This window comes from Muscardinus avellanarius (genome assembly GCF_963383645.1).
Source record: "Muscardinus avellanarius genome assembly, chromosome: 15".
In the NCBI taxonomy this organism is placed as follows: domain Eukaryota; kingdom Metazoa; phylum Chordata; class Mammalia; order Rodentia; family Gliridae; genus Muscardinus; species Muscardinus avellanarius.
In genome coordinates, this window is record NC_137801.1 from 5579635 (window position 1) to 5723813 (window position 144179).

Below are 144179 nucleotides of genomic sequence, written 5' to 3' on the forward strand. Positions count from 1 at the left end.
TGATGTCTAGCACAAAAGGAAAGCAGGGAATGGAGGGTTGGATGGAAATCAACCAGCCTTGAATATATGCAGGGAGCAGCCTATTAATGAGAAACAGAAAACAGGAGAGAATCGGAATTAGGAATGGAGCTTCAGCTGAACATTTCAGGTGACTTTCAAAGTAAGGGCTGGCAAGAACACTTCCAACAGGCCTTGTCATGTAAAGGATTCCTGCTGGCACACCACAGTCCTACCCTTCAGGGTGATGCTCTGCAATGGACTGGACCAGAAAGAATTTGCCTCATTTAAATACCATTACTGGCCAAAGAGGAGCCAGCACACAGTTCAATTAATAAAATACTGCAAGAAAGCAAAGCTCAAGAACAAATGAAAGCAAACGAACAGGCAGAAAATGTTACTACCAGACAGCAGAAAAGTGGTATAGTTCATACATTACCGGGCACTTAAAAGAATTAAAAAGCAATCACCTTGACGTGACAGGACCTCAAAGTAGATGCAAAAACTCAGGGAAATTATGGTTCACCAAGGACAGGAGCTACGGGTTCCTCACAGAATTAAATACAGATCTGTGCGTGGATAGAATTAAAGATAGATAGATGATAGATGACAGTGCCCAGAAGTAAGAGATTTTAATTTGCAAAATTTAAATACATGGCCCAAGAATATTTGCAGTCAATAAATATCATGCAGAAATAGAGGACTAAGTGTATTCTATCAAGTAATAGAAAAGATCACAGGAACAAAGTATTTAAATAAATATACATATTCCAAAACCTTAGGCAACAAAAAAAAATGTCAATTCATTCCCAGAAGCAAAAATAAGAAGCTAAATATGCCTTGGTCACAATGAAGAAAACTAGAAATTAAAAATAAAACTAAAAGCAAAAATAAACAAAACAGCATCTCTAGGAAACATAGAGTCTCTCAATTCATAGTCAAATAGGACATCAAAACTGAATTTTGCTATAACTAGAAAATAGCAACAATCAAATTAGAAGAACCAAATGGATCAAAGAAAAAAATATAGCCACAAGCACATGTATTAATAAAGAGGAAATTTAAATACATGAATAGTTCATCCAATTAAAGATTACAGAAAGTAAACTTGAAAATCCAGGGATATCAGAAGGAATAAATTAGTAAGCATAAAATTAAATAAATCAATTAGAAAGCTGAAAAATGATAGTAATGATAAATCCAAGAGCTATAATAAAGACATAAACCAACTACTATCTAACCTAATTTTTTTTTTTTTTTGCAGTACTAGGGGTGGAACTCAGGAGCATTCTACCTCTGAGCTATACCCCCTACACCCCCAGCCCTATTTTTTATTCTTTACTTTGAAACAGGATCTCACTGAGTTGCAAAGGGCCTCACTAAGTAGCTGGGGCTGGCCACGAACCACGATCCCCCGTCTCAGCCTCCCAAATGCCAGGATTACAAGCATGTGCCACCACGCCCAGCTTTCTAACCTAATTTTAACAAGTATAAAAGCTCAAATCAACACTAAGAAATGGTAAGGGTCGAAAAACGAATCACATTAGAGGACTTTTCTGAGCTCCATGCAACTCTAAGTATCTGAGCAGACGTAGTGGTGGCTAGTCTATACTGGCAACTTGACTGGGTTATGAAACACCTAAAACTATGACTTTGGCTGTGAAGACTGGCTTGCACTGGTGAGACGATTAGCTTATGCAACCACAGATTAAAGGGGAAATCCTGCCCCGAATGTGGGCAGCACTGTGCTGATAGGCTCAGGACCTGGATCAAAGGAGCAAGCTGGGTGAAGGCGTGCACGTTTCTGCCTGAGAAATAATGTGTCTGCTCTCACCTGGGATATTGGCTTTCAGCCCTTCTGCTCTTCAAACTAGACTTTCGTCATGGTTTCTCTGGAGAGTTTCCTAACCTTGACTGGGACTGCATTTTCCCTCACACCTATTCTGAGACTCCAGCTCTCGGACTGTTCCGCTAACCGCTGGTTCCTTCAACCCTCTGAGTGCCGGCGGCCGCTTGGGACTACACTGCTTTGGCGTGTAAGCTGATTTGATAAATCCTGTGAGTTCTGTTATTCTAGTGAACTCTGACTCAGATAGTGGATAAAATCATTTTCTGGAGAATAGCAAAATACTAAACGACTTATACATAGTCAGTTACCACTTGTGCCACACCCTTACCCAAATAAAAAATAAACTATGTAAACACATAAGTGTGCCTGTGCAGAGACTATCTCGAGGAGGTTACACAACAGACTAACTTCATAGCTGCCGTCACAGGAACAGAAACAGGTGGCCAGGAACCAGGTATGAAAGGCAAGGTCGTTCCCCACTGTATTCTTTTTGTACTTCTGATTGTTACACCGTATGCCTATAAGAACTATCCAAAATATCAGTCAACTAGATTTTAATCTATATGAAAGAAATCGATGCTTCCTGGCAGGGTTTCTCACTCCATGGTTAGTGTTTAAGAATTTTTTATCTGTGTTGTCTTAAAAAGCTCATAAAAATTCTGGCCTCAACATTCTTGGTAAATATTGAGAAAAGTCATAACTATTCTCATCATAATTCTCTGGTGGTAACACTTGAGGTTTCTTAAACTCAAAACCTAGTGCCATGCATTTCTTTGCTGCTTTTAACCAGAAGCCGTATTAGCATCATTGCATTCTGCTGTCTCGTTCGTGGGGTAGCTTTCTGTGCTCTTAAGCATGAAGGTCCAGTGGCACAGAGGTCCGGAGCACAGCCTTCCTCTGTACATGATGGACAGTCAGATTCCCAGGACTTCAAGCTCAGCTCAGCTACTTCCAGCTGAAGGATTAAAAACCCATAGCATCCCCAGGTCTCAGATTCCCCATGAATATGAGAAAGATGGCCGTAGCCTCAACTCACAAGCTATAGTGAGGATGAAGCAATGGATTCCTAGAGAGCGTGGAGAGAGAGGAGCCCAAGGTAAATGGCGGGGAAGTGTGGCTCTGGGGATTCCTGCCTCATGAAGTCTCAAGTTGATTCCTTTAATTACATACCTATATCAGAAGAAAACATTGAATTATCATCTCCATCTATGAAGAGACATTTTAAATATTGATGTGCCTTTTAATAAAAATTCTTAAATATAGGAACAGGTGGATGATTCTGCAATATGATATAAAAATATAACATCTATTTTAAAGTGACGGTTAAGGACATGTGTGTATGTTTAGTCTGCGTGCTGTGTCTAAGTGGTGAGCCCTCTTGGATCGTGGTGCTAAGGAAGGGCTAGCCCCCGGTTGGCTTGACTCTTTCGGTCCTAATTCCCCATTTGTGGTGTGTTTGTGGGGGAAGGTAAGAAGACTGAAAAGCGAGAAACCAGTGCCGTTCATCTAAATTTGGCACAAAAAGTACTCATAGTTTCAGACTTCTTGAATTTAAAATGTTAATTCTTATATTTTATTAAGAATTTTGGGGTTACCCACTCTGGGAACCCCTCCCTGTTGGGGAGCTTCTCTCTCTCTTGCAGGTCATGTTAGCTTTGAGAGAAGGTGGAGTACAATTAAAGGCACTTGGCCCGGGCTACACTCGGGTAGTGACCTGAAGGCCTCCGCTGGACATCAAGGCTGACCAGGGCCCCTAGGGGTGACCTGCACTTCTTTTCTGGCAGATCGCGTGGACTTTGGGAGAAAGAAGCTTGCAACTGAAGGCACTTGGCCTGGGCTACACTTGGGTAGTGACCTGAAGGCAGTTACTGGATACCAGAGCCCCGATAGCCCTTAGAGGTGTTTGGCCACTTTTTCCTATTCCCTGTTACTTCCAATAAACCTTTTACTCCCCTTCAAAAAAAAAAAAAAAAAAGAATTTTGCATCCATGTTAATGGAAGATATTGGTCTATCGCTTTCTTTTCTTGATGTATCCTTATCTGGTTTTGGTGTCACAGTGATCCTGGCTTTATAAAATGAACCTGAGAGTGTTTCCCCCTTTCTATTTCTTGAAATAATGTGAAGAGAATTGACCTTAGTTCTTCTTAAAAGGTCTGGTAGAATTCAACTGGGAATCCATCTGGTCCTGGGCTTTTTTTTGATGGAAGGCTTTTCGTTACTGCTTCAATCTCATTGATTGGTATTGACCTGTTTAGGTTTTCTATGTTATTTTGGTAGGCTGTATGTGCCTAGATTTTGTATGTTTCTTCTAGATTTTCTAGCTTATTGGCATATAATTTTTCAAAGTGGTCCCTATGATCCTTTGGATTTCAGAGCTATCTGTGGTGATATCTCCTTTTTTTCATCTCTAATTGTATTAAGCTAGCAATTCATGTTAAAAAACACATTAAGAAGATTGTACACCATAACCGAGGTGGTTTTATTCCAGGGATGCGAGGATATTTCAACATATGCAAATCAAGAAACATGATCAGTCACATAAGTTGAAGGACAAAAACCACATGGCATTTCACTAGAAGCAAAAATTTAAAAGAGCCTTCGACAAAATCCAGCATCCAATCGCATTAAAAACTGAAAAATTAGGGCTAGAAGGAGCTTGTCTCAACCTCATAAAGTCCATCTATAAAAAGCCTCAAATCCAACATCATACTTAAAGGAGGAAGTCTGAAGGCATTTCCTCTAAAATCAGGATCAAGACAGGGATGTCCCTACTCCTCTTCAATATACTACTTAAAATTTTAGCCAGAGCAGTTAGCTAAGAAAGTATATAAAAGGAATGAATATAAATATGAAAGGAAGGAGTCAGATTGTTACAATCTGCAGATGATATGATAGTATACTTGAAAGACCCAAAAGTCTTTTCCAGAAGATTTCTAGAACTGATAAATAAATTCAGCATAGGAACAGGATATGAAAGTTAATATACAAAAATCAGTAGCTTTTATATACACTAATAATAAATTGACTGAAAACGAAAACAAAAAAGAATTTCATATACAATAGCCTAACAATAAGTACCTAGACATGAAACTAACCAAGGAGATAAAAGGCCTCTACAATAAGAATTATAGAACACCAAAGAAAGAAATTAGTGAAGACATTAGAAGATGGAAAGACTCCCATGTTTCATTAATATTGTTAAAATACACTGGGCATGGTGGCGCACACTTGTAATCCCCACGCTTGGGGCAGAGACAGGAGGATCGCTCAGGTTCAAAGCCAGCCGCGCTGGCTTAAGAGACCCTGTTTCCAAATAAAAATATATATATAAAAATAGGTCTGGGAGTGTAGTCCAGAGGTAGAAGGGCTTCCAGGAACCCCAGTACCACCAAAAAAAATTGTTAAAATACTCATATTGCCAAAAGGAATGTAGAGATTCAGTGCAATCCCTATCAAGATACTAATGGCATTCTTTACAGATTATATATATTTCTAAAACTCATAGGGAAGAATAAAAGATCTAGAATAGCCAACACAATTCTGAGTAATTGAGCAATGCTAGAAGCATCACAATTTCTAACTTCAAATTATACTACAGACCTACAGTAATAAAAGCTGCATGGCGCTGGCATAAAACAGATACATAGACCAATGGAATCTACCGGAAGACAACAGAGACTGACCCATGCAGAAACAGCCGTCTGATCCCTGACAAAGGCTCTGAAAACTTACCTTGGGAAAATGGGGAGAAGGCAATCTTTTTAATAACTGCTGCTGCTGGAAAAACTGGATATCCATAGGTCAAAGAATGCAATGAGGCACCTCTCTTTTACACAAAAGTGAAATCGAAGTGGATCCGAGACCTAGGAATTGGACCACAACTTTAATAAAACACAAGGTCATGTCTCCAACATAGAGGAGCAAGCAGAGACTTCCTCCCTCAGACCTCGAAAGCTCAGGAAATAAAGCCAGGAATTAATAAATGGGGTGACATCCAGTTTAAAAACTTCAGCATAGCAAAGGAAATGACCAAGAGTGTGAAAAGAAAGCCCACAGGACGGGAGAAAATCTCTGCCAACTACCCCTCTGACAGAGGATTGATATCCAGGATTTATAAAGAACTAAACATACTTAACCTCCAAAAAGGTGACCCAATCAATAAGTGGGCGATTGAACTAAATATACATTTCTCAAAAGAAGAAATACAAAGGGCCAACAAATATATTTTTAAAATGTGTTCATCCTTAGCAATGAGGAAAATGCAAATAAAAACTACACTGAGATTTGATCTCACTCCAATCAGAGTGGCAATCTTAAGAATATAAATAAGAATAGAATATCAATTATAATACACCAACAAAAATATTTAAAATAAGAAATTTGAGCCAGGCATGGTGGCATAGACTTATAAACCCAGTACCTGGGAGGCTGACATGGGAGGATCACAGGTTCACCTCCAGCCTTAGAAGCTTAGGGAGGCCCTCTGCAACTTAATGAGACCCTATTTGAGAATTAAAAAAAAAAAAATGAAATAGGGCTGGGGGTATAGCTCAGTGGTGGAATGCCCCTGGGTTCAATCCCCAGTACCACAGAACATAAAATAAAATTATTGTTCTCAAAACTAGAAACTGCTGCTTTTATCCACAGAGTCAGAGAGGCAGTAGTCACTTAGTAAAAGTATCTGTTTTTTTTTAGGAGACCCGCACTAATTTGTACATAGAGTGATTGACGCATTTTCGATGCAGATTAGAGATTCTAAAAACCCCATCCATATCTCCAAGGCAGCTATTCAATTGCAAACTACATTTACATTTTCTTCTACTGCTACTAATTGCTCAGTGTTAAAAGGAGAGCAAGAAAATAAAAACATAAGAGGTTAGCCGGGTCTCCCACGAACACAAAGTGAGCTTCTTTTCTGAGCCAGGTGGCAGGGCTAATTGTCGGGTTACACAAGGAGCAGGACCGGGGGTCATTCTTCGGAACAATTCATAATTTGGGGCCTCCTCTAATGTGCCAAGAACAGATGTTTGAAGATAGTAAATCAAAGAGGGTTAATTTGTGTCCTACTCATGTTTGGGAAAGTGCGCCTTACACAGATACTCTTTCTAGATCCTGGTATACACCTGCACCTTCCACGCCTTCTTACCAAAGGAACAATTGTCTCTCTAAAGGGAGTCCTATTCTCTCCTTCAGAAATGTCCCAACACCCCTCCTTGCCACCAAATGCCATTGGTGGGCCCCTACCTGGACTAGCCTCCCTCCACGGGAACCCTTCCCACAGCCCTCCCCCTGGCTCTCCCTAAGGGCGCCCAGCTCCGGGAGGGCACAGCTGCATGGCCCCACCCCTGCAAACAGGCTTTGCAGAGGTGGTCGGTGAAATATCTGAGGAACGGTTCCAGAAACTTCTGGTTTTTACCGTACCCAGCTCAGCCTCGATCTCCTCTGGGACTTGAATAGCCTGGTCTCTATCTTAGCTGAAATACACAGATCACTGCTCCCATGTTCTCCCTGCCAGCCCAAACATGCAAACCTAGGAAGTGCTGGCCATGAGTAGACATCTTCAGGCCCTGACCCCCTCTAGTACACACATATCATGATTCCTAATATTACTAAAAACAGAATATCCATATTCAATAAAAAAGACTTGAGGGAAAGAAGAATGAAAACCTCTAGGAACACCCAAATCTTCAACCCCAGCATGCAGATGAAGCCCTTTGTCGTGACTGTACTGTCCACACACTATTAGGAAATCCCTTCTGTCCTTGAAAGGAGGGACTTCAACCTGAAACCCTAATGTACACATCTGAGAAACCACACATATGCCAATGGTAAAAATGAGCTTCCCTTCCACCCCTGGGAGAGCCAGCTGACAGCGGCCTGTGTGATACGCAGACTTTGACTCTCGTTTCACAAGAAATAAGGTTTGGCTCAGAGAAGGCGGCAGTCTGAGTCACTCCTGGCATCTTCTGGGCCTGGCTTTATGGCCTTGGCACCTCTTCTCTGCCACCAGGTTTCAGACACTTTTCAGGAAGGTAGGAAAAGCACAAAAACATTATTTCATGATTCTCTTTTTTTTAATTTTTCCTAGTGTTATTTCTGAGCAAGGGTTTGAGGGAAAAGAGAACTAAATTTAATCGCTGAAATAAGGGCTTTGAATGGCCCCAGAGTTCTGATCCTTCCTACCAGGGCTCTCTCTGTTCCCACAGGCATCTGACCAAGTTGGCACCCTGAGAATCTGTCCTTCCTCAAGGTTCTGGGCATCGTGAGAAGTTTAAGAGGACCAAAGGAATACTCTCTGCTCTTAAGGAGTGTTCCATCTCTTGCACAGTTTATGTACATGAGATAATTAATGAGTCATTAAGACAGTAGTTGGGAGCCTGAGACAGGAGGATCAAGGGGTTGAGGCCAGCCTCAGCCACAGAACAAGACCTTATTTCAAAATCAAAAGGATGGGAGTTGGAGCAGTAGCTCGGAGGCAAAACACCCCTGGTTTCAATCCCCAGTATCAAAACAAACAAACAAACACAGTAGGTATCACTAGCCCCTCTCTCCCATCCCCAACTACAAGATGGCTAATGAGAAGAAACTAGAATCTCATCTTTCCGTCCTTCACACCGTGTTAGCACCAAGATCTGCAATATTCCAAATGGAAGTGACATTAATGACCAGCAAAGACTTTTAGCTAGCGCAGGTACCCAAGAGCCCTCAGAGGGAGTCAACCCCTTGGTTTCCAGTTTCAAAGCCCCTCACTAGGGACCCTCAGCCATCCTCCCTGAGGTCCTGAAGACCCGGTCACTCTCTTGTCACTGACCCCCCCAAAGAACACCACACAAGGATGCTTGTTTTACCTTGATGGGCAATCACCAGTGGAAACGCTTGATTCCAATTTGAAATCTAACTCTATGATGCACACAAATTATAATACACTGCAATTTTTCCTCATTCTGGTTACATGGAAATTGATCTACCACACTGCAACCAGTCCTTAAAATAAAAGGCTTTGATTTATAGCCAGTGTCTTCCTCATAAATCACACCCTCAGTGTGCTGCACAGAGCCCTTCTGTAAATGGCTTGGCGTGACCTCCCATCGCGAGGCAGCCTCAGACGATCCATTCTCCGCTCTGACATCTGCCCCTCGTTGACTGGTTATTCCTGTAGGAACTTCATACCCACTCTTGCCAGCATACCAGTGTGTTCTGTTTGGTTTGGTTTTTTTAAATGAAGGAATGTCAAAATATATGGTATTGCCCCCTTGGCTTTACTGTCTGTAGAGATACAGTTGTACCTCTTGTCTGCTTCCCTATAAACAGTTTCATCTTATCTGGGTCCTTTATGGAGTCAAAAGTCTGATCTCTGCAAGGTCTTAGAGTTCAGGGAGGGAACAGCTGGTTCTTATGGAATAAAAGAAACTGACCAATAGCCACCACTTGTTTCTGATGAAATGCTTGGTGGGAGATCCACAAAGTCCACCACCTCCCATGCATCCTGCTCCTTATGGTATCTGCAGAGACCCTGAGAAGCCAGCAGAAATGTGACAAAGGACCCACCATGTTTCACATAGATCATACTACTTGACCCATGTAAGGACTCTCTCTCTGAAATGTATGGCTATCATCCCTGTTAGGCTGAGGGTTCATGTTTGCACAATCAAAAGTACAGAATCTTGGTTCTGTGACCTTCTCCTTGCAAACCAAGTAAATTTCCACTACCCCAAAGTGGCCTCCATGTTTCTTTTCTTCGAGCTCCGTGGTCTAGTCAGTAGATATTCTGGGGGTCAGTGTAAGCAAGCAGTGTACAGAGACAGTCAAAGGCACACGGCTTGCCTGAGGTCCAGTGTAAAGGTCAATGGCTTATGCTCCATCAGATCGTACCTCCCCTCCACCTACCAGTCTATTCTCAAAAGAAACGCCTTTGCTTGGTGGGATACTGAATATTCTCCAAACATAAACAGCAACATGAACATGTTATCACCCAAAACAAGGAGAAACTGTAACCACTCCAGTGTGACTCCCCAGGTCACAGACTGGATTTGGTACGGTACCAAAGTACAAAAATCTACCTGGGCTCCGCGCTGATCATGCGGGTGCGCTTGTTTGTTCAGTAAACATTTACCATGAGATCCGTGCATTCCTCCTCCTGAGCAGAGCCCCAGAGACACAAAGGTGAAAGAGAGCAGTGCCCTGTCCTCCAGGTACATGCAGGTGGGAGAAGACTGAATATGTGCTCAGACCAGGCCACAGAGGGAATTAATACCAACAGGAAAATGATGTGCAGGTTCAAACCAAGAAAAAGCAAATCAAATTGAACCAAAGGCAAACTTTCAAGGAGACCCAGAAAGAGATGAGATATAAGCTATTTTAATGCGCTCTCTAAGGTCTCTATTTCAAGGCAAACTTGCAAATGCCTGCTCCAACAGAGGCACTGCAAACCCTCAATTCCACATCATCCACCTGCGCATGTTCTGCCTGCACCATGGGTCAAGTGGTCAGCCTTTTCTAGAGTAACAGAACTCACATATATAAGGTAAAAGGAGATCTGTCCAATTGGCTTACAGTCCAAAGCAGTGCCGTCCCAAGCTGCCAACTGCCCGTGGAGAGCCACAGAAGTAGCAGCTGTCGAGCGGTCCAAGAGCTGGAGTTTCAGAATCAGAGACCATGAATTCAGTCCCAGACCAAAATGAAAAGGCCAGGAAACCCTCCGGAGTGAAATGATAGTGAAGAACTAGTTTGAAGAGCTGAAGGCTGATATCTCAGACAAGAGCAGACATGCTTTCTTCTGTAAGAACCATGCTTTCTCCTTTTTATTTTTTGGTGGTACTGGGGTTCCTGGAAACCCTTCTACCTCCGGGCTACACTCCCAGACCTATTTTATTATTATTATTATTATTATTATTATTATTATTATTATTATTATTATTTTGGAAATAGGGTCTCTTAAGCCAGCGAGGCTGGCTTCGAACCTGCGTGATCCTCTTGTCTCCGCCTCCCAAGCACGGGGATTACATGTGTGCGCCACCATGCCCAGAGGCTTTTTCCTTCTTTTATCCAAGTCCTGTAGCTATCAGAATTCTGGTGCCTACACTCACGATAGAATTTCCCTTCAATATGTCATTACATAAGCCAATCATCTCATCAACAGACCCAAAGGCACAGAATCCTGGGTGTTTCATAATCCAATCAGGTTAACCATCTAGACTGACCCCCACAGCGGGTGAGGGTTTCTAACATTTCTGCTCTCGACAGTGATGCCCAGGCTTTCTCTTGTACAGTACATGTGAAGAAACCCCCCACCGCCCTAGTTTAACTTGGCAGATGAAATGCTTGGCTCTGGTGTAGATCATGGGCCCCATCCCCATTCAGAGAGAACAACACAGTGTAGGGTACCACAGCCTGTGCGCTCAGTGTTAAGTCAGGCTAAACCTACAGCAAGCTCATCGCTGAGCTTCAGAGGATTAAACCACTTTCACACGGGATCACAAGGGGCAAGTCCCATGGGCTCAAGGTGCTCTGCACACTCCATCCTCTGTAGGTACCAGCTTTCGGGAACTGTAACAGGAGCCTCCTTGACCAACGTCAGGTAGTGGCTTTCCCCAGCCACATGTATTCATCTTTCTACACTGTCCATTTTCATTTTGTAATTGTTTGTTTGTTTGAATCCAGCCCCCTTTTTTTTTTTTTTTTTTTTTTTTTGGTGGTACTGGGGGTGGAACCCAGAGGCTTTCTACCTCCGGGCTATACTCCCAGACCTTTTTTATATTTTATTTGGAAACAGGGTCTCACTAAGTTCCTGAGAGCCTCACTAAGTAGCTGAGGCTGGCTTTGAACCTGCGCAATCCTCCTGTCTCAGCCTCCCAAGCGCGGGGATTACAAGCGTGTACCACAGCACCCGGTTAATCCAGCCCATTTTTTGTGGCTATTAAGAAAGTTCCCCTAAAGTCAAGCTACTCTATAAAATTTTTAATGATTTCTATATTTATCTCACCTAGTTTTCCTGATTAGTTAAGGATTCTAAAATTAATGTGTTTCCTAAGAAGATGTTTGGTCTTCCTAGGGGAAAAAGAAAAGGCAGTGTCAAAGACAGACTGCCAGCGTGGTGATGAGTAAAGAGAACTGGGCCACATTCAAAGACCCATGAGCAGCAATGGCAACCTGATTTTAGAGAAGATTTTTCATTCCATTTTCCACTAGTAGTAGCAATTTATTGTTCTAGAATACCTTACTTTTAGGATAAGAACAAAACCTGTGCCTAGAACAATGACTAAGTGGCTTTTTGGTGAGAATTCTTGTCTTTCCACCAGGAGCCCATTGACGTAGAGATAACACACCACAGTGGGAGCGATAAATGTGTTGGAATCAATTTAGTTTTGGTTCAGTGGATGTAGCTTTGTAAAGATAAAGAATTATGAATAATTTTGCACATTCCCTTTAAAATGAAGATCAGGGCTCACAAAATTATTTTCATAAAAGCCACAGACAATAGGCTAACACAGCGGTGTGCGAGGTTACAGCTGTATGGTATCTTACATGAGAGAAGGGAAGAAAAGTAGGAAAGATGGATGAAAAGGTAGAGCAGGGTGGCGGGAGAGGGGAAAGGTTAAGGTAAATAGAAAGAGGGGACAAGTAAAGAGATGCATTCAAGGCAGAGAGCAAGAGAAAATAATAATAAACCCCACCGTAGCCATCAAGAAGAGCCTCTGAGAAGCTGACGTGTGATCTGAGTTCTGAATCCCAAGAAGCCGGGGAGGCTGATAACAGGCCAATCACATGGCCCTTTTATGATCTGCAGAGGAAAGTCAGGTGTGTGTATGTATGTGTGTGTCGCTGGAGATTAGACCCAGGGGCATTCTACTTTAGCAACTAATTCTACTTTAGAGTGACATCCCCAGCCCTTTTTTATTTTTTCATTTTGAAACAGAGACTCACTAAGTTGCTCTGCATTGGCCTCAAACCCGCCATCATCCTGTCTCCACCCCCAACCAAATGCTAGGATTATAGACAGGTACCACCACGCCCAGCTGGGATCCTCACTATTAATGTGATACAAATCCACTGGAAGGCCGGGCGTGGTGGCGCACACTTGTAATCCCCGCGCTTGGGAGGCGGAGACAGGAGAATCGCACAGGTTCGAAGCCAGCCGCACGTGCTGGCTTAGGAGACCCTGTTTTCAAATAAAAATGTAAAAATAGGTCTGGGAGTGTAGCCCGAAGGTAGAAGGGCTTCCAGGAACCCCAGTACCACCAAAAAAAAAAAAAATCCACTGGAAGATTTTAGAAAATGGGATGTTATGCTCTGGTACAAATGTTTTCAAAAACTCTTCTGGAAATTTGGGAAGAAAGAAACTGAGAGGTAAAGACTGGATGCAGAAAGATCAATGTGAGATTAAAAGACACTAACAGTAATTCAGGAAAGAACTGTATCCAGGAGTGATGTGGGAACCCGGGAGACTGTGCTCTTTCTTTTTTTTTTTTAAGGTTCATAAAATAACCTTTATTTTGTAAAGTTTATATATGCACTACAGGAAACAAAAACACAAGAACAAAGTCATCCAGTCACAAGCAGCTGGGTTGCTGTGGCCTTCCACTCCTGTGTACACGTACACGACATGCCATGTGTGTGATCAAGATCGTAGGATGTATCGTGCTTTCCCACACATCAATATTCAACTCAAAAATCTCAAAGTTACAAGAGTATTTTCAATAACCAAGGATATAGTACACCAACTCAACCTGGTAGAAAAGTAACTGTAATCCTGCCTTTCTTGGGATGAGAACATTTCTGAAGATAGAGCAGCAGGCCACTGGAGACACATACTGGCAGAGTTGAGTGAAATATTGCATTCCCTTAATGCTCGATTTAAAAGTAGATATAAGCAAGAGTATACCAGCATGTTTCTAAGAGTCATCAGATTACTACTAAAATATTAACTTTAAAGTAATGTTCCCAGTGAGTTAAGGTGGTACTGTGTAACAGCACAGAGGACGCACACACACCAATGGCTCACAACAAAATCAAAATGTCCATCTGAGGAACACTTGCTCCACCTCTGTGCACTTCCTTCCACCCCTCTGCTGCCAGCGGGATGGACAAGCCCTGACACACTGCCCAGAGGTGTGACGGTTCCATGCCCATGGTGCACCTTCTTAACAATTAGAACAAAAAGTTATTTTCAAGTTGGCTAATTTATCAAGCTCTACTTATTACCATACACTGTCACTTTGGGACATCTATGAAGTTAAGGTGTTAAGACATAAATAGGAACTTTGTGCACAATGAACACAAGTACGTACCAAAAACACACACAGAAACTTATGGTAAGAATCTAAAACTGTCTTCCGGGTACAGAGATACTAACAATGAGCTCTTCCCCACCCCATCTTCGTCTCCCTCTTCCCCTTCCAGTAACATGTAAGTACAAGACCTCCCCCAGCTCCAAGACACAGATTAACAAAGGTCATCCCAGAAGAGAGCGCTTCCTAAAAACTAACAAATGGACAATTATATAGGGAGTATTTTCCTACTTATAACATATTTTGGGCATTAGAATTTACCCTTTAATACTCAGCAATTGTAACTAAAATGTACATATGTAACTGGCTAGACAATATGAACTATGGGGCACAGAAAGCTTCTGTGTGCTCCCCAAGACTGTGCAAATTCTTTTTGCAAAGAATTTGATTTAAAATCTGGGCACCAGCTTCGATGACCATCATCATCGAAATATCCTACTTGTGACCCATCATTCCTTTTGTGAGATTAGAATCCGACTGGAAAGAGATTTTGGACCTGCTGTGGGATCTGATGTGAGGGGTGAGAGAAAGGGCTAATCAAAGGTGAACCCTGGGTTAGCTGATGAAGGCACTACTGCACTGCCTTCAACATGCAGGTGGGTGCAGCAACTGAAATGAGGCACATTTTGAGGAACAGAAGAGGGAGCCAGAGCCGAGTTCTGGCCTTGTTAACACTGAGATGATGCTGGGTCACCCAAGAGGTGCTATAGAGCAGACTGCATGATTTTCAGCTTTCAGCAAGATCTAGCCTTAAAAAAAAATAAAAAATAAAAAAATAAAAAAAAACTATCCTTAAACATAAATAGGTCTTTTTTCTTTTTCTTTTTTTTTTTTTTTTTTTTGGTGGTACTGGGGTTCCTGGAAACCCTTCTACCTCCGGGCTACACTCTCAGACACCTATATTTTACATTTCTATTTGGAGACAAGGTCTTTTAAGATAGCGAGGCTGGCTTCGAACCTGCGGGATCCTCCTGTCTCCGCCTCCCAAGTGTGGGGATTACAAGTGTGGGCCACCACGCCCGGCCATAGGTCATTTTTTAATGCTGGAAATTTAAGACCCATTAAAGACATATTCCCCGAAACATTGAAGAATTTGTTCTTGTAAAAGGAATTACTTAAATCTTAGAAATCAATTTTGAAGATTTGGGAAATGTGGGTCAGTTTACCAGCAAACAGCTGAGAGTCTGTCAAAGTAAAGAGTGTACAGAGAGACTTACAGAAGCAGATGTGGAGTTCCTTGCGCACTCATCATCGCAGGTCCCTCATCTAGTCTGCAAAGCAGAGACACAGAGAGGTCAAAGTTTTATCCCCATTTTCCACGAACAGCACTGAGGCTTATCAAGGTTGAAAAGCTGCAGAAACAGGTAAATCACCCACCAGGAATAAACCCACAAAATGAGAATTCTTTCCACCACACTGCACAGAAAATAGAATAGAGAGGGTAACAAGAAGGTAGCAAAAAATAAGCTTAAAAAACTGCATCAGAAATGCACTCTTTCAGTCGCATAGAATTTGATTAAAGTCTGGGCATCAGCATCGATGACCATCAACATTAAAATATCCTACTCATGACCCATCATTCCTTTTGTGAAATTAGAACCCAAGCAAATGTCTATAAAAATTGTGTAATATTTTGAAATGTTCAAAACCAAAAGAGATTATCGTGGGTCTTGTCTAGTCCATCCACCCAGTTTTTGCTAACTTTGTCTTTGAGCCATTCTGTATCTTTAAGTCCCAGAAAACTGATAACAATGCAAAAACTCATCTCCATAGAAATGCAAATTGTGTTTGTTGATGAAGCAATTGATACTGCTCTGTGGATATTGACCAGTTTTACAATTATCTGTAAATTTTCTTCTGCAGTCCCAATTGAGTGTGTGTGTGTGTGTGTGTGTGTGTGTAATGAGTACTCTCTTGAATCGATTGTCACATCTTCTTAGTTATTATATTAATTAATAAGTTAAATTAAAGCCTCACTTGCTTTTGTAGACATCCATAGGCGTTATCTGTACTTAATAAATATGAGTCATAGACTTCCGGGAAGATGGCGACCGAGAAAAGCGGGGCTTAAGAGCCCCGCTAACAACAAATCTCCATTACCACAAAATCAGTGCCTTTCATAGCCAGAAAACACCATCACCAGTGAAACAAAAAATCTCCAGGCTCCAGAGAGAAAGTGGACTGAGAACAGAGCCACAGAGGAGATACACCGGCCTCGCGCCCGAGGACACGGCAGACACGGCAGCAGCGCCATACTGCCAGAGGCACCGGCGAATTCACGGGACGGCTACAGCAAGCCGAGGTGAGCCACTGCGGAACAGCCAGGTGGGATTTCTCCGTGCAGAGAGCATCTAAAGCTCCCAGTGGCCGAGCTCAGCACACGCTGCAGGGATTCAGAGTACAAATCAAAATCAAGAAGAAAAACGCCAGCCCCATAGCCGAGGGCGTAGCAGCGGCGCCATATTGCCACCGGCGGCAGCAGCAGCGAATTCAGCGAGGCCAGTACAGCTACATCTGTGTACTCAAGAACAGTGAGTCAAATTGCGGGCCACAGAGGAGAAATCCCAGTACTGTACTCCCTGGGACTTGACCCAGTGGGGGAGGGGCGGTGGCAGAGATATCACACCATAGGAGAACGTGCAACCTGGCACCCCCCACAGTCTAAAGCAGCCTCTATCGACTCTCTGGGTCGGAGACTCTGTGATAAAACCAAGTAAAGGAGTAGTGGGGTCCGAGATACTACTGACTCGAGATCCAGAACACCTTAAGGGAAGTCATAGTGACCCAAGGGAAGAACCCAGAGAAGGCACAAACATCCGAAATCATGGGAAAGAGGAATAATACTGGAGCAATCAATGCCCACAACCCCACAACATCAGAACCCGATAAAACAGAAAATCAGAGATTTCTAGAAGATCAAATCAGGAAAATAACTCTAGAAATAATAGAGGTGCTTTGAAAAGAACTCAGAGAGAGCCAAAAAGAGATAAAGGATGCAATTAATGAAGTAAAGGCCTCAATTCAAAGCACAAACAACCAATTAGAACACATGGAGAACAGAATCTCGCTCTTAGAAGATGAGCAATCCAAAAATGAACTCATAGTTTCTAATCTAGGAAAAAATATCCGACAGCAGGAATCTGATATTGAAGAAATATGGGCCCATTTTAAGAGAGCTAACCTAAGAATAATTGGAATAGAGGAGGGAAAAGAAAGTGAAACCAAAGGGATCAACAATCTCTTCAAAGAAGTAATAGCAGAAAATTTTCCAAACATAGAGCAAGAGGTTGATACAAAGGTCCAGGAAACTTATAGAACTCCCTTTAGACAGGATCGGAGAAGAGGATCCCCACGCCACATAATTGTCAAAATGACCAATGTGGAAGCCAAGCAGAGAATCTTAAAGGCAACAAAAACAAAGGGCCAAGTGACATTCAGAGGCAAACCAATTAGAATCACTCCAGACTTCCCAAACCAAGTCATGAGAGCCAGAAGGGCTTGGAGTAACATATTCCAAACTCTGAAAGAAAACAACTTCCAGCCAAAAATTTCCTACCCAGCAAAACTTTCTGTCAAATTAGATGGAAAAATAAGAAGCTTCCATGACAAACAGAAACTGAAGGAATTTATGTCTTCAAAACCAGCACTAGAGAAAATACTCAAAGAGATTAACTACAAAGAAGAAATAGGTAACACACACCAGAACCAGAGAAACAAGAGTTTCCATCCAACAGACAACTAAGATTGGTTATCTGTGGAGATTCATTATTTATGTTAGTCTTTTACCTATCTCTAAATGGTATTGTTTGCCTTTATTGTTAATTTTTAGGATTTCTAGTTGGAATATTAATATACCTTCAGATATAGCATTTGAAAATATTTTATCCCATTCTATTAGTAACTGTTAACTCTGTTTACATTGTCTTCGGATATACAATTTTTTTATTTTTTTATTTTTTAGGGAGTCTGTATACTCCTCTGTTGCCTGTGCCATTGAAATCATAACCAAGAAATCACTGCCAATTTCAATGTTGTGAGGTTTTATGACCCAGATTTTCTCCTAAAAGTTTATAGTCTTAAGATTTATATTTAGGTCTATTATCTATTTTGAGTTAATATTTGTATATGGGATTAGGTAAGGGTCCAATTTTATTCTTTTCCATGTAATTATTATTTTTTAACAATATTTAGTTAAAAGATTATCATTTCCACCACCAAATGTTCGTGGAAACCTTGTCAAAAATAACTTGACAATATAGGGAAGAATTTAGCTCTAGGCTTTTATTTAACTCCAATGGTTTATATATCTGCCTTTAGAATAGTACTACACTGTTTCAATTATTGTAGCTTTATATGGTTCGAAATCAGAGAATATATATCTTCTGGCTTTGTTCTTTTTCAAGATCGTTTTGGGTACCTAGACTCCATATTCCATATTAGGATAGATTTTTTTCTGAAAAATAAATACATAAATATATGACAGTTTCACCTAAAAAATAGAAAAAAATATTCTCTGGTAAGAAAGAAAGCAAAAAGAAATATTGAAATGTTATCTTTAAGTCATCAAAAGCTTGGTATCAGACAAATGAAACTGTTATGTGAGATTATCATTTTTAATTTTAGATAAATTGCCATAATACTAGATGTCAACTACTAAGCCAAGCATGGGAGGGAGGGATAGGGAGAGAATGGGGTGGGGATTGGGTGGGGGCTGACTGGGAAAAGTGTGCATGTATGTCTACAAAAGTATGTATCCTACTATGATGTATGAATACAGTGCACCAATTAAAAAATATATATATATAAAAAAATAAAATAAATATGAGTCATGATTCTAACCTTTAAAAAAACTATCCTTTAACATATGTAGGTCCCTTTTTAATAATGGAAATTCAAACTTATTAAAAACATATTCCCCCAAATGTTGAAGAATATGTTCTTATAAAAGGAATTATTTAAAGTTTAGAAATCAATTTGAAGATTTTGGAAATGTGGGTCAGTTGACCAGCAAACAGCTGAGAGTCTTTCTGGAAGTAAAGAGTTTACAGAGAGATCAAGTCTTCTGCAGCCCAAAGATCTTGAAGGATACATTCAAAACATTATCTGTGTGGTTCTGAATCTCATCTGAGTTCTGACACTGTTCACTATACATTGAGCCACCTTGGCCCCCTGTAAGGGTCACGTTCCATCACCTCAGATGTCTCTTCCTTATTCAAGTAAGAGTCCCTTCAGAGTCTCCTTCAGGTCCAGTGAGTATTTTACATTTGAACAAATTAAAACATTGCCCCTTGCCATGAAAAGTTGGCTCTGGTTGGTGTGTTGGCACACATCTATAATCCCAGTACTTGGGAGACTGAGACAGAAGAATCACAAGTTCAAGGCCAGTCTCAGCAACTTAGCAAGACTCTCTTCCAAAATAAAAAGGGCCAGCAGTATAGTCTGGAGGTAGAATGCCCTGGGGTTCAATTTTCAGTGCCAAAAAACCCCCACAAAACATAAAAAGATAAGGTCAAGCCAACACCTTTTTGAGTTCTATAAAGAAAGGTGCTAAACCAACGCACACCCGCCAGCCCTTCAAATAGGTGGGAAGAAGACCAAATCCGAGTCCCCAAAAATAGGCCTTGGGTGGCGGCCACGACCACTTTCAGTTCTGCAAAACCTGAAGTTGCACTTCCAGGTAGGCCCTGTGGTTATGGAAAGGGACCAAGGTAGTGGGCTGGGAGTCAAGATTCTCCATCAACCCTGGCACCACCTGTGATGTTAGCAGAGGAAGTCCATGTTCAACTCTCACCCACAGTGCAACCGACGCAAAGCAGAAAGCTCTCACTAGCAGTGACCCCACTTCATATAGACTCAGGGGCCAGGCTCAGTCAACGTTTCTTTTATTTCCTCACAAGTCTTCCTAATGGCCGTCTGTCCTCACTAGCAGAGTTAGATGGAACTCATCCATTCATACTTACATTTTCCCTAATGTCAAAGAGGTGTAGACTTTGGGAAGATCCTGTAATGAAAAGCTAGGTGCTTAATAATCACTGAAGTAAGTCACATGGTATGACGTTTAAAACTTCTTTGGGTTCTCATCTAGAGGGAAGAGAAAGGAGGCAGTTTTTAGCATTTTTCTCTGTCCTAAGTCTATCGGAATGAATCTGTTGGGGGAGTTGAAGATATAGATGCTTAATCATAAGAAATGTCCTGGACAAAAAAGATCAGATGAGGAACTGAGCAGGAAAAGGGTGCAGGGGAAAGAGGGCCAGAAATGAGAATGGATGTCAGGGCGTGAATTTCGTCCCCCTTGGTCAAGCATTGTGTCCCACCTGAGCCAGTGGTGAAGGAGCCACTGCTGTAGACGACAAGAGCAGACACACAAAACACACATAATTAAACGGCTTCCCAACCCCACCCTCGGCCGAGCGTGCATGTCCAAAACTTCCTCCCAATATTACAGGAAAAGAAGGCCACTTGAAGGATAGTCTCCACAAACCTTTGACAGCTTTGATTTTTAGATTGTAATACTATTGTAATAATATTCTATTCGTGCAATAGAAGGGTGTCAATGCTCACTGGCGAAGGTCAGGGCAGCTGAGTGTGTTAATCACTGCAAAAGCACCCAGTCAAGCCTCCTGACATGGCATTGTTCCTTTATCCCTCCTTCCTGTTTCATTCTGTCCCTAGTGGCTTGCAGTCTGGTGGGAGAGCGGCATTGGCACTCAAATGGCTGTACTGAAGTGGGGACCTTGATTCCAGCCTTGGATCGACTTGATAGGGCTCCCCCGCCACCCCACCATGTTCCAAAGAGGGAGACACAGAGGCAGAGACAGCTGAGAAGTCGTCATTACAACTCCACTCTGGCTTTAACGTGATTTAAATGCTTTCTTGTCTCTCCTGAAGCCCGGGTAGAACATGAGACTGAACTGACTGGAGGAATATGACCTAGCCAGGAAACACTGTCCTGCTGAGAATGGCAATTCTGTGCCCTTGGGTGGCAGCCAGGACACTTGAAGAACTCTGCCTATCAGAGCCATGGTTTGTAAACACTGACCCAGCCTGCCTCCCTCCTTCCTTCCTTCCTCCCTCCCTCCCTTCCTTCCTTCCTTCCTCCCTCCCTCCCTTCCTTCCCGTCTTTCTTAGCTTGCATCCTAACCCTGCAGCAGTCCCCATGAATGCCACACAGAATGCTCCATACCTGTAACATACTGAGTCTGAGGCTGCTGACCCCAAGCCATGAGCCACTAGATCAGGCACACCCCTCTTGCTGCAAAAGGAGCACTGGGTAAAGGAGTCCTAAATTATAGCGCCCCAGGCCTTCCCCAGCTGCCCCTCGACTGGTGTTATGGCATTGACGTTTTGCAGCTTGTAGCACCTATGAGCAGCTATGGAGGTTTTACTGTCTGCCTTCCTAAATCTGTCCTGCTGTAACTTAAATACCGAACTTACGGCATCTCTATTAAACGATCTGGTTCTAACTGGGTTGTGAAATTTGTTTGCTGAAGTCAGCTATAAAGCGTTAAGAACTCCAACAGCCCAGGGTGTCGGAGATAAACAGTACGGTCAGTGTATGGTATTGACGGAGATTTATTTTGCAAACTTTGCCAACCCCAAAAAGGAGACTATATGTTTGGGCAGATAGGGCTCCATCCTATGAATGATGTTCATTTAGATTTATTTTTTACACTCAAGGGCATTAAGTCTCTTCATAAATGTTAACAAAAGCTTATTGCAAAACTCAAACTCCAAGTAGGAGAGGTGGCTGGCGACTGTCCCCACCCCCAACGTGGACTGTGCCATCCCTGGAGAACGGGCGCCTCCCTCCTCCGAGGCACTGTATACTCTCCCTCTTTCTGAGGAATTAAAAACGCTCAGCGTCAGCCCTTCCATAATTGCAGGTTTTTTGCACACAGTAGCTGCATATGGTGGCAACGAGGGTGTTCACAGGCTAAACTAATTATGTCCCACCAGCCAGTGTCTTAGTTTGCAGTATAACAGAAACGCCAAAGGCGCCATGCCCTTAAGTTATTTGTTTATAAAAGTAAAAATGAGCCTATCATTTTTATTTATATAAATTATTCAATTTCATTAATTCTTCCAATGAGTCTCACCCAAGGATGATTTTTCCCACAGGAGACATTTGTCACTTCTTGTCGTCACTCCTTGGTGGGTAGAATTTAGTGGGCAGAGTCCAGGGATACTGTGAGACACCATCTAATGCTCAGTAAACCCCACAACCAGGATCCACCCAGACCAGAACATCCCCAGTGCCCAGGATGAGCCAAACTGACGGAAACCTCTTCTGAATTCTCCTTCTTCTATAAAACAAGAGACAACCTTCCCTACTTGAGTTTGGAATGCAGCAGCCCTTGGCTGAAATTATCTCATTTGACACCTGCTTCGATCAGAAGCCATCTCTTCTAATATGACTTGGAAATCATGGGCCACAAATCCCCGGTATGCTCCAAAACTGCCCAAGACCTCAGAGCATCCTCACACCCAGCAAGAATTGCTGCTCCCAGAGCTGTTGTCCAGGTCTCTCCTGCAGGACATCTCTAGGGCAACTCAATGCATGTGTGGACCCAGCTCCTGACCCCTGCTCAGCCTTGCCCGCTCTCTGGCTCCCTGGCAGGCTCAGGTGGCCCCGTGTGGACCCACCCGTAGTCATTCTTGACTTTTCTCTCTTCCCAACCTCTCAAGTACTGGAATTCCAGCTGTACACTGTCATGCCCAGCTGCCAATTACTCTTTTGTGAAGAGATGCCCCAAGGCTTATTTAAAAGCATTTCTCCAGGCTGAGTTGACACAGTAGAAATGTCCTCATGGTAATCAGGCTGATCCTAAGGAGAGGTGTGGCCCATTGCTACCCACAGACTCCTTCTGTCCAAGCTAACAGTGACCCCTGCAGAAGACAAAACTGAAAAGCAGCCCCCCTCTGCTCCTGACTAGAGGGAGGAACATTCACCGTCCTATGTCAAGAAGGCAACTCAGCCCTCAATTAGAAGAGAAATTGTGAAAGCAGGTGTATCTCCCCCTAGGTGGCCAATTCTTAACTTGTAAAAACTGTAGATAAAGTATCTGCAGAGGGCAAATGAAGGGCACAATTCATTGATTCTATTTAAGATGTCATATCTACTTGTTCTTCAGGTGGCATTCAGATTACACCAGAGGTCAGGTGGGTGTGTGCACATCTTCTACTGCTGTTCTGCTGAGTCACGTGGTCCATGGTTGAGAGACCGCAGCCATCTTTTCCCATTGTCAGGATGTGAAACATCGAACCCCAGGGAAGAAGCCAGCCAGGGGTGCAGTGCGGGGAGTGGATGTCACAAGAAGTAGAAAGGCATATCTTTCCTCCCCGGTGTGTGTAGCACGATTGTATTCCTGTGATAGATCAAAGTTCACTTACAACCTACAAGTGGTTTAAGCAAAACCCTGTCCTAAAAGCGTATTTGTGGATGGACTTTTGTTTTTAATTTCAGACTATAACATCTCCTGCAAAACATGAGGAGGCATTCTAGCTATCTGGGCTCACTTGCATGACCTTTCGCTTTGATTACAGTGACTTAACGCTACCACCTGGAAACATGCTGCTCGACGGGTTTTACCACTGTTTCTTGGGAAAGTTCTTTGCTGGCCTGGGCTATTCCTCCAGCCACAGGGGCAGAGCAGAAGATGGGCAGGGCAGAGCACTGGGGTTGGTTTCCTGGCAGAAAGAGGGGCTGCATCTAACCCAAAGAGTACACAGCTGGAAAGCTGGTAAAACCAAAAGCCCTGGCTACCAAGTGACCATTCTGGCCAGAAAAGATGCCAGCGGCCGGGCGTGGTGGCGCACGCTTCTAATCCCCGTGCTTGGGAGGTGGAGACAGGAGGATCGCACAGGTTTGAAGCCAGCCGCACTGGCTTAAGAGACCCTATTTCCAAATTTTAAAAATGTAAAATATAGGTGTCTGGGAGTGCAGCCTGGAAGTAGAAGGGCTTACAGGAACCCCAGAACCACAAAAAAAAAAAAAAAAAAGAAAAGATGCCAGCAAACCAGGGGTGGATACAGGTTATGAGCTGAATAGCTTTCCTACACCTGGTAGAATGTTCCACCATGATGTTTCTGCCCTGGAGCCAGCCAACCATGGACTGAACCTTTGAAACCCTGAGCCAAAATAAGCCTTACTTTCTCTACATTGTCATCACCAGGTATTTTGGTCATAGCAGAGAGAGACACTGAGCATTCACGCCGCTCACAGGTCTGCCCTGAAACCACGGCTGCTCCTCAGACCTCACTCGGCTTTTTGTTACTTGTTCTTTTTTCCTCCCCCTTCCTTCCCTTTTGAAGTCCCCATTTTTATTTCTAATCCTAACCTTTTTCTCCACAATGAGTAGAATCATCAGGTGAGGCAGTAAAAGTCAGCAAGTGCCTTATTTATGTAAAGATCCCAAAAACAGTGTCTTTGAGTAAGAGCTACATTTTTTAAACTTGAATTTGACCCAAAGTCTTTGCTATAAGTAACCCTGTTTCTAAAGCTGTCCCACATGGCTGTGAAGGGACAGAGAAAAAAAAATATGAGTCCTCTTGCTTGATAGCACATTCTGGACAGGGAAAGTAAGTCAGGAGTACAGAAAAGGGGGTCCAGAGTTTCCTAGAGGAGAGAACCCAGCTCATGAGCAGTGATGATCAGGTGCAGGGCCTGTGGAAGTACAGACTGACTGGCTGACGAGGGATCTGTTCCCACTTCCCACCTCATTCTCTCTCCTCAGTAGTTAAAATGTACATGGTATGCATAGTTCCTGCATTTTATGAATGGTATTCATAATCAAATTTTTTAGATTTTTTTCTATTTGTGTTTTTTTTTTTTTTTTTGGTGGTACTGGGGTTCCTGGAAGCCCTTCTTCCTCCGGGCTACACTCCCAGACCTATTTTATATTTTTGAAACAGGGTCTCTTACGCCAGCGCGGCTGGCTTCGAACCTGCGCGATCCTCCTGTCTCCGCCTCCCAAGCACGGGGATTACAAGCGTGCGCCACCACGCCCGGCGATTTTTTTCTATTTGTACTGCTGCCGTAGCCTAGTTTTTCTTGTTTGCAATATTAGTGAGCCTCCAATATATGTGTTAACATACTTTTTCACAAGTACTTACCATTAATGTAAAAACAGTCATTCCTATCATCTAGATGTTTAAATTCAAAATAAAATTCTTGTGCCTGAGGATATTTTCTTAAAAAGGGATTGATTTTCTTTCTCTTTTCTGCTGGCAGAAACTCTTTTCCATTTTGCTTGCTGGCAGGGAACTCAGAAATAAATTTTGACTCAGTCACGAAAATAATTTAGTCCTCCTGGTTGTCATACTTGGTTTTTCTCCTTTATCTTTTAATTCCAGTGCTATGCATGCTTTTTAATCTTATTGTCTCGATATTCTTTATTGATGGTCACCTGAAATCCAAGAGACAAAATAAATAAACACCAAGAACTAACAATTGGCATATTTGGTATGTGGAGGGAGGTACTGGGGATTGAACCGAGGAGCATTCTACCTTCAAGCACATACATATACCTTTTTTATTGGTTTTTTTTCGTGTGTGTCTCCATGATACCCAGGGGGATTGGATTTCCAAGAAACACTTCCTGCCCTATTTTTTTATCCTTTATTTTGAAACAGGCTCTCACTAAGTTGCAGAGGGCCTCACTAAGTAGCTGAGGCTGTCCGTGAACCACGATCCTCCTGTCTCAGCCTCCCGAATGCTGGGATTGCAAGCATGCTTGTTGTTTTTTTTTTTTTTTAATTTGGAAACAGAGTCTTGCTAAGTTACTGAGGCTAGCCTTGAACCCATGATTCTCCTGTCTCATCTTTCCAAGTATTGGGATTACAGGTGTGCACCACCATTCCTTCATTCACTCAACAAATATTTATGGGTCATCTGCATATGACAGAGAAGTACTGGTGCTTGGGATCTAGAAAGAAATGAGACAAGTTCCTGCCTTCAACTAGTTCACCAAATGTCAGAGGAGACGGATTTGTGATGAGTACTCCCCTACCCTTATACCTGCTCCCTGGCTCCACTGAGCTTTCTCCTCTATTATCTGGAATCTCTCTTGTATTCCAATTATTCCCTATCCTGGACATCTTAAAGAAAACATATGACCCTTCACTCTCTGTGATTGGCTAATCTCACTTAACATATGTTGTCCATATCCTTCAATTTCTTGCAAATGACATAATTTTGTTCTTCTTTAATGCTAAGTGCATTTCAAAGAAGACTATAGTACAAAACCAACTTCTAGAGTACAAAACTGCATCCACTTCCAGTTCCCCTGCAGCCAGCAAGGCACTGCAAGGACTGCCTTGTTCTCAGCATAGGGACTTCTTTATAAACACCAGGTCTCTCTGCGTCTCAACTTAACCAAAGTTCTATGAGATAGTTAATTTTATGCATTAAGTTGGGTGGGCTAAAAGATGCCCAGATAGCTGGTGAATAGTATTTCTGGCTTTCTCTATGAGGGTATTTTAAGAGGAGGTTAGCATTTGAGTCAGGAAACTAAGGACCACCCTTATCAATGTGGATGGTTTTGTCCAATTTTTAAGAGCCTAAATACAGCAAAAGGGTGGCAGATGGGCAAACTCACTCATTCGTCCAGGTCTTCCTGCCCTCCAGAGTGGGCTTTTTGTTTCTCTGGCCTCCAGACTTGGACTGAATTGCCTCTGGCTTCCAGGGACGGCTGCTTGCAAATGAAAGGCCTCCATCATATGTGAGCTGCTTGTTCTAGGCTGCATTCCCACTACTGTGACCTTAAATACCTGACAACCACAACCCTAGAGGGAGGAAGGTTTATTTGCTCACAGTTCTAGAGTTTTCAGTCCATGTTAGGCTGGGTCGTGACTGCGGAGCTCAGGGCATTGTGGCAGGAAGCAGAGAGCGCAAGCAGAGGGGCCGTGATCTCACACCATGAAGGCCAGAGGCAGCGCAAGAGGAGGAGAGAGGTACATATAGTCCCCAAGGCCACACCTCCATGAACCCCTCACCTCAGCACCCAAATCCTGCCTCCAACTTGGCTGCTTTGTCCGACATGAAGTCTAGAGGGACAGTCTAAATCCAAACATTAGTGCTCTCCTTATAAGGAATCCTCTCTTACATGTGTGTATGTGTATATGCATATGTGTGTATATGTGTGCCGGGGTGCATGCATGTATGTATATGTATGTATGTACTAGGAGATAGATAAGATAAATACTAGGAGATATAATAGGAGATATATAATAGGATATATAACATATATAATAGGATAGACATTTAATATACATAGTAGAATACATACTATCCTTAATATGAGTGTGTGTGCATGTGTGTGTGTGCATCTGTGTGTGTATCACATCCTATTGGTTCTGTTTTACTGGAGAACCCTGACTAATACTTAGTACTTACATCACCAAAAGAAAGTAAAAACTGATTTCATATCTTACTAAATAAGGATGATGTTGCTGCTTTGGGTGATGGGAAAGGGACAATTGTGTCCAAGTTCTCCAGCTGTAAGTCAAGAAAGGTCTAGGATGGAAAGTCCTTCTCACTGTGCTTTCCAGTTCTGCTGTCTTCCTGGCTGGAATAGCATACACACATAGTACAAAGCAATGAGATTCCTTGTCTGTCTCCTTACAGTGATGCCCCAGGTACCATTCTAATCAAGTTCATTAGAGTATTTTGGGATTTTTTTCATAGAGATCTCCGGTATGTGTAGACTGAATCATCAATTAATCCCAGAATAGAATCGGTATTAGTCAGCTTTCTGTCACTGTAACAAAGTGCCAGAGATAATCAACTTAAGAAGGAAAGGTTTGTCAGCCTCACAGTGGTGAAGCTTTCAGTCCACAGTCACTTGGCCCTGCTGCTTTCAGGCTGAGGCAGCACAGAGCACATGGCAGAAGCACATGGCAGAGGAAGCTGCTTTTAGCCACAAAGGAAAGAGAAAGAGAGAGAGAGGAAGAGGCCATGTCCCACAGTTCCCTCTAAGGGCATGCCCCCAGTGACCTGGGACCTCTCAATAGGCCTCACATTGCAGAAATTCCACCACCACCCAATGGCACCAAGCTGGAGACCAACCAAACCTCCAACATACAAGATTTCTGGAAACATTCTAGATTCAATGTCCTCTGACTGTAAGAAGTTGGCAGCAGCTTTTCCAGCTAGAGGACATCATATGAAAAGGGTAGGAAAAAGACTCCTGTAAAAAAAAAAAAAAAAAATCTTTAGCATGTAAGTAGATTTAAAATTGAACAGTTTAGTTTTACATTTAGGTACTTTGTTTGTTTGTTTGTTTGTTTGTTTGTTTGTTTGTTGTACTAAGGATTGAACCTAGGAGCATTCTATCTCCTAGCTATACCTCCAACCCTATTTTATTATTCATTTTGAAACAGGGTCTCACTATGTTACTAAGAGCCTAAGTTGCTGAGGCTGACCACGAACCTGCTTATCCTCCTGTCTCAGCCTCCCAAGTACTGGGATCACAAGTGTGGGCCACCATATCCAGCTTGGTTTTACATTTTGAAGATAAGATTAACCAGGAAGCACTGAGAGAGAAAAATATCAAGACCTGAATAAAATAAATACATAAATGAATAAGTACTCAAATAAATAGACTCATGAGAGAGCTGAACCATTTTTGTCAGAATCTCAGGCTGGGTGGAAGTCCCCAGCATAGCCATGGGGATTTTATAAGCCCATGTGGCCTCTTCTTAGATGAGCCAATCAACTGCATTCAGCCCACCGTAACAGGCATGGGGTGGCGGATGATGCCATCATTCAGAGCAGAAAACTTGGACTTTGTGGATTTGAGGATATGCTTTACTGAGTCTACATCAAACTGAATTGGAAGACACATCGGTTAAAGAGGAAGAGGCACGGGGTGGCTTTTGACATGAGTTGGAGAGGCAGGTGGTATGACATCGATGAACACAAAGACATTTGAGTTTCATATTCACTATTCCCCTTTGGTTCTGAAAACACAAATATCAGCATCGCAGGGCCAGAAAGTAAAACTCGCAGTGTCTAGGATGTGAAAGTCACCGCATGGGCTCCTCGTAGGCTGCTGTGATGTGAAATGAAAGTATAGAAAGTCCAGCGGCTAAGTGAATGCTTAAGGCTTCTCAGACAAGCTCTCTGAGGTCTCTCCAGTTATGATATTCAAATGTTGTTAGCAACAATAGAAAGCACAATTTAAATATGTGACTTGGTGATTTTTTTTTTTAATGCAACCAGGGTTCTTCTGAGAGTTCTGAACTCTCCATGGCAGCTGCATACTTCAGTCCGGGTGGTATTTGGGGAAACACTTGTCAAACCCACATTTGGAACCAAAACTGCCGGTGTGAAAACAAATTTTTTTCCCTATTGTTAAGTAAAAATTCCATGAGCAAAAAAAAAAAAAAAATCTTGCATTGTGTCCAGTAGAAAAAATATCTTTCTACCGACAATATTACCCTAATGAGCTTGTTTGTGATGTTTACATTGGAAATAAGTAGCAGAAACATGCAAGCCCTCCCTTCCTTTTTCTTTTTTAGGATCTCATCCTCCACTCTTTATTAAGAGAAGGAGAAGAAGCTGGCAGATGATTATTGGTGACAAATGGAACGGTTCCCTTCTGGGTAATCGGGAGCCCTTAGGATAGCATCCTACATCTGCAGCACCAGCCTTCTCTCCCATCATGTGGAGCTCTTTTTAAGGAACAGCTTAGAAGGCTGTGGCACAGGCTTCTGGCACTATCGATTTTCAGCCTCTGGCCCAACTGGCTGAAATAAGTCTTTGCTAATTTATCAGCCAATTCAGGTCTCAGCTGCAGTTTCTCAGCTTTGATCAAAGCCGAAGCCCATAATGTCGGAACATCATGTGTGAGCCTGGGTCTAGATCAGCGGGGGCTGGGAGGACCTAGGAGCTCAGAGGGGACTGAGCCTGGGAGCCTGGCTGGGCCACCTGCTCCCCTCATTTGCATGGGGTGGAATGGCGCAGCTGATTGGCCCAGGGAGAAGGTGGGGGTGGGGATGTAGAGGACGGAACAGGGAAGGTTGGAGGTGCTCTCAGAGGGACTGGAATTCCACCTGCTGCCTGAATAAACACTAAGTACCAAGCACTTAGCACTTAGAGATAACTAGGAACCCAGCCCTCAGGGACTTAGAGTCCAGTTAAACCCCAGACTCACAGAGACAGTTACGTCCAATGTCTGTTGGACTGATGAACCCATGAACAAGGAAGACAAGACTGATGGGAAAACTGAGAGACAGGCTGCAAGGAGAGTGTGGCTGAAAATTTAGACATGGAACTGAAAAACAGGAAGAAGAAGAAGCTTCCAGGACCTTGCCCTCCTTCACTCAAGTCCATTTATTATTAAGCACCAACCAGTACAATCATTTATGAGGCACCCACTACATGCAATGTACTCAAATAGATAAGCATAGTTCTTACCCTCCAGGACTTCAAGGCAGAAACATCTGTGTCCTCTTCCTCCAAAGGGTCGCTTTGAGATGTGGACTCCATGCCCGCACACATCAGACCCAAGATTCCAGGAGCAGAGGAGGCGCAAGGGAGGCTGACCCACACCAGGTGCTGGTATGGTCCCACGCACAGCTTTCACCTTCCCTTCTCCTCCCGCGGGGCTGCCTCTCCCCTCCCACACTCCTTTTGTAAGTGCCCTAAAACCCCCAACCCAGCAGCTTCTTAACTCGCCGTGCAACCTTGGGCAAGCTGCTAAAATGCTCTGACTCAAATTCCTCCTCTGTGAAATGGGACCACTAAAAAGAGTATCTCCGGGGATCTTGCTGAAGATAAGTTTAGTGCTCAGGACAGGACTTGGCCAAGAGTGAGTGCTCACAGTTTTCAATACATTTAACTATGATTTTACATAGTGGTCTTGGCCACACCAATGTTCGGCACATTTATAAGCTGTTGTTTTCTGTCCTGGTCAACATTCTCACTGCTATATCCCAAAATGACTGACCACACAATTCAGAGGAAGGAAGATTTATCTGCTCACAGTGTTTGAAGATTCCAGAGTTACATCTATGTCAGGCTGGGTCTGCGGAGCGCAGGGCTTGGTGGCAGGATAAAGAGAGAGAGAGCAAGGCTGTGTTGTCCTATCATGGAGTTCTGGAAGCAAGAGAGCCAGGAGCAAGGAGATTCACAGACAAAAGCACGGTCCCTAAAGCCACACCCCAGGGACCCACGTCTCCAGTTACACCCCACCTGCCTCGGTTGTCACCCAGTAAACCCATGACAATGCATTCATCATCGGTGAGATGGCAGCCCTCGTGACTTATGTCAGTTCTGAACATTATCACATGAGCTCTTCAGGGGAAATTCTATATCTAACCCTAACAATTCCTACAGCCATGCCTGGCAGCTCCCCCTCCTCTTGGCATGCCCTGTATACCCAGCCCCCTGTGGGTGCCCTGTGACTCTAAAGGGCACCCAGGCCATTCAGACCATCTAAAGAGCACGCGTCATGTTTGCTCACTCAGCCTCCTCCTCCTCCCTGATCCAAGGGAATGAGATCAGCACCCAGCACTGACCCAAAAGGGCACTCAGACCCCTCCTCTCATCCCACCCAATGAACAGACCTGATTTATGAAGCCTCTCAATGGGACCATCTCCTTTCTGCTCCATTTCCTCATCTTATCCTTCCCTACCTCCCAGCCGCTCTGCCTCCAGGCTGGGTCATTCTCCCAGCTCAGCCCTCCCCTGGTTTTACTTGACTTTCTGGATAACATCTGGATTCCTGTCAGCAGGCAAACCTTCATGATCTCTCCTGCTTTTGTGGTCCCATTTACATAAATGTGGGCTTCACTTAGTAAAGAGCAGGCCTTCGATAAACACTCAAATGAGTGAAGGAATGAATGAATTAATTAATGGTTATCTTTTTACTGGCCATTCTGAACTATGTCTAATTCCCTACAAGTGTCATTCTGGAGGCAGGACTGCAGATTGGCCCCATGTCCAGTCTGGCGGGTTGCTCACTCAGCCATTAGCTTACAGGATCCTCCGTGGGCTGAGACGGCACCTGCATAGTTCTCCGTGTCTACCCCCTCTTGGGAGACTCGTCTTTAGATAAGCATTTTTTGCTAGCCTTCCTGCTGATCTCAGAGTTCCCAAAAGTCAGGAGGGTCATACTTATCAAGGGGTCTGGCCACCTGGTCCAATGCTGACCTCCACTTGTGGCCTATTATCCCTCCTAGGAATGGATCAGAAGCCACTGGTGTGGTGTAGACAGTACCAGCCAGAGAGATTAGCACGGCATCACAGTCTTGCCCTTCAGCTTCATTTCTGCAGGGCCTCTCGGTACACGCCGCATGGGTCTCAAGACCCTAGAATGAACCTTCCCGTTGGCTCTCACCTCTTTCCGACAGTTATAACGTTGACTTTTATAAGCTCTAGCTGTCCTTCCTACTTCTGATGGTGATTAAGAGGCCTAATTGCCACTGAACAGTTTAGCTCAGTGTGGAGAAAGCCAACCAACACTCACCACAGACCTTAACCGCTCATGGTTGCGACCGCCAAGAAAAATTCAAGTGTTTCTCAATGAAAGAGCAAGAGTGTAGCTTCCCAGGGCCCCGCAGGAGCTGGCCTTGGAGGTGAGGCGCTCCTAAAGGGATCCGGAAAATCACATCATCAAAGGCAGTCGATGGCCGGGCAGAGTGGAGAGCTAGGGCGACTTCATGGGACACAAACTGTTTCCCATGGAGGGAAGGACAGAACCGGCTATCAAGAGCTCCCGCGCACCCCAAGGCATAGCCCGCACCCCCAGGCCCTCTTAAAGACCACTCCCCTCACCTCGCCTCCCCACTGGGGGCATGAGAAGTAGGGAGGCACCCACACACACACCTGAAGTTTGCACTGCAGGCACATCAAGAGGAACCAAGTGGATTCTTTAATAACAAAAGACCCAGAGCCAAAAACTTTGGTTCCTATACCACAAACAACTAACTTTAAAATAAATGGGATTGCTCCTTACACAGGGCCAGAAGTGAAGGTTCATCTTTAAAAATAGAGAGTAAATGCAATGTGCAAAGACTGGGAGAAAGTTTGCGCTTCTGAACATCTGTGAGCCACAGAGGCACCAGGGTAGACTTTAAGCAGGGGACCGGTGGTGCGCTGTCAGATCCAAGGCGTTGCTGAGGACCTAAGGAAAGGTTATTACTAACCACACCCGGGCAACCAGATTCAAACCAGCATGCCAGGCACCCAAGCAGGGCGGCCACTTCACTGTGTGGGGAGTGAACTCCACAAATGAAATCCTGTCGTGGAGAGGAGAAAGAGTGTGGAGGAAAGAAAGAAGGAAAGAAGGAAAGAGAGAGAGAGAGAGAGAGAGAGAGAGAGAGAGAGAGAGAGAGAGAGAGAAAGGAGAGAGGGGGGGAGGAAGGAAGAAGGAAGGAAAGAAGGAAAGGGAGGGGGGAGGAAGGAAGGAAGGACTTCATTTTTTTTTTTTTACTTTTTTCTGATGCAATTTCAACCCAAATCATATAGGCATTTCTCACCAGCAAAGATAGGCAATAAAATAAAGGCTATGAAAGAACTGGACCCGAGCTCTTGTGAAACTCTTTTGACATATTAGCATGTTTCTACAAATAGGAAATATTTAGTAAGAAGCACACACTGGCTGTAGCTGCAGCTGGAGGGCATGAATGCAGTTCTAGTCCCCACCAGCGCACGCCAGCATGCTCGCCTTTAAAACCAAGCTCACAAGGCAGGCGTGGTGACGCCAGCTTGTGATCCCAATATCTGGGAGGCTGACACAAGAGTGTCACAGGCGTGCAGCCAGCCTTAGTAACTTAGCAAAAGCCCCTCCTTCACTGAGTGAGACACTGCTTCAGAATAAAAAATAAAATGAACCTGGGGTGTAGCTCAGAAGTAGAATGTCTCTGGGTTCAACCCAAGGAGGAGGAAGAGAAGAAGGAAGAGGAGGGAGAAGGAAGGAAGGAGGAAGAGTCAGAGGAAGGAGGAGGAGGAAGGAGGAGGAGGAGGAAGGAGGAGGAGGAGGAGGGAGGAGGAAAGAGGAGGAGAAGGGAGGAGGAAGGAGGAGGAGGAGGAAGGAGGAGGGAGGAGGAGGAAGGAGGAGGAGGAAGGAGGAGGAGGAGGAAGGAGGAGGGAGGAGGAGGAAGGAGGAGGAGGAAGGAGGAGGAGGAGGAAGGAGGAGGGAGGAGGAGGAAGGAGGAGGAGGAGGAAGGAGGAGGGAGGAGGAAGAAGGAGGAGGAGGAAGGAGGAGGAGGAGGAAGGAGGAGGAGGAGGAGGGGGAGGAGGAAGGAGGAGGGAGGAGGAAGAAGGAGGAGGAGGAAGGAGGAGGAGGAGGAGGGGGAGGAGGAAGGAGGAGGGAGGAGGAAGAAGGAGGAGGAGGAAGGAGGAGGAGGAGGAGGGGGAGGAGGAAGGAGGAGGGAGGAGGAGGAAGGAGGAGGAGGGAGGAGGAGGAAGGAGGAGGAGGAGGGAGGAGGAAGGAGGAGGAGAAGGGAGGAGGAAGGAGGAGGGAGGAGGAGGAAGGAGGAGGAGGAGGGAGGAGGAAGGAGGAGGAGAAGGGAGGAGGAAGGAGGAGGAGGAGGAAGGAGGAGGAGGAGGAAGGAGGAGGGAGGAGGAAGAAGGAGGAGGAGGAAGGAGGAGGAAGGAGGAAGAAGGAGGAGGAGGAAGAAGGAGGAGGAGGAGGGGGAGGAGGAAGGAGGAGGAGGGGGAGGAGGAAGGAGGAGGACTGAGGACGGAGGAAAAGGAAGAGGGGGAGGAGGAGGAGAAAGTTAAGCTCTACTTCAGTGGCCAAGTGTTTTACCTTGTAATCCAGTCGGGCAATTTTTAAATGGAGTGAAAAACAGGTATGTAAGCTGTGTGCTAGGAACATGGACACTTCCTTCAGATTTCAGAACTGGCTGTGCCATAGAGCTGTCCTTACTAGTGACCTGAAGGGCTCACTAGCAAGATCCTAGCAAGGCCTCTAGCAAGATCCAAGAGTGGCTTTCTTGAAGCCCAGGCCTCCTCTAAAAAATCACCCTAGAAAATCTAAAATCATGAGTCTGTAACTTATAAAGGAAACAGCAAATAATGCAAATAATAATAATAAGAGAGGTTTTGTTTGGTTTTCTTTTCTTTTGCAATGGTTCTCTTTAGTGGCCACATTTCATTTCTAGATCATGAAGAAGAAGGAGGAGGAGGAGGAGGAGGAGGAGGAGGAGGAGGAGGAGGAGGAGGAGGAGGAAAGGATGAAGAGGAGAAGGAGGGGAGGAGGAGGAGGAGAGGAAGAAGAAGAAAGAACCTGCAAACCTAACAGAGGAAGAGGCTCCCCATCCATCTCTGCACTGCTCTGCAGGGACACTCCTGGTGCTGGGACTGAACGTGGGGTACTGCAGGAAGCATGGTGGAGGTGGTTCTGGAAGGGGAAGAGGAGTTCGGCCTTGGCCAACCTGAGAGGCAGCAGGCTACCTCCCAGGCAACCATCGAGGGCACACAGCCCTGTTGGGGCGTTAGCCCTGCTTCAAGCAAGTCCTCCCTTCCCTTGAGTCCTCCCTTCCCTCTCACTGTCCCTGCCAGAGTCCTCGGGTGAAGATGTCACACCAAGGAGTGGGTTGCTGAGGCTCGGGACCGGAGAAACACAGCTGCGCTTCATACGACGTGTCATTTAGATGTGTGTCCCGTGGAGGAACACAACTTCCCTGAATTCCGCTTCCCACTGGCTGTACCCCAAAGCCTACTGGCCCCCAAATAGTGCCTCTGTCACTCAAGTTTCCCATCCACAAACATATTTCACACTTTGACAGAGTAAAAGTGGTACTGTGAACTAAGGTAACATTGGATTAGCTTGGAATTGCCTGGTTTAACATCTTTCACACACCAGGCGTGATGGTGTGCACCTGCAATCCCAGTACTTGGGTGGCTGTGACAGGAGGGAGGCAGGTTCAAGGCCAGCCTCAGCAACTTAATGAGGCCCTCAGCAATTTAGTGAGACCCTGTTTTAAATTATAAATTAATTAATTATTTATTTTAAGTAAATAGGCTGAGGATGTTTCAAAATAAAAATTAAAAAATGAGGCTGAGGGTGCAGCTCTGGGGTAGAATGCCCCTGGGTTCAATCCCCAAAACAAACAAAAAAAAATAGTCTAATGTTCAGATTGGGAGTTCCCTAAGTCACGTCAAATGAGTGTCATCTCATTCTACTTGGAGTTAAGAGGGTCCTACATCTAATAAAAACATTGGCAACTGAACTTGAAGGTGATTGGTATTGGCTCACATTAAGCTGATATGTGAGCCAGAAGGTCCAAAAGGCTTCAGCTCCACCGCGGGCACTTCCTCTGTGCCCCATCTCTGTTCGGTGCTCTACAGGAGATGTGAACCCATTGGGGAGGTGAGATTAGAGCTTAGGAGAATAATCTGACCCCAAAGTCTAGGGCACTGAGGTTGCTGTAATTTGTATATGTTCCACAAAGATCATGTGTTGGAAACTTAATCCCCAATGAAACAGCATTGAGAGGTGGAACCTTTAAGAGGTGATTAGACATGAAATCTCTGCCCTCATGAATGGGCCAATGCCTTTATTGCCAGGTGGGTTTGTTATCATGGGCTCTTGATAAAAGAATGAGCTTGCCCCTCTTTTACTTCTCTTCTTCTTCCTCCTCCTCCTCCTCCTCCTCCTCCTATTCTTCTTCTTCTCCTCTTCCTCCTCTTCTTCCTCCTCCTCCTATTCTTCTTCTCCTCTTCCTCCTCTTCTTCCTCCTCCTCCTCTTCTTCTTCCTCCTCCTCCTCCTCTTCCTCCTCCTCTTCCTTTTCCTCTTCCCTCTCTCCCACCACCAAGCACTTTGTTAGAGCAGGATAAAATAAGATAAAATCCAAGCAAAATAGAAAATCTCAAAGGTAGGAGCTTGAGCAGGACACCCTGAGTCAAGAGAACTGTTGCAGACATGCATACTCTGCATTTTCCTAGGCAGAGAACCCTGCCCCCCACCGCCTCCAGTGCCGCCTGCAAAGCGCAGCTCCACAGCAGGCCCCAGCGCTCGAGACCTCTTGTTTTAACATAGCATCAGCGTTCCAGCCATTGGTCTGCACACCACTCACCTTCACCAGAGTTACTTTTTGCATTGTTGTGTGACTGTGTACATCTAGTTGTCTTCTTCTACAACCGGACTAAGCCTGACTGCTTCTTGAGGCAGAGGCCAAGCCTATGCCTCTGGGAGCTGCCAGCATCTTTCAAGGAACCAGGCACAAATTCAGCTCTTAGTAAAACTTTGTGGGATGGGTGAATGGATGGGTATATTGGAGGGTGGATGGATAAATGGATGGATGGACTTTTTCTTCCTGTGTTCATGCCTACCTCTTTGTGGACATGAGGCCTTCAGAAATCAAGTAAAAAACTGGGTGCCACATTTTTGCCCCGCAGCCCTCCAGCCTCAGATTATGAAGCCCTGTGAGTGTGGACATTACGGTTCAATGTGTATGTCACCAGGTGGCTGCGCAGTTCTGCCATTCCCCCAGAATATCACGGCACTCTGCTGAGTGATAAACCAGCTTTTGGCTCCTAGGATCACATCTGCAACTCCTTAGCCACCGTCACATCATGCAGCGATATGCCCACACGTCCACTGGCTTCTTTCAACCTCCACCTTGTCTTTGAGCATCCACCAGGAGTCATCACCATGGTAACATTTCTTATGAGATGCTACCATTCCTAACAATGAGTTCATCATCTGGAAAGAGAAAATTCAGCCTCATCAATAACCCGAGCAGCCAAGCAAAGTACTAATGTCGTCAAGGTGGACTCATGTCAAGACCCTCTAAAACACAGCATGAATTACTTAGCCCATGAATGCAAACAATGCAAAAATACATCAGGAAGGAATTTTTAGCTGCCTTCCCTTTATATCTGTTTAAATGTTTTCACTTATCTGACCCAACTAGTCAGCTGGACTTAATTCTTTTCTGAATTCAATTTTTCTGTTGTTACCCTCCCTAATGCTTCTGTTGCCAAAGAGCCTGTACCCCAACTCTGAAATCATGTTGTAATAAAAAGACACATCAGTCTTTAACATCTCATCATTTCCTGTGCCTGGTTCTTTTTGTTTCTAAGGTTTTGCCAGCTCTTTCGCCTAAGCAAAGTTCTAACTTTTAATATTCTGATTAAATGTGATTGTCATTTATGCTTCAATTTGGAAAAAAAAAAGTCCTTTAAAACCCCTCACCCTGCAACATGTGGTCAGTTTTAATAACTGGATTGAGCAGGTGGAGAGCTCTGGTGGGCTCTTCTATGACAAGTCAAGACCTCCTCCCAGAAGGGACAGGATGTGTGCACTCTCTCATCCTCAGCCTTCTCCTAAGTCCCACATAAGAGAAAGACCAGGCAGTCAGCTGCCTTGCTCCCAAGGAGACAGAGGCTTCAATGCCCCCAACTTTCAATGATGCCTGCTCCTTCTCCAACATCTCCTTTAGTCAACTGGTCAACCCTGTCCTTGACTAAATCCACAGACAGGTGAGTTAGCAGAAATTGGGGGACCAGGTGACAGTGTAGACATCAGCTTCACCTCACCTGACTTGGCTTTGCATTCTTGCAGTATCCTGCTTCCTAGTCAAGTAAGCTTGGACAGGTGTGCCAACCTTCTGTGCCCCAGTTACCCAGACATTAAAGAGCAATCTTAACTTTAATAATAATATCTTTATCATGGGAAGGGGGAGGCTGAGATCACATAATGAATGTAGCAGAGAATGGCACATGATAATCAGTGCATGCACACTTGATTTTCCCGTCCATCATCTCTGTCTCCAGGTTCTTTAGGGGAGGAGGGACCATTCCAGATTCATCTTTTCTTCCATCAGAGAAGGGAACCACTGAGTACTTACAGTTTCATGTTAAATTCACCCTCTAATCCAACTTGCTGTTGTTTTAAAAGAATTTTTCAACTACTATAAGGCATTGCTAGACTATTTATATATATAAATATATGTATGTATATATAGGCTTTTTCTTTTCTTCTTTCATATCAGGCTCCCTGGGATTTTTTTTTTTTTTTCGGTAATAGGAATAGAACCTAGGGGCATTCTACCTCCAAAGCTACATCCCCAGCCCTACATTTTATTCTTTATTTTTAACAGGGTCTCACTGAGTTGCAAAGGACCTCACTAAGTAGCTGGGGATGGCTGCAAACCATGATCCATCCTCCTGTTTCAGCCTCCTGAAAGTTGGGATTACAAGCGTGCGCCACCACGCCCGGCCTCCTAGAAAATGTTTAGACCTCTGTATATCGTCTCACTTATTGTGAGAGAAACTGAAACCCAGAGCCGCAGGGGTTTAGAGACTGGTCTGGCAGGAAGCTCCTGAGTTATATATGTGGCATGATAGGCATGGGCACTGTCCATCTAGAGAGAGACAGAAGGCGTTGGGTGGCAGAGAAAGCAGTCACAGTGGATTGCTGAATTATAATCAGGTGTCTGCCTTATTCCAGTGAGAAGTTCACACAGCTCTCCACCAATGACCATACCACACCTGGCAAGACCAGTGACCTGCTACCTGGGTGATAAGGAGCCACAGGGTGGCTACCTTCATACGGCACGTGAAAAATAAATTTCCTTAAAATGCAGGCACAGCTGAAGTCCAGGTGAATTTCTTGGTTTGAAATATCCAGATTGTAGCTTCAAACATCTACTTCACACCATATGGGTAAGATCTACTCTAAAGGAACCTTCAGCATTGAAGACACTGTCGGCAATAAGCCAAATGTGTCCCATGGGCCAGGTGCCCCAAAAGGTAGAGTGGCAAGGGGTTGTCTCTGTCTCAGCAGAGGGGAGTCCGGTATAAAATGAGGACACTAGTGTAAGCTATAAGAGAAGCACGCACGGTCAGGGATATGGGAGAGGAAGTGGTCAGTTCAAGTTTGCAAATGAACTCTACCAATGGGGTCCATTTTTAAAAGTAGAATCCAGTGAAATTTCAACTTCATTCAAAACTACACCTCCCATGGTGGCCAGATCTTCCCAGCCAAGACTAATTCATGAAAGCCACTGAGAAATACACCCAAATGGTCTGCCTTCTGTTGCTACCATTGTCTTTGGGAGCAGAGCCCCAGGGATCCATGCCCAGCCCAGAAAATGCCTGCTCCTCCCCAGTTTGTCCCAGGAGGGTTGCATCTCCCAAGGGGCAGAAAAGAGTCTATACCTAGAGGTTTCCCAAACCAAAGCTAATTCCTCCAGCACCACACTGGGAAGAATAAAGGCTCCTCTCTTAGACCCTGAAGCTCTGTCTTATTCTGTTCCACCAGTGTGAGTTTTTCAAATTAATCAGCAAACACAACTAGGTGACTACAATATGTAAAGCATCGGGCTTTACCTGGAGACATCAGAGAGAACAGGACCACAGTCCAGATGCAAGCACCGTGGTCTCCACGTGGAGTTCAAGCAACACGCTCCTCAGAGGCAGTCAGACCACAGGGACGACCGTGACGCTGGGTAATCCACACACTGGGCACTGCTCATTGCCGGTCTCCTCCACCTGTAAGGATGTTTCTTGGAGTTCCACCCCAGGAACTGTGTGCTCTTCCCGCCTGCCGTGTCCTCCGCTAAGCTGGTGGCCTCTGGTTAGACTCCTCCCCACAGTTCTGTTCACAGTACATGATTCAATTACCCTCAGCCACCTGGGAAACCAAGACATCTCCTGCAAGTTGCCAGCTCCTGTCACGGTGTCTCTGAGCCAGTGATTTCCTACTTCTTTACCATTTTGCCTTTAAAAAAATAAAAAATCAGTGTCTTGCTACACTGATGAGGCTGGCCTTGAACCTGGGATCTTCCTGTCTCAGCTTCCCAAATACTGGGATCATAGGCATGAGCCACCATGCCTGGCCCGCTTTGCCTTCTATCTGTCAATCTCGGGTTCATTATAAAATTAGCATCCCCATCCCCACAGTTGTCACAACCTACAGATGACTGTTTTTGTCTGAAGCTTTTGAAACAGCAGATTCCTCAGAGCTATTCTCGATAAACATATGCCACCCTCCTATATAAACAGGCTTTGGAGAGAGGGTTATGCATTTTGCCTTCTGATAAGAAAGGCCCTTCTTAGGGCTGACAGTGTAGCTCAATGGTAGAGCACGTGCTTAGCATGTGCAAGGCCCCGAGTTCCATCCTTGGCACCAAGAATAAAATAAAAAGAAAAAAAAATGCCCCTTTCCCACCAGCTATCAGTGTCCATCAGCAGCCCCCCAACCCAAACTAAGTCTGTTCTGGTATGTTAAATTCTATTCACTCCTCTGCATTACAATTTATAGGATCTATGGGGAAATGAGTGTATACCAGCTAGACTTTTACCTGCTATAGACTTCAGCAGTCAGCTCAGTCATCAACAGCGGTTGGCAGGCGAGACCCTGACCCCACTGGAAGGTGTGGCAGGGGAGGCCAGAATGAGCCCAGAGCTGGCGCAGTGAGTGTCAGAGGGAAAAGACACTGAACTCCAACCTCACGCCAGGGGGGACAGCTCCTGGGTGTGGAGGGGAAGTGGGCAGAACGCAACACGACTCTTTCCACCCACCTGGAAGATGTGTCCTAGAACCACAGCTCGTGGCCTTCTCCTTGTCTCCGCAGGGCCCTCTGTCTTCAATTTGACAGGAGTAGATGCACACCGTGCTGCCGTTTCGTGAACACGCTGAAACGAACAGGGGTGATGTTTCTGGCATTTCTTAGTTCAACGGCCACATGTTAGTGATGATGTCAAAGACCACCCCCCTCTTGATTTTCTCTTCAGGTATTTTTACCCTACAAAACTATATCCTTTCCCTATGGAGAGCTTCATGGTGCAACCTTAGAGGCGGGAGACCTGGCCGGAGTCTCCCAGGTCTGCTGTGTGACAGAGATGCCTGGGTGGGTCTGGCTGCTGATTTATGGGACTTAGGTTGCTGAGGTCTTAGAGACTCTTGTGGTCTCTCCAGCTTGGCCCCCAGTTGGTGGGAGCTGTTCCCCATCACAACTGCCTTCGATCTACCAGAGAGGAGAAAGCGAATCCCATTGCTAAGGCTTTCAGGACCTTAGGGAAACTGCACTTGGCTCTGTCTTCTGGGCCAGCACTGTGCACACATGGTTACCCTACGCTGGAAGGTGAAAACGGCAAAGAGGAGAAGACGTGGGGTGGGACACGCAGCTGGGAGAATCTGTCATGTAGCCAGTTAGACATTAGCAGACAGGGAAAGGCTGGAAGTAGAGATATCAGGAGCCTGAGCCTCCTTGAGAGCCTCACTTAGACTCCCTCCCGGTGGGAAAGGGCAGAGGCAAGGCAGACTCACTGAGGTGCAGAAGAATATGAAGTGTGGCGAGAAAGATGACAAACTCCCCAGATGCCTTGGGGGAAACACTCCTGCAGAAGCTTCGCTCTGAAGCATAAACCTCCTTCCCCTGCTTCAATGTGGCCTCCCTCACCTGGTAGCGTCGCTCCCTTAAATGAACCTTTTATATCCCCCATCTCGGTCAGCATTCTCACGGTGGCTATCATCCAAAAGCACCGACCACACAACTTAGCGGAAGGAAGAATGACTGGCTCGGAGTATCTTGGCAATTCCAGGTTTAGTCCACATGAGGCCAGGTCTGTGGATCTCAGAGCATGGCTTTTGGAAGCAGAAAGTGGGAGAGCTCATGGGCTCTGCTCCTCACGTCACAGAGGCTGGGAGCAGAGAGAGACAGCAAGTAAGGAGATTCACAGGCACAAACGCAATGCCTAAGGCCACATCTGCAGGGACCCACCTCTCCAGCCACACGCCACCTGCCTAGGTTGCCACCCAGTAAATACATGACAGCGGCTTTACCTGCTGATGAGATTGCCGCCCTCGTGACTCATCACTTCCACTCCAAACACCAACTTAGGAGCTCTTCAGGGGCCATGCTGTGTCTCACCAGAACATTCCCCATTTGTGCTTTTTTTTTTGGGGGGGGGAGTGCTAGAGATGGAACCCAGGGGCATTCTACCTCTCAGCTATACTCCAGCCCTATTGTTTTATTCTTTTTTTTTTTTTTTTTTTTTTTTTTTTGGTGGTACTGGGGGTGGACCCCAGAGGCTTTCTACTTCCGGGCTATACTCCCAGACCTTTTTTTTAATATTTTATTTGGAAACAGGGTCTCACTAAGTTGCTGAGAGCCTCACTAAGTAGCTGAGGCTGGCTTCGAACCCGTGCGATCCTCCTGTCTCAGCCTCCCAAGCGCAGGGATTACAAGTGTGCGCCACCACGCCCAGCTTATTTTTTTATTCTTTATTTTGAAATATGGTCTCACTGAGTTGCAAAGGGCCTCAATAAGTAGCTGAGGCCGTCCTCAAACCACGATCCCCCTGTCTCGTGCTCCGGAATGCTGAGATTACAAGCATGTGCCGCCACACCCGGCTGGGAGGATGTGTGGATAAGCATGCATGGACTGCATTTCTCCTCTGTCTCGTGCTCCACTCTGGCCCCACGTGGTACTGAAACCACTCGTTGCTTAGTCAGAATTGAAAATCAAGGAGAAGGACTCAGGATGGCATTGGCGAGAGCCTGGCTTCCTGTGGGTTACCCCTGTCCACGAACACTCTCCATGTAGCTGTTAAGTGCAGCCCCCTGGCCAAGGTCCCTATCTTTGGGAGATACTGTAATTCTAAGATGACCCTAACAAAGTTGGAAAGACCTTGTTATGCCCAGGAAGACCCCCGTAGCAGCAACACCTACTCCTTATTAATGGGAGCACAGATAATTACTTTGACAACAGTAGAGACCCGAGAAGGTATCAACCTGGATACACAACATTGCAAAGAGGAGTCGATTAATTTGCATTTAAAAGGTTTGAGAGCAATTAGCACCTCATTAATATGACACAAATGTTAATTTCTACAGATCCCAAGTGATCCCCAAATTCCTTCCACCAGACCAGAGAAAGTTGTGCTGTAGAAAAACACTAACAGCGTGAATTGCCCAGTTCCATCAGCCCCGCTCCCATGAAGGGGATGCAGGAAGCAGACATCACCCGGTGTACAATCAGCCGAGACACAGCATTCCCAGACGACAGGAGCTGGTGTTCCGCTGCCGCCACGGAAGGCTCCACGTTCACAGGGAGCTCTGTGAGCCACTGCTGCACACGACAGGACACGGTGCCACACGGGGGCCCTCAGATGGGAGGCATCGGGGTGGGAATGAAGGGCTTGCAGAGAACTGTGAGCCGCTAAGGTGTGTCCATCAAAAACCCGCAGCTCTAATGGTCAAAGCAAGCCACTTAAATAATTGATTAATTTATACCAGTACAGAGAGAGGGGGGGGGGGAGAAGGAGGGAGGGAGAAAGGGAGGGAGGGGGAGAAAGAGAGAAGAGAGAAGAGAGAAGAGAGAAGAGAGAGGGGGCGCAAGCTGGTCTGTTTTGCTGTGATGGTCATCCTTGAAGAAAACCCTGCCCTTGGCTACTCAGGTCTCAGCCTCCCATTAGTTTCCTGATCACCCTGCTGTGCTCGCCTCTGTGTCTACAGGGCGCTGGCCTCACCTAGTTCTGTCTTAGTTGATACAGCCTAAGGAGAAAAGAATTGGGGCTGGTGTTACAATGCACAATTAGCGAAGCTGAACCAAGGGAAAGGTGGAGTGACCTCCCAGGGAACTGAGGGAATGCAAGCTCTGCAGAAGTCCAGAGGACTCAGGGAGGCCAGCTGAGTCACCCAGACATGGACAGCATGCAGGCCAGGCTCCTTAGGGCCTGGCAGGGTCACCAGTGTGGGACCCAGGCAGGCGTGTCAGCAAAACATCATCACAAACCGGAACTTGAGTGGATTTTAGTGTGGCACGCGCTTCATTAGAAAAGCTGCTTTGTCTGGGAGTTTTAGAACTACAGCCTATGAAGGCGGGTTCCTAGTCAAGTTTGTACAGAGAGAGAGAGAGAGAGAGAGAGAGAGAGAGAGAGAGAGAGAGAGAGAGAGAGAGAGAGAGGAGAGAGAGAGTGTGTGTTACTAGGGATGGAACCTAGGAGCATTCTACCTCCGAGCGACATTCCCAGCCCTATTATTTATTATTCTTTATTTTGAAACAGGGTCTCACTGAGTTGCAAAGGGCCTCACTAAGTAGCTGAGGCTGTCCGCAAACCGCGTTCCTCCAGTCTCAGCCTCCAAAATGCTGGAATTACAAGCATGCGCCACCACACCGGGCTAAGTTGGGGATTTTAGAGCATCTTGGATTTCGGAGCTTTAGACTAAGGATGTTCAATCTGTATAGTTTAACTATATACTCTTTGGCTTTTACTTCTCAGCTTTATTATTTTTACCCTTTTAAAGCGGGGGTGACTCAAAATAAAAATAGAAACAAATTTTTTAAAAAGAACTGATGCTGACACTTTGCAGGCCCTGAGATTGTGGTAGGCCAGCTACTTAGTGAGGCCCTTTGCAGCTCAGTGAGACCCTGTTTCAAAATAAAGAATAATAAATAACAGGGCTGGGAATGTCGCTCTGGGTCAGCTTGGGCCGTGGCGGGAGGAGAGAGTCAGCACAGCCGAGGAGAGAAGAGCTCTCTTTTGGTTTGTCTTCATGATGAACCCGCGGTAGCTGCACACTTAGCAGGATTCTCGTAGAGATGTGCACCTCGTGGCTCTGTGTGTGTGAGCGGATGGTCCACAGGCATCCCAGTGCCACGGAGGAGAGGAAGCAGACAGGGCCTAGTCAGAACTCAATCCTAACCAGGAGGAAGCGCTGGGGCGGTCAGGAGGGGATTCCTCTCTGCTGAGCGGCAGGGTTAATCGCACACCTATTTTTACTCATCCATTCTTCTGACCATTTGTTCTTCTAGTTCACAACAGAACCCCAATGGACGCTGAACCCCAACAACTCAAAGACAAGAATGATACTCTCCCTCCCTTCTGTGGGCCAAGCCCTTGGGACAGGAAACCCCATCCCTGGTGGGTTTCATTTCTTCCCCAAGACCATTAATCCATTAATGCACGATGGTCTGTTTCTTAGAGTGACCAAACTTGATTAAAGCAACACTGAAAAAAAAAAAATTACTAGAAATGCCAGGAAGCAAAAGGAAAGGTATTACAAGGTATCCCCTTGTAATCGCACGCTGGGTGGCTTGACAGCTACTCCCAGAGGAAGCTCTTGATAAATCAATTTTATTACTTATTTATGTGTTTATTTGTTTTTATTTTAATCTAGCTGGAAAGGATTGGTTACCAAAGGGAATCCCGGCCAGCAGGAATCTAGAATGGACTGTATCTATACTACCGCATGTGGGCAGAGAACAGAGATCGAAAAGGGAGAAGAGGTTGAGACGACCCCACCATAGTGAGGTCAAAATCAGTGGAAATTAGAATTCTGCTGGTCCTGAGCGCTTTTTAGAAGGGGAGGTAGCGAAAGAGCCATTTTCAAAAGTTGCATTTAGGCTGAGTAATTAGAAATACGGTCCTCTTCAGCGCACAGAAGATCAGGGAGTCTGGGTGTGAAAATTAAACATTTTGAATATGAGCATTTCAAGTAAACAAAAGATTAATTACTATATGCACTGACTTTTGCATAAAAAAGCCCCATGGTGCCCAAGCCCGCGTGCTTCTCTATTATTTTCTGTATAAAGGAGAAGGCTCAACGATGAGTTTCCCATAATAAGTTTTTTTAATATGAGAAAATATATGCAGTTAGTCCCATTTCATAACTATAAGGCTTTGCCAGGCAACACGCTAGAAACTGCTGAAACTCGGGAAAACGCGTTCGAATCTAAACTCCCATTTGGTTCGTTTGTACTTTGCTTGTTCAACACACTTTATAAATACTAGTGTTCCTGAACCACTGTAAAGTACTGCAGTCATGTATGTGTCGCATAATGACATTTTGGTGAACTTCAGACAGCACAGAACGTGCGACCCCATAAGGCTAGACCGCCCGGAGGCTGTGCAGCCATCTCGGTGAGGCTAAGACTCAGTGAGGTTGGCTCAGGGATAAACTACCCAAAGACGAAGGTCTCGGAGCACAGCCCCTTGGTTATGCAGTGCACACTTATTCTACCCACTCCATGGGCAGGGAAACTCATTCAGAGGCCCAGATGTGCCAGAGAAGACCCATTATAAAAGACAGGGACCATTAAACAATGGCAGTGGCCATTACAAGGACAGAGGACCTAAAGAATTACTGCTGGGTGGGTCATTTGGAGACTGTGATGTCCGTGAGGGCTGAGCAGGGCACCTGGAGTGTGGGTGTGAGGCCCCGCCAGCCTTGCTGTACCGCAGAGCACAAGACACCTGGGCATTCTCCAGTGTTGCTCTGAAGCATCACACCAAGGTGGGGCCCTCTCAAGACAGAGCAGCTGTGGTGAGAGCCTGGAGCCAGAATCCCAGAGAGGACCAGCGTGCACTGCTTTCAAGAAAAAGTGGGCAAGAGTCTGAAAGAAGCTGCCCATAAAAAGCCACATGTCAGGCAGGGTATGGTGGCGCACGCTTATAATCCCAGCATTTGGGAGGCTGAGATGGGAGGATCGCGGTTCACAAAGAGCCTCAGCTACTTAGCGAGGCCCCCTGCAACTCAATGAGACCCTGTTCAAAATAAAGAATAAAAAATAGGGCTGGGTGTGTAGCTCAGAGGTATATGCCGCGGATTCCATCCCCAATACCATAAAAAGAAAAAAGCCATGTTTCAGCCGTGGACCTCGCATGTGGACTTGAGGCGGTTTCTAGGCCTGGAACTCACTGATCGACTGAGGGAGAGTCCCCAGAGGAGGAGCCTCCAACACCATGCCAAGGGTCTGTGCTAAGAGTTTTCCAGGATCTACAAAAGCACCCTGGCTACTCCATCAGGTAAACACAGTGCAGAAGGGTGAGATCTACACACATCTAGCACTGCTGGGCTGAGGTGGCACTGGTCACTAGGGACTCGGGCATCATCCTGAATCCCCCAGTAAAATGGAGGAGGGGGAGCCAGATGTAAAAGAAGAGCTAGCCCGGTGTGGCTCAGAATGGCTCCCCAGGGCCACAGACCCAACCCTCAGACACAGTCTCAGCCCCCAAGCCCATAACTGAAATGGACTTTGGAGTTTGGCAGAATGGCTACATTGACTTTTTTGGTGTAGGAAATATAAGAACTAACCGACGGGGGTGAACCAAGGCACAGTCTCTGCCCCAGGCACACACACCAAGAGAGGACAATGAAAACAGTGTCCCATCCCAGACGAGATGCCATAGAGGACGCAGGCACCTGAGAGGCGCCCACATCATTCACAGTCAGTCCCCGGACGGTGCCCACCGACGCTAGAGGACGGCAGTGGACTTTCACAAGCTCCACCAAGTAGGCGCAGCGTCCTGCCGCTGGCGAGCCGTCCTCCGGCAGGCTAACAGGCTGGCCCTGGGCCAGGGGAACGCAGCCCATACCTGGGAAGCGCATTCTTTCCAGCCTTATCAGGAAGGAGGGCCGAGGCTGTGTGCATTTGTGCGAGACACTTGACAAGTTGGGGAGAGGGAAAGATCGGAAGACTGGACAAAATCTGGGGAGAAGCTTGTGGTGGTCGATGGGATGTGGGTTTCCAAGGGGGGGTCACACCCTCCAAGAGTGACCATCACTAAAAAGAAATAAGTACCCAAGTGTACAACCAGCCAGTTCCCATCAGCTTCCGTCATCGCCACCATGGTGCTGGTGCAATGGGTAAGACTCGGGGCGCAGAACCAATGCACATTCCACTTTTGACGGACTTCCCTGCCCTGGGCTAGAGCCAGCCCCACTGCCCACGGCCCATGGGTGTTGGCCTCATCAGCACGGGACTTCACCTGTCAGTGCCTCCACCAGACGGCGCATCCTACCTCCCAGCAGAGGCAGACAGCGCAGGATCACGGGATCGCTGCCACCTTTGGGGGTCCTGCCACCACCCCAAAAGTGCTATGCTGATAGAGCATGGAGCTGTAGCTGAGGTGCCAGCATAGGCGGTGTCCTGTGAGGATGGATGGGACACAGCACCCACTTAGAGCCATGAAAACCAACAGTGCTGTGTCCCCAGCAGGTAGGACACCCTCATTTCCCAGTGACAGGATTGAGTGTGAGTGGCCACACCATCAAGACCACTGGGGGAATCCTTGCCTCCCGTGTCCCACAAATCTGATTATGGGGAGCAAGACCTCTTCACTGGCAGAGGAATCCCTATCCTGGCAGTGGCCATCTTCCTGGAGTTAGAGCTGCGTCTCACGCTAAGGGCCGAGAGCGGTACATCTGGTACCCAGGGAACCATGGGGGGTCTCCTAGCACCTCCTTGTCCACTCGTGATGGCAATGGACAGGAGCACTGGCTGTGTCTGAGAAGGACGTGATGACCCAAGGCTCCAACCGGGCCAGAGGTCAAGGCCACCCCACCAGGTAGCCACCTAGAACAAGGAGCCCTGGATGGTGGCCGGGAGTGCCAGTCTCAGACCCGAGACCAGGCTCAGAGGACAGAGGGGCGCTTCATCCTACTTGCCTTCCTGTGGGGAATTTCTCCAAGACAAGCCAACAACAGAAGCCCAGAAGAGCTAGTGCTTGAGGGGTGAATGTATGCGTGTGAGGGGTGGATGTAGGTAGCCAGAGGGTGGGGTGCAGTGGACGGGGCGCTCACCCCGCTATCAGCAAGACTGGCTGTCAGTGATTCCGAGCTAATCTACCTTCCTGCCCGAATCTCTCTACCCTCGAGCCTGATTCCCAGGGACTCAGCCTGAGACATGGGTGATTTTGTATCCCAAAAATTTGTAAAAGGATGGGCGTGGTGGCACATGCTTATAATCCCTGCACTTGGGAGGCGAAGACAAGAGGATCGTGCAGGTTCGAAGCCAGCTGCGCTGGCTTAAGAAACCCTGTTTCCAAATTTAAAAATAGATAGATAGATGGATGGATGGATGAGCATAGCCCAAGGTAAAAGGGTTTCCAGGAACCCCAGTACCACCAAAAAAAAAAAAAATTGATAAAAGGCCACCAAGAAAAAAAAGACTCAGACTCAGAATGACACTCCAAGAAGCTTCAACATTAGAGGAGACAAAGCAGAGACCTAGGAGGCAACAGCGAATGCAGAAGGGAAATTTGGAGGGAGCGTTTCCCCAAAGCCAAGAACACAAATTATTTCCAAAACGATCGAGAAGATGCAGACAAGGACGTGCCTTTTTTCTTTCTTTCTTTCTTTTTTGCAGTACTGGGGATGGAACCCAGGCATTCTACCTCCGAGCTACACCCCCAGCCCTGTTTTTGATTCTTTATTTTGAAACAGGGTCTCACTGAGTTGCAGAGGGCCTCACTAAGTAGCTGAGGCTGTCCGCAGACCGCGATCCTCCTGTCTCAGCCTCCCAGATGCTGGGATGACAAGCGTGCGCCACCAAAATGTGCCCTTTCAATGTGGTAACGTGGAGAAAGCAGAGACCCAGATAAAATGTTCTCAGTGGAATGAGGGGACAAACCCGGAGCAGACGCCAGCTAGCATTCTATTGCTGCCCCAGCAGACTGTCAGAACCCTAGTGGTTTTACACATGACTTGTCCTCTCCCTGTTCTGCAGATCTGAAGTCCAGGCAGGCTCTGCGACTTCTCTGAGCAGGGTCACAGAAGACTGAAATCGAGGTGCCAGTCCCTGGGCTCCTCGCAGGAGATGCTGGGGATGAATCCAGGACAGGTACCGCAGGTTGCTGGCAGGTTTCAGCTCCCAGTGGTAGTAGAGCTGGGGCCCCAATTTCTCTGGCATCGGCTGGGAGCCTGCCCAGTGGCTTCGGGCCACCCCACTCCATCCCCTCCAAGCCACTAGCAGCAGACTGAGTCCTCCTGCTTCACATCCCTCTGATTCTTCTTCCCACACCTGTCCTGGCTCTAGCCAAAGAGAGTTGTCAGCTTTGAAGGGCTTGTGTGCCTGGATGGGGCACGCCAGGAGAATGCAAGATCTAAGCTTCATGACATCTGCAAAGTCCTCTCGCCAGGAACATGGCGCTCACAGGTCCCAGGGAACAGGATGTGAGTGTCTGCAGGGGAGCATTCTTCTCTAGTGTGATCAGAACGGGGCTGGAAGTCTGGCCAGGGTTGGAAACAGGCAGTGTGGAGGAAGTGGGGGGGGGGCAGAATCAAGGGCCAAGAGGACAGGAGGCAGGCCAAGCAGCAAAGCCATTCGGGAAAGACCCAGGGAAGAATCCAAATTGTCCAGCGAAGGCGATACGCCTTTAAGGAGGTGGGAGCACTTCCCCTATGTTAATTTTACTCATTCCTTCATGTGTTCATTTGATAAATATTTATTAAGCACCAGTCATATGTTGGGTACTATTCTAAAGCCTGGAATGCAGAAAGTGAATCAAACAGAAGGAAATAGCAAGGCACAGTAGCTCACACCTATAATCTAGTACTTGGGAGGCTGAGACAGGAGGACCGCAGGTTGGAGGCCAGCCTCAGCCACTTAGCCAGACACTGTTTCAAAATAAAATATTTTTTTAAAGAGCTGGGGGGATATTTCAGAAATAGAATGCCCCTGGGTTCAATCCCTAACACCAAATAGAAGAAAAGAAAATTAAAAGAGAGGAAAAGAATTGACAAGAGTCCTAGCCATGTGGAACCTAATTAACACTAGTTGTGACTGCCGTTGCTATGACTACAGAGTACCGGGAACGGGAGAGGGCGCGGAGGCCACGTTGGGAGCAGGATGGACAGATGCCAAGGAGCACACAGAGGGCCTCGTAGCAACAGGGCCACAGGCAGACTCGAGGTCGCCCTGGACTAGGAGACTCTTGAGGCTGCACAGACCAAAGATGTTCAGGACCTGGTCTCAGTGTCAGAAGATAACAAGACAGAACAAAGGGGCCAACATACAAAGGGCACGAGGCTGCGCTGCCATTACTGAGCTGTAGGAGATATGTTAACTCTGAATCTTCACGTCGACCCCGTGGCATGACTGTTAGCTTAATTTTATGGGTGAAGAGACTGGCGTCAAGAGGTTACACCGGAAAATGGAAAAGAAACTCCAGATTAAAAAAAAAAAATGACGCTCTAAGTTTTAATTCCAAGTGATCTAAGCAGGAGATCAATGAAACGGAAACTGAGGCTGACGGTCATACGATGTGCCCAGAAAGCGATGGAGCGATTCGGCGAGAAGGGCGGCTTGAGGCAGACGCTCTGCCAGACACAAACAAATCTGAACACTGACACTGTGTAATCAAGAACGTGCAGGAAAACCGGGCGTGGTGGCGCAGGCTTGGAATCCCCGCATTCGGGAGGCTGAGACAGGAGGATCACAGTTCGAGGACAGCCTCGGCTACTTAGGCCCTTTGCAACTCATTGAGACCCTGTTTCAAAATAAAAAATAAAAATTAGGGCTGGAGGTGGAGCTTGGAGGTAGAATGCCCCAGGTTCCATCCCCAGTAACACACACACACACACACACACACACACACACACACACACAAGAACTTGGAGGAGCTGAAAGGTGCCCATGTCTTCTCCATCCACGGTCACAAAACTAAAAGCCAAACTGGAAGCAAGAAGCCCGTAGGGTTAGGGAGGGAAGGGAAGGCAGCTGTGTACACAGGTGTGGTTTGACTATGAAGCAAATTAAGGGTGGCTCAATTCTGAGCAGCAGGTGGAGTTTAGGATGTAAGAAGATATTTAATATTGACTCTTGGAAGATTATCCAATAGCATCGATTCAGTGGCATAGGAATACTTTGGTCTTGCAGGGAAAAATATGGAATAATCACTATAACATGGATATCCTTTTTATTTTTAGAGTTGATTCTTAGAAGTACTGAAAACCTAATTATTTTAGTTGCGCTAAAATAAATACAGTTACACGTGAATGTTTTCAATCCTGATGATTTAGAAATAATGGCAGAGTTAAGCCGGGCGTGGGGGCGCAGGCTTGTCATCCCAGCATTCGGGAGGCTGAGACAGGAGGATCGCAGTTTGCGGACAGCCTCAGCTACTTAGTGAGGTCCTTTGCAACTCAGTGAGACCTTGATTCAAAATAAAGAATTAAAGCCGGACGTGGTGGCGCACGCTTGTAATCCCCGCGCTTGGGAGGCAGAGACTGGAGGATCGCGCAGGTTCGAAGCCAGCCGCGCGCGCTGGCTTAGGAGAACCTTTTTCAAATAAAAATATAAAATAGGTCTGGGAGTGTAGCCCGGAGGTAGAAGGGCTTCCAGGAACCCCAGGACCCAGTACCACAAAAAAAAGAAAAAGAGTTTTTAAAAAAATAGGGCTGGGTTGTAGCTTGGTTGAATGCCCCTGGGTTCCATCCCCAGTACCAAAAATTATATTTTTTAAAAAAGAATGGCAGAGCTAACCAAAAAGGAAAGAAGGCAGGATTTATGAGGGTGCTAATTATTTTTTACTTATTTGTGTGTGTGATCCTGGGGATGGAACCCAGGGGCATTCTACCTCTGAGCCACACCCCCAGCCCTATGTTTTACTCTTTATTTTGAAACAGGATCTCAGTGAGTTGCAATAATGTCTAAAGTTGATGGATCTACACCAAAGGCACAATTGATTTTTAAAAAATAGTTAAAAAGCTGAGCCTCATTAATATTTAAAAGTCTCACTGTCAAAAGACTCAAAGGACCAACCACAATCTTGCAGAAAATATTTGCAAAAGGTGTATCTGCCCACGTCCCATGATCTAAAATATGCAAAGAACTCTTAAGACTCAACAATAAGAAAAATGGGCAATCCAACTAAAACGTAGACAAGAGATCAGAACAAGACATTTTTATCAAAGAAGATACACAGATGGAAAATAAGCACATAAAAGATACAGCGTGCCATTGTTATTAGGGAATTGTAAATTAAAAGAGCTATGAAATATGGCCGGGCATGGTGGCGCACACTTGTAATCCCTGCTTGGGAGGCGGAGACAGGAGGATCGCGCAGGTTCGAAGCCAGCCTCGCTGGCTTAAGAGACCCTGTTTCCAAATAAAAATATAAAATAGGTCTGGGAGTGTAGCCTGGAGGTAGAAGGGCTTCCAGGAACCCAGTGCCACAAAAAAAAAAAAAAAATAGCTATGAAATATTAATCCATACCCATTAGGATGGTGAAAATCTAAAGTTGGTGGATCAAGAAATAGGTAAGTATATAAATTATAGTTTTGAAGCTACAAGTAAGCTTAACACCATGTTAGGAGTACTATGATAAAATACTGGGCATGGAGCCCAGGGCATTCTAACTCCAAGCTCCAACACTGGTAAGTGTCTAAGAGTGCCAGCTGGTGGCCACTTGCTCAGGACACACACACACACACACACACACACACACACACACACTCACCAATAATCAATGGGTGAAGAGAGATACAAAGGATACATAAAGATTCTAAATTTTTTTCTTTCTTAAGAAGTGAAGAGCTTCTACACACTGTCCAAAGTCAGTTAATCAAAGCCATAAGGTAAAAGTAATTCTAGATGAAGTGAGGGTGGTAATTTATAGAATTTTATTTTTTAAAAGTGCTTATTGAAAGATATGGCGAGTCCCACTGGCGCACAGATACACGCGGAAATCCATTATAAGTGGTATGGATGCCTTTATTCGTGGGGAGTCGGCCACCGGCCCGCGGGGGCTGATGGGGGAGAGCCGTCTCTCTGTCTCTCTCTGATGGAGAGGCGTGGTCCCCTCTCGGAATCACCGGGCTCCGCCTCCTAGCTTCCGGCCCCGCCCCCTGCGGGCAGGGGCTCGAGCCTTTCACTTATCTTTTTGGTATAGGGAGCTGAGGATGAGCTATATAGAAAAAGTCTTATTTTTCCTTTGTATGTTTCTGCTTAGACTTTTAAATAATGTACAGGTAGTGCTTTTGTAATTTAAATTTTTTTTAATCAGCAGCAATTTTTCTGTTAGGGAGGAAAACACTTGAAGGATGAAGCTTATGGAAATTTTTCTAGAAGCTTAATAATAGATGTCAATAAGAAAGCACTGCTGCGAATGATTAATTTTTAAAATTCTGAAATGACTTGAAGATTTTCTCCAATTGCAAATCTCCCCAAGTCCTCTAAGTCCTACTTATTGAGACGTACTACTAAGTTCAAATTATAAAGATCTTACCTGTAATTGAAGCCAGCTGCAACCTTTTTGACAAGTACTAATTGCCGATAATGATTTAAGTGCCGTAAATTCACACGCCGCAATTGTTTCGAATGGGGGAGCTTCGCAGCTTCCTCTGAAAAGAACTGTTAATCTTCGCTGCTGACTTATCAAATCCTTCAGTCACCTGTTTGCCATCATTTTCATGAGCTGATAACATGTTTATTAGAGTCATAATGTGCAGGTGGAGTAATAAAGGTCTCCGGAATCTCATCTAACATTTTTACGGGGGTAAAGTGGGGTACAAGCGTCAAGCGATAAAGGCAAGTAGGGTTTGGTCTTTTCGTTTCCGTTGTTGTTCTGGAGGGACATGAAGAGTTAGCATTTAATAGCAGTCCCCCTCGGCGATGTAGCCGGTTACGGCTCAGCCTGTGATGACCAAGGGTCCGTAGGACCCGGCGGCTGCTAGTTTAGAAAGAGCAGTCGCCCCGCGCTCGGCCTCCAGTCTCTCTTTCGCTGTGTCTAATCTTTTCTCCTCCTCGGCAAGGCCTTCTTCCTTTTGTCTCCTCGCAGCCGAATTCAGGGACACCAACGTATCCTGACCTCTTGTTAGAGAAAGCAATTTTAGCAGCCCAGATGCAGAAGTCAACTGGGTCTTTGACTTTGCGATTCTACTGCTGAGGATTTTGCTAAAGACAGTAAGAAGGCAGTGTGGGTACATTTTTAGCTGTGAGGATTTTAAGCAGGACCTTGCTTGCCCTGGTGGGAAACAGAATACTTTATAGAGCCGCAATGGGGGGAGTTGGTCCAACACCTGAGAACTCAGCAAGGATGCGCAGCCGCCCGTGGTGGCCAAGGAGTCCTGGACGTCTGGTTTCTATGGCAGGACAACCGCTTACAGGGGTGCGATCTGCAGCCAATCACTGGACGCTGTCAGCCTCTGACTCCTCATTTGATGATTGAGAATAACAGTACCCATGTCATTGGGCCCGGGGGACTTAGAGACCAGGAATTCAAAATGCCTGGCACAGTACCCGGTGCCTTAAAAATACTGATTGATGCTACTTAATATTAACGGTGATAATAATAGTGGTAGTCACAATTGTATTGTGTGTAGTACTGGGAATTGAACCCAGGGATGCCCTACCTCCAAACTACACCCCAGCCATTTATTTATTTATTTATTTATTTATTTATTGCAGTACTGGGGATGGAACCCAGGTGCATTCTACCTCCAAGCTATACCCCCAGTCCTATTTAATTCTTTATTTTGAAACAAGGTCTCACTACTTCAGGGTACTTCACTAGGTAGCTGAAGCTGACCTCAAACCTGTGATCCTCCTGTTTCCGTCTCCCAAGTACTGAGATTACAAGCGTGAACCAACATGCCTGGCTCCCAGCCCTTTTATTTTTAATTTTGATATAGAGACTTGCTGCCGGGCGTGGTGGCGCACACTTGTAATCCCCGCGCTGGGGAGGCAGAGACAGAAGGATTGCACAGGTTCGAAGCCAGCCTCTCTGGCTTAAGAGACCCTGTTTCCAAATAAAAAAGTATAAAATAGGTCTAGGAGTGTAGCCTGGAAGTAGAAGGGTTTCCAGGAACCCCAGTATCACAAAAAAAAAAAGAAGAAAGAAAGAAAGAGAGAGAGAGAGAGAGAGAGAGAGAGAGAGAGAGAGAGAGAGACTTGCTAAATTATTGCACACTGGCCTCAAATCTTTGATCCTCCTGTCTCGGCCTCCCAAGTGCTGGGATTACAGGTGTGCATCAGAGCACCCAGATAGAAGTCACAATTTTAAACCAGAGAAATTATGTGTAAGGGAAGATACCGATTGGGGGTGGGGGCTAGCGTTAGCTGTGGGAAATGGTGGGGAAACAGAAAAGTAGCTATTCTTGACCTGTTAAAGACATATTACATCAATAAAAGACTAATTATCAAAGGAAAATATTAATAATCATCCCTGAGTGGTAGAATTATAATTTCTTTTCCTCCTACAAGGAAATTATTTTACTTTAGTAATTAAGAGACAATTAATATTTCTGAAAAGCATTCTTGTTTTAGATGACTATGCTTCACAGACTTTCAGAACCAGGAGAAACGTTAAGTCTTGTCTAATGATGAGGAACCAGAGGCCAGGAAGGAGAGCCTCCCACCCCTGCCCGCAGGGAGCAAGCGCCAAGCCCAGGTTCCCTGCGGCGTCCTGGTGGGTGCCCAGGAAGGCAGTACCACCTCAGGGAGTAGTGGGCTGCGCGTGCCCAGGCACGGGTCTTGCCTCTGTCCCAGATACAGGGCATGGGGCTGGGCATGTATGAGGAACTCAAGAGAACTTTGTTGAATGAACACGTGTGGAGATGAGGCACGTCTACACTGAAGAGATTCCCATCTGCTCCCATAAAGAGCGAGGAGGCAGCGGTCAAGGGGGTGCTGGGGGCCACCAAAAAGACCCCAAGAGAGGTGACAGTTGGTGGGCCCCAGAGGATGGGTCCAAGAGAATCCCAGACCAAGAAGTAGCCATGGAACCCAACATGCGCTGGGAGCTGACTGTTGGTTGACTGACCTGTTCATTCATTCATTCATTCATTCATTCATGCATGCATTCACTTGGCAAGGTCAAGGGCCTGGGTATTATGATGGATGAGAAAACTGAGAAAGTAGAAATGACCAGAACTGAGTTCCATTCTTCCACTTAGTTCTAGGTCAGTTTATGGTGTCAGTTGGTTGGTTATCTGGAGGAAATAATTTAAGATAAGTGGCCAACATGTACAAATATCCACCATTGTTAGGTATGATCATAATGCGCTAATAAAAAAAATCTCATACATTTTTTTAAAAAAAATAAGAAAATAGGAAAAATAAAATAAAATGGTGGCCAGCTGGTAATGGTTTTCTGGGTTTTCCTGTCCAGGCACCATGTGCATATAACAGGCCTCTCTGACTTCACCCAGGGCAACTAGGGCGTGGCAAAGGAAGGGTTCTCAGGCCAGGAGTGCCTCTGGCCTCAGTAAATCACTCCCTTGACAGCTGACTTCCTCCTCACCTGCATAGGCCAGAGACTATCAGAGATAACCCTGCGTACCTTGCCACCCACCCCGCCCAGCCCAGCCCACACCCGGGAGCTGCTCCCAAGCTCAGCTTCTGGTGGATTTTTTTCATTGAATCACATTTATCCATTTCATCTGCTCTTCTTTACCTCTTACAGTTGAAGAGAGGTTGAGAGAAGTTCAGGGGAAAAAAAAAAAGAAGAAGAAAAAAAAAAAGAAATAGTCACTGATTTCCCAAGACTTGAGTTTTGCCTCTGGTCTGTATCCATCAGTACTTAAGAACATTGTACTTTGTGCTGTGCGGGCCTATTATTTCCCAAGGAGACTTGATGTCTGTTTTGATAGGAGCAATTTATCACCCTGGCGAAATCATACCACTGCTGTTCGGAAGGCAGGGCCAGGATTTATGAATCCCTTTTCTCTGAGAATGAATTTAACTCCCAGGGGTGAGAGTGGTATTAAAAGACTTGGCTTGCCACACCTGTGGCATCTGAGCCTGGGTCCCAGGGTAAGCGACACACCCACCCCTAGACAGTGCTGTGAATGTCTCTGTCTTCTTAGGCACAGAAGCAGCTCCATTAGGGCATGGAACCAATTAAGTTGGGTGTAAAACATGGTTTTCCTTAATAATGAATTCAAGACAATAAAGCTGACTTGCAGAGCATTTTTTCTCTATTTTTAGTGTATATGAGTTTTTAAGTTATTAATTGAAAATACTTTTTTCATGTATCCATATTTAAAGCCTCAACCAAGAGCTCCTGCTGTATGGGAGCCAATTCCTTCTTGTAATTTATAGCGTCCAGTTTTCTTATGTGTGGTAAAGCCCAGGTAAGCTGTCACAAGTTGTACATTGCTATTAATGCCTGGGTTCCACCCAAAGGAGTCTGAGACAATGTCTGAGGGATAATCTGAACATCAAGAAATTTTTTAAGCTTAAATTTTTTTAAGATTATAATATAGGACCGATTTTTTGAACCATTGCTATAAATAATGTTTGATTTTTTGTGTGTGGTACTGGGGGTGGAACCCAGGGGCTTTTCTACCTCCGGGCTATACTCCCAGACCTATTTCATACTTTATTTGGAAACAAGGCCTCACTAAGTTGCTAAGAGCCTCACTAATTAGCTGAGGCTGGCTTCGAACCTGTGCAATCCTCCTGTCTCAGCCTCCCAAGCACTAGGATTACAAGTGTGCGCCACCACGCCCAGTATGTTTGATATTTTTGGAATAAGCATAGCAAAGTTTCAAATGAGATACCCTTCCCACAATTAATCATCTGTTTTACATGAACAAAACTTGACTTCTAAATTGCTTAGATAGGGGCCGGGATGTAGCTCAGTGGCAAAGCGCCTGCTTTGCAGGTGTGGAGCTCTGGGTTCGATCCCCGGTTCCAAAAAGACAAAAAAAGAACCCCTTTAAAAAAAAATAAGCCAAAATTGCTTAGATATTGTTCCTAAACGTCTTCATTGATATGTTTGGTAGCTGCAAGCATCTCTTACTTAATTGTGGGCAAATGCATGGTTACCATAATGAATTCCCTCACTGCCTTAAAAATACATGCAAATCAACAATTCTAGCTCTTAGTAGCTCTTCTGTACCATAGATTGTTTGCAACCCATCAAATAATTCCCTTGCCTCATGTAATTTTATGTACTGCTTGATATTAATTCATTGTGCCAAATAATAGCCACTAATTTTCTGTCCATGTTCTCACCATGGTCACCCACCCACCTATCCATCCATCCATTCTTTCATCCATCTCTCCACCCACCTATCTATCCTTTCACCCATCTTTCCAACTATCCCTCTATCTGTCTACCCATCATTTACCCATCAATCAGTTCTTCCATCCATCCTCCCATTCATTCAACACTTTGTTGGGCATGCATTACAATAATGAAAGATAGCCCTGAAAGAGCTCATAATCTGATGTAGAAAGTAGGAAAATCATCCGAAAGAGTAGGAAAGGTGAGAAGTGCTATGTGAGTGAGAGGCTGAGAGTCATAGCACAAAAGAAGGATGTCTGACGCTTTCCCCAGGCGGGGAAGATGGTTGTCACAATCACGGGGGAAAGTACTGCTATTTCTGAGAAGTCACTTTCTGTATCCTTGAACTCAAACTATTAATCGTCATCGGCTTGACACAGGTAAAGGAAGATGCCCACGGAATAAACGTGGAACAATCTTTCTTGGCATCTTTAGCCCATCATTTGCTCTGAAACCAAGTCATATGTAATCAACAATTAAGACATTAGTAAAAATGGGAAAAATCAAGATTCATGCATCTTCTGATTCTTTTTGGCTTGGAGGGAGAAGTATAACAAATGTACCAAAAACTGTTTTGGTCTCCCTGGTCCCATAATTCTTTTAAAAGTACAAAGTTGGCATCTACAAACACATGCGCACACCAGTGAGGCTGTGTTCTTCATGGTCAAGAGGGCTGTGACCTTTCTGGGGTTTCCCCTCAAACATCACTGACACCGGGGATTTCTTCTCATTACTAGGTCAGCTATCACATGCACCTATTTTGAGACAGAAGGCAGAGTCCTGGAGACCCAAGGTTCAACACCAACATCAGGAATGCCTGAGCAGCCCCCTAGGATAAATGGCACCATCGTGACTAAATAGGATATGTGCCTGGGTTGACTGTATAAGTAAGAGACGGGGGTGGGGGAGCACGTTTCCTTCCCCCACTTGAATTTAGAGTCTTACTTCAATTTTATGATTTGACACAATCGGAACGCTAAAGAACACTGGGGACCACTTTGCCCAATATTAATTTATAAATGAGAAAACTGGGACCCAGAGGGGTGAATCCATGCCTTGACCCTGCTTTGAGTAAAGGTCAAGACCGAAACACCAGGCTTCCTAACACCAGCCCGCCCCTGCAGCATCGCCAGCAAAAGTGGACCTACAATCCCTGCGCGGATAAGGTCCAGACACACGAGAACAGACCCTCTGCTGGTTATATGGGTGCTGACCTACAGATTTTGTGCATAAGGAACACGGTGTATGTCGTTTTATCATGACCGGTTTTACCACAGGCTTTCTCACGTAGGATTGCTTTGAAGCTGTAATTTTGGTATCCACAGAAATGTTCACCTCCCACCTGGTCCCAGGTGTCAGTTCACTGACCACCGCATCCTCCCGCCTTGACCGTGGTCGCTCTTCAGACAGTGGGCCCCGTCACCTCCTGTCTACGATCCCACTTCTGGGCTGCAGCTCATTCTGGGGGTGGGAGGCTGCTCTGGGTCTGTCAACTTAAGTCTTCCATCCTGGATCCTCTCCAAGGAACTTAGAGGATGAGGAAAGGTCTTTATCGTTCGGTATTTTCAAGGAAATCTGGGGCTGGGGCCTTCCCCACCCACTCCAATCCAGGACCCGGCACCAGTAAGGGCGCGACGTGAGGACCGAGCCCTGGGCTCCCTCTCAGACCACTCTCCTCTCCTCTCTGGGGTCTAGAACCCTCAATCAGTCTTAGGGATGCAGGAAAATTATTTGCCTCGGGTGAGTGTTGCTCCGAGAGCACGCTCAGACCCCGGGTTCTTCCGAAATCCAAACACCAAGAATCACTTCCCCATCCTGCAGAGCCACATCTCTACCAGGCCGCACATGCTCAGCTCTCCCAAGGGGCAGAAAGACGTGGACAGGGGACCACAGCAAAAAGAAGCAATGTTAAACAACAGCTCGAATATCCCTCGGCGCCCCAGGCACCTCGCCTCGCCCCCTGTGGTGCGCTCCTGACCACCCTTCACCCACCAAGTCAGACTCAAATGCCAACCGGGCGGGAGACACCGGGAACTGGGAGAAGCCGCCGCCCCACCAGGAGTAGACCCTGGCCCATGAATGACCCATCCGTCAGCTTTAGGGGCTGTGATCAACCGAACCTGTCCTTTGTCAGCCGTGTGGTCCTTATCTGCCTAAAGCGAGCACTATCTGTTTAGCAGCGTTCTTATAAAGATTGTGGGGCTCAAGAAGTACTGTGTGCATGTAAGTCTCTATAACCTGAACTGCATCAAGATGTATGATTACAAGACACCAATAAAAAAGAAAATAGATGGCAGATCGGGAAAGAGAGCCCCCAGCCAGGGGCCTGTGTATAATTATTGTGTAACAAATAGCAGCCCTTATTTAAATATTTCTCTCTGTTTCATCATTAACATCCTTTTTCACAATTGTGGAATTCCTACCTGGCACCCTTCTGTGTTTACCAGCTGGTGTAGTGTTAGGGAGGGGACACGGGGTCATAATTTTAGTCACCAAGCAGGTCATATTCAGAAAAGGGGGATTTGAGAGAAGCCTTACATGCACAAAATTGCCTAGAAAAAATGTGAATAACTGCTAACAAAAGTGATTTGGCAAGAATTCACATGACTCAGGGCAGGCCTGTTCCCGTTTCTAGAAAAACAACCCAGACCACTTTGTGTCACCTGGACTGAGTCTATGGCATGGTTGCGATGAGTTACAGCCCACGACAGACACTGCACAAGCCCCCTGGTCCCTCCCTGGTCACCACGCTGCGTCAGCACCCAGGTTCCCAGGCCCACTTCCCAGAGTTCCCAGAGCTCTCCACGCAGGAGGAATGGCTGAATTAAAGAGGGGAAAAGAAAGAAGCTCGGCAAACATCTGCAGGGACCACACCTCAGAATGCTCCCACCCCGGAGGAGATGCGGAGTGAGGGCAGATGCAGCCTGGCGGGCCTGCTGGACGCGGCCCAGCCCGACCTGCCATCCCGCGCTTGCACTGATCAGAGCGCCCGGCAAAGCTTGGCCCAGCTCTGGCTCCGCATTGGTCCCGCCCAGATTTTCCTTTGCTGAGTCACGCCACTCACAGATCCTTGCAAAGTCCAACTGACATCACCTCCATACCGTCTCTTTGCATCCCACGAGAGCCAGAGGGCTTTGACCACTCATCTCCTGAAATCACATTGTACATAAACTCCGAGCCCACACTGGCCCAGGCCCAGGCCTCTGGAGCGGATTCCTCTCCTGAGCAGACAGCTTACAATACAATTATCAACTCCAGTTTTTTTCCAAAGCTTGAATCTAGTCTCACCACCCCAAACTGTCTAAAGACCTAAAAACTCACATGTACTTAGCCGGTTTCCAATATAAATCCACTATGTAACTGGGAACCCTAGAATGTACCTTAACAAATGGTTTCAACTTGGCGTAATGGTGAAATCCGCTAATTACATCCTCTGACACGCACTCGTGCTCTCTCTTGCTCTCTTTTTGGTACTGGAGATCGAGCCCAGAGACATTTTACTTCTAGGCTACACCCCCAGCCCTATTTTTATTTTTTTTAAAACAAGTTCTCTCTAAGATGTTGAGAGTCTCACTAAGTTGCTGAAACTGGCCTTGAACCTGCAATCCTCCAGGCTCCCAAGAACCGGGATTACAAGCATGAATCATCACACCCAGCTTCTTTCTGTCTCTCTTAAAAACAAAAAAAAAATTCCAGGTCATGCACTAGAGCTGGATTAATGGCTCAGCCAAACACAACAGTGAAATGAATGGCTGGAGACCCCACTGCACATCGGTTCCCTTCCGAGCACCTCTTCACTGATCCACTTACTCCTCAATCTGACCCTGTGAGGCCCGTTCTGTGATTGTCCTCGGTTGACAGATGAGGAGACGAGGGCGCAGACTTGAGCCTCCCAGCAACCCGTCTCGAGGTGTATTAATTCAGTCTTTCCTCATCTGATATGCTGCCGCCGAGCAAGGCAAAGGAAGCCATCGCAGCCCAGTGCCTGCAGGTGCCCCAGGATCACCACGGTCATCATGCTGAGCACTGGGGCCGCCACAGGGGAAGTGGGATGCCGCCTTTGTGGAGACCAGGGTCAACGGCTCTAATGTCCCTCCAGGGCCATTCCCAGTGAAGGCCCTGGAACCCCGCACCACCTACGGGAGTGCCTGAGGAGCGTCCTGCTGGGCTAACGGTCTGTCAGCAGGAGCCACAGACCAGCTTGGCTGCCTACGCCTTCCTGTACCTTGTCCAAAGGCTAAGCCATCCCCTGGTCAGCCATTCCCACCAACACCGAGGAAGACGCCGCCAGGCTGGGGGACAGGCTCACCCCACCTCACCTCCCACTTGAAAACTCATACCAGGCAGGTTGTTCAGACGGAGGCAGTCCCTCCCAGATCAGAGCGCATGGGTGCCTAATAGTCAAAGACAAGATCTCAGGCACTTTGTGGGAATTTCCCCCAATCCAATCAGCAGTGGCTAGCTGAGCATCTTCATTTAGACCAAAGAATGTGTCCTCGTGAATTCCTTGCAGACCGTCATTTTCATCTTGACCCCAGATACTAAATACCACATCATGGAAGCAGCTTTCTGGAAGGTTCTCTGGATGTTATGGGCAGCAGTGAGACATTCCAGGAACGTGTTCTCAGACCCAGAGGTCAGAGGTCCCTGGGGAGCACCTGGACATGGGCATCTGTCTGCTGAGGTCCCATAGGATATTTTTTCCTGACTTCTTTGAAACTAGACAGACTCTCTCTGACAGGTACAATGGCCTAGGAAAGGAACTCTGATTCACCGGGGATCATTCTGGGCCTGAGACGCCCCTCCCCAGTCACTGGTATTCCCCAGTGTTCATGTTCTGCATTTCCCCAGGAGGGGCGGCCAGCAGGGTGCAGTCCATCCGTTCCTATTTGTGCTTTGATCCAGAACCAGAAAGACGGGACGCAACTGAAAAACATGCCTTCCTAGAGCTCAGTACACATCAGCAAAAAGAATACGGTTCAAAGGTTTCTAGGCAGGAATGAGGTATCTTGATGAACACAACCAGAAGAAAGCAATCTGCTCTCAGTAACAGAAGCGCCGCTGCCCACGGAGCCTTCCAAGGCTTCCCGAGGCTAGCCCGCCCGCAGGATGAAGGAGAAGCTGGTCTCTTGCCCAATGATAGCCCATCCCACCAGCGCCCAGGCCTATGACCACAAGGAAAAACAAAGAGGCCAGGTGTTTCTGCAGGATGGCTGGGTTTGCCCAGAGAGGGATGTCTGAGCTTCCACTGCTCCTCCAAAGCCTCGACTTTGCAGCCTCGACCCCAGTGAGCACCTATCCCAGGCCACTACCTAATGCTCGCAGACTTCACAGCTCATATTGGTGACCTAATTTGGAGACGCACAATGGGTGACTTCCCTGCAAGGCCTGGGGGCACCGAAGAAGCTGTCACACAACTGGGTGCAGTGGCACAAGCCTGTAATCCCAATACTTGGGAGGCTGAGACAGGAGGATCGTGGGTTCGCAGCCAGCCTCAGCAATTCAGTGAGGCTTTCCACAACTCAATGAGACCCTGTTTCCAAATAAAAAAATAAAATAGGGCTGGAGGTATAGCTCAGAGATAGAACAACCCTCTGTTCAATCCCTAGTACCACGTACAATAAAAGAAGTTATTAAGTTATTGCAAGAGGTACACTGTGGATGTCCTCATAACTGGACGGCAGCAGGTCCTGTCCCTCCGGGGCACCTGCAAAGGTGGCAAGACACATCGGCCAGTCCCAGCGGCCCCCTGTCACCCCAGAGACCGAAGTGTGCAGAGTCTCTGGGAGGATCACTGAGTCCCCACGGCTGAGCAGGCTCTGGGCCAATAGAACTCTTAGACCTGACCACCCGTGCCAACAGCCCTGGGTGCAGCGCTGGAATCACTCTGGTCCTGCTCGCCCAGGGCTCGCCAGCCAGGCACATGTCAGGGGATGGGGAAGGGGGGAGTCTGAGGGTAAATGGGCCCCAGGGGGGAAAGAGGGGACAGCAGCACCCACCAGACAGCTCTCTCTCCCCATTCCTGCTCCTCCAAACCCCGTGGTCCTGCCTGAAGTTCCAGGTCCTCTCCAGTGAGACCTGGGACCCAGGGCTCCCACTGCATGCTGGGGCAGGGTTCACTGGGGAGCTGGGAAGGTGAAGGGTGGGGAGGTACTAAGCCAAAGGCTCTCAAGCTTTCATTTATTATTTATTTATTTAGACTATGTATATATGTTGTATGTACTATATTTTATATATATTATAGGTTATATGTATTATATATTATATATACTATATGCTATATAGAATTATATATGTATAACACTATATGTCAAGCTGGGCGCAGTGGCGCACGCTTGTAATCCCAGCATTTGGGAGGCTGAGACAGGTGGACCTCAGTTTGTGGACAGCCTCAGCTACTACTTAGTGAGGTCCTTTGCAACTCAGTGACACCTTGTTTCAAAATAAAGAATAAAAAATAGGGCTGGGGTGTAGCTTGGAAGTAAATTACCCTAAGTTCCATCCCTAGTGTCACAAAATAATTTTAAATCAAATTAAATACTATATATAATATGTTATAGAGTTATATATCTTATATATGGTACCATGTATATAGTGTGCATGCATACATGCATATATATGGTACTATATGTTATACAGTTACATATTTCATATATATTACTGTTATATAGTATACATGCATACATACATACTTATATATAAAATACTATATTATATCGTATATATAATACTATATTATATAGTATTTATATAAATACTATATTATATAGTAGTTTTATAAAATACTGTTATATAGTATTTTATAGAAATAGTATATTATATATTATTTATATACAAAACTGTTATATAGTGTTTTTATAAAATACTATATGTTATATAGTTTACATGTATGATGTGTGTATGTATGGATGGATGGGATATATACACACACATACATATATTACACACACACACACACACACACACACACACACACACATGGCATGCACGCACATGCACACATATATATTCAGTCCTTTCAGAAAGCAGAAAGAAACATTGCAGGCATCAGCCAGGTTTGGATGGAGTCCGCCCCGAGCTGGAAACCATTCAGTGAGGTCAAACAGCAAAGCCGAGCAGCAGAGCCCGGGGACCAGGGGACCGCAAGGCAGGGCTGCCCGGGAAGGGAGGCCAGCCCCTCCTGCAGCGTGGCCCAGCAGGACCCCAATCTCACCAGGTTAGACAAGGCAAACAGGCGCAGCTGCCTGCCGTGCATCTTCTTGGCTTTTACTTACTGAAAATTATCCTCTATAGCCTGCTGTGCTGCAGTTAGGAGCCCGCTGGCTTCTGGACCTGTTCTGGTAGTTGGGGTTTTTCTCCTTGCCTTGCTGAGCTAAACCAGCAGTTTTATTTTTGTGGGTTTTGTTTGGTTTGGGTTTTGTTTTGTGGTACTATGAATGGAACCCAGGGGCATTCTATCTCTGGGATACACCCCAGCTCCATTTTTTTCTTTTTTTCTTTTTTGAAACAGAGTCTTACTAAATTGCGGAGGCTGGCCACAATCCTGTGATCGTCCTGTCTCAGCCTCCCAAGTACTGGGATTACAAACGCGGGCCACCACGCCTGGCTAAACAGGCAGTTACACCTAGCTAAACAGGCAGTTTTCATTCCATTTACAATTCAGAGTCTCACCTGCCGCCATCCCACTCTGCCTCTGAGCAAACCAACTTTCCAAGTTCTAAATAACATTGAATAATAATTAAATAATCAGCATAAAAATTGAATGCTGCATTCCACCACAGAAAAATTCCTCGTATTTTCTGCCTGGTTTCTGTAATACTTCCTTGAATTCCAGGAATCCTGGCCCCTCAGCTGCCGTATTTATTTTCTTGTTGATTTTACTGTCTATTTCCTTATTGATCATATTATGTGAAAATCCTAATTTCCAAAGGACATAATATATATTTATTTTATTATTATTACTATCATGATTTGGGTACTTGGGATTGAACCCATGAGCATCCTACCTCTGAGCTACATACCCAACCCAACTTTACTTTTTATTTTTTTTTTAATTTTATTTTATTTTATTTTGGGGGTGGTACTGGGGTTCCTGGAAGGCCTTCTACTTCCGGGTTACACTCCCAGACCTATTTTATCTTTTTGAAACAGGGTCTCTTACGTCAGCGCGGCTGGCTTTGAACCTGCGCGATCCTCCTGTCTCCGCCTCCCAAGCGCGGGGATTACAAGCATGCGCCACCACGCCTGGCTACTTTTTATTTTGAAACAAGATCGCACTAAGCTGCAGAGGGTGGTCTTAAACCTACCATCCTCCTATCTCAGCCTCCCAAATACTGAGGATTGCAGACAAGCGCCACCCAGCCCAGTGCTGAAAGAATGTATTTAAAATGTCCTGTGTGAGCTGGACGGAGACATTGAAGCCCCTTTTCCTCCCTCCGGGTCTCCAGGTGGAAGGCGGCTCCTCTAACTGGGTCACGCTGCGGACTCGCTTGCCATTTATTTACCTGACTCTACCTCTGCTTTTGCGGATTATTTTTGTGTTATGACTTATTTCATCCTGAAATGAGAATTCATGCCTTGGCCACACCATTCCGTGTGTGGTGGGTAGGGGGAAGAGATGAGTCTAAAACGCTGTTGTGTTTTTAAGTGCCCAGGCGGCGGCAGACAGGAGGCCAGCCCGGCCTCCCCCCGCCCTGCTCCAGTCTGTGACCAGACCAGCTTCCAAACACTGGCATCAGGGAGCTCTGAGACAATGTCAGGATTCAAACACCAGCCGTTAACCAGTCATTTGGGTATTAAATCCCACCCGCCGGCCTCACCCTGAGCCACAGCTACCAAAAACACTAACTGGGCCAAGCAGCACTTAACAGCAAGAAGCATGATTTTGACACACGTGACATAAACCACAGCCGTCCTATACATGGAACGCTCAAAGCCACCGGCAGACAAAACGATTTTTTTTATCGGTACTGGGGATGGAACCCAGGGGCATTCTACCTCCGAGCCACACCCCTAGCCCTACTTTTTATTCTTCATTTTGAAACAGGGTCTAAGTTGCAAAGGGCCTCACCAAGTAGCTGAGGCTGGCTACGAACCTGCGATCCTCCCGTCTCAGCCTCCCAGGTACTGAGATTACAAGCGTGCGCCACCACACCTGGCTCTCAAAATTTCTATTTAGCTCTCGTAAAGGCTTCGGCCCCTTCCTCACTGGGAATGCCGTCCTCATCCTGCGCGTGGGTTTCTGACCACCTCGCTGCGTCCGTGTACACACAGGCAAAGGGATGATCTCCCAAAGTGATCAGAAAGAGGACTGACTTTTTAATTCATTTCGCCCTTAAGACCCTTGGTTTGGGGGCAATAGGCACTGGTATCTGGGAAGCTGGGCTCTGTGTAGTGCTGCGTGTGGCTTGTACATACAGTTGCCCAGCCATAGGCCTGCTAAGAGCCTCCGCTGCCATTCTCCCTACACCGCTTCCATTTGTCTGTTCCCTGGGAGCTGAGCGCTTTGCTCATCCCCATCCGCCTTGCTGAGCGGCACCAACAGCCCTCCTGGACATCTTTTAGTCACAAAGAAGGCAGTGTCCTGAGGGCTCTGTTTCCCTGGCCCACACACTCTCTGCCCTTCGAAACAACCCAGGTCCCACTCCCTCTGGACAGTCCTTCCTCCTCTCCCGGGCCCCTTGACTGAATCCAGCACGGCTTCGGTCCTTCACATCAGCATGTAACTGGGCGGCTGTCTTGCCTGCTCACCACATTGCTTGTGGGTTATTTTGGTCTCCCTGAGCGGGTTGCGATAGCAGGGCCACTGTCTTCATGTGTCTTTTCCTGGGTCTGCCCAGGACGACCAGGTGCAGCACTGAGAGCTCAGAGGACCAGCAAAGTCCTCCCAGCTGGCTGGGTAGCTCCTTCCACGCACCTTGGCTCTCTGAGCCAGCTCCCTTGTGATGAGTGGCAGGAATCTTAGAAGGGCTGGCTTCTGACGCTTGTCAGTGGAGGACAGAGAGCCTACCCTGGCCTCACTCAAACAATCTAGCAAGCTGTCCCGCCTTCTCCCGGGACTCCCACTGGGGATGTCAAGGAGAAAGAAAAGTGGGTGTTGCATGTACCCAAGTAGCTGGATCAGGCATGGGACAAAAAGACTGCAGCAGAAATCCAAATCTCTCCTTCACGAGAAACCGGGGAGGAGTTCAGAGATGGAGGCAGTGGACTGGTCCAAGTTCTGGTCCATCGATAGAACCAATTGCAACCCCCCCAATGGCGGGATGCCAGACAAGAGCCTGCCTTACTACTCAGAGGGAGATCTGGGTCACAGACACCACCTGGGAGATTCTGACAAAAGCTGGGCCCCCGCCCTGCCAGAGGCCTGCAGTCTAGGAATCTACACTCCAATGGCCTCCCTTGAAAATCTCCCTGAAGACCTAGCAGTAGAGTAAGGCTGTGCTGCCATGGATATGGCTGCCTCCCCTGCACCACACGCCTCTCCTAGCAAAGAGCACCTCCAGTTCTCTGTTCCCATTCTCAGGGAGCAATGACCCCTCCCATGGGAACCCTTGGCCAACTGGTCCAGGTGGGGGCGAGCTGAGCAGTGCATCAGCTCTCCCCAGCCGCAGCAGCTGGCCTGTGGACAGGTGTACAGCCCAGGTCAGGCCGGTCAGCATCAGTTGGGCAAAGCCAGAGCCGGCGATTGGCCACCCTGGAAAGCTGGCTTGCTTTATCTCCCAAGAGTGAAAGAGGATGTCGGGGTCATTACTACTGTGGAGGATGCCGGAGGCACCATTATTGTATAGCATTGCGGAGAAGATATAGGGTCATCACCGCTGTGTGACATCTGACAGAAGGTTCTAGAGTCCTTACTGTGTATCAACTTATAGGGATATTGGGTGACCACTACTCTACTATGTACAATATTACGACTACTTGAGACCTGAAAATGGACTACATGTGAACAATAAAGAGGTGGACACCCCTTATGATGACCTTTGGGTCTGGACAGAGGATGCTGAGTCTAAAATTACTTTAATGGAAGGACCCAGTAAATCCCATTGCTAAGGTCACTTGGGGTTGGGTTTTCTGCACTTGCGAGTTAAATGAGATTGCCCACCTGCAGCACCTCGCACCGAGGCTCGGTGTGGAGAGCTGCCGCTGCCGTTGCTGCTGCTGCCACGGCGCGGGGCCTCCCAGGGCAGGGATGGCCACAGCGGTTGACCTTGACCTTGAAGCCTGCACAGACTTTCAACAGCTCCCATTAAAATGTGAGCCAAGAGGGAAAACTCGAGGCCGGTTGCAGTGACCTTTGTCTACTCTAAACAAAATGGGGATGGGAGGCCACTCTCTAGTGGACAGTTAGATCGGGGGCAGAGCTGGGGCCTTGGAGGTGTCTGAGCAGGGACACACACATCGGCGCTTGGGCTGTGTGGATCCATCTGCATTCCCGGGAGGCAGGTGTGCAGGGTGGAGCTCAGACAATTCCTCCACGCTCTTAGACCAAACAAAGATGGTCAAGGACAACCAAGTGAAAAACGCAGTAAAACAGCGCCAAGCGCCATCTTCCTCAGCAAAGCAGGGCCACCTGTGAGCCAGGAGACTGCTCGGTCCGCCCCCACTCAACAGCGCCTCCCGCCTGCTGTGGAATCCTGGCCGCCTTGCTGACCTGCTCCTGATGGCTTCAGCAGACGCCATCCCAGGGAGCAGACTCCTTTCTCCAAGGCGTGCCTCTTTAAGCACCAAGAGAGGGATAAGGAAGGGAAAAGTAGACCACCAGAAACCCCAGAGACTAGGAAGCGGAACCCTCTGGTCAGCCGCAGTCCAGTCTCCTACTTAGGAAGAGCGACGTATAAACTACCAAGGTTGCCGATGCGGCCAAAGACGCCCCTCTGGATTTTCCAGCCCAGCGTTCTACTGCAGCTCATGTGCCGACAGCTCCGTGGATGGCAGGCATGGAGCCCGCCACATCGAGCAGACGAGCAAGTGTGTCCACGCCGGCGGGCCTGGAGGATGGCCGGCGGCCTGCCCGTCCCTGCCACAGTGAGTCCTCGCCAATCACTGACAGCCACACAGCCGGTGACATTTGTATTGAAGTAGGCGGGGTGAGCCCCTGCTCAGGAGTGGCTTCACCGGAAGGAAGAAAATGTGGCTGCTTCTATATTGCTGACGAGGTTCTGTCCCTGCGATGCCCACAGTGAGCTGTGAGAGCCTGAATGCATCCTCCCTGAGGCCAACCATGACCGTGTCATTTCTTATTTAAACTTTCTTTTTTTTTTTTTTTTTTGCAGTACTAGGGATGGAACCCAGGGCCATTCTACCTCCGAGGGACACCCCCAGCCCTAGTTTTTAATGTTTATTTTGAAACAGGGTCTCACTGACTTGCAGAGGGCCTCACTAAGTAGCTGAGGCTGTCCGCAAACCGTAATCCTCCTGTCTCAGCCTCCCAAGTGCTGGGATGACAAGCGTGCACCACCACACCCAGCTCAAGATTAAATTTAATTTGAGGCAGAAAATGTGCGAATAGTGCCGATTAGTTGCATGAAGACCTTGGTGGTGTTTTAGTGTGGGGTGTGCATCTAGAAGGGGGTTGCTGAGTCAAAGTGTGCCACCTTCTGCGTTTTATAAAGTGTCTGCCAGAGAGCCTGCCTGGGTAACTTTCCCACGCCGTGACAGGCGCCAGGGCACGCCGCTCGCCTCTCCCCCCCAAGTGGGGACAAGAAGACTTTCGTCCCTTGCCGATCTGATGGGCATGAGATACGATCTCGCTGGTTTGGTCTGCACTTCCTGGGAGCTGAGCTTGGGCTCACGTTCACACTGGCCTTTCAAGCTTTCCCTGGCCGAATGGCTTTTTGTAGTCTTTTACCAGTTTTCTCTCTGTTGTTCATCTGTCCCTCTTTTGCAAGATTTATGCTTTTTTTTTTTACTTTTTCATAAACATTTTGAGACATAATTCACATAACATACAATTCACCCACTTAAAGAGCACTGGTGGTATATGTATGGAGTCGCACACCCACCACCACAATCAACTTTTTTTATATCTCTGGTTCTGGGAGTTGAAGCCAAAGGGTTTCTACCTCTGAGCTACATCCCCAGCCCTTTTTATTTTATTTAATTTTAAAACAGGGTCTCAGTAAGTTTCTGAGGCTGGCCTCAAACCCAAGATTCTCCTGTCTCGGCCTCCAAAGTACTGGGATTACAAGTGTACACCACTACCCCCAGCTCAAAATCAACTTTTAAACTTTTTCATTAGCCCAAAAACAAACCCCACACGTTTTGGCCATTGCCCCTAGTCTCTCCCCCACCCAGCTCTATGTAATTACTAATCTGTTTCCTGTCCCTTTAATTTGACTCTCTGGACTTGTATATAAAGGTACCCATAATAAAGTAGAAGGGTTCTCTCACTAGAATGTTTTCAAGGTTTATCCAGGATGTAGCATGTCAGTGTTTCATTTTTTTGTTGTTGTTATAGCAAAATCTCCATGACATAAAATTTATCACTGAAATATCTTCAAGCATATGGTCCAGTGCCTTCAGCACAGCCACACTGCCGTACAGCCATCGCCACACTCCACCTTCAGAACTTCTCCATCTCCCAAAACCGCAACTCTGTCCCACTGAACAACACTCCCGCGGCTCCCGCCCCCGCCCCTGCCAACCTCCGCCTGTGCTTTCTGCCCTATGGAACTGCCAGCCCCGGGAGCCTCGTGGATGTGGAATTAGACAATATCTGCCCCTCTGTGACGGGCTTCCTCCACCTGCCATGATCTTCACACTGCAGCCTGGGTCAGAATGCCTTCCTTCTCCAGGCCGAATCATATTCTATTAGTATTTGCCGCATTTTGCCACCTGTAGATGGACACCTGGGCCACGTACGCTTTGGGGCCTTGGGAATCACGCTGCTAGGAATGTGGGTGAACAGATCTACACGCACCCCTGGTTCCTGTGGGTGTGACACCCAGAAACGAAACCGCTGGGGTCCGTAGCTACCTCACAGTCCACCTTACCTTAGTACTTGTCTCTGCTGGCCTATGTCTGCCGTAAACACCTTCCCCCGATATACGGCTGTACTTATCTTCATTATGCAAGGGTTTTTAATTCCAATATCAAATCCGCAGATCTTGCCTTTATGGCTGTTGTTTGTTATACCTTGTTTCAGATGCTCTTCTGGCCTACTATTGGAAGATACTAGAGTTCCACTTTCCTCTAGAGGTCTTTAATCCATCTGCATTATCCTCCCGGAGCCAGACATGGTGGCGTGTCATCTCAGTCCTTGGGAGGCTGAGACAGGAGACGGGAGAATGACAGGCGCTCTCCCCTGCATCGCCTGTGTCTGTCCCTTTGCTCGGGCTTGCGAGTTTTAGGATTCTCCGCTCAAGTTCCATGAGTTGCATTGAGTTTGCAGATTAATAGCAAAAGTTTGCCAGAAACTGTTGTGTCTTCCCGTCCAGGACTCCAAGGGCCCGACGCCAACTTGACCTTGACACTTGTCATTCCCAGGACCACGCAGGGGATCAGTAGAAGACCCAGGCATTAAGTCGCTCATTCATTCAGTTCGCACTGTGAAGTGTCAGCAGGCCCTCTGGCTTTGGCGGAGGCACGCCCTCCTAGGAATCTGTGATAGGACGCAGCTGTGGGGGACAAGTGACCACTCAGAGCCACCCCTGGAGAATTAAACAGCCTCTGGCCGCCATGCGTGGTCAGTGTAAGGGGCAGAGGCAGCAGAGGAGAGAGAAAGCGGGTGGGGGAGGGGAAGGCCAGGGCACTGGACACTGGACACTGTGGTCAGAGGCAGTGCGGGAGAGGGCCGTGCTGACTCAGCCTAACCAACCCACGGAAACAAAGGGCCGAACCAGCAGGCCGACATGTTCATTCATCACTAAAACATCAAGCCATCCAGCACCCATTTCCTATGGCCGAACATTAGCTCTGAGCATGCAAATTACACAAGAAGGCAAATGATAAGCCGGAGTCTGCTGATGGCTTCAGAGTGAGAACGAGGAGGCCCATCGAGGAGCCGAATGTGCCCTGACATTGCTGGACCCACGTCCCCAGCAGGGTGCTGTCAGCAGCTAGAGGGAGCTCGCCCTGCCTCGGATGGACATCCGGTCCACACCCGTTCCTTCTTGCCGCTTCCAAGACAGACCATTCTCCCTAGAAACGCACCCTCTTCTTAGAAACGACAGGCCCATCACTCTGTATGCAAGGTGTGTTCAGCAGCCAGCCAGAGGCTGTTGCTCCTCCAGGATTTTTTTTTTTTTTTTTTTTTTTTTTTTTGAACAGGGGATTGAGCCCAGGGGCATTCTACTTCTGAGCTATATTCTCAGCTTTTTTGAAACAGGGTCTCACCAAGCTTCTGGGGCTGGCCTCAACTCTGCGATCCTCCTATCTCAGCCTCCTAAGGACCGGGATTCCAGGCGTGCACCCCTGCGCCAGCATTGATCCTCTCCTTGGAGCTGTAATCGAACCCTTAACATGAGTCAGTTCCACTTTCTTGGGGACAGGGAGAAGGTCCATTTGCCTAGCACAGAGACAGAGGCCCACAGAGGTGAAGAGACCCCTCTGTCCAAGGCTGCCCAGGGAGTGGGCCTCGGATCGGCTTGCAGCCCAGGCCTTCATCCAGCGGAGAAGGGGGAAGTGTGTGACAAGGGCAAACAGCAAAGCCTAGGTGGCCGAGACTCGCACCTAACTCATCCACCTTGGAGGTGCAGAAACCTGCAAGGGAGAGCCCGACTTCTGCTCTGAGGGTTTCCTGAGTACCTGGCCCCAATGTGCTCGGGGCGCTGGACGCACGCCAACCACTGAGTCCTCCCTGGTGGGCCCAGGCCCGACACCACAGCTCCCCCTTCCCACCACGTCCCCTGTCCTCCCACACAGGGGCTCGTCCCGCCCTACTCCTCCACGATCTGTCTCCTCTGCCTCCCATCCCACTCGCCCCTGGATCTCACTGCCCCCTGCCTTCCCCGGAAGGACGCCCCCCACCCACCCATGGCCCCTTGGGTGCTGAAGTCTTACTCCTGGTCCAGCCCCAGAGCAGAGGCAGGTCTCCTGGACCACAGCACCTTGTTCTTACCAAGACCATCCTCACCCCAAGGGTGGTGGCTCCCTGCAAGTACGACCTCTGTGCCTGCCCCCATGTGGCTGAAGGTGCCCTCCCCGCCAGGACATCAGAGCAGAAGGGAAACTCCGTCAGGCCCGAGGGACAGGTATGTGGACAGGAACTGACATCAAGACTCTAGCGTTCTCGTCCCAGCTCTGCCAGTAATTCAGCAGGAACCTGGAGACCGTCAGCTTAACCTCTGTCTGCCTCAGTTTCCCCATCTCTAAGGCAAGGGGGATTGGATTTGATGATCTCTCAGCTCCCTTTCCTCTCTGATAGTGCACAGCTCTGTGTACAGAACCACTTTTAAGGACTGTTGGCGCGTAGAATAAAATAAATAATATACATTGGTACTCAACAGCTGGTGTCCAGTGGGGGCAGGCACCATGCCCCAAACATGGGGGGCAGACCAGAGCTCCACTTATAACCACCTGCTCTTTTGGTGCCCAGTATAGTCCTGTGAAACCTGACCTATTCCCGAGTGATGGCCACTTGTACCTTCCTAGGGAGTCGGAAGGTACCCTAAAGACCTCTCCTGGCCATTACACTAAACACAAGCCTGATCTGCAAACTAAACCTCTTTGAACAGGGTGCTTCCCGCCTCTGCAATTTCCATTCCTCCCACCCCCAGAGCAGGGTCTGTGCAGCCTTCTCTGAGCACTGACAGTGTCCACATGCGCCGGCTCCTCTCCAGGCTCCAACACCTCCCCCGTGCAGCTCAGACAAGAGGGAAGAGGAAGCCCACCCACGAGCTCCTTCGCCCCTGCTTCCTCGCTCCACCTTGACCGGCAAAGCCACTTCCTTGTCCTAGAGGTCCCTCGGATCCCGTTTCTCCTCCTTCTCGACTTTCATTTCTCATACCTTGGCTTGAGCCACATCCCCTGGGCTAGAAGCAGCTCCCACTTCCTGCTGGCCCCGCACCTCCGAGCACTTCCCCTCCGGCCGAGCTCGCTTGCGCTTGGAGTTTCGACACTGTGTCTCTCGGGGGAGGTTTCTAAACCGTGCCCTCTACCCTGGTTGGGAAACTGGCAAGTTTGGTTCCTTATAAAACCTGCTGTTTGTGAGAGAGAGGAGGCCTGGCCTGGCCTGGTCCCCATGTCCAGTGGGGGACAGTACACACCTGCTAGCCCCGCCTCTAAGTAAAAGAGAAAACCCCTCCAGTGAGGTTGTGAACTTGACACTGTACTGTTCTTCCATCTTGCTGGACGAGGGGTTCAGTGCGTCCTGACCCAGCTCCAGTGCACTGGTACCTAGCACCGCCCCAACTTGTGGTCTCTAGCCCTTGACCTCCACGAGCCCCCATCCAGTAAAGACACAGTCTATTTCAAACAGCGTGACAAGGTAGGCAGGCATTAGACTGAGGCCAGAGAAGCCCGGTGGCCACCTGTGGCCAGGTGGGCATTATAAGGGGGAAGGGGAGAAGCTTCTGAGCTGTGGTAGAGAAGACAGAATCCCTGGCGCTGAGCCCTTCGGATTCCAGTGCACTTAGGAAGTCCTACAGCACTGGATTATAGAAGATTCTTATTTTTAAAAGATAGCAATCTTAGCAGTCGTAGTAACTAGTACGGAGTTTGCGCATTGTTCCTCGTCCTTCAGATGTGGACATTTCCATTTCCAGGTTGCAGACGTGCAGAGATAAACGGCTTTCCTTCCCCGTCCCGGGAGCGGCAGGGCGGTCTGGCATAGTGACCGCCAGTCCACGGCCATCGCCCCCGTTTGCAGCCTTAGCAGACAAGGGACACTCGACAACCGGGTCCTGCCGGTGCCACAGCCAGGGAGCTGCGGGACTTGGACGTGGTCTTCTGTCTGCCACAGGCAGTCCTTCTTCAGGGACATGGTGAGATGTGTATCTCGGGGAAAAGCAAAAGCCAGGGAAAGGGGTACCCAGACCCAGCGGCCACCAGACTGTCAGTGGAGTCCTCTCCTCAGGACAAAGAAGCCTGTGCCAAGAAACCCAAGCTGAACAAGTCCTGACAGCCCCGCAGTGGCCTTGGTCCCTTCCCGGGGTGGACAGATGCCCAGGCGTTACAGAATCCTGGTCTCTAGGCTTAAATATGTCTCCCCCCAATGATACCCAGAGCAGCCCTTTCCAAGGTAGCTCCATCCTAGGATGTTCTGCGAGGTCAGAGTCCCAATCTCTGGGCTGGAAGCGCTTCTCCAGCCCCAGGGCCAGCTAAAGAAACCATGGTTCTGGCCCTTGGCAGCACCCATGGTGCCCGCACCCTAATCTCTCGTCCCTACCACGTGTCACTGAGAAAAACAGTCCCAGCGGGTTCCTCTTAAGGACGGGGTGTGGCAGACTGATGCAAGCTCTGAGCGCGGGGAGGAGGGGGCCACAGGGCTGTGGACAGAGCGATGCCCTGAGCCCCTCCACTGAGGGAAGCGAGACCGGGCACCTTTGCTCTCAGGGGTGCAGAGACCGAGAGGAAATGAGCTGTGCCACCCTGCTGCGAAGGCGCTTAGCTGTCCAAAGGCAGCCTTCCGAATCTAGACCTTTGCCTTCTCGTCTGGAAAATGCACTAATACCTCTCCTCACATAACCTTCGTAAGAACTAAAGGCAATGATGTGGATAAAGCCTTTGGCACACAGTAGGCCCCCAAGCGAGAACAGCTCTCTCAATTGGGTAAGCACCCCAAACTAGAGACTACCAGAACCCCCAGAATAGGATTCCCCATGGCAGCCCAGATCTTCCAGCTCAGCCAGTTGTAGGTGGGCCACACAGGTGGAGGAGAGCGCCTTCCTCCTGCACACACAAACCACGGGGCATGTGGGTTGAGGGCCCCTGAGAATGGTGCCCAGGTCTGGAGGACCTGGCCAGTGCCGGATGCCATCCAATGGAATCCTTAAAGGCACAGGATTGTCTTCTTAGCCCCACCCCCTCCCAGCAGGTTTCCTCAGATGATTGATAGTTTCCATGGTAACAGAGAAAGGCCTGTGCGCCAGAAGTCCCCACCCCTGCCCTCCGAGGACAGTCCCTACCCGCTCAGCCTCCTCGGCCAGGATCCCTGAACAAAGGTTATTTTGAACCGGGCAGGCGCACGGCAAGGGGGAGGTTAGTACCTCGTTCCTAAAACCAGGTGCTGAGGTGACACTACTTCCCCTTGGCCGTTGGGACTTTATCAAACCCGGAATCGCAGGTTTGATGTGCATTAGAATAATCAGACAGGCTGAAACACGGAAGCACCGCCAACCAGGTGAACCGAGGAGCAAGTTCTGGAGAAACGGAGCCAAGACCCGTGAGCAGCCTCCGCAGCAGTCGCGGTATATAACCTTCCTCTCCAAGGGCTCCACCTGGGAAGGCAGCCACTTCTCTTCAGGGCTTAAAAACAAAACAAGTACTTCCCTAAAACGAGGCTAGCCCGGCACCGAATGGCTGCTACTTGCTAGGCGCTGGGCTGCGCTACTGCCTTTTTCCATGTTTACAAAAGGTAGTTTTGAGTACATTTAAGCAGGGGAAAAAAAAATGAGGGAAATCACCAGCTATATCTGGCTACTAGGAGCTGAGCGGGTGGTGCGGGGAGAACTAAGCTTCCTAGCCTGCACAGCTGCCGGCCAACACGGGGATGTGACGGAGACTGGAAGGAGAGAGGACACAGTCACCTTTTCGTTCCAATTCAAGGGCAAGTGCTTTGGGGTTGGCAGCAAGATCTGGCAAACCCCCCACCCACCCACCCAAGGTTTCTCTCCAGGGATAGAGGAGAGGTTTCCACCTCTCCAAAGAGCCCTGGAAGGAAGACTAACCTTTTGCAAGGTGTAAAGTCTGGCTTTGTTATTTATATCAGGGAGAAAATAGAATGACAAGAAGACTTGAAATCCACCACAAAGGACACCCCCAACGAGCACCCAAGGATCTGTCCGTTCACCCAGTAGTCGTTCAACTATTCCCTACCTGGCGCTGAGGGGGCTGCGGGTGTGTTCAAATAAGTAAGACTGGGTCTGCACCACTGAGGAGATAATATAGAAAAGACAGACACCAAGCAAACAATGACAAGCTGAGGGGATGGTGGTACATGCTTGTAATCCCAGTACTTGGGAGGCTGGGACAGGGGGAATCACAAGTTCGAGGCCAACCTCAGCAACTTAGCTAGGGGTGTAGCTTGAAGGTAGAAGAGCTCTGGGTTCAATACCGAGTACCAAAAATAAAATAAAACAAAATAAGGAGACAATAACAGCAGCCTGGGCTAACTCCATGCCAGAGGAAGCCACGCCCTCCACCTGCAGGTCAAGGTTGGGGTAAGGGGTTCACCGGGTGGAAACGGGTGGAGACAGGATTAGGAAGGATGACTTGGAAGTCTAGAAACATGAGTTCCAGCCACAGCCCAAACCCCTCTGCCTCCCGTATCTGCCTGCTACCCCAGGCCCTAGAACATTGCAGAGGCGCATGGGCTGCGGCAAGCCATTGAGAATTTTTTAGAAATATGCGAAAACCATCACAATTGAGAGCTCTTTTGTATTACGTCAACTTTTGGTGCAAACCAACCTGATTCTATCTAACGCCATTTGCTGTTACTAATTAAAATTGACTGCTATTACAAAAATAAAAGTATTTTTAAAGATCTCCAGTGCATTCTGTAATCCCACCCAGCATTTGGGAGGCTGAGACAGGAGGACTGAAGATTGAAGGCCAGCCGCAGGAACTTAGTGAGACCCTCGGCAGTTTGGCGAGGCCTCGTTTCAAAATAAAAATAAACGAACGACTGAGGGTACAGCTCTGAGGTAGAATGCCCCTGGGTTCAATCCCCACTACCCAAAAAGAAGAAAAAATAAAGGGAGAAGGAAAGAAAGGCCCCCAAATACATATCTGTGTTTTAATCAATTAAGGAGTATTTACTGAGCACCTCCCATATGTCATATCCTGTATAGCATCTATAAATAAATCTTAAAAAGTACAACTAAGCAAGCGCTATCAGTGGCATTTATCTTCCGCCTTCCCGTTTCTTTCGGTTTGGCACTCCATAAGTAAGTACATTTTTTTCTTCGGGAAAAGATTCAAGCAATTGTGCTTCCCTGGGTTTTTATTTTCTGTGCAGACAGAGCCTAACGTGCATTAGAAATCTGGCCAGTGGCATTTGGCAGGAGAAGTCACTGCTATCTGTGGGGACTGCAGTTTTCTCCGTCCCCAGCAAATGGACTTGTAAGCTACTGTGGAAATTTCCATGTGTGCAGTACTTCCAGCAGTATAGGTCTGAGAGGAGCGGTTGGCAAGAGGTACCAGGGAAAAGGTGGCAATGCATCCTGGCCACCCAGGCTCCACAGTGCAGGAGTCTGCACCCAACTCTACACTGGTGAGTGTACGCTCTCCAGAGACACCGAGTCCCGTGAGGCTTCAGAGAGAGGCTCCCGCCTCCCCGGGGGCCCATGAGAACGCACCAACTCCGTTCTCCCTCCCATGAACCCTGAGTTACGTCCACACACTCACTCTTTTTCTCTAAGGGAACAAAGGGGAGAGGATGCCAAGATCACTGGTGCATTCAGTGACTTGAGAAATGCTTGCCATTTAGAGCTGTTCCACTTCCTGCCTGGTACCACAAAGGAGCTTTTTAATTAAGTTAACCTTTACTTTTCTTAATGCCACTCCTGCGTCTGGCTCGTTTTGCCCACTTTTCGTTTTCAAAACTGGGTTGTGATAACGAAGCGCTTGGTTTCTATTGCTGGCAATGGTTATGTTTTGAGTCAGTCAATTTAAGGGTGCAAAAGTCAGGCAGGTGAGGGCGTTCGATGGGGAAACAGGGATGCCGGCGACAGGTCCAGATCTTCACCGGGCCGCCATACTCTAGTCTGTGTCCCGTGGAAACTGAGTTCTCAGGCGATGGAGGGACCATGAACAGTTACGATTCCCAGAGCGAGGACTTCCTCAACTGTGCCTGTGTTTACTAAAACAGGGGGTTGGTGTACGGCCTTTCCCAGCTACACCCCAAAAGAGAAACATCACAAACTGCTTTGATATCCCCCGGGACAGTTCCCCAAACAGACAAAATCCATATTGCAAGAGCTCTATAACTGGAACATCACATACATCAGGACCAGCCCCACCCAAACTATACTGTTTCTATGAAAACCCAAGTCAACCTCATGACTCACAAGGATGTCACTTCAAAGATCTCCGGCTACTGCTCCTACATGCTTCCTCCGAGCCAGGCACTCTGCGTTTGGTGTACACCTACTCATCTGACCTTCTCAGCACTCTGAAAGATAGACGTTGCTGTCTCCCTTTACAGATGAGGAAACAGAGCCAAAAGGAGGCTAAGGGACTGGATCTGAGCCCGTTACTGATACAGTCACACCCAAGGACTGAGAGTCTAAGTCCACCCTCCTGACAACCAGGCACACGGCTCCAGGGCCTTCTGGTCTACCCCTACTACTTGTGCTTAAGAAACACCCATCCCTAGAAGTTGCGCTTATTCATCCAGTCTGTGTCAAGGAGCCACTGCTAGGCAGGTATTGGAGCTGAAGAGAAGGACAGAACGGTGTCTTTCCTCTAGAACTGCACGCTCTAATGTAGTAAGAACTTGCTACATGTGGTTAGCGATCCCTGGAAATGTGAATGCCCACACTGAAGTGGGTGGCATATGAAATGGGCTCCAGATCTCAAAGACTTTGTATAGAAAAAAGGATAAGCTATCTTAGTAATCATTCCATTGATCACAGGTCAAAATGATGTTTTCACTCTATTGATTAACTAAAATATAAGTTTTAGTAATTTTTCACACATAGCGGCTGCTACTAGCTCATTTCAAGTTATGCTACTGGTCATGTTGTATTCCTATCAGACAGCCCTCCCCAGAGGCACAGGAGGATGGCAGCTGAGCAGAGCCGGCCCCGTGACACAGCCCAGCCAAGAAAGCAGAGGAGGGGCAGCAAGAGCTCACAGGAGAGCGGGCGAAAGCTGCGCTCAGGCAGAAAGTGCTCAGTTGTAAGGTCGGGTCCTCCTGTCGAGTGTCTATTGGGCTCAATCCATCATCTCCCAGACCCACTGGCCTCCACTGTACGGATTCAGTAACAACCTCACAAAGTTATGGGGGCTGGAGTCACAGAAGAAAAACAATGTTAGCAGCCAGAAGACCAAGGATTTGGCTTTGAAACCAACATCAGCTAAGATGCAAGCTCTGTCCTGGACTTCATCTTGATCTGAGCTCAGTTTGTATTCCAGACCCTAAACCTCTCCTCCATGAACTTCCAGAAAAGGTTCAAATTCCCACCTGCCTTATTGAGATAAACCACTCCCTGACCCCAAACTTCTTCAAGACAGTGACATTTGTGGTTTTTTGTTTTTTGTTTTTTGGTGGTTTTTTTTTTTTTTTTTTTTTTTTTTTTGGCGGTACTGGGGATGGAACCCAGGGGCATCTTACCTCCGAGCTACAACCCCAGCCCTATTTTTTTATTCTTTATTTTGAAACAGGGTCTCACTGAGTTGCCAAGGGCCTCACTAAGTAGCTGAGTCTGTCCGCGAACTGCGATCCTCCTGTCTCAGCCTCCCAAATCCTGGGATTATAAGTGTGCACCACCATGCCCAGCTCACAGGTATGTCCTGCACAGAGATGCCAAGAGGCTAGGCGTGCAAGGGAAACACATCCCATCGATGAGGCCAGCCATATCTGACTGCGAGGGAGGCTGAGAGGTGCAGTCTGGCTGTGTGTCCAGAAAGAAAAAGAAGCCACTTCGGTGCAAGATACACAGCGCTTGTAATTCCCAAGGAAGTCAATGCAGTGGTAGCGGGCATAAAGTCAAGGGCCCAGGAGCCACACTGAACCCACCCTGCACAGAAGAGGTACTCTTTATGCGTGGACTATAACGCTTCCCCTTTTCTGCCCCTTCTTGGCGCCTGCAGCTCTGTTCCGGATTAGCACACTGTATTCTGTTGCCCCCTTCAGATGCCTGAATGCGCTTAGGCACTTGGTACAAGCTCACGCGCCCCACTTAGTCAAACTGAGTCCAAGTGCTCAGAGTAGCAACTGCACAGTGACGCAGAGAGCCCACAGCCTGGGAGGTCTGATGTGGCTTTGACAAAAGCAGCCGAGATCCGTTTAAGAAATCAGGTTAAATTTGTGGCCTGCTTTCCTTGACAGCGTCTCCTGGAAGCGCAGCCTAACGAGGCCATGATCAGTCGCGTTTTTATTGGATGAGCGTAGTAAAAGCGCGCAAAATCACCCTCTGCTGAAATAGAGAATTCTTTGGCGCCACCTGAACCGAGCTCGTCTGTGTGTTTTAAAACAATTTGCATTTGGCCTTGTGCTGTGCGGTTCTTGCCCACGCCGCCCCACGGGTGCCAGCGTGGGATCAGTCTGCACTGACGAGCGCTCTCATCGCCAGCACGGCCTCGTCGCCTGCGTGTCCTCCTTCCCAGCCAGCCCGCTGAGCCACCACTGCAGTGGCTTCCTGAGAGAGGCACCGTTGGTGCTCAGCTGGCAGGTTCTGGGTGTTTAAGAACCCAGAGCCCTGGGAAAGGCATCACCGGGCAACTGTGTCCTACCGTGCCCATCACGGAGAGATGGTGCGTCTGCTGCTCGCCCAGGCTGCGGGGCATCGCCGGTCACTCCCAGCTATGGACAAGTCTGCACCTTCCTGCTCTGGCCACTGGAGGAGTTTGTAAGACCGTGGTGAGTGTCTCCATATCTCCATAGGTGCTTCCCAGCATCGCCACAACCGTGTGAGGGTCGCGTGTGAGCTACGTGCTACAGGGGCTTCTTGGTTACAGGAATTGTTCAGTTTCATTATAATCTTAGGGGACCACAGTTCTAGATGTGATCTGTCCTTGAACAAAAGCTTTATGTGGCACATGACTCTTTTTCTTCTCTCTGTGTGCTTGTGTGTGTGTGTGTGTGTGTGTGTGTGTGTGCTTATAAGAATGGACTTTATATGCAAGAGAATGAACTTTCCCCAAAAACCTCAAGATCTGAAGCAGCTCTGTTTCCCAGAGTGCCCCTTACCTCATGTCCACTGAGCAATTTTGTGGCTGTTCATCCCCATGAAGCAAAATAATCAGGGTGAGCTAGGGAAGATATCGCTGGTTCTCTCCCGGCTCCCCTGACCCCTCTACACTCAGTATCTCCTCTCCAATCTCATTACAAAGTCCTAACTCTGCCCTATTCCCACGGATGCAAAGGGATCCACTGTGGGTGTCTTGGGGAAGGGATGGCAGCCTGCACCGCAGCTCTGCAGCTGAATTCCGGTAAGTATGTAACATCCACACCGAGCTCATTAACCCACACAGCGTAGTCTGGCGGCGCCCTCCAAGAGCGCAATTTAGCAATGTTGATCAAAGGCCTTAACGATGTTCCTAGTTTTAACTCCAAGGAACCTCTTCTCAGAAAATAGGTTCATAAAGACCTATGTTCAATGATTCTCATTTATTATTTACTCATTAATGTATGTGTCTAGTTGGAAATTAGCAACCTTTATGACCAAAATAGAGGAGTAAATTAGTAGACTCCACCGTTTACATACACATATGAAATATTTTAAAGCCATAAGAGTTTGAAGAGTACAAAATAGGAATACATTAATGTTGTAATATTAGGCTAAACTATTAGATATAAAATTACAGGTAGAGTGTAATCCCATCATGTCAAAACATACAAACAAGCTAGATGTGGTGGTGCACGCCTGCAATCCCAATACCTGGGGGAGGCTGAGACAGGAAAATCTCAGGCTGGAGGGGAGCCTCAGCAACTTAATGTGAGACCTTCAGCAATTTAGCAAGACCCCTTGTCAGAATAAAAAAGTAAAAGGTGCGGAGGTGTAGCTTAGAGGTAGAATGCCCCTGGATTCGATCCCTGTACCAAAAAAAATTAAACAACCTATAAACATTTTTTAGTATATGTGTTTAAGATAGATGATAGATAGATAATTATAAGTATATTCATTCATTCTATCTGTGAAGGAAGCCAAGCAACTCTGTTCCCTGAAGATTAGAAATTTGGCGGTGGTACCTTGCCAGGGGCAGGGCTGGCCTTCTCAAGGCAGAGGCAGCAATAAGACATCTACTTGTTCATTCACAGGCAGCGCCTTGGACAAGAAGGAAGATGCCCATGGCCTGATTTAGGAGTTCTCAGGGCGAAGGCCAGAAATGATTGGAGCATTCTGGAGATCGGCTCAGGCTACCTCTCTGGCGGCAGCTTCAACAGACAACTGAAATAGATTTTCAGAAGTTTCCTCCCAACTTTGAAAGCACTTACCTGTTTTCTCATGGCTGCAATCCGTTGTCCATTGGTCCTCTCTGTGGAAGGCTGGAGGGCACACGGGGCTGTCACTTCCGTGGCTCCGTGGGCCTCAGTTGGAGACAAGAGGCAGGGGCTGCAAGGACACCAGTCAGAGCCGAGGCTCACACTCCTGGCTCACAGCCCTAGGTCCCAGAGTCTCTTCTACACATCCAGCAGCTCCAGTGAGCGTTGCCAGAGAGCATCATCATTTAGCAGCTACAAAGACAGTGTGAGCGGCAGGCTAAATGACACAGAGGGAGGGCAACTTTAGCAAACTCCAGGGCTTCCGTGTGTACATCCCTCAAAATACAACTGCGTGTTAACAGTATTAGATCGACCAATCAGAAGAGACAACCAAGACTCCGGGAAGTCAAGTCACCATCAAATTCAAAGACCTAGTGACCTACTCAGACCAGTTCTTGACAACTCCATCACCTGCGCACGGGCACCCCACATCTGTATCACAGGATGAAGAGCTACCAAGGGCCCGTGCCCCTCTGGGTACTGCACAGTTTCTTGAACCCAGCAACCTCACCTGCCAGACAGCTGCCTACTTCCCCGTGTAAGAGACGCATAGTAAGTAGGGAGGGAAGTCCCGGTCACACCCAGAAGGCCTGCTTCTGCTATTCCAAGTCCTTCTCCTGCTGGCCTGCAGTTAAGCCACAGGGGGCTCTCAAATGCTGGTTCCCATGCACTGGACACTCTGATTCCACTGTGCAGGGCAGGGCCCGGCTTCTGCATTACTTTTAAGCGGCCAGATGTGTCGTTCTCAAACCTGCCAGGTCTTGACGTGACCTCTATCCCCACCTGGGCTGGGGATGGCCAGCGGGCCACCTATCCTCCGGAGGCTTCCAGACAGGGGAAAGTTGATCCTAGAGCAGGAAAACACAGCCCGAGGGGGAGCTTCCATACCCATGGAGATCTCAGAGGGCAGGCCTGGGTCAGCGTGCTGTGGGGCATGTTGGAAATACTGGTGGCCAGTAAGCATTAGACTACAGAAAAGGAAGGAGGAGAAATACAGCCCCAGGCAACACTGCTTCTCTGAGCTCTGCCTGTAGGCCACCCAGATGGCTGCCCTTGACGAAGGGATGTCTCCCACAGCATGGGACGCAGCCAGCCCATCCGCCTCCCAGGGCCACTCGGTCGACACTCATGGGGTTCACTGCTCACGACACCCTAAAAGGCAAGCTAAGGGTCAGGTGATGAGGTGTTAGAGGTTTTTCCTTCTAACTGGGAAACTCACCCCTCACCCCAAAAACACAGAAGAGCCCAGATCACGATCGCTCAGGCCAGAGTGGCAGGGCAGCCTTCCTGGTCCCTTAACTTGAGGATAAATCAGAATTTCTGGGCGTGCAGCAGGGGTCCCAGGAAGTCCCCACCACCCAGACCGGCTCCCATCAGAAAGACCAGGACATGTGATCAGCTTCTCAAGGTCCAAACCAGCCACCTACATTTCAATTCCCTTTTCTTTTCAAACACCAGGAGGGAGATTGCCCGGCCTCATCAGAATTCTACAGCGATGGATGCTGCGACTACAGGAATCAAGAAGTAGGTGACCCCGTGGGGAGGGAAGGTTGCTGTGTGGTTTCATCTAACTAGGTTGCTGGAAAGTCCCCAAGCTGGCAATTATCCCCGGGTCACCACCGCACCGCCAAGTGGCAGATCTTCAGAATCCGACGCTCATTTTCCAGAATACAGCAGCCAGTGTGGGAAGGCGCGCACGACCTGTTGTCTACACCAGATCCCTTCATGCACCAAAGACTCTCCGGGTCCTTCCAGAGGCCTGTGCCTGCAAGACACGGGAACAGGGCTGCATGAGCCCTGGAGAAATCCCTGGCCTTTGATGGGTCAGGTGTCAGGCCAGCAGGAGCTGGAAGCAGAGGGGCCCAGGGAGGAGGTGGTGCCAGAGGGAAGCCTGAGTCTGGTGCTCAGGGCAGGACCACCAAGCTCAGGAGGAAGCCGCATTTCTAGAGCCCCTCGGATGGACAGCAGGAGGCCAGGGAGGAGGGCCAGATGTCCAGGCCCTCTTGGGCCCCTGTGCTGTGCTCTGGAGGCAGAATTCTACCCAGGAGACTTTGGGGCTGCTTTTCAGAAAGTTGTGTTTCAGAAAGATCGCTCTGGGCCACAGAGAGGCTGGTGGGACAGCCTGGAGCCAGAGAGCTAAAAGAAAGGCCCACAGTGAGGGACTGGGATGCCCAGAGAAGAGGCACAGGGGCGCAGATGGGCTGGGGTATGCAGGATCACCAGTCACGGACGGGCCGTGAGGCGCTGAGCCCCAGGATGGGCTCTCCTATCTGTGTCCCGTGAAGCGTGCCATCCGCATCACTTTATTTAAGCTTTCCCTTCATAGGAATGATGCTTGTTCACACCGCATAACCGAGAAAACAGACACACAGTCACTGGGACCGCGGGGCTAGAAAAAGTGATCCGAGGTCTCCTGCTCCAGGGTCCCCCATTAGCCCCAGCCTGGCACGGCCAGCTCTGGAAGCCAGCGTGGGAGAGTTTCTTCTAGTCTGGGTGAGTGGTAGTACCAGTTACAGGGAAAGAGGATGCCAGAGGAAAAGATCCGAGTGGAGACACCCAGGGAAGCCTTGCCCCATGAAGTTCTGCCGCAGTGCATTCTAGAATCAACAATAATTCCGTGCTGTCCAAGAGATAGCCACAGCGTCTGTGACTATGGGGTGCTTAAAACCTGGCTACTGCAACCGAGGAGCCGAAATTCAGGTTTTAGTTTATTTTCAGTAAAAAGTTTGCACCGCTACATGTGGCTACCATACTGGCCAGGGCAGATGTGGGGTTTGCAAGCCAGGGATGCTCAGGAAGGTGGCTGGGCTGGCAACTGGAGAGTGAAGGCTTCCACTGAGCAGCTCCAGGTACTACGTGGCTGGGCGCACAGTACCCTCCCATTCAGTAGAAAAACCAAGGCTTAGGGAAGGTCGCCCTTCATATCACCAGAGCACAGCTCAGGGGAGCCCAATTCTGGAACTTGTGAACTTAGTGACCCCGCCTCTCCCAAGTCCTTCATCTGGCTGATGGGAACACAGCCTCTGGGTTTGGGGACCACGGGTCACAGGTACAATCACAGAAATGCATGAGACATCCCCCCAGGATAGGTCAGGGGATGTGGGATGGAGAATGGACTTTGAGGCACAACAGTAGTTACAGGACACAGGTAAAAGGAAAAGGACAGAAAAGAGCTTGGGAGGAAAATCCAGAAAAGTAGGAGGAAAATCATCTCACTCCTTTTTACCAAGCACCAGGCCAACCCCGCTTTCATTTTGAGCCGGCAAAAGAGATATAACCTGGTCCTGAGCAAGTCCATATTCACAGAGAGGCATGAGACACCGAAGAAGAGAAAACCAACTTCTGAACCGTGACAAGGGTCCCCGGAGGCCTGACCAAGGAAGGCTTCAGGGTGGAGGAGCTTAGAGATGCGAAGCCCATGCCCACGCTCAGAGAACTCCTAGGGATGGGGTTATTCCTCGAGTGACTTCAGGGAGCTCCAAGGGGAGAGAAAATTCTGTGGTGTGCATGAGAGCTTTGGGTAATGGCCTTGGGAATACAAAACCTACCGAGAAATGGCGCAAAGAACAACCGCAGCGGTTCCATCAGGCTGCTGCGTCTATCAAAGCGTTAAATAGTGAGCGATCACAAACCGGGCGTGGTGGCGCACGCTTGTAATCCCCGCGCTTGGGAGGCGGAGACAGGAGGATTGCGCAGGTTCGGAGCCAGCCTCGCTGGCTTAAGAGACCCTGTTTCCACATAAAAAAGTAAAAAATAGGTCTGGGAGTATAGCCCGTGGGAGTGTAGCCCGGAGGTAGAAGGGCTTCCAGGAACCCCAGTACCACCAAAAAAATAAAAGTGAGCAATCTCATTTTTATTTCTAAGAGGATATGCCTCAAGACAAAGGAGAAATAAATACATGTCAAGTGTATTTGTGAATTGCATTAAAATATCACCTGCCGGTCAGACACTGTGGTACATACATGTCCATGAGCAAGGGATTTGGGGAGGTCGAGAGAGGAAGATTGCAAGTTCAAGGCCGGCCTCAGCAACTTAACGAGACCTTGTTTCAAAATAAAAAATAAAAAATAAAAAAATAGAAAGGGCAGGAGGTGTAGCTCAGAGGTAGAATCCCCTGGGTTCAATCCTTAGTGTCAGAAGTATGTGTGTGTATCGCCATGTTTTAAAATGATGGCACACAGACGGGCGTGGTGGCGCACGCTTGTAATCCCCGCGCTTGGGAGGCGGAGACAGGAGGATCGCGCAGGCTCGAAACCAGCTGCACTGACTTAGGAGACCCTGTTTCCAAATAAAAATATAAAAATAGGTCTGGGAGCATAGCCCAGAGGTAGAAGGGTTTCCAGGAACCCTAGTACCACCAAAAATAAATAAATAAATAAACAAATAAATAAATAAATATGATGGCACATGATCACTTTTAGAATGGAATGTGTGTGTGTGTGTGTGTTCTGTTCTGGAAGCAATCATGTGCCATCATTTTAAAACATGGCGATATATTGCACCTCCCGGAGAAAATATGAACTGCAATTCTTATACATGCTAAATGCCTCTACATGCGACCAATGGTTTCCACGACTGTCAGCTTCTCCATTGCTATTGTAACCATTGCAGAGGAGTCAGCTTTAACCAGGCAAATTAGAATTTAAAGAAGAGAGACTCGGGCTCAAAGATAAGTGTATCATTGTCCCAATTTCCCTGTCTCAAACACGAGATTTTATTTGGAGAAGAAAGTGTAATTACACAGAGGTGAATCACTAAATTCTATGACTTCAAACTCGTACTTTCTGTAAGATTTCACCTGTGAAATTCACAGCCTTTAATTACGGCCTCCCGTGTTGAGAGAGAGGCCTTTCTTCTGAATGGCTAATAATGCGACGAGAAGGGGTAATTACCGATCAGGTGTCTGTGGTCAGAAACACCAAAGCGTGTGGATGGCAACACTCTGGTTTTTGAACTTTGGAAGTAATTGGATCGGGAACCACTCTCTCACCCAAAACGTTGTTGATGTTTGGGATTTGTTGTTTTACGTGGTCTTTTTTTCTTCTTCTTCTTCTTCTTCTTTTTCTTCTTAAGGGGAAAAAGAAACATTTAGGAATCGGTTCTTTACTGGATGAATTTCTTGCCTTCCCAGAAAGCGAGAAAACAATTGTTTCCTGTAATTGGACAGTTTGATTGGAGGCAGGTGGTGCTGAGCGAGGAAACTGGAGCCACAGAGCCAATTTTGGCTTCGAGCGCGCTTCCTTAGTTCTGAGCCCCAGCAGTACAACATGTAAATTGACTCCACAAAAGCCAACTAACTATAAATTTAGTTCCCGTTTCTCTAACAAGCACCTTATCAGCAATGAAGAGTCTTAGCACATGGGGACAGCGCTGGGCTCTGACAAGGTTACAGAGCCGCCCTGAGACACCCCCGCACTAATTTCTCAAATGTGGTCCTGTTGCCACAAAACGGGAATTTATGAGCCGTTCTGGAAGCGATCATATGCCATCGTTTTCAAACATGGCGATATTTTCTTTTTCCGGGTTAATTGGCCTTTGCCTGGCTCGTGTTGTATTATCTTGAGTTAATATTTGCTTTCAATATTTTTGAGGCCCAGGCCAAGTCAGCATGGCGTTGCAGATTACAAACATCAGTTCTGAGAAGGGGCCCAAACTAGAGGCCTGGGGAAAAGGCAGGAGCCACGTCGTCACCCTGCTGCTCCCATCCGAGGTCTCGGAGCCCTCTCCTGATTTCTTTCTGGTCTCAAGGGCAGCTGACACACAGAATTCCTCGTTTCCAGATGGGGAAGCTGAGGCCCAGAGGGGCTGACTGCTCTAGCTAATACCACACTGTAAGTTGGAAACTGAGAAGGGGCAATAGACCCAGGCACTAACTTCCCAGCCCACTACCCGGACTGCGTGTCGGTTTACTCTCTCCCTGTGATAAGCCCATAATGTAAAGCAGTCATTTATAACAATCTTGGGGGTAAGAAAAGGTAGAAGGGGATTTGTCTGGTAACCATATCAAGTTGCTGGACTTTGTATGCTGTCTATATCAAATCAATTACTGAGCTGAGCGTGGTGGCGCACGCTTGGAATCCCAGCATTTGGGAGGCTGAGACAGGAGGATCGCAGTTCTCGGACAACCTCAGCTACTTAGTGAGGCCCTTCACAACTCAGTGGGACCCTGTTTCAAAATGAAGAATAAAAAATAGGGCTGGGGGTGTCGCTCAGAGGTAGAATGCCCCTGGGTTCCACCCCCAGTATCACACACACAAAAAAAATCAATTACCACAAAGGTCCCGTGTGCTCTATTATTTCTTTCCATGCTCAAGTTTTTAAAAAATGGTAATCTAGTGTATAGAAAGGTTTTGAGCCTCTTATTCATTTTGAGAAATTGAAAATAACCTTTTCTAGACCAGGCATGGTACCGCATGCCTGTAATCCCGGTATTTGGGAGGCGGAGACAGGAGGATTGAAGGTTCAAGGGCAGCCTCAGCAAGTTAATGAGAGCCTCAGCAACTTAGTTAGACTCTGTTTCAAATTGAAAAATAAAATTGTCTGGGGGTGTAGCTCAGAAGTAGAATATCACTGAGTTCAATCCCTAATGAAAGAGAGAGAGAGAGAGAGAGAGAGAGAGAGGAGAAGAGAAACCTTTCCTAATTCCAATCAGATTAAAAGCTGAAATAACAACCTCGTTCTCTGCTCTATCTCACCTGGCAAATGCATATCTGTATGGAATTATTCTGAAAAAAAAAATTTCAGTTTGTTAAGAGCCTCAAAATTGCAACACTCTTATTTCCCAAAGCGATTACGTCAGAGGGAATGCATCAAGTTTGCCTTCCCAGAGCCGGAGCCGACGGACGCCTGTGGCCAGTCACAGCTGCAGATCAATCCCAGACTTGGTTCCTGAGTTTCAGACCTGAACACTGGAGACTCCATAAAGTCGGCGATCCCTGGGCTGACCAGCACGGTCTCCCTTTGAATGTTTGCCAAGCGATATTCCCTGAAGACAGGCCAATATGAAAAAGAGATGGTTTGTTGTCCCCCAGTCTATTGGAAAAAGAATTCCCCCACCCTTCTGTGTCATAATTACCTGCTGTGCCCTGGATGAACAGTTTCCCATGGCCACTGGCCTGGTGGCTGCGGGTGGTGGGCGGGGAGAAGACAGGCGCACAGATACAGTGAACACTGTCTAAAAAGGATTGCATGCTGATTAAACCTGTCAGATTGAGTTTGCGTAAGGAGAGCTGGTTGGTAGATAACTCAGAAATCTTGGCAACCCTACAGAACCAATATTTTCCCAGAGGTGACACCGTCTTAAACAATGTCCTCTGTGTGCAAGACACAGCAGCTCTCTATCGATCTCGGCACAGAACGCACCAGCGGGGACGTTTCCCTCACCTCTCGGGAACACACAGGCTGCTGGAGCTGGGAGGGGGGCCGGGAGCGAGACAGTCGGGAGGGACCCAGGGACAGACTGGAAAGATGCCTTGGTGCTCTCTTGAAAGAACGTCGCCACCTCCCTCGACTCGGCAAAGCCAGCCGGGCCAGATTGGAATAGGCTGGCGCCACAGTCCAGGCCAGCACCTAGCTTTGTTTGTTTTCCTGATTTATGTAGCTAGCAGGCACCCACACAGAGCCAAGGCACGGGCGCTTCTCCTCGGGGGCGCTAGACCCGCAGGAACATCCTTCAGCAACCAAATCGGCATGAGCAACACTACACACGTGCATTCTCTCTCTCCTCTCTCTCTCTCAAATTCCTACCAGTGCCCGGCAAGGACTTCAACACTCCATGCCAAAAACCCTTCTTCCTTCAATGCCATTTCATCCCAAAGCCTAAATATTTTTTCCCCAGGAGAATAAAAACTAGAATCCAAGAGCCGGACAGCCCAGTCTGCAACATCATCAGAACAATCAGGATGGCCCAGCTGGGCGAGGCAGAAACATCAGCAGCTCTGATGCTCGGGGAGCGTGGCCTGTGCCCACAGCTAGGGGCTCGAGGCCAGGTTGGGGGCACGAGACGAGATGGTGGCACGAGCTTGCCACACCATCCATTTGCTGGTACCACCAATGGGAGGGAGTGGAGAGGACAAAGCTGTGTGCTCACACGCGCCATGGCCGGAACTCCAAAAGCAAGGTGGCGGCCGGCCACGCTGCCTGGGACGCCTGGCTGCGGCCCTGGCTCACAGCCGTGGCACTTGGTCCCCACCACCACTGCCACATCCTTATCAGGATTCTGATCCTACTGGAGTAAGCTGAGCCCAGCTGCGACACCGCATCATCTTGACTCTGCATCCATGTCCAGATGAGGCCACAGGCTGATGTGCTAGGGCTCACGGCTGCCTCGGACCTGCTGGGAGCCTCACGACCCCACCCACAGTGGGCACTGGCCACTTTCAGGGCTGCCCCTGTGCTCAGAGGACGGCTCCAGCCAGGGCCTCCTTCCAAGCTCACCTCTGCACTTGGCCCACCTGTTCCTCCCCTGGAGGACTGGCATGGACACCCACCACACTCCAGTCACCAGCAGAAGCAAAGAGAAATGAGACCCATCCCTGCTGTCCAGCACTGTAAGGCACGTCTAAAACCATCCATCATGGCGCCTGGCTTGAGTGCCTCTTCTCCCTGGGGCCTCGCTAGAAAGAAACTGGACTCCATTCGGGTGGCTTACCTTTACTTTCCCTTGGGGACTTCCTTTGTCTCACTTCATGACATAATGACACAAAATTTCCTTTCCCCTAGCCTTCTGTGTTCTCTTCAGAATGTGGCTTTTGCTCACGCTGGGCGTGGTGGCACACACTTTTCATCCCGGTACCTGGGAGGCTGAGACAGGAGGATCATGGTTCGCGGACAGCCTCAGCTACTCAGTGAGGCCCTCCGCAACTTAATGAGACCCAGTTTCAAAATAAAGAATAAGAAATAGGGCTGGGGTTGGAGCTTGGAGGTAGAATGTCCCGGGCTAAAAAAAAAAAAAAAGAATTCAGCTTTTGCTCGTGGTGCCTGTGGCACTACAGGTGCTCAGTAAGCCTTTGGTCGAGTCTGCAGACCCAACACTCCACCTGTCGGGCACGCTCACTTCCCCAGCACCTGCGCTGTGTGTAGAACCTGCCAGAGGCAGGTGGTCGGGCCCAGGACAGCCCGAGTCTGGTGAGCAGCACTGGCCTTTGTGAATTCTGAGGCTATGGGGAATTTCTGCAGGGGTCACCTGTTCAGTGTCCACCTGCCGCTTTGGAAAGGAGCCGTTAGCCCCCGGGATACTGATTCTAACTGAGCCCTCAAGTCTCTAAGTAGGCTGAAACCCGGCTCCGACAGCCTCATCTTAACCACGTCTGCATCCCAAGTCTCTAGCTGCCCCGCCAGCAGGACAGCCCAGTGCTGAGCCACAGAGGGGACAGCTGTGGGACCCACGTAGAGAGGGCTCGGGACCTGCCAACTCTCGGGCTTGTGTTGGAGAGGGGATGGCGGGGGTGATCGGGAGGGCCCAGCCACGCTGAGCAATGCACTCAGGCATCCCGCGCCTGCCTTGGGGTGGCGGGGAGGATTCTGCCTCACCTGGCTCAGCCGACAGCGGCTGCCACGTGGGTGTGCTCAGCAAATGTGATTGTCCCGAGGGCTGGGCCGGAGCTGTTGCACCTCCTGGGCTCTAGAAAAGTGCCTTCAGCTGCAGGGAACACACACAGTTCATCAGCCGCCCCTCCCAGGACCCCCACCCTCCTTTCCAGGACCCACCTCCCCCAAGCAGAGAAGTCAGCGGAATCTCCAGCGGAATCTCCAGTTCTCGTATCCTCAGAGCTGAGTAGCTTTCCTTTGCAGAAGCCTCCCACCCGTCTGACCCCTTCTTCCCCCAACCTCCCGTAGCACAGCCCACCCCCTTAGATGAAGCCCATCTCCAGTGCTTGGGCCAGCTCAGAACCACCACTGGCTCCCAGCCCTCCCTCCCCAGTTACCATCAGAAGCAAAAAAGAGTGAGACACATCTCTGCTGTCCAGAAGCCACTTCCCAGTGTGGGGAAGAGCCACGGGCAAGGCCCTGCGCCCCACACAATGGCGTCTCCCCTGCTCCTCCCCAGCCTGCTCCCGCTGTGGCAGAGACGGCCGCAGCGTCCTTATGCACACCTGGCAGAGCATCCCAGTCCTGGCCCTTTCTCCACCAGGCTGCCTGCCAACCTAGGCATCCAAATCCTCCCAGTAACTCAAGGCCACTGAGTGTGTCCATTTCCCAACACCCCCTGACACTAATGCCAAGCACCACGCCTCCTTCAGTCTCCTGGTTATTTTTTGTTTTGTTTTTGTTTGTTTGGGGTGTGTGTGTGTGTGTGTGTGTGTGTGTATGTGTGTGTGTTACTAGGGATGGAACCCAGGAGCATTCTACCTCCAAGCTACACCCCCAGCCCTATTTTTTATTCTTTTTTTTTTTTTTTTTTTGTGGGTCTGGGGATGGAACCCAGGGGCATTTGACCTCGAAGCTATATCCCCTGCCCTATTTTTTTTTTATTCTTTATTTTAAAACAGTGTCTCACTGAGTTGCAGAGGGCCTTACTAAGTAGCTGAGGCTGTCGGCGAACCGCGATCCTCTGGTCTCAGCCTCCCAAATGCTGGGATTACAAGCGTGTGCCACCACGCCCGGCTCTATTTATTTTATTCTTTATTTTTAAACAGGGTCTCACTGAGTTGGAAAGGGCCTAAGTAGCTGAGGCTGTCCTCGAACCATGATCCTCCTGTCACAGCCTCCCAAATGCTGGGATGACAACCGTGCGCCATCACGGCCAGCTTAGTCTCCTTTCTTGACACGGTTCTACTCTTCCATGGCCTCCTGTTGCTATTAATCTATGTAAACTCGCTCCCTCTCCAACTAGGATACAGGGGTGTTGGTCACCGGGCAGCAGCTGGGTATTGTCTTATGCTATCAGCAGGGCGCCCCGTTCACATCCCTTCCCTGACCAGGGTCCCCAGCCAAGGACTCATGTCCACAGGAAACAGCCCCGCTCCATCCACAGCACTCTCCAGGCCGCCGTTTGGCTTGGATGGATTTCTAGCCACATCCTCGGCACAGCGAACCCCTTATCATATGGGAGGCAGATGGCCGAGGGGCCGCTCCCTCCCAGCTTGCAGGCCTTCCTGCTCCCTACACAAGGCCTGGCTGGCCCACCGGAGCTGCAGCCGGGGCACCAGCAATGCGGAAGTTCTCAGAGCTGGGATCTGCTCCGTGGGCTTCAACCTAGCTTTTAAAATTTCTGCAGCATGCCGGGCATGGTGGCGCACGCTTGTGATCCCTGCACTGGGAGGTGGAGACAGGAGGATCATGCAGGTTCGAAGCCAGCTGTGCTGGCTTAAGAGACCCTGTTTCTAAATAAAAATATAAAAAAATTAGGTCTGGGAGTGTAGCCCAGAGGTAGAAGGGTTTCCAGGAACCCCAGTACCACCAAAAAAAAAAAAAAAAAAAAAATCTGCAGCACTGGACCAACCACGCAGACCAGTCATTTCATTCTGGATCATTCTAATGGTCGGAGACAAAATGCCATTTGTGGGGCTCTTTATGGATGTCAGCTAGTCTGAGTGCCTTGCGAGCGGAATTTCTCTCTAATCCAGATGGCTACCTTGTGAGTCACATATGTGTTGTCCTCTCTGTAAAAGACGAGGAAGTCACAGCTCGGGAAAGGTGATCTGAATTTCCCAGGCACGCGTGAGGCAGGGGAGCAGAGCTGGTCTCCAGACCGTCGGTCTCTTCTTTACTCCACAGCGATCACTGGCCTTCCTATCAATAAGGCCCTTCATGTCCACTGTGCTAACATTTGGCCATGGTGTATTCTCTGATCAGATGTCTTGTCTCTGGAGGCCTCCCTCCCTGAAAGCCCCCAGATGCCCAATATTACCAGAGCTCTCTTGCTTCACTAGTTCTTAAAAAGTGGAAGAAAAAAGCCTTCCATCGAAGCGAAATTTCCAGCACAAAGTCCAAGGCCAGGAAACTGGGATGGAGTCTCCCGGGGAGATGTGCTGTCACAGAGGGCCTGCGAGAGGAAGCCCATCAGTAGGAAGCACCCAAGAATCTCTCTGCCTGCACCTGTCAGTGACCAGGGTGGTCCTGGGATTGCCCACTGTGAGCGCATTCCCAGCCGGAAGCTTCTTCTCTGCATGATCCCAAACCTCTCAGAAGTAGCTGCAAATCCTGGCTCTTCTCAGCTGGGCCCAGATCACGCAACACACCAGGCACTCATGACGATATCGCTATTGATGGAGCCTCCGCCGGGTGTGGCTCATTTTTATGTTAACTGTCTACTTTTTCTAAATCTCACAATATTTATTACAAGTCCATCCCCACTGGTATGCCAAATGCCAGCCCCACCCCGAGGGACATCCGGGACCCCGCTTTCATCCCCATAGGACAGGCCTTTTCTTTCAACAAGATGATACAGCTCGTATATTGACAAGATGTGTTCCTGTGCCGCCGCCTCCGCTGAGAGGGATGGAGACCCAGCTAACTGCACATCCTTTAGAGGGCTCACACCGGCAGCTTCCGCTCTGCCCCTACCAGCACCGTGCAGAATGGCTGTACATCTTTAAGCTTAGGGTCCCCGTGGGCTGCTTTGCAGAACTAAATATCGAGCAGCCCAGTGCCTGGCACAAGTTAGTACTCAGCGTGCCAGGCAACTAGGTAGAAATGAGTAGACTCGGGCCAGACTGGGATGGGCTGAGGGACAGTTAAGCAGACCCTGGGAATGGAATACGGGACTCCCAGTCTCGCTGTGGCTAGAGAGGTGCAGGGCTATCAGGGGGCTGAGCTCGCGGCCTGCATAACCCTCTGCTGCCCCGGAACAAGCAAGGCGGTGCAGCAGCTGTGCTTCCTTTTCCTCGTTTTGAGGAGGCTCCTGATCAGGCAGCCCTCCCTCTGCCTGGCAGGTGCTGTCCTCCACCCTGCCTCACTTGCTACATGGGTGCCAGGTCTCCTGGGACCTCCAGCTCAATGCCACCCGTCCTGCCCCAGCCTTAGAGGGTGGCTGTGCCCAGCTCCTCCCGGCCAGCGGTTCAGGAACAGGACACTGCTGGGGTATGCGCCAAGGTTCAGTAGTCGAGATTCAATGGCTACATTCAGTAAGAACGCCACAGTTTCACCAAAAAGCATTATAGTGATTACTGAGTCAGAGTAGGAGCGTATTTAAGATAACGTCTTATTTGTACAATGTAGTTCAAATAGATGGTTAGAGCAGCCAGTGCAATTGTTAAACTCCTATGTACATTACCATAATCACTCTGGAAGTCCAATAAAGCTTTATGTTTTTATTTATTTATTATTTATTTGTGGTACTGGGGATGGAACCCAGCGGCATTCTATCTCTGAGCAACAACCCAGCCCTATTTTTGATTCTTTATTTTTTGAAACAAGGACTCACTGAATTGCAAAGGGCCTCCCTAAGGAGCTGAGGCTGTCTGCGAACCACGCTCCTCCTGTCTCAGCCCTCCAAATGCTGGGATTATAGGATGCCCCACCACACCCAGCTCCTCTGCAGCTTTTAAACATATGAGCAGCTAGAACCAAAAATAAATATATGTCTCCAGAGGAGGCAGCACAGTTAGAATGAGAGGTTAAGTTGGCATGTAAACAAGAATTTAGCTGTCTCTGGTACAGTACACCAGGGTACAAACCCCTCTGTGCCAGCTCTCCTAAGCTGCTCCCCCAGGCCACCGCATCTTATTAATAATAGTTTCTGAGCCAGGCGTGGTGGCACACACTTGTAATCCCCATTCTTGGGAGGCAGAGACAGGAGGATTGCGCAGGTCGAAGCTAGCCGCGCTGACTTAAGAGACCCTGTTTCCAAATTTAAAATATTAAAAAAAAATAGATGCCGGGCGTGGTGGCACACGCTTGTAATCCCCACACTTGGGAGGCGGAGACAGGAGGATCGCGCAGGTTCGAAGCCAGCGCGCTGGCTTAGGAGACCCTGTTTCTAAAAAAAAAAAAAAAAAAAAAAAAAAAAGTATAAAATAGGTCTGGAAGTGTAGCCCAGAGGTAAAAGGGTTTCCAGGAACCCCAGTACCACCAAAAAAATTAATTAATTAATTTAAAAAAATAGGTCTGGGAGTGTAGCCCGGAGGTAGAAGGGTTTCCAGGAACCCCAGTACCACCAAAACTAAAAATTAAAAAAAAAATAGTTTCTGTTTATCAAAGAACTCCTTTGCCGGGAACTGTGTTCTGCATCTGCATAAATAGCTTGGGTATCTTATTCCTCCATACGTTCCAATGAAACAATTGTTGGCCCCATTTGAGAGAGAATGAAATCGAGGCTCAGCAAAGTCTGAGGCGCTCAGCTAGAGCTGGACCTCAGGCCCAAGTCGGAGGTCCGGGGCGCTCCCAGGGCTCCTCCGTACCTGGCACCACTGAAGGTCAAGGCGCCCTGGATTCCCCCAAAGCAACAAACAGGGCAGCGGCTCTAGATCAGTTCTCTAAGTCGCTCTAAGTGCTCCTCCCCAGAGCCTACAGTCCAAGAGCCGCCTCTGCCACGGGACAGGCTAGAGGGACCAGTCTCCCTGGGACTGGAAGAGACACCATCCATCCTCAGCTTTGCCTCCCCACCACCTGCCTCCCTTCCCTGGGAACTGGAAGGGGCCACCCAGGCAGGGATGGGCAGACACCCGGGGACCCCTTGCTGATGAGAGGGCAGGGGCACAGCCAAACCTCAGAATCCAGCTTCCTGCAGCCCTGCCGTCGCCTGGCAGCCTGCTCGGAAGGGGCCACGCCGGCTTGGCTGCTCAGGGCCACACCATCCCTGGCCCCGTTGTCACCCTGGAAGACAGTTTTCTATGCTGGGGTTTTCTTTCTAACAGAGAAATGTGCTTCTCTTCTCTGTATGAGAAAGTAGCTCAGCAATGCATCACAGGACAGCTGGAGCTGGACCAGGGAGATTCAGGCAGAGCAGGGTACCTCCCCACCCCGGCCCAGCGCCCCGACTGCATCTCAGAGCACTGTGGCCGGGCTTCCAGGCCACACACGCACACACAGTCCAGATGCTTCCTACACCTCTTCCTGACTACCTCTGCCACCCTCCTCTCTGAACAGTGGCTGCAGTTACCCAGGAGCTCCTGACCTGGCCCTCCAGCAAATATCCTGAAGGGCTAGAAGTCGACCAGGACAACAGTGCTGCGTTGTATGCTGGAGCCTAGGCACGCTCCGTTGCACACACGGCATACGGTCATGGATGCAGCTCAACCAGCTCTGCCACCGAGGAGCAAGAAACCTGCTGAAGTTCTTTGAAGACTGTTTTCTGTGCACTGAACACTCCGTGGTGAGGGTGACTTCGCCTTACGGTGCACACATGCTACCTGGGACCACTCATTGGCCCTCAGGGAGGAAAGGAAGGCCCCAGCCCTGGGAACTGAGCACTGGGGGCCGAGCACAAGGGCAGGTCACTGGGCTCACGTGGGCCAGATGAGCGATGGAGCGGTCAGTGCCCCGTCGTCCTGGCCCTCGCCTGGGACAACTCGGGTGTGGCCCATGCTGCCCCCCCCCCCCGAGGTCTCTGCAGGACCGGAGCACCCATCTGGGAGTGGCACCCTTTATTAGCTTTCTTCCCTTCTGTTAGGAGTTGGATTGTGTCTTCCCCCCAACCCGGAATGATATATTGTAGACCTAGCGTCTAGTCCCTCAGCACGCAGCCTCATTTAGGAAACAGGGTCTTTGCAGAGATACTCCAGCGAGGATGTGGTCATGAGGACCCAAATCCAGCACGACTGATGTCCTTACTAAAAGAGGAAATTTTAGCCGGGCGTGGTGGCGCACGCTTGTCATCCCAGCACTTGGGAGGCTGAGACTGGAGGATCACGGTTCACGGACAGCCTCAGCTACTTAGCGAGGCCCTCCGCAACTCAGTGAAACCCGGTTTCAAAATAAAGAATAAAAAATAGGGCTGGGAGTGTAGCTCAGAGGCAGATGCAAGAGGGATGGCTGAGACTCAGAATTGCTTGGATGTGGTAGAGGGACATGAATTATCTAAGATGCCCACTCTGTGCAGGTGTGAGCCCCAGGGAGATGGTACGGCCTCCCCGAGCCGGCGGGAGGCCAATGCCAGCCGCAACCACACAGGTCTCGGTTCCAACCCGGCTCTACTGTCTCCTCATTGCAGAGCTGGGGCCCCGTCTGCAAAGTGAAGACAAGAAGAGTAAAAACCACACCGACCAAAGGCGACGGCACACACAGCACCGGGCACGATGTCTAGCACTCAACAGACACTAAACCGACAGGAGCTGTTATTTATATTAGACGCGCGGATGTGTTTCTTTCTTGGAATGTAACACGTTCCTCCCAGCATATCCTGAGAAAATGGTCCTGCACTGAGCTCGCCTATAGAAATTCTTGATCTTTTAAGCATCCTGGTTTTTCAGATACCACCGCATCTTGGGGTAGCCTCCAGCTGTCAATAACAGAGAGTAAGATGTTTCTGGAGAGAAGCGACTCCCAGACCCCTGGCTGAGCTAGGCACCTCGTCCCCACCTGGCTGCCCTGAGAATTTCTCCTGTGTCTCTATGGTCGGGCCGGGGCAGGGCCATGCCTCCCTCCTGTCCAGGTGCTGCGCGGGGCCAGCACAGGGGCACTTGGCAAGTGTGCCCATGCTGAGCCACATTTTCCCCTGGCTGATGGTTTAGAACAAGTGTCAGTTTGATTCCTCCCGTGGTCGCCCAAAGGTGGATTTTAAACTGATCGACGCTCCTGTGTTTAGCACACGGGGGTTCACCAGCTCCTTGGTGTTGTTCTGGGAACCGTGAGCTCCATCAGAAAAATAATGAGAAACCGTCAGCGCATGAAATCCCGGCAGGCGGAGGGCACAGACACATCGCCCCGATTCACCTCTGCCCACGAGCTCCGTGGTGCTGGCCCGTTTTACAGATGAGCGAACTGGCACTCAGTGCAGCTACTTTGCTAAGGGCCTCGCGGTTCTCAGCGCTCCTCTGCACTCGAGACCAGGAAAGCAACTGATGTCTGTTCTAGGAATCGGGGACATCGATGCTGAGAACACCTAAAAGCAGCAGGTTTACTAAGCGGGGACACAGCTGAAAAACTCCAAGAGATGACTCAGTTCCTAGCAAAGGTTATTTCTCCCCCTTCGCCTTGGGACAACCCCAGCAAAGTCTGCACCACAGAGAAACAGAAAGCGTCGGCTAGACACGGAGACGAGCGGCAGAGAGAGACAGAGAAGAGGCAAGAAGAGGATGTATCAGCCTCCGTGCAAAGGCCCAGGTGAAATTCCGGGGCTGCTCACTCAAGCTGAGGCGCCTGCTGTAAAGTCAGGGGCAAGTCGGAGGGCTTGTTTCCTGTCTTCTAAATATACTCTTGTTCTGATGCTATCTCATCCTCTGCGTCACAGAGGACGATCGCCCTTTACGTTGCAAATGTCTCAGGAGCACCTCAACCCAAAGGAAGCTGGGTGTAGAAAGCTGGGCTTCCGAGAGAGGCGCCTTCAGGAACAGCATGCTCAGGGTGCACTCAGGCACGGGGCGGGGCTGCCGCCTACTGCTCCTCCTCCTCCTTCTTCCTCCTTTGCTTTCCCCTGCTCTTGCAATCCCTCTTCCTCCCCCTCCCCTCTCCTTCCTCCTCCAGAGCACCTCCAGTCCTGGGGCAGACAGTAACATCCAGCAGCCTGCTTTCTGTGAATGTTATCAGAGGAAACATTGGAGAACCCAGGAGCAAACAGAAACCATTCTGCACCTGCTGCGGCTCCGCTTCCTCAGCCCCCAACCTCCGTCCAGGTGTCCCCATGGGAAGAAAGGGCCCATTCAGGACGGTTCCTCGGCCGCGTTCCTCAGCCAAGGCAGGGAGGAAGGACAGACAGAGAAGGCCACGGAGCCCTGCAGCAAACCCACAGCCTGTGTGACTGTCTGTGCCTTTGGGGCTCAGAGACTGTGAGCACCTTGAAGGTTTCCCGGGGATGGAAGGAGACATGGCCTTGGACCAACAAACTTGGGGTGTGTGCAGCGCTATGTGCCCACCCCAGCCCAGTGCCCTCGCATACGTCCATGAAGACTTCCAACAGTGCCGCCATCTGGCTCCCACTCGCCGCAGGCCAGAGGACCCCGTCCAGCAGGCTGCGTCCCGTGGCTCCCGGGACTCCAGCCAAACACAGGCCCGCACCTGCCGCCCGCGCACGCACGCAGCCTGCACCTGGCCCCGGCCTTCCCAGAGCCTCTGGCCTTTTCCCACGGTGACATCTGACCAGCTCCTGCATACACGTCACCCTGCCCGGTCACGCTCAGCCATCGTCGACCTAAGGGCCTTCCCCCAGTCGACTTCATGTTCTCTCATTAACGGCGACGCGTGGTTGGTAACGCCGGTTAATGCTGACATATCGGACAGACCCCGGCACAAAGAAAGAGCTTCAAAAATGCTCACGGAGCAAACGTCACTGGGGAGACAGTTCATTCTGCTCCTACAGCCAGGACGCCCGGGCTCGGGCTCAGAGGGGAAGGACTTCTAAGGGGCAGATCTGGAATTCGCCGTCCATTCCGGGCTCAACGGAGCCGGGCGTGGAGAAGGGAGCGGCCTCACCTGCCCAGCCCGGGATGAAATGGCCCACTGCTGCCCTGAAGCGTTGACCTCTGTCCACACACCTGCACAAGCGTGGGCGTGGCTAGAAGGCCAGGTGGTAAGCGCAGTCTCCTCTCCACATAACCCCACTCCCCAAGAAAAGACTTGAAGGAACCCCAGTATCCTGAGCCCACCCGCCGACTGTAGTATAAATACTACCATAGTGGCCCTTATTTAATGATTTCTACATATGCTGGTGTCTGTTCCCAGCATGTATGATTAAAATAAATCATCTGTAATCCTTGGATCCTCGCAATAACCTTAAAAAACGGGTGCCCATAACTATATCCAGTTATTGGTGGGGAAACTGAGGCGCCTTCAAGAAAGTGAGAGCCTGTGCCTGGAGCCGAGAGGCAGGAGCCAGGGCATGGCTGGCCTCTGCATGAGGCAGAGGAGTCGCTTTGGAGCTGGGAAGGAAGCCATCGGAGGTCTCTGCCAGGCTGGGCCCACAGCCGCTCCGCTGGAGCGCAGGCGTGCACACGGCCTCAGCCCTCTCCCATCTCAGGGACATCACTGTGTCCCCACCCGGCTTATTCTCTGTGGTCCCGGGGCCAACCAGCCCCTCCACTCCCTCCCTTATAAGGAGATTTTGCCAGCAGGTAGAACAGTGGGCGCTCTACCCCCGTGGTGTGCTGGGGCCCCAGCAAGAGCATCTCTTCCCACCCGTATCCTTGGCGAGGTCTTAAATCAGCATGGGAGAGGATTCACACCACAGAAATGGAAATACTACAAATAGGTGCTTTGGCCTTTGGGGTAGGAGGTGCTGTGCCTTGCTGAACTGCTGAAGCCGGGGCTAGCCAGGCAGGACAGGGTCCCATCCTATACCCTCCCTGTCCCTTCCTGGCCTCCTCTCTGCACCAGGGAGAGCAGCCAGGGCCTGGGAGAGCTCCTGGCAGTGTGCCCTTACAATGGCGGGAGGGGCCCTTACAATGGCGGGACCTCAGTAGCCCAGCCCTACCACTGCACTGGGTCTCAAACAGCACCCCTAGAGGTGGGGCTGGCCAGACCTTCGCCTCCTGCTCCGCAGAAGGAGGTGGGCGACAGCAACCAGAGCCGGACCTGGAAGGCTCTGGGGCCTGCATCATGCCAGATGCGCTGTTTGGGTAACAACCCACCTGTGCTGTGCTTCACCGAGCGTTCCACGGGTTTCTTCCTCCTAATCCCCTTTGATCTTCACGAGCTCTCAGAAAAATCTCCCCGTGAAGGGTGCTTGAGGTCTGGAACAAAGGGCTGCTTTTCACAGAAGTGCTTCTTGGACCTTCCCAGCTCCAGAGCCAAAGAGCTGCAAGAGACTGTGAGAAGTTGCTCCCAAAGCAGGGGCACCGTCCCGCTTGCCCAGTACCCCCACTTCACTCGCGGGGCTTGTCCGAGGCTTCGTGTTGAAGGACAGCAGAGCTGAAGCCGGAAGCATCTAGTATCAAAAAAAGGTTGCTTTCCAGAATTGACTCATGCAAAGCATAGCGTTTAAATCAAACTTTTCTTGAAGAATTAATATTGCTGGGTCCACGTTAGCTACCCTTTGACACTGCCCAGTGTGCCAGACTTCTCTAGAAAGGCTCATCAGTCTTCTCTCTTGTCGAGGGGAAGAGTTGGAAAGCATTTCCCAAGCTTTCTTGCAATTAGGGGTCTGAATGAGGCCTGGATTCAGGGGTCTGAATCCAGGAGCTAGGGGTCTGAATTCGAGTGCACCAAACAGATGCCTTTCTGAGGCCAAAGTGAAGCCATGATGGCTGCTGCTGTTATAACTCAGTAGAAGGAAAGTGCCTCCCGGGCTGATCTGATGCCCTGGGCCCCAGACGGCAGCTCTGGGTACTCATTCTCCAACAGAAGCAGATTCTGTGACAGCATCTTGTTTCCAGCACAGCCCTAAGGGTAGCCTCAGATGTAGCAGCTCTTCCAGTGACCAGCTCTAGATCCTTTCTGGGCATTATTCCAGAGGCCCAGACCAGAGCCTGCTCCTTCACTGATAGTTAAAAGAACAAATCCCCTGTATTAAAGCCCTTCCTGTCTAACATACCTACAGTGGTTTCTGCTTCTTGAAATGAGCTCTGAATGATACGTCCACTCTTAGGTCCTCAGATCTAGGTAATCTGTGTATTTTGTGGATTTAAATAGTGGATAGCTGAAAACCCTGTGAATCTCTATAAGTTCTTCCTTGACTCTACGACCAACTCCAGTGCACTATGGGGAAAACATCGGCATCCTACCCTCCGTGGGCTTTCTATTCATGAGCATCAGAATTATACTGTAGTGAATATTTGTCTTTACATAATACAAATCAAATACATACAGATATTGTTTGACCTTCTATTAAGGAAAATGTTAGGGCCCAAACAACGCATGCTCTCCTTGGGCTGAAGAAAAGCTGGGATATCATTTCCCTCAACAAAATCCCATGGCTCGCTTTTTAAACCAGAGCAAGGCCAGGGTCTTCCATGCCTGGTCAACAGAACAAGCTATGTAACCTAGCCAGGTTACATCCTCTCCTGCAGGGTCAGTACAGGCCACTCACTGAGTGGGGAGAGACTTGGGTGAGTGCCCATGACAAGCATTCTCTACTTCCCCTTGGACTCCGTTCACGTGTGCAGGGGTACACGTGCCACCCCCGGCCCGCTGTAAGTGAGAGCACTCTCTGGAAAAGCAAAATCACACAGCCTCAGGTCTTCTGACTCTGTCCCAGTCATCTGACTCGAGGGCTAATTTCAGATCGTCTTCCCGTTGTGTCGTCAAAGACGCGTGTCTAGTTAGTGAGCAGAATTAGAAGGGGGATTTTCCTGAAGACTTGGTTTCAACACTACCTTCAGGAAGATGAGGCAGCAAGAAAGCAAACACTCACAAGTATATGTTGGAAAGATGAGGGCAGCCGGCTCCCTCAGCTCCCTGCCCACCCTTACCCTCCCTGGGGCTGGTGTTGAACTGCTGCAAGCCCAGACCACAAGAGGCTCTAGAACAACACGGAGGGCAGGAAGGAGGCTCCCTCGCTCCCCAGCATCAGCCCGGGCTGCCAAGCTTGCTGCCCAGACACCCACGGCCTTGCTCCCTACATGAGCCTGGGTCCCCACCCCACCCATACACGTACACTATCTGTTAAAGCAATGCCCTTGGCCTGCCATATCACACACCCCTCATTTCATTATGCTTTAGGCATTTTAATATATAATATTATTATTAATCTTTGTCACTGAAAGTGTCACATATATATACACGGTAACAAAAAGTCAGAGCCCTCTGACTTAGCTATAGGAGAAAGCAAGCCCCTCTGCCCTCTCCGAATCCTTCACACCAGAGGCAGCTGCCTTCAAGAGCTCCCCGGGGCCCTTCCCAACAAGTCCTCGGCATGGGCTGGCCAATCGTTGGCTAATAACTCTCTGGGCACTCTCTCCCCTTGCTAGGATGGATAAAACGTCACACACTTGCATTCCCAGCCTCCCTTGTAGCTGAAGGTGGGCATGGGACCTGCCCTGGCCAATGAGCATGCAGGTGAGAGGGCTCATGAGGGAGACAAGGGGCCAGAGGGCATCTGGGAAGTCTTTGCTTTTAGGGTTTCAAAAAAGAAATGGTGTGTGACACCTGCCCCAGGTCCTCCTTATTCTTTGTGATGTTTACAGCTTAGCGGCCATCTTAGGAGGACCATGAGGTTAAAAAGCAAGAGTTAAAGGACAACATGTTTAATGAAAGTGGAGTAGAAAAAAACAAACCTGCCTCTCTTAAGACATTGATAAGCAGCAGAACCACCGCCTAGTCCAGACCTGGTCTTGCATGAGAAAACGAACACCTATGTTTTGAACCATTCATAACCAGGAGAACCCACCCTCGCTAATGCACTGCACACCTGCGGGTCCACTTGTCTCCAGACAGATGCCTGCTGCACACACGCCTGGCTCTTCATCTTCTCCCCTCAGCAGTGAATCTTGACAGTACTTTCCAGACCCATCCGCAGTGACGGGCCTCATCCTTCTCAACATCTCCAGAGCACCCCACGGCGCATCCGTCAGCATTCCTGCAGCTATAAAGATTGACCGCATAACCTAGACGAAAGAAGATTTGATTTCTTACAATTTTGGGTTGCGTCCATGTGAGGCCGGAGGCCGTGGATCTCGGGTATGACGGCAAGTGGCAGGGAGAGGACGAGAACAAGGGCTGCGCCCCTCACATCATGGAGGCCAGAAGCAAGAAAGCAAGCCGGGGAGGAGGAAGCACATATATAATCTCCGAGGGCACATCCTACGGGCCCACCAGGTACCATTACAATGGATCTACCCACTTCTGGGATTACAGCCCTCATGGCTTCATGACACCAACACTGCATATGAACACCTGAGCTCTTCAGGGGACGTTTTATATCTGCCTATAACACACGGTACACGTAGGCATCCTAGAGAAGACAAGACAGACACATCCACTGGTTACTTTCAGTCCTAAAGAACCATAGACTCTTCGGTGCTGCAAATGGTAGACCTCTGCGTGCTCATGTCTTCCAGCACGCACATCTGTCTACACAGTAAGTCTGTAGCAGGGGAAGGCCAGAGCTGCCCTTGCCCCACTCATTCCGCGGGACACGCTGAACCACCATGGTCATCCTGGGTGGCCCCTGCTGAGGATTCACACTCTGAACCCCTCATCCTCGACTGGCTACCCTGCCTACCTAATCCTTGAGATTCCTCTGCCTCTGGGCCTTGGAATCCCCAGCCTGTGGACCAGTGGGTAAGTAAAGTGTCCCTCGGCTTCTTCCTCCGAGATGTAAGTCAAGCTTGTACCCCACTGCCGGGCTCACCCAGCCCACCACCCCCTCCACACTACTTCCAGAACCTGCCCCTTCCTGCTGGGTGCAGGGCCCACTGGAGGCTGAGGGGCCGGGCTGGCACCACAGGAAGCATAGCCCCCACACACACCTCGCCCACACCCAGCTCCGTTCCCTGGTTTCGGCACCTGTAACCAACCTCGGAAATTCACACCCAAAACCCAGCCTCACACCCCAACCAAAATCCCGCTTGTCGACAGAGGCTGACAAATTGCGAAGCTGGGTAGAGGCCACAGAGATGAGAGGCCCCATAGCTAAGAACACATGAAACAGGAGTGTGCATGCGTGTGCCGGGGAAAGCAAACATGTTTAGCATTCACTCGGATCAGCCTGGCTCAGGACCAGCCTGCGCCCAGCCCGCCGGGGTATGCTCAGAGCCCGAGGGTGCGCTCTGCAAGTGTGCAGGTCATGCCTGCACTGCAAAATCCTCCTTTATTCCCGGCCAGCCGCACCTGGGCCTGTGTGGAACGTGCAGGCCGGAGGTATTCCAGGACCACCATCTGGTCCAATTCTCTGATTTATAGAAGAAACTGGGGTTCAAAGGTGTTAAAAAGTTACCCATCATTCAGTGATAGGGACACAGGAGCGGCCCTCACCGAGAACCCGCCAGGGGCCAGCGCCCCTGGGACACAGGGTAGGAGATCCCGAGGTTCTGGCAGCGGCGGCGGAGTCTCGGGCTATCTAGAGATCTATGCCTGTCTCGGGGCTCACAGCTCTCCTCTGGGACACAAGGTCTTGTCCACCAGAAACCAGAGGCTGAAGGTCCAAGGACCTGTTCCTGGGCATCGGGCCGGGGAGGAGCAGAACTGGGTTATGAACTCAGCTGCCTGGCTGTCCACACGGGGCACCCCAAAATGCCACTATTACAAGACAGACAGCATCTCATCAGAGAAAAAGATAAAGCATGTGTTCGCAAAAGGGAAGGCCATTGTTAAGCAATAAAAGTGCAAATAACGCGCCTAAAACAGATGCCCAAAGGCACTGAATAAAAGTACCTTTCCCCCTAAGGAAGCCTGCGCTCAAAATCAAAAGAAGGGAGATGTCAGCTGGCTGCTTCTGAAAGAGTGTCCGGCCAGAGCTAAGGTAAGGAAGCACTGGCTTACAGCCTGGAGTGTGAAGTTAATGTCTGCGCATCCACACCAGCATAAAGAAATAACCGAATAAGCAAACGACAGAGTGAAGAACAATTTGCCCTCACAGGATTCCAAATAATTCATGCAGACTCCCCTGCCAGAGGTGGCCAGGCCTCCTCTCCCCCGCACAGGCCATGGCTTGAAGCTTGCCTTTAAGAGCAGCATCCAAGCCGGGCGTGGTGGCGCACGCTTGTAATCCCCGCGCTTGGGAGGCTGAGACAGGAGGATCGCACAGGTTCGAAGCCAGCCTCAGCTACTTAGTGAGGCTCTCGGCAACTTAGTGAGACCCTGTTTGCAAATAAATTATAAAATGGGTCTGGGAGTATAGCCTGGAGGTAGAAAGCCTCTGGGTTCCACCCCCAGCACAACCATAAAACAAAAACAAAACAAGAGCAGCATCTAAAGGTTGGGGTGGGGGCATCACAGTGGGGAAACAACAGACAGAGCCCCCCCCCCAGGTGGCCAAGGTTCACACCAGGGGCGGCCAGCCTGGTCACTGTGCGCATCCTGGATAGGAAGCCAAGGAAATGGTGCTGCACCTCTGTGGTCTTCTGAATCACCATCCCCAACAATCATAAATGAAATACTGGCCGGGCGTGGTGCCGCACACTCGTAATCCCAGTACTTGGGAGGCTGAGACAGGAGGACTGCAGCTACTGAGACCCTTTGTAACTTAGTGAGTCCCTGTTTCAAAATAAACAATAAAAGTCGGGCGTGGTGGCGCACACTTGTAATCCCCGCGCTTGGGAGGCAGAGACAGGAGGATCGTGCAGGTTCGAAGCCAGCCTCTTCTGCCTTAAGAGACCCTGTTTCCAAATAAAAAATCTAAAATACTTCTGGCCCGGAGGTAGAAGGGTTCCATGCCCAATACCACCAAGAAAGAAAGAAAGAAAGAAAGAAAGAAAGAAAGAAAGAAAGAAAGAAAGAAAGAAAGAAAGAAAGAAAGAAAGAAAGAAAGAAGGAAAGGAGAAATAAAAGAGAGCATGGGTATAACTCAAAGGTAAAATGTCCCTGAGTTCCATCCCCAGTATTGCAAAAAATATATATATAAACACACCACACACACACACACACACACACACACACACACACACACGACACAGCCCCTGGCCAATCTCCCCCAACTGTCAAGGTCATCCAACCCAAGGAACATCGGAGAAACACACCGGAGGAGGCTATGGAGACGGGACAACCTAACACAACAGGAGGATCAGGAAAAGGACTTGGGAGAAAACTGGTGAGATTAAAAGGAAAAAAAAGTGAAGTCGAAGCTGGGTGTGGTGGTGCACAGCTGTAATCTCAGTACTTGGAAGATCGCAGGTTCGAGGCCAGCCTCAGCAATTTAGCAAGCCCCTGTTGCGGAGTGAAATCATAAAAAGGGCGGGAAGTGTAACCCCGAAGTGGAATGCCCTGGGGTTCAACGCCCAGTACCAAAATACAGACAGACAGACAGACAGACACCTGAAATAAGCAAGTAGACAAACAAGCAAACATTGAAGTCCAGCTGTTGGTTCTCTAGTGGGGACCAAGGGCTTTAGTGTTAGCAGGACTTCTCAGTCTTCGCGGATACTCCGTTGAGCACACCTGAGCTAGCGCCCTCTTGCTCTCTTGCCAGTAAACTCATTCTCCAGGGACTGCACTGAGACTGGAAGGGGGAAAGCGATGGCCAGGCCTGGCCTTCCAGATGTGCCAAAGACCCCTGGTGACAGCTGCTCAGCTCCTGTGGGGACCAGCAGCTTCCGGAGTCAGGGGGGACTTTGGAAAGAACTCTAGAGGTCTCAAAGGCTGCCAGAGAGCCGCACTGAACTGACTCCCCCTCCCCCACACACACACTCACTTGGAAGGGCTCAAGGTTGGGTCCCTGCATCTCCTGCCCCTGGTCCTGGTCCTGGTCCTGGTCCTGGTCCTGGTCCAGCCTCTGGTGTAATCAGGTGCTTGCAGGGTTCAAATTTCCTCTGGGTGTAAAAATGCAAAGTGACCTGGGCACCAGGGAAAGAGCAGGTGTCCTCTTTCATCCAGCTGGGCCACTGTCCCTTAAGGGACCCCAAGCAGGCCCTTTGGGTCCCAGGAGACCTCAGGCCTCACCTCGGGGACCTGGCTGAACTCCAAGGGGTGAGCCGGGCGGGCAGCACTAGATCTGCAGCTGAGCCGAGGAGCAGCAGGCCTGGCCGCCCAGCCCCACATCAGCGGGCAGAGGCCGGGGGCGTTTCCAGCGGGCAAGCTGGCCCCCCGCCAGCAGGTCCCCAGATGCCGGCCACACAAGACACACCTGAGCGGGGTAAGAGAATAGGTGTGTGTAAACAGTGTTTGAAAAAGAAAATCGCTGCACAAATACAGCACTTGTTAACACAGGTGTTTACAGGTGGCATTATTTTCCTGGGCTGCTATCTCCCGGGCTCCTTTGTGAGGCTCAGCTCACACCTGCAGGGACTTTCCTGTGCAAGGAAACCACGAAGGGCAAGTGGAGAGTTTGGATCGATTCTACCATGCAGGAGGTCAGCGGTCGGCTTCAGGCCTGGCTAGTTCAGTTTCCCCAGCTGGACTTTCTTTTTTTTTTTTTAACCTGCTCGAACAGGATCCAGCCTGTTCTCTACTTCCTGCTAGCCAAGGCAGCTGCTTCTGCTGCCCCGGGCAGTCCCAGCGAGAGGCCCGCTTCCGGCGGTAGGTGCCAGCGACTCTCTAGGCATGGCTGCCTGCTCCTCTTTCTCCTCCTCTCCCCAAGACGAGGGTCTCACGGTCTGTATTTTACAGACAAACTGAAAACACCCATCCAAAGTCACAGAGCTACCAAGTGGAGAAGAGAACTCAAGGTTGCAACTGGACGGGGCACCAGAGCATCCCCAAGAAGACTCCGGAGCAACAGCGCGCCCAGGAGATGCGTTCACAGGGGCTCAGACTGCCAGCACTCCCTCACGGAAGGGCGTCCTGCCTGTGGTACAGGAGCCACAGTACCACAAAGGACAGAAGAGGACATGCCGCAGAGCCGCACACTTCCAAAGGGTTAAGATGGGACTTTTAGGTTATATGTGTTTTGTGATCATTTTAATTGCATGTGGGGGGGTGCTGGGGATTGAACCCAAGGGCATTCTACCTCCGAGATACATCCCCAACCCTATTTTATTTTTATTTTGAAACGGCATCTTGCTAGGTTGATGAAAGTCTCACTACTTGCTGAGGCTGGCCTCAAACCTGCTGTCTCTGCCTCCCAAGTACCACAGGATTCCAGGCACATGCCACCATGCCCGGCTCTTAATTTTTTTAATTTATAAAAAGGAATGTATAGAAGGAAACTTTTCAGCTGAGAACACTCTCTTCTAGTCCACACAGACCTAGCACAAAGTGGGTCACGGTTAGCCCGCTTCTGGTAAATGCACCCGATTTTGCATTCTGAGAGAGAACAGTCCTCTGGGAAGGCTGTCAGATGTGACTTGTCATTCACGCACGTGTGGGGTGAGTATTTCCCCACCGTTAGGGGTAAGCCCTAAGGGATCAAAATGCCCCGAATGCAGATTTTTCAGCGAGGTGTCTAGTCTCTGAATCTGACCTGCGGGGCGCTGGCTGGCTCCAGGAGCCCCGGGCAGAGGCGGTGCCTGCTTCCCTCTCCTCCTCAGCACCGGCACCAGGTCAGACTTGCGGAGGCAGGACGACGCTGGCCCCAGGCCCTGTGGGAAAATCCACGGGGAAATGCAGGCTGGAGGTGACAGAAGGTGAAGGAGATGAGGTCTGTCCTAACGGTCCCAGAGCAACCCGGGAGGGCGGCGTCCTGCAGGCTGGGCCCAGACCTCCATGGCCAGGGGAGAGTGTGGGGACACCCGGCGTTGATAGCTTCGGGTGCATGTCCTGCAAACCCAGAGGAAATAGCGTTTCTTGGTTTCAGCAGCAAAACCCTTCCGCGTAGCCTAAGCAGCGGCAAGTCCTCGAGAGACTTTTCTTAGGAGCCATTACTCTACCTGGCCTCCCACTCTGGCCTCATCTCGCAGACCAGCATTACTCACTACATTTCACAGAAAGAAACTGAGCATCAGAGGTAGGGTCCCGCGCAGCGGGGCCGAGCTCTCGGGAGCCACCCTGTCCCCAAGCCCAGATGCCCCATCCTTTCTGACTTCCCTTCTCCAAATCCCTCCTGTCTCCTCTGGAAGTCACCTCCACCTCGTCCTGTCACAGCAACCAGCGTGGGGCAGGCAGGGGCCGGGCCCGCGCACCCCCAGAGGACAGCGACACGGGCCCCAGATGAGCATGGGAATTCAGAGGGTCCCCACCGAGAAGCCGAAAGTTTTTCCATCTGAACGATGACAAGTCCCTCAAAGATGGCATGGTGTCTAATTAGACATAATTTTAGGTCATTCTAATGAAGATGACCTCATATGATCACTGCGGATCCACTCTCTCGCTTGGAAGGAATTATAATGAAGGGGGTGCCATGCGCCTGCTGGTTTTGGAAGCTCTGAGCTTCGCACTGACTCAGCCACCTCCATCGCCCACAGCCTGAGGTTGGTCCCTGAAGCAAAGCGGAGATGGAGCCCACGCCCGGCTCCATCAGTGAACTATCCTGTGACCAAGAATGCGGGCCAGGCAAGAAACCGCTCTTCCCCTGAGCGCATTACTCCTCATATGGGGTTAAGGATCACCATGAGTGTGCAAAACGCCCCCCACAGTCACGTGCGCAGGAGCGTGCACCCGCGGGGCAGTTCTGAGCTAAGCACTTCGGCGGCGTCCAGTGTTAAACCTGCTCCTACACACGCGGCGGGCCCGCGATTCTCTCCACTGAGCTGGGTGTTGCCTATTACAACCTGGATGCTTGTGGACGTTGATGGCCTTGTCAAAAACTGAAGCACGGGCGCGCTCTCAGTAGCGTCGTGGCCAAATCTCCTCCAGCACTGGTTCCAGCGTGGCACCCCTCAGCGCCGGGCTGGCACACTTCCCTCTCCTCCAGGGTTACACCTGGGACAGCAGCTTGGGACTCGGCCCCAGCTCCCAGGCACGGCCATTTCCCGACCTGCGGGATACTCTCTGCTCCCCGCAGCCCCTGTCCCGACTCCTGGTGCCGACTTCTCGCTCCGCAATGCTCTGACATTAGCAGCCATGAATAATCATGAGCTAAGGGGAGATAATTAATATTTAGCTTTGCCAGAGGGAAGTACTTAGGGGAAGCCGGTGTTTAGTCAGAGGGCTGATAGCCCACAGCTAGAGGCAGGCCAAATTAGATGCAGAGAAACTGCTCGTCAACCCAGAGTGGCGTCTGTAGGCCACACGGATGCCCAGTGGTGCTGGCCGAGCCGGGTCCATGCATGGCTCCTGTCCCTCCATGTGCACAGCCAGGGTCCAAAGACCTGTAATCAAGCCCAGGGCCAGGGGCTGCCCAGGCCCTTCTTCCTTCTCCTACCTCAGAGTCGGCCTCATAGCCGGTTCTATAAGCCACACAGGACTCCACACAGGTGGGGTAGCCTGCAGTCTGTGCTCAGTGCCCCCACTAATGCCATCGGCCTAGGCTTAGCACCGTAGGACGGACACTCAATTCATTTCCTTTACCTGCAAGACAGAGAATGGAGAAGACTGGTACCTCAGTGTCACAAATGGCTGGGTTCGAAGCCCCTGTGCCCACGCTGTTCCCTCCTTCCTGGAATAGGGTCTCAGCGCACACTGTGCTGGCCAAAAGTCAGAGCACGTGCTGGCTTTCCCCCTTGCCCTCAGCCCCTGGCCTCATGGCCAGAAGATTCTGCATCCTTTATCCCCGGTCCCCATGCACCCTCAAGACCTTTCAATGGCCCTCTGACAGGGATACTTCCATGGGCCCTTTACTTTTTTACCCCTATAATCCCCAAGCGTGACCCTAAAACCTCTCTACAAGAGTTCCCAGAGAGTTAAGGGTTCCCCAAACCATATCTCACCACACATATTCTGCAGAAAACTTGGCACATCTCTCCCTCTGGCTTCAGGACAATGGCCGGGCTGTTGAGCCTGGTCTCCTGTACTCCACAAGTGGCACTGACACCTGCTCTTTTAGCACACACATGTGCACCACCACTCATGTACACACACACTTGTGTACCCACAGGAGTCTGCTTTGGTCTTTCCATCCGCTGCCAGTTGCCCCAAAATCCAACTGGAGCTGTGTTCCCACCAACTCACTGCAGGGCTGTGAGACCAGTCACTGCACACCCCTCAAGTCTCAGTTGCTCATCTGTGAGATGGGGGTGATAAAATATACCTTTTGGGGGCCACAGCTCTCAGTGAGAAAATATGTTTCAAGTCTCTGGGACATTGCATGCATGAAAAGTTTGACATATGCTGACTGCATTTCCTCAAGAAACAGCCAGGGATAGCCTGGCATGGCGGTGCACGCCTGTTTACCCCAGTACTTGGGAGCTTTAGACAGAAGTACAAGTTGGAGTCTAGTCTCGGCAACTTAGCAAAACCCTCAGCAACTTAGCAAGAACCTGTTTCAAAAAATACAAAGGGCTGGAAGTGTAGCTCAGAGGTAGAATGCCCCTGGGTTCAATCTCCAAATATATATATATGTGTGTGTGTGTGTGTGTGTGTGTGTGTGTGTGTGTGTGTGTGTGTGTGTAGCCAAGGCTGCATATTATAGAGATGTTGACTCGAATGAGGGAATGGAAAAAGGAAGACAAGGAGGGAGGACAGTACCAAAGGGTACCAGGAGGCACAGAGCCATCTGCAGGGTCATCCTGCAAAGCCACCCAGGACACAGTGTAATCCTTTGATGATGACTTGGATTAAAGGGTTTCCACAAGGACAACTGAAACAAAAACTATAATAGCTGCCGTGAAATGAGAAAGAATGCGGCAGCGTGGTTTTCCTCTCCCACCACTGAAAGACCTACGACAAGACAGCACAGCCCCGCGAGGAGGGGCCCTCAGGCGCTCAGAACACCTGTTTCCCGGCGCTGGGGGGCCCAGGGCTGCGGGATTCCCAAAGCGAAAGCTTTCTCTGGAAGGATGCTTTTTACTGTCCTTCATTTTCGAGCAGAAATCTGTTACCACAGTCCTCTCCCCACCTCCATGGTGGAGGCTGGGTCCCCCACAGATCCAGGAGTGGGGTAGAAGGATGGAAGAGAAAATGTCAGTGTCAGGACAGGTCAGTGTCAGGAAGAGAGAAAAGCAGAGAGAGACAGTATAAGAGACACCAAGGGTCACACAGAGACAGAGAGACAGAATGGGAAGAATGAGTTAAAAATAAAAAGAAGCTCAGACATACAGATAAAGAACAGGAGAGAAAGAAGAGGGTAGCTGTCTTTGCTTTTTTCCCTAGTTTCCCATTTGCACACAGGGTACAAAAGCAATGGCGGGCTGGGCTGCATGCACCAGGACGTGGATAGTAGGTGCTGACACCAAACTGCACTACTGGTCACAATAATCTTCCTGGCCACACATACCAGTGTTACTAGAGAAAGTTCTTGGTAACTCAGGAAAAGGTATCAACTGCATTGTGATTCTCTTCTTGATTGTACCTTTTTAAAACTAGTCTGTGTGCTGAATGGGAAGGACACTTAAGCTCCTCTGCTATTACCTGAAGTGAGACGTTGCCTGGAGGCAAAGCTTTCGTGTGAGTTACCAGCTAAACAAGCCACTGCTCATGAAACACCCCTTTTCCTCAACAACTAACAAACTACAGACCTTTGGCCTTAGGAATTTAGCAGCCATTCCCTTGAAAATGGACAAAGTGGGTCCATTAGTTCATGGAAAACAACCTGATGAAACCTAAGATTTGTAGTGAAATGTAGAATTTTTGAAGGCTTGTATTCATTACCATGAATTATGGTTGGATCGGAAAAGTCCCTAAAGGCTCCTGTGTTGAAGGCTTGGTGCCCAGTGCAGCCATGTTCAGAGAGGGGCTTAAGGGAAGTGAGGACTCTAACATCAGTGGACTAACTCACTGACAAATTCATAATTCCATGGTATTACTGGGAGGTGGTGGAACCTAGTTAGAGAAAGCGAGTCACTGGGGGCATGCCTCAGGAGGGTGTCTTGTCCCCAGCACCCCACCTCTCTCTCCCTCTCCTTCCTGGATGTCACGAGCTGAGCAACTTTCCTCCATACTCCCCTTCCCAGTGAGTATGGAGGCCAGCCGACCATGGCCTGAAACCTCCGAAACAGTGAGCTGAATCTTTCTCAGGTATTCATCTCAAGGACAAAAAGCCAACTGGCATACCGTGTGCTGGACTGAGCCCTCTCCAAGCCTTCTCTGCTGAGCTCAATGGCGGCATTAATAAATGTGTTTGCCGGATGCTATACAGTATAATGTGTCAACATTTGGAAAATCTATATAGCTCAACGCATCAGTATTTTCCAAATGACAGTGTAAATCATGCACTCAAAGGACAAGATGGACTAATAGACTTTAAGGGTACGCCACCCCTCTGAGGACAAGATTCTTCTCTGGGAACAGGAATGCAAGATAGATAACACATGTTCATTTCTGTGGTGCTGGTTCAGGACCAACAGAAGGACTACAGTGGTCATAGATAAACCATGCGACCATGGCGCCGCCTGTGTGACTTCAGTGAGCATGCTCACACACCGCAGCACATGCACACACATGCACACATGCCACCATAACGTGCACCAAATATGACCTCAGCCCTTTGCACCTAGACTGGGCCTGACCACTGGAGCCTACTGCACTGGGGAATTTCTTCAGCACATCATTTGAATCCTAAAGTGTCTCCTTTGGCAACTAAAGACACAACTAATGTTTAACCCAACAGCGGTGCCGCTTCAAGTATCGTGTCATGTGCCTGCATATTTACATTTGTATGTACATGTATGTGCATATCTGTGACTGAAAGGGAGTTGGAGGCCTGTCCATGGCTGACTACAGAGAGAAGACCTGGAGTGTAAACTCCTCTTCTAGCAATTTTGAAATATGCAGCAGCCAACATCGGAGCCTTCCATGAGGCAAGGCTGCTACTGAGGCCTCTGAGGCTGGGATCGGAGCCTGCCTTGAGGCTAGGCCGGTGCTGGGGCCACCGAGGCCAGGATCAGAGCCAGCTGAGGGGTTAGGCCGGTGTCGGGGCCAGCGAGACCAGAATTGGGGCCTCTCATGAGGAAAGGCCGCTGCTTGAGCCAGCGAGGTCTGGATCAGTCCACTGAGTAGCCAGGCCACTACTGGGGCTGTCAAGAGTGGGATCAGTACTTGCAACGTGGCATGCACAGAGAAATATCGCAGAAAATAAAAACCAGATGCTTCCCCTAATCAGCAATAACTAGGAGGAAAGGGGCAACAGGAAGTGGTCGAGCTATAGAAAGGGCCCTATAGTGAAGCAATTAAGGTGACCAATCAGAGGCCCTGGAATAGGGGAGGATGGAGCCTCTTTAAAATGCAGGAGGTACATAAACAAACGTATCAGAGTTAACCACCAAACAAGCATGGGATCGAGGGAGGGGGAGGGAATGGGATGGGGGCTGGATGAGGACTGACTGGATGATGTGTGCTTGTATATCCTCTCAAGTCTTGTACTCCAATGTGATATATGATTACAATGCATCAATAAAAAAAATATGCAATGGACTATACTTATTATATTCACCATTCTGTGCAAAAGATAAGTATGTGAGATAATGGGTACGTTCACTTGATTTAATCATACTACAATATATATCAAATATCACATGGCAACCCATAAATATATGCAAGTATTATTTATCAATTAATTTGATGGTTTTTTTAAACCTGGTGGGGTGAAAGTGACCTGCATTGTTGTAGTCATTTGTTTGCTTGCTTGCACAAGGGATGCTCAGAAATGACCTCAAGGGCCAGCTTATAATCCCAGCATTTGGGAGGCTGGGGTAGAAGGATCGCGGTTCATGGACAGCTTCAGCTACTTAGGCCCTTTGCAATACAGTGAGACCCTGTTTCAAAATTAAGAACAAAAAGTAGGGATGGGGGTGTTGCTCGGAAGTGGAATGCCCCTCGGTTCCATCCCCAGTATTGCAAAAAAAAAAAAAATAGAAAGAAGGAAAGAAAGAAAAAAGAAATGACCAAATGACCACAAGGCTGGTCAGAAAGTCAACTCGCTGCTCAGCAGCCCAATCTGGCCCAAACCACAACCAAACTCTAGCTGACTTCCTCAGGTTAGCTAAAGAGACAGAGTGGAGAGCTCACCCACCCCTCTGCACACCCTGCATGGAGGCGTGTAATTCAGATGGTGATGGATCACAGAGCACATTTCTGCCCCCGTGGAGCCAACATTTCGGCCCAGAACAGGCCTTGTTGTGACACTCCATCCTACCTCTCAAGGGCACAGCTACTTGAGCAGAGATACCAGGTCAGTACCTCTGCACACAAGAAACAGCAGAGGTGGCCAGCCAGCCCCTGCAGCCAGGACAGAGCCCTGGAGCTGGTTTCCTATCTCAGCCTCAGAGGACACCCTGATCTTGGACTCCAGACCTTTGAGACCATAAACTTCAGCAGTCTAAGCCACTCAGCTTGTGCCCCAGGAAACTAACAAAACTGCCTGCAGCTATTATTACATCTTTTTTTTTTTTTAAACAGGTGAAGAAACTGGAGCTCCAGAGATTACAAACTTTGCCCCAAGGTCACATGGCTAAAAAATAACCAAGCGGAAGCTCACCTGGTCCTGCTCGCTCACAGCTGGGCCTGCCTGACTGCACAGCCCTGCCCCCTACGAATTAGTGATCATTCGCCCATGAACTCTGAGCGAGCAGCTCTTCCAGCCCTAGCATGAAGTAGAGCTTTGAACTGATAAATGGACTTTACCCTTGGCAAACCCTAAGTGTTTTCACGAACGAACAGGCTGGCTGGCTACCGGTTTAAGAAGCCACACAGATAAAAGGCAGGCATGGGGCTCAAGGTCTTGGGCTTGGGTCCTGCCTCTTCCCAGCTGTGGGGCCTCAGACAAGCGAGGCGGGGGGAGGGGTTGCTTCTCCGTATCCGATCAGTCAAATGGGATGAGGACTACAGGAGACCACCCATTTTTCTGTCTTCCATCACCAAGGAATCTAAGCTCCACAGCACAGTTGGCGAGCCTCCCTAGGTGGGACCCTCCGCGGCCACTGCCCAGCCCCACGTGGACGGCAGTGTCCAGGGGAAAGGGCCGGGCTGGGGATTCTCACCACGAACCCCAGATGACCACTGTCACTTGACCTCCTGGGCCATGGTCCCTAACTAGGAAGCGTCCAGCACGGCTGGGAAGTGCAATCAACCCCTGACCAGACTCAGCGGCACAGCCGCCCCCTCTGCAGGCTGTGGAAGGCGCTGAGTCAGGGATGCCAGGAGGAGAGGGTCTGGAGAGGGGAACCTGCGTCCTGCCCTGGCGGGGTGGAAGGGGAGCCAGAAGCCAGGGGCCCGCAGGCAGCACGGTGACCCAAGAATCGGGAACTAGGGCCCCAGCTGCGAGCCCTGGGAGATTTCAACTTCTGCCACTTCCCCACATTTTCCCCTGGTCACCACCCCTCTGCCCTGCGTGACTGTTGGTTAACCCTCAGCAGCAGGTGGCCCACAGGGTCTGCAGGACAGGGCGGGGAGCGGGGAGCCCCACGGAGGCCAGCCAGCACCCGGAGAAGATCTATACAAAAGGCTCAGGGCCAGAGGACAGCCCAGGCCTAGGGCCACACAGCCCGAGACCTCCTGGGCCCCCCCCCCATCTCAGAGCAGGCGCTGGTGGACACGGGGCCCCAATTGCATGACAGGTGTCCGCTCTGAGAAGATGGCACTGGGGAGGAGGTGGCCTTGGCCCAGAGACTCTGCTTCGCTGCCTACTCTCTCTCCCGGTATCGCCCGCCCTCTCCCTCATCCAGGCCACACAAGGGTGGGCAAGAGTGGCAGAGAGGAGACCGTGGATGGGGAGGGATGGCTTGCCAGGCCGTGGTCTCTCCCCAGCCCTCCACGTGGCTTGCCTTTGCTCTGATGTCAGAAAGCCAGGGCTGGGGGGAGGCAGCGGGCTTAGGGAGGGTCCCATGGCTTCCGGGTATTGGACACTCCACATGCCTGCAGGGACCACATTTGTGCAATGCTTTTGAACTGAAAATACATTTTCCTACACCTAGTTTTCCTTCTAATGAGGTATAGCTCTTGTGTCGATACACAAATGGAGAAACGGAGGCTTGGGCTGGCTGGGTGCCTGGACCGGGCTTCTCTCCAAGCCTGTGAACTCCAGGGGGTCCCGGAGATGTCCTGGACCCCGCAGGATAGGTGAGGGTTACGAGGCAGCGCACCGTCCTCTCCAGAGCTGGACAAATGGAGCGCTCACCGGGAACTAGTTTGCAGATCGAACCCCTTACGCCAAAATCCTCCTCCTGCCCTCTAACCCAGAGCCTCCATGCTGTGGTCAGAGCCAGGGTCCCGGGCTCTGTCCAAAGCAGAGGAGAGAGACACTCCATGCTGAAGCTGTCAAGCGCCCCGGGCTTGTGCTCACCCACGGCACCTGACCTACAGCCTCCTTTGGGAGACAAGATATGATCCCAACACAGGGAAGGCCCTGGACCAAGAGGCCAAGTTGAACCTCCTGCACCCTGGGCTCCTCTCTCCCATAATGAGCCCCCTTCCCACCACACTTGGGAGATTCTGCAAACCACCACATGTTCCCTATTCTCTGTCCTGGGTGTTGTGACCCACCAACTGGGCCTAGCCCTTGGGATATCACTCTGAGACCCTTCTGGGCGTGGGTGGGCATTTGGAGGCTCTGGTCTACCCAGCTTGCGGTCCAGGGAGCTGGACAAATCTCCCCTTCGTTTCTGGTCTGGGGGAGGGGGAGGCTCATCACACAGAGCGATGGCCTAACTGAACTAAGATATGTGACATCGATCTCGCTCCCAGTAATCTGCAAACCTGTTACTCTGCCTGGGAAGATTAGATTAGTAGGAGCCCGGCCATCAGAAAATCTGGCTGCTGATACCCAAGATCTCCACCTCTCCCAGCTGTGCCGGCAGTGTTTAGGAGGCTAACGTGAGTGACATGTCTGGGTCTCCCAGCGCTGATTCCTCCTGCCCCATGCCCCAGCCCCTCTGAGTTTCCAATATGGCGGCCCCCGCTTGACTTCAGCCAAGTCTATGGGTCCTGAACAACCAACCTCCTGTCCCTCCTCCCCCTTGCTGGCCACTGCTGTGTGGCCCCTGGGTTTTCTAGAAAGAAGCACAGCCCAACCATCTGAGAGACTCTCCAATTCCCTGTTGTCTTCTAGTTGGTAGCTCAACTGCCCATCTCCCACCCTGGGCACCCTGATGCCTACTTCCCAGGACTGGTCATTTGACAGGATTTGAAAGGGCGACTTTCCCGTCCCATTTGAATTTTAGTATTGGGAAAAACGTAGAAAGGTGTGACGTCCCAGAAAGAGGGCCAACAAAGCGGCCCCTTTGGCTGGTGGCCAGGTTGCCCTGCTGGACAAAGCAAGCTGGCCAGGCTTGGCAGGTGGCGCCTCCAGAGAGGGCCCAGACCCACATCACAGAAATGGCAGAGTCCCAAGAGGCCACACAGCATGTCAAGGCTGATGTGTCCAGAGAAGGCCCTAGCAGACTCACTTCCTAAGCTGCAGCTCCCAACAGAGATGCTAAGGCCACAGGGGGTCAGGAAGGCTGGGGTCTAGGCTGTGCACCCCATTCTCTACCCACTCACCCCTTCACACTGGCATCCATCTTCCAGCACCCGGACCTATCTCCCCCAGCCTAAACTTTTCAGTCTTGTCTACCAAGCCTTGGCCTTGGGCAGGAGGGTCCAACCAAGGCTGAAGAAACCCATTTTATGGGGCCACCACCTCCCACCCGGGGGACCCACAAAGGCTCTAGGAGGGCCAAGGAGCCCCTGCATGGACGGTGCCTCCAGTGCCAGGGTTCCATGGCTCAGGGAAGCCCAGCAGAAATGTTCATGGCCAGCCAGGCCTCCAGGTTCTCTGGCCCCTCTAGGGCTTAGGGTCCCTGGGAAAAAGGAATCCAAGATCACTAAGTTGAGTTGGTCAAGGTAAGGTTGAGGATGCCACCTCTTAAAAACAGTCCAAGTTTTCATTCTATGGTTTAATTCGCCAAGTCTTATCCTGCCCCCAAACCGACAGCAAGTGAGTACGGTGAAGATATAAAATACTCAGGAGATGTCACAGCCAGGTCCCCAGCAAAGTTCCAGCTCTCTCCCCCTCTCTCTCCTCTCTCTCTCCCTCCATCTGCGTCCAATCTTCGTCCCCTCTTCCTCTCTACCCCGACCTCTACTCAGCCTGAAGGAAGATCAGATTTGGAGCCCCCTCCCCAGCTGATTCTCTCAGCAACGGCAGCCACGAACTTCATTAATTTGGGAAGGCCTTATCAGTGTGGAGGTTAATTGTCTTTCCCTGACATGTTTTTACTGAATACATCTGGGTGACAAAATTAATTTCCTCATTAGCTATTTTTGAAACTGGAACAAGCTGAGGGGAATCGGTGCAGGGCGCCTTTGTGCAGTGTGAGCTGTTCTGCCCAGGCCGCCCCGCCCCTGCAACCAGAGGCACCCAGGTCGGGTCAGAGGGGCCTTCCAAGGGCATCTAGGCTGAGACAGGGTGAGGAGGGGCTCTCTGGTCCCAGGAGCCCCAGGGAGGGGCCTTGAGTCCCCCCTGGCCACTCCTGTGCAGAAAGCTACCTCCTCATCACACACCCCATCATGGCTCTTCTGAGCGATCATGTCTGAGCTGCAGACAGAGACAGAGAGACTCCAAACCGCCCAGCTCCAACACCTCTGGAGCTGGAGCCCCGAAAGCCAGAGCATCTTTCTGAGGGCTGTGGGCTCTGTGTCCTTCAGCCAGGCCGACATGAGCCTGCTATAGGACCCAGCACACCATGTTGAAGGAACCCAGAGCCTGGAGGAAGGGTGGCCCCACTCAGGAAAGACGGGGTGAGAGCTGAGAGAGGTACCCAGCCCTGGAATTCAGAGCGAGGCCACCTTGGGCTGCCTACCTAGACCCCTGACATCGGCCTCAAGCAGCTGGGATCCCCGGGTCCCTGGACCGTGAGCCTCCATTTCCTCAGTGGTCCCGGGAGCCTCCCAGCCAACAGAGGCCCTGGCTACCCCAGCCCTCCACCCTGCCTCTCTGTGACCCCCTAGAGTCACGCTTGTTTGCCTAGGGCTTTCACCCCCAGATCACCCAGGACAGAAACACTGAGAACGTTCAAGATGTGGTATCTAGAAGTTCTCCGTTAGTCCCCTCCGGGGTCCTGGGGTGACCAGCATGCGCCTTGGGCCTCATTCTAACACAGAAGGAAACAGAAACTCGGTGTGTCAGAAGACTGCTGTGGGCCGCCACCCACCCGGCATGAAGTAAAGAAGCCCCCCGCCTCTCAGACCAAAGCCCCCCCTGCCTCCTGGGGAGTCCTGTGTCTGCCCTGACCTTGCTGGGGGTCTCCAGACCTCTCTGGGAGGCCCAAGCCCCCAGTGTCATCCCTGACCTCCCTGGAACACCCCAGCCCCTGCCCCAGTGTTGACCCTGACCTCTCAGGGGTGGAGGGGGCCCAGTCCCACCCCTGTGTCATCAGCCCCTTCCTTTCTAGGAAAAAAGCCCAGGGCTGCAGACTTAAGTTGGGGCTGATACCAGCTCTGAATTTCCTGTTTCTTCTGGCCTTACTCACAAGGGCCCACGCCAACTGCCACTTCTGACCTGGCCCAGAAAAATGCTCACACTCGCAACAGTTTCAGTAACAGGAAAAACCAGCCCCCGGCAGCCCTGGGAATGTCCTGGGCCAGGATAGGGTCCTTTCCCTGTCAATCATCCAAAATCCAGCCCCTCCTTCCTCATGCTGGCCCACCCCAGGGATCTCACAACCTTCCGATCCTTCCCACAGTTCTGCTGCCAGGTGAGTTGTGCCCAAATGTCAGAGGGGCCTCCAGGACCCTGCGCCTCCCAGAACCCTCCGCAGCCAGCAGCCCCTGTACTGCCACCCAGGGGGGCTCTGCAGAGTCCCTCCCTGTCAAGTTCTCTTGGCTCCAACCTGCCTGAAGCTTGCAAGGGCATCTCTGTGATTCCAGAGCCCTTCCTGAGATCAGCCAGCCTCCCACAGAGTTTACTGGAACAAAAAATGGGGGACAGAGATCAAATGATGAGGTAGGAAACTTTTGCTCCCCTAAAGTGGAAAGCATTCCACCAGTTGGCCTGTGCCAAGGGTGACCAAGAACTGGCCTCGGGGCACCCCATATCCTTGGCACAGACTGTGTGCGCAGAGAATGGCCCATGAACTCTCAAAGATATAAGGAGTCAAGAAAGAAAAGAGAGAGAGAGAAGGGAGGGAGAAAGAAAAAGAAAGGAGGGAGGGAGGGAAGAAGGGAGAAAGAAAGGAAAGCTTCTTGGGAGGCATGATGTGCAGTTGGGTTCTGAAGAATGCAGAGGAGTTTGCCACATTCATGGAATGGAAGCGCAAGCTATGAAGGGCTTCCGCACTTGCAGAGGGATTGGGGAAGAGTCCAGCAGCTCCACTCTGCACCACACACCCTTCAGAAGGTCAGGAATGGTAGGTAGGTGAGGGAGGAGTGCTGGGTACAGGACAAACGTAGAACCTGGCTTCTTGTCAGGAGGGCTCGGTAGATGTCCAGAAACCCGACCAGAGCTGCAGGAGCCACGGCCACGTTACCCCTGGAACCCAGGGTGTGCTGGTGGTCAGAGCCCTTCTCCTGTGACCCTTCCCCTTAGAAGTGGGAGTGCAGGGACATCCACAGACATCGTCACATAAATTCTTAGGAAACCACCAGAGGAAATTGGAAGCACAGTCTGGAACCCAGGCACCACGGGCAGAACCCAGGCACTGCAGGCAGTGTGTCCCTGGCCGGCGAAGCGTTTGCTCCGGAGTTTTTGTGGAATCAGAAAAGTTCAATCATGCATCATTTTAGAGACAGAGGCAGGTTTTGCATCACAGAGAGTTGGCACCTGTGCCAGGAATAGCTCCTGCCCCCCCCAGGGACCCCCACCTGTACCGCACGCCTCTGATGTGGCTGGCAGCTGCATGGGTTTCCTGTAGACGCACCCGGGTGGTCTCTGTTGCCTCCATGTTGGATATCTGGGTGCTTCTAGGCGCCCTACTGTGCCCCTCCTTCAGAAGCCCACCAAGTGAATTGCTCAGTAAGAAAAAGGTTTGTGCAAAACAGGACCAGGAAGAAACCTTTCCAGTGGCTCCTGCGACTTACCGCCAGCCCTGTTTGATCTACAGCCCAAGTTTCTCACTTGTAGAGCAAGTATTCCAGCCAGTCACGGTCCAGTCCGCGCCTGCGCGCTACTGGAGCCCGGCAGGTGTGTGGACGGTGTTTGTGGATGGATGAAGGGTGCCTGCCCCGGGGCTGCGTTTAAACAAAAGCTCAGTTCAAGGAAGAGTCTTGCAGAAAACATCCTGGAAGGAGGTCCTCGAGGGCTTAGGTCCCTGGTCCCAAAGCTTTCCGCTCCCAAACATCCTGCCCTTGAATGGAGAAAGCCCTGGCTCCTCTCAGGACTGTTCCACACGAAGCCAGGCTGTGCCCAAGTGGCTCCAGGAAGGCAGGTCGCTCCACCAGGCACCTGCTGGGGAGCTTGGCGGCCATCCTGAAGGCTCCGTCAGCAACAGCCCTGATTCTCTTGTATTCTGGAACCTGTGGCTCTTTAAGAGGAAAATAGTGAAGCCTTGTTGTGCAGTATTAAACTCGAGTCAAAGGAATGTTGCTTTGGAAAGTGGTCAGGTTCTTCCCTGGTCTTTCGGATACTTTCTCAGACAAATTCTAAACATGCTCCTATCTTGAAATGCTAATGGTACATGTTTTTTATGCACAACAAAGATCCTAAATGTCCAAAGCGCTTCCAGATGCGATTAAAGTATCCCGCGCACGTCACTGGCCTGCTGAAGGTCCTTTGACGGCCCCTGCTGCTCTCCAATGAGGAAATTACTAGTATCTTTATTGAGTGTAAGGGCGTCTGCTGGGCAGTTTGTATGTATTATCTCATTTAAATCTTATACACACAAAAGAAAAATATCTCTGAGTTCATTATCAGGTGAGAGCACTGAAACTCAGCCTCAATCTATAAAGGCCATTCTGACCAGCTGCCCCTCCAGTATCGCCCCCAAGTCTCCCCCTCCCCTCATCTATCCCCACCCATAGACAAGTTACCTTGGGGTCTTACGTCCTCCCCACACACACACCGCCAGCCCATCATGGCTCCTCCCCAGCCCCGCCCCACTGAGCTCTCCCCGCAGCGGGGCCCTTGTCTGATTAGGGAACCTCTCCTTATTAGACAACATCCTTCTTTATTTTATCTGCCTGCTCCAGACCCGGAGCCCTAAGCACAGAGCCTGACCGCGGTGGCAGGCAGTGTCTTGCTCGTCTAGCACCAAGCCTGGTACCCAAGAGAAGGAAAGAAAATACAGGTGGGCTGAATCCACTGGCTTTGCTCCGCAAAGCACATACATGCTTCCCAACCTACCTCTACCAGAGAATTAATGGAATCTACCCAGGAAGTGCAGAGGCAGGTAGAAGCCAGCCGCCCCTCCCCGGCCCCGCAGCCCAAGGATGCCGCAGCTCGTGGTCTGCACAAGCTCCCTGTGAGGGTTGACGCTGCCCTTGCCCTCCCAGGGACTCCGCTCCCCAGACAGGGGGCCAGCCCTTGAGTAGCCAGCCCCTCTCAACAGGAAAAGCCACTCAACCAAATGCTTGCCAACATCTGGGGCCACTCCAAAACCCTATTTCACAACACGAAGAGAACAGAACGAACAGACAGCCTCGTCCTCTGCTAAGGGAAGTCATTTCACACCGTGGGGCGGTGGGGAGGGGGACTTCTCTTCATTTTTGGAACTGCCAGGAAATAAAATTTCAAATGTGACTACAATGTCCTCATCTGGGGCACAGAGAACTGCCACGGTTATACCTCCAAGAGACCGGGGCTCCCCGCCAAAGGGCCACGCTCAGCCTGGAGTTATGTTCTGACTTCTCAAAACGTGAAAGCATCTTGGCTGTGGTGCTTTTTTTTCCCCTTTATCACATGCACGCACACACGCACACACCAGCTCTTGGCTGGCTGCCCTGGTGCCTCGGTCTTTTCTGTGTTTACAGGTGGGTAGAGGCTGCCCCTCCGTGCTCCTCGCAGGACAGGTCTCCATCCCTAGGCCCACTAGCCCAAGCTGGTGAATCACCCGGCCAGCAGCCTGTGTCCCTTCCCGATTACCATAGCTGTCAGAGCTGACTGCGAAACCAGTAGCAGCTGGCAGGAAATGAATGAGAAAACTGACCACAGATAAACCGTGGGGCTCTACAGAGGGGCACAGAGACTTGGCGCCAGGAAATTGCACTATCAGGCCCCAGGGCCTGATGTCGCCCCAGGACTGGCTGTGGGGCCTGAGGCAGTGAACCCAGGCGGGAGCAGCCACCGCCCCAGGAGGGACAGGAGGGCTCAGAAGAGGTGAAGAAAGCCAGACACATGGGGGCACATCTGTATTCTCAGCACTTGGAAGGCCAAGACAGGAGGATGGCAGATTTGAGGGCAGCCTGGGCTACTTAGGGAGACTGTTTCAAAACAAAAAAGGCTGGGGGTATAACTTGGTGGTAGGATACTCCCAGATTCAATCTCTAGTATGGAAAGAAAAAAAAGGAGGGAGGGAGGAAGGGAGAAAGGGAGGAAGGAAGAAAGGAAGGGAGGGAAAAGAGGGAAATAAAGAAGCACCAAGACATATCTCAGCCTCTAGGGGCTCGGGGGCTCCCACAATCATGGTGAAAGGCAGTGGTTATAATACTTTGGGGTGATATAATAACAGCAGGCCAGCTCATGCATTTCCTAACGAGGGTCCCTGCAAAAAAAGACCAGGTCTCAAGCAGGTGAGGGTGATGGCGAGGTGGCAGGGAGCTGCTGGTTTTCAGGGGCACCCACCCAGCATTTCAGATACTCCTGTGGTTTCCGGGCCAACTCAGAAGGTACCTGCACAGTCCATCAGGATGGAGAACCCGTTAATGCCCACAGGTATCGTACAGGGTAGGTCAGGAGAGCTTCATGGTAAAGACAAGGCGCAGCGAGGCGCGGGGAGAATGTATCCCCAGCACCAGGCCACACAGCCGAGAAGGGGCCGATCCCAAAGGCAAGGTCCGCCTGCTGCGCTGCCCTGTCCGCTGAGCGGTGACTTGCTAGATGCTAAGAAGAGAAGAGGAGAGAGACCCCGGGAGGACAGGCGGTGAGCAAAGCTGGGCTGCTGCCTGGGCACCGGCCCCTGGCTAGGAGCAGGGATGGGGTGTCCGTGTTTGACAGCATCTTCCCAGTGGTCCCAGGGAAACACCTGCATGGACGCCACCCCAGGCAGCCCAGCCAGATCCACCTTGTCTGCATCCCAAGCCGACCCCGTAGTCTCTTCTGAGGACAGCCAGAGAGGGGTAGTGACCCAGATCCTGAGGGCCACTGACTTCTCTGTGACGTGTGTTGTGACAAACGGCCATGACGAGAAGCTTCTGCAGTCTGCACGTAAACTTCTGGCCTGGTCTCAGTGGCCTGGTGGAGGAAGGGGCAGGTCAGAGAAGGAGTGTTTCAGCCCCTGAGGCCGAGAGTGAGGTCCCCTTCCTGTCTCTGAGAGGCAGCAGAGGGTACCTGCCCAGCAGACATGTCTGTGCCTGAGCTGGGGCCCAGGCCCTCGCTTAGGTTAGCAAGACGGGGTTCAGCTGGCTCTGAGTCACTCTCGTTCCTGGAACTGTTTGAAGGCGGAGAGGATGCTGTGGGCAGGCTCTAACTGTATCATCTGGATTGGGGCCGGTAGCAGATGGTCCTTATAAAAAAAAAAAAAATACTTCCATGCGGGCTTAAAATAGCGTAGCACTCACCATCAGCTGAATGGGGAAATGTACGAGCCAGGCGGGCCACGTGGGAGCGGGGCCCGTGGCTGTAGGTGGTCAGCAGGGCCAGGCTGTCAGGCAGAAGAGAAGCCTTGGCCCCCCATGCATGCCTGGCGCTGCAGGGTAGGGGCATGCCCTCGGCGCTCCTGCAGCTGCCCACTCTCCCCACACAGACACCAGGCGCCTCAAGAAAAGTCAGCGGCCGGAGACACAGTGGGACGCGATGACCACAGGACTGCAACTCTTCCTGGCGTCCCTCACAGTCAGCCCAGGAAAACGTCTTTAACCAGTAGTCAGGGAAGATGGGGTACCGGAAGGTGTCGGAAGATGCTGCATTCTGAGTGGGTCTCTGTGTTCCGAGCGAGAGGAGAACAGCGGAAGCCTGTGGCCCTCGGGGTCTGCCCGCCCAGGACTGGACGTCAGATCCGCCCCTTGCACGCTGTCCTGGCACAGATCGCATCTTCTTCCTCATCTCAGTCTCCTCCTCTGTGCAGTGCAGTGCGCACAGACACCTTCCTCGGGGAGCCCAGAAGTCCCTCTGCTAGGGCAGCCCTGAGGCCCGGCGCCCCCTGGGGCAGGAGAGGGTCCTCCGCCTTTTCTCCCCCTTTTAAACGGTCCCTTTGGAAACACACACAATGGAATTCTGCTCAGCAATAAAGAACAAAATCAGGTCATTCGCAAGAAGATGGAAAGACCTGGAGAACATTATTTTAAGTGAGATTAGCCAAGCACAGAAAGAGAAGGGACACTTGTTTTCTCTATTATGCTGGAGCTAGGGAGTATTAGGGATACCAGAGGGACTCCAGATGATGGAGGGGAAACCTCAGTGAAGCCAGGAAGGAAGGGTAGGGGAGGAAGAAGGCTGAGGTTAATTAATGGAAAAGCTCCATGCGACTGTGTGCATGCATGTGAAGATAACATTGTTAACCTGGACACGCAGTATTGGGAGTGAGGGAGAATGGGAGGGGGGTGGAGTCACAAGTACTGTGTTAATAAATGCCATCGTCAACATGATCCACATTATGGTGTGAGAATATAGAGCAGCAATAAAAAAAAAATAAAGTAAATGACCTCTCTGTCCTTACTTAAACCATGCCCCGTGTTGGCAAGTAGAGAGACAGCTTTGAGGTCTGGCCCCAGTGTCACACTCTGGGCTAAGGGGTAGAGAGGTGGCAGGAAGGGACAGTCGGCCCTGGCAGCAGTGGGAAGGCCAGCTCGCCCTGCTCTGGACTCCCAGCAGGGGCCCCAACTCCCAGCAGAGGTAGCCCGACTTCCTCCAGCTCTGCAAACCGGAGCCCAGATCTCAATGGCTGTGGAGAAGCAGAGGACGACCAACAGCAGGCCAGCCCCGAGGACCAGCAGGGAGCCGGGCCTCGGGTTGCTCCTCCAAGGCAGACCAGGGGCCCGAGCTGCAGGGCATCCCCTGAGCTCACCATGTGGTCCCAGGATTCAGCAGTATGACCACCAGGTCCCAGGCAAGTTCAGAATAGCCCTGATTTGCATATGCCAATTTCTACAGTGTAAATACTCCCACCGCAGCCAGTTTTGGCGGCCAATGTGAGGCTGGGAAGAGACAGACACAATCGGCGCTGTGAGCAGCAGGGTTTCGCAACTGCATGATGGATACATGAATGAACAAACCCTTCCCACAAAGCTCACTGTCTGATCAAGGGACAAGTGGAGCAGGCAGAGACCAAAACCCAACTGAAAGCAGCAGAAAATGAGGTATGTGATAAGTACAAGGGTTCAAGCCGGGCATGGTGGCGTGCGCTTGGAATCCCAGCATTCGGGAGGCTGAGACAGGAGGATAGCGGTTCATGGACAGCCTTAACTACTTAGGCCCTTTGCAACTCAGTGAGACCCTGTTTCAAAGTAAAGAATGAAAATTAGGGCTGGGGGTGTAGCTTGGAGGTAGAACAGCCCTGGGATCCATTCCCAGTACTACAAAAAAAATTAAAAATAAAAATAAGGGTTAAGGTATAGATTCCAGTGAAGCTGGCTGACTGCCTAAGTTAAATCCCCACTCTGTCTACTGGCTGTGTGGCCTTGGGCAAGTTACATAACCACTCTGAGCCTCTCAGGTAAAGACAGGGGACTAATGGTACCTACTTTATTATAGGGGTCATTGTTTGGGGATTTTGTTGTTGGTTGTGCTTTGGGTTTTGTTTTGGGTGCTAGGAACTGAATTCAGGGGCAATCTACCTTCAAGCTACACCTCCGGTCTTTTTGTTTTGTTTTGTTATAAAACAAGGCCCACTAAGTTACTGAGGCTGGCCTCGAACCAAGTACTGGTAACCAAGTGCACCTGTCTCAGCCTCCTAAGTACTGGGATTGCAGGTACACGCCACCAAGCTGTCTGGGATAATTGCTTTTTATAAATAATCTCTATGTCATGGGCTATTTGCATTGGAGAATACAACTGAGATTAAACACACTGTAAGAAGGGTGTTGGGAATACTCCTCCTAAATTAAACAAATAAATGGCTTCCTTCAAGGCCCGAGACCCTCCAACGACCACTTTATCTCCATCCTCTCACACTTGTTCCAAGGGTCACCAAAGTCTCCCCACTCCCTCTCCTCCCGTGACCTCTGCCTGTGTGATTCCAGGATGTCAGTGTCTGCCAAGGTCACCTGCGACCTTCTTAATACAGCCCAAGATGGTGTCCCACACTCAGCGCCCGCTGCTCCTACTCTGACTTCCAAATCTCAAGAGTCCCCTGGGTGTGTGACCGCCCAGGGTCCCCCACCAGATGGGCCCCCTTTCCCCACCAGTCAGGAGCTGGGCCATGTCTTCTCTTGCCAGACTCTGTCTCTGTGTGGCCTCTGACACTACAGATGTGAGCCTCACCCACCCTGTACCTCCAGCCTGGACGATTCCTCCACTGGGCTCCACACCTGGAAGCATTGTTTTATTATTATTATTATTATTATTATTATTATTATTATTACTCACTTTACAGATAAAGATATTGCAGTGTATAGAATTAAGTAACATGCTTAAATTGTGTGGCTTGTAAGTGAGTGGCAAAAACCAGGATTTGGGTAAATGTGGTCCAGCTTCGGGGCCAGCCCTCTTAGTCACCACCAAGGGAACTTAGGTGTATTGGCTATCTATAGCTGTGTAACAAATTTCCCCAAATTCAGCTCTCTGACCCAACAAGCGTGTGTTATCTCACACTTTGTGTTCAAGGCGCTGGTGTGGCTAGATTGTCCCTCTGGCTGGGGACTCTCACAAGCTATAGTCAGGTGACTTGGGGTCACCTCAAGGTGGGAGGATCGGGTTCCAAGCTCACTCCTGTGGCTGCTGGCTGGAGAGTTGAACTCTCTGCAGCGTGGGCCTCTCCATAGGGCAGCTCTCAACACGGCAGCAAGTGTTCAAGGTGATCGCATGAGCAGATGGAGGCATGGTCTGTTGCCTCATCACGGAGGTCCCCTCGTCACTTCTACCATGGGCCAATCATGGGCAGGTTCAGCCACACTCCAGAGAGGGGATTTCAAGATGGCAGCCTAGCAGAATCAATGGAGACTGTCTCAGAGGTCACCGACCACACCAGGCCAGCACCCCCAGGAGTCCACAGATGGCAAACGGAAGCTCATAATCCTTGAGTCTCCACCCAGGAATCCCACTTGAGAACCTGACTCTCCTTCCCACTCCAGACAGTCCCCACTCCTGCTCTGTCCACAAACTAAATGCCAAAGAAGACACACACTTTTTAAAGAGCTTGTACACCGGGCTTCGTAAGGAAACACAGTGGATTTGTATTTATATTGTGATGGCATTGGCTGGAAGGTTGGCACTGCCCCTCAGCTCCCCGGTGCCCTCCTCTAAAGAGTTGTTCATCCTTCTTTTCCTTCCCCACTGCTCTTACTGAGAACGCGCCTTAGTGGTTCCGCTGTTAAAATCTCCCCTTCAGTCACCTCCAGCCATCGCTCTCAGGGTCTCCTTCTGAGAGCTGGACTCATACAGCCAAATCAGTATTCCAAGGCCATAGCGAAGCCAGGTGTAGTATGGTACACCTGTAATCCCAGTACGCGGGAGGCTGAGACAGGAGAAACACAGGGTGGAGGCCATCCTCAGCAACTGAGTGAGGCCCTTAGCAACAAGAGCAAGACCCTGTTCAAAAATACTAATAATCAAGGTATGGTGACACATAAGTGCAACCCCAGTACTCAGGAAGCTGAGACAGGAGGATCCCAGGGATCACAGGTTCAAGGCCGGCCTCAACAACGTAGTGATGTGCCCAGGGCTCCGGAGTCACGCTCCATGTGATTCAGGCCATTTACATAACAGGCAGGAGTGAGAGCAGGTGAAAGCCCACAGGCGCCTCCACTCCCAGCAGGCCCTGCGGTCCCGGTGCCTCTGCACAATTATCCTGACGCGCTTAAACTGAGGCTCGAGGTTTCTCTCAGACTTCTGGTTCTCAGGCCTACTTCCTGAAGCTTTTAAAGAATTACTGGGCATCCTAAAGAGCTCTTGGGTATGTGGGTGGCATTTGATACTCTCTGTCTTAGAGATTAAAACTAAGAAAGATTTAAATGTGTATCAATTCGCATTAAAATGATCATAAACCCGTTATATAGCAGTTACAAATTGCTTCTTTCAAAAATGATAAGCGTGTTTTCCCAAACAAAATAATAGCAACAAGAAGAATGGAAGCAGTTTATATTTGTCCAAAGCTCTTCTATGCCTGACTTCGTAGAGACAGCTGGCGCTGCGGACCCGGGGCTGCTCACACTGGGGCCTGCTGTTCTTGTAGTTGAGGTCCGTAAAGACTACTCAGCCTCAAACAAATACATCTGGGAAACCAACCTTCCAAATGGCCTTTCCAGATAATTGTGGATTTTCTCCTTTAACCCTAAACCCGAACTCACCAAGTGGCAGTTTCTGCAAAGTTAGCTGGAGTATGGACTCTGAAACCCTATCGATTAATTTTTTTATGCCTGGCTATAGTAAAGTCCATGCATAGTCATGCACCTTGAGTAGATTAGGCTTTCTCTCATTCACAATTTTGCAACATTGTACGTTGGTCACTTATAGATTCCTTGAGTTGTGCAAATCTGTTGACACATTTCCAACCACGGCACTAACATGGCCACTAATCTCATCAGAAACGTGCCCAGAGGCGCCGGGCGTGGTGGGCACGCTTGTCATCCCTGCGCTTGGGAGGCGGAGACAGGAGGATCGCGCTGGTTCGAAGCCAGCCGCGCTGGCGTAAGAGACCCTGTTTAAAAAAAAAAAAAAAGTATAAAATAGGTCTGGGAGTGTAGCCCGGAGGTAGAAGGGCTTCCAGGAACCCCAGTACCACCAAAAAAAAGAAAGAAAGAAAGAAAGAAAGAAAGAAAGAAAGAAAGAAAGAAAGAAAGAAAGAAAGAAAGAAAGAAAGGTGTCCAGAGGATGGGAATCCATCCAGCTCACAGGAGCGAACGAAAGTTTCTAACATTTTAATTCTCCCCTAAAGTTTTCAACTTTATAATCGGGACCAGATACTGACAGTTCTTTTTCTTAAAGTAGCAGGCTCACTTATTTTCAAAGAAAAATCTGCCACATACCAGGTCTGGATAACCTAGTTTTCTGGGCAGTAAATGACTTTGGCCATTGAGTTCTTGTTCACTGAGTAGCGGTCTAAAACTTCAACAGAATGCTCCTCTCGTGCTCATTAGTTTCTGTTTGAGGCATGGCAGAAGAGAAAGATAGGTAAAGTCAGAGCCCAGAGCCCATGAGATCGGGTCCTGGCTCTCTTGCCTGTGAGCTGAGTGACTCGGGCGAGGCTCCGGGCCCTCGTTTGCTCAGCTGTGTATCAGGGAAGAAATACGGCGCCCATCTTGCGGTATCACTGTGAGACCTGAATGAGCTCTTGACAGTGAAGCTTGACTTAGAAGATGTTGTCACCGTGTGCATGCTGTTTCTAAATAAGCTCACCTCTGCAGAGGGGCTGCAGCCAGGGCCTCGGCATTCTCTGTGGCTGTGGCTTGCTAGCTCTCCCCCCACCCAGGACCTCATGGCCCTTGTCTCTGGTAACAGCTACCCAGGAATCCAGAAAATTTTAAGCAGGCCATCCTCCAAGCTCACTCCTCCTCTTATCAATGAGGAGTGACAGGTTAGGATAAGGCCCAGCAATAGACTGAGGGGCTTGAGGAAGACGGGGGCCAAAGGGAGCGCCTAGTGTCTGGGTTTCCTCTGCAGCCGCCCCAGGAGATGCACAAGCAGTCACTTTCAATAGGGCACATGTGCCAAGCAAGGCACCCCTGGTAGCGCTCGCAGGTTCCCAGCCCCGAGCTCCTGCACTTGGGGGGTGCCAGGGCAAGCTCACTGCAGTGGCCATGGTCTCCACAGCCAGAAGTGGGGCTCCACCAAGCAGCCCGGTCAGCGAACGCCACACCAGCATTCTCCACTCGGTGGTCTCTGGGCCTCTTTGCAAAGCGTCTGTAGGGACCCTCCCCCAGAGGGTGAGACACCTGGCAGAGCCTGGACAGGCCCTATGCCACGAGATGCCATGTCCCAGAGACAGGCTTCATGGGGAAGGGAGCAGGATGGGGGCGAGCTGTTGAACATTTCAACCTTCACCTCTCGGAAGGACTTTTGCAAAGAGTGACTGGGTCACATTGGTGTTCCTGCAAAACAGGTAATAACTCCTAGAGCCAGAACGCACACACACCCCCATGCAAAGGGGAGATCTGAGCAGTCACAAAGCTGGCAGCTGCCGGGCAGCTGTACCCTTCTTACTGTGGGGCCACCCAGGCTGGCTCTTACCTGGACTCTGCCCACACGAAATTTCATCACCAACCACACTGGTGACCTTTAACTTGCAATGCCCTCAGCCCCAATCCTAATTTCTTTCACAAGAAATCTGCCTGCCTTGCCCACCACTATCTTCAAACCTGGGAACTAAGGAAATGAAAATAGCTGGAGCATAAATAAAAGATGCGATCCCGGTACTTGGGGGCTGTGACGGGAAAATCGCTGGTTCAAGGCCTTCCCATGGAAACCTAGCAAGACCAAGTTTCAAAATAAAATAGATAGGGCTAGGAGTATAGCTCAGAGGTAGAACACTACCTCTGAGAGAGAATTAAATAAGGCTGGGAGTGTAGTTCAGAGATAGAATACAGCACCTGAGCTCAAACCCGGGGGGGAGGGGGGGGGGAGAAAGAAGGGAAAGAGAAATTGTTACGAGTCTTATGGAAACAGGGGCAAGAATGACGGGTCACACTTGATGCCTTTCATGAATGCCTGGTTTATTAATTCACACACGATGCTCATAACGCTCCCCTCCTTCCTAACTGAGCCACTAGCCAGATAGCATTGGTTACCTGAGGCTAAATGGGTCTCTGGGGGTAACCTTAGTCCAGGATCATGGTCACAGCAGCCGCCAATGGCCGAGGTGCAGATGCCCAGGGAAATCAGACAGGGTTGAGCCCTTCTGTCATCTAGAAGAATAGCCGACAACTACCAGACCAAGGTCTGACCAAGTCAGCGTTCAGCCTCACAGATGGGGAGTCAGAGCCACATGTTTGGCCACTTGCCAGGCCAGTTATATCCTGAGTTAATGTAACTTCATCTCCCATTGGTTATGCTCTGTGGGTGTGAGTCTGTTACCTCGTCTCCCATTGGTTACGCCCAGGTGTGTTGGTTACACCCTCTTCTGCCTGGGTTCTTCTTGTGTATCTGGCTAGTTCATCTATTCCTACACTACACCCATATTCTGACATATATTTCATATGCTCACAACAGAAAGAAAGGAGAAAAGAAGAAAGGAAAGAGAAAGAAAGAAAGAAAGAAAGAAAGAAAGAAAGAAAGAAAGAAGAGGAAGAGAAGGGAGGGAGGAAGGAAGGAAGGAAAAGGGGAGAAGAGGACACATTTATTAAAGGAAAAGGAAGAGGAGGAGGAGTCGCAGAGGTGAGATGGTAGATCCTCAGGAGGAGGAGGAAGAAGTAGGCAGGTAACCACCCACGGAGAACTCAGGGGGTGCTAGGAGCTTTATGGTCATCAACTTGGGTTGTTTCAAGAAATCTGAAGCCAAGAGCATTACTCCCCTTTACAGACCAATCAACCAAAGGAATTTGCCATGCATCTCACAATGGCAGGTACACTTCAGACTCCATGAGCAGACCCCTTTGCATGATGACGCTGAGCATGAGGTCAGCTGGACATTTGTGGAGAGTCACCGTCAACCCACACTCGCACCGGTGGCTTGATACACAGACAGGTAACCAAAGCACTTGTCAGCTGGCACGCATGACCATTATCAGAACAAGATCCAGAGACAGAGGCCGCGGGGCTGAGAATCCGGCTGACCACGACAGGCAGAGCACACGCGGGGCTCAGGAGATGCGGGCCGGGCCAGCCATTCCTCAAGCATGGCGGGACAGCGGCCAACTGCTAAAGACTTTGCTGGGCTCTATGAAATGGTGACAGGTTGGGTAGATGAATCCACCCGCTTCCGCCATTCCCATCACAGAAGCAGAGATGTAATTATGAGGCATCGGCAAATGACACGTGTATTTAACTTAAAATTCCATAAATTCCTGCCGGGCGTAGTGGCGCACGCTTGTAACCCCTGCGCTTGGGAGGCGGAGTCAGGAGGATCACGCAGGTTCGAAGCCAGCCGCGCTGGCTTAAGAGACCCTGTTTCCAAATTTTAAAAATAAATAAAATAGGTCTGGGAGTGTAGCCCGAAGGTAGAAGGGCTTCCGGGAATCCCAGTACCACCAAAAAAAAAATCCATAAATTCCTAATGAGGACACATAGACATACACACTCACACACACATACACACACACACACACACACACACACACACACTGCACACCTTATTACAAACAATAAGACTTCCTATCTGAAAATGTATAAAGAAATCATTTTCAACTGTTGTCATGAACTAAGAGAAAAGTTATGTTTGCAGGATGGCAGAAGAATAAAAGCCTTACTAAAGAAGAGTAAGAGTTAGAAAACATTTCAAAGCTCCCACTCCCAATAGCTTTACAAATCGATAGGCAATGTCAAGACCCATATTGGAAAAATTATCCAACTTTTCTAATTAAAACACTTTGCTTAGCCGAGCATGGTGGCACACTAATCCTAGTACTTGGGAGGCTGAGATGGGAGGATTGCAGGTTCATGGCCAGTCCCAACTACTTAATGAAGTGCTCTGCAACTTAGTGAGACCTATTTCAAAAATAAAGAAAAAAATTGGGCTGGGGGTGTAGCTCAGAAGTAGACCCCTGGGATCAATCCCCAATATGGAAAAAAAAAAAAACACTTTTCTTGAGGGGCTGGGGTACTACTCAGCGGAAGAGTGCTTGTCTAGCACGCATGGGGCCCTGACCCTGAGCTGAATATTTTCAGAGCCATACATAAACTCCAATTGGGGCCAATGCAAAAAGAAGGTAGGAATGTATGTATAAGCATAGAAAAAGAGAATGGCGTTAATTGGACAAAATATAAACATTGTTTACATCTAAGTGATGCATAATGGGTTGTATTTTCTCTCTCTCTCTCTCTCTCTCTCTCTCTCTCCTCTGTCACAGAGGGCTGTGAACATGTGTCCATTTTATATTCTGGAACAAAAGAGAAGTTTTGGTTTCATCTTTTGAATCCCAAGGCATCAGTCATAGTGGTAGTTTATGCCTTTTGTGTGGAGTTCTGCGTGGGTACACCGAGGCAGCTGAGCAGGGGCTGTGCTACTCCAGCTGGGGAGGCAGGTGCAGGCTGATGTGGTGCCCAGGGCCCACAGACACAGCCCTCCACACGGTCCGCAGGGCTCTCTCTTCACGTGGGGATTCAAGTATGGATGCAGAATCCAAGATGGAGGAGCTTCCCCGGGTGGAGCCTCTCACGTCCCCTCACACCTGTGAGCTCTCAACAGGACTGCAGACCCCCAGGGCTGAGGGTTTCTGCTCTGCCCGGCTCAGCGGTTTTGTAGGTTGGGGTCTGGTCATTGGTGCCCCAGAGGCGTCCGCAAGCCTCCACAGCAGTCATGCCCTAAGGTGCCACAGACAGCCCCGGCTCTCTGGGCTGTGGCTTTAGGCTAGGTGACATCAGCCTGGACAGAGGAACGGGGCCCAGGAAATTTGTTCCTGGCCAGATCTTTCTGGGGTCCATGGACCCACAAGGAAAGGAGTTTCGGGGACAAGAGAAAGTGCCCGGCAGAAGCCCAGCAGAACTCAGGCCTGGGTGGAGATGGAGGGCCTCCCTGCTGACCGACCCAGGCAGACAGGACCACAGACTTCCACTCCACTTGGGCCAGGCCAGGCAGGGCGGCGCGAGCCAGCCGGGGTTGCAGGCAGGGACCTTGGCGGGTCTTGCTGGCCTTGAGGCCCCGACTATTAAACAGCTTTCTGTAGCCCTATTTCTAGAATGTTTGGCCAGCTGACAGCAGGGGGCCTAACAGACATCACATCCCAGGGGATGAGAATGCTCCATGACCCTGCCCCAGGCACATTCTGCACACTCATTCATAGCACCCCCAAGACAAAGACTCCAGTCACCCCAAAACCCTGCCTTCTCCATCTGAACACCATTAAGTCCTGGAAGCCTTTCACTCAGCTTCCTGCTGGCGTGCTGCTCATCTTGGGGACTTCTTAAAATCCCACCCATCCCCCAGGGGCCCCTCAGACCCGCAGCCCTGGAGTTAACCCAGCCCTCCCCCATACCCCCTACCTGGACCGTGTCCACAGCCGTCTAAGCCTCTCTGGGTCTCAGGGACCTGGGTCCTCTATCCTGGACAGCAGCAGGACGTGTCTTATCTGCCTTCACATCTCACCAGCCATCTCCCATCGCCTGCTAGCACGTGGCCTTCGGGGTATACAGCAGGCACTTAATGAAGACTCCTTCTGGGAAATAAAGCCCTAGCTGGTACCAGAGTCCGTTCCTAATCTAGAGGACCCAAGAGGATACAGACCACGCTGTGCAGTAGACTCTTAAGTGGTTTCTCCATCTTCAGCTCTTGCAAGGACCCCAACCTCTTGGCTGTGCACTGTCTAGAGTCTTTTCTGAACATGCGCAATGATTTCCCCACTTTGCCCATTCACCAGAGGCACCAAATGAAATCAGCTTTGGAGACACGAGCCCAAAAGGAGGAAAATCCATCGCTAAAATGTCCAAGGCAAGGGCCACCCTCCGGGGCCATGAATTTCAGGTGAGCCATCTACCTGTGGCACTAGATTCTTCCAAACAGATGGCCCGGTGCCATGGCAACCTCACCACAGCCAGAGAGAGAGAGAGAGAGAGAGAGAGAGAGAGAGAGAGAGAGAGAGAATACCCTTTCAACATCGACTTAGTGGTATATCACGTTACCTCTGCACCTTTTACAGAAGCTCTTGAGAATCTAGGCCTGAGTATCATGTGGAACAATCTAGAAGACACTACCACAGGCACCTTCACCTGCCCCCACCTGTCTCTGGGGATGAGTCAGAGGCCGGGCCGCCCCGAAGCCTGCGCTTGGCGCACACAGGCTGTGTACACAAGCCAGGTGTCTTTAGAAAGATAGAGCTACCACCAGGGTGCTTTCCATGCGTGATCTCACTTAACCCTCAGGACAGCCCGTGCGGCAGGTTCTCGCCCACGTCAGAGCTGAGCAGCCAGGGTTTTCCAGCATCGACCGCCCCCTGAACTTGAGCTCCTGCGGTCCTAAGAGCAGGGCCACACCTAGATCAGCACAGACAATCTACATGCTGAGGACCTGCCCGCTTTCCCAACCACGCAGAGAGAAAGGGTTATGTTACCATCCTCATATTAGAACAATCCTGGAGAAAAATGCATTTTGCCCAAGACACCTGCAGAAGTCCGTGGAGGTGCAGAGACTCAAGCTGGTCTCCTCAGCAGCCTGCCCCAACGGGTCCCATTTCACCAGCTGTTTTCAGACTGCCTGGCTCTGAGCCCACAAAAAGAGAAGCTGGGAGCTCCTTGCCTGGCTTAGGAAAGAATTCCAACTTCACCAGGCATGATCCCAGTACTTAGGAGGATGAGACAGGAGGATCACAGGTTTGCGGCCAGCCTCAGCTACCTAGTGAGGCCCTCAGCTACTTAGTGAGGCCCTTTGCAACTCAGTGAGAACTTGTTTCAGAATAAAGGATAAAAAATAGAACTCAGGGTTCTATTTTTTTTACCCTTTATATATTTTATCCTTTATAAGGGTGTAGCTCAGTAGAACGCCCCTGGGTCCCATCCTCAGTACCTTAATAAAATAAAAAAAAAAGACTACTAAAAGCCCATCTATCAAGTATCATCCCAAGACCCTGAACTGGAGAGTCTTTAGGACCCATAGTTATGCCTCAAAGGAATCCATGATCTGGGATCTACAGATAGTATTCAAGGAAGGAGGGAGGTAGAACGAGAGAGAGGAAGGAAGGGAAGGAGGGTCTGTCTCTGATCCGACTCCCCCACTGACCACTTCCTGCAGGAAGGACCCTGCCTGGTGCGTCTGTCACAGCCCCTCTGAGGCCACCCCTGCTTGCCAGCTGTGTTCCAGAGGGAGACTGGATCCCTGGCCAGCCAAGCCCTGCCGCACCCTCCCAGGGCTCTTGCTCCGCCCACACGCCCTGCTGGTCCTGTTACCCTGGCACACCGCTGCTGCCTCTCCTCTGTTCAGTTCAAGGTCTTGGGCGAAGCAGAGGGGCCCGTGAGAGACAGACACAGCGCTCTGCCAGCTGTCTCACCATGGTCCCACCTGCAGGCACCTGAGCTCTGCCTCGTCCCCCTCTGTGCCTCGGGAGTCTCTGGTTCCCAGCACTATGGCCAGCCGGACAAGGTCCGCTTGCTGTTCCTATCCATGGCAGGGTGACTTCCCCTGGTGTGGTCCAAGT